Genomic DNA, 115,506 nt, shown 5'->3' on the forward strand with positions numbered 1-115,506 from the left:
TGAGAAGATCCCTTGAGCCAAGGAGTTAGAGGCTGTAGTGAGCTATGACCGTGCCACTGCACTGTAGCCTAGGTGACAGAGTGAGACCCAATCTCAAAAAGAAGAAGAAAAGATCCAGACATTTAAGGAAATTTCTGTCAGGTTACAGGCTGACCAGAGAGACAATAAAAAGACCAGGAACCTCAGGAATACAGACTTTGCAAAAATAACTTGGAAAATTCACTACACAAATGAAATGCAGCCCTCAACAAGTAACAGAAGCAATCCCTGAGGAGAGGGATAATCTAATTTCCAGAGCTACTGCAGTGTCATATTCAAACTGTACAGTCCTCAACAGAAGATTACAAAGCACACAAATAAAATGGAAAATATGGCTGACTTATGGGAAAAAAAAGGGTATGACAGAAACTCACTGAGGAAGCCCAGATATTAGAATTACTGGTCAAAGATGTTCATCAACTGTATCAATATGCTCACAGGGCTAGTGGAAACCATGGAAAACGGACTAATGGAACCAGGAGAGTGATGTATGAACAAACAGAAAATGTCAACAGAGATAGAAATGATAACAAGGAACCAAACAGAAACTCGGGAACTGAAAAACACAATAGCTGAAATTAAAGCATTCACTGGAAGGATTCAGCAGCAGACTTGAGCAGGCAGAATTAGCAAAGGTGAAGAGAAGGCAGCACAAGTAAGAAAAGAACAGAACCTACGGGACCCATGGGACACCATCAAAATACCAATGCACGCATATAGGAATCCCAACGAGAGAGAAAAAGGGAAAACAAAACAAAACAAAACACAAACAAAAAACCCTAAAGAAATAATGGCCGGAAAGTGAGGAAGCACATCAAAAGCCAAAATGGGCCAAATGCCAGGCCTCTTGCACCAAACAGTTGGCCAAGTTGTGAATGCAAAGGAAAAGTTATTGAAGGAAATTAAAAGAGCTTCTCCATTAAACACACAAAAGAAAGCGAAACGGCCTTATTGCGGCGGATAGGGAGAAGGTTCGAGTGATCTGGAGATGAGATCAAATGAGACACAACGTTCCTGTGAGCCAAAGCCTAATCCAGAGCAAGACCCTAACTCTCTTCAATTCCATGAAGGCTGAGAGAGGCGAGGGAGCTGCAAAAGAAAAGGTAGAAACCAGCAGAGATTGGTTCATGAGGTATAAGGGAAGACGCCATCTCCACAACATAAAAAGTGCAAGGTCGAACAGCAAGTGCTGATGGAGAAGCCATCTAGATGGCTATCTAGCAAAGATAATTAATGAAGATGGTTACATTAAACAGCAGATGATCAATGCAGACAAAACAGCCTTATACTGGAATATGATGCCATCTAGCACTTCCATAGCTGAAGAGGAGTCAATGTCTTGTTTCAAAGGATAGGCTGACTTGTTAGGGGCTAATGCAGCTGGAGGCTTTAAACTAAAGCCAGTGCTCATTCACATTTTGAAGAAAATCTGAGAGCTAAGTCTACTCCGCCTGTGCTTTAAAAATAGAAAAAGTTTGGGTGACAGCACGTCTATTTACAGCATGGTTTTACTATTTTAAGCCTACCCTTGAGACCTAGTGTTCAGAAAAAGATTCCTTTCAAAGTATTACTGCTCATTGACAATACTGACAATGCACCTGGTCATCCATGAGCTCCGTGGGAGATGTACAAGATGAATGCTGTTTGCATGCTGCTCACACAACATCCATCCTGCAGCTCATGGATCAAGGAGTCATTTTGAATTTCAAGTCTTATTTTTTAGGAAATACATTTTGTAAGGCTATAGCTGCCGTAGAGAGTGATTCCTCAGATGGATCTGGGCAAAGAACATAGAAAACTTTCTGGAAAGGATTCACCATTCTAAATGCCGTTAAGAACATTTGTGATTCATGAGAGGTGGTCAAAATGGGAGTTTGGAAGAAGTTGCTTGCAGCACGTGGTAATAGCAAGATAACTAAAATTAGAAGTGGAGCTGGGCATGGTGGTGTGTGCGTGTAATCCCAGCTACTTGGGAGGCTGAAGTGGGAGGGCTGCTTGAGCCTGGGAGTTCGAGACTAGCCTGGGCAACACATAAGACCCTGTGTCAAAAAATATATAAATAAAAAAAAAAAAATTTAAAATGGAGCCTAAAGATGTGACTGAATTGCTGCAATCTCACGATAAAACTTTAATAGATGAGGAGTTGCTCTCTATGGATGAGCACAGAAAATAGTTTCTTAAAATGGGTCTACTCCTGGTGAAGATACTGTGAACGTTGGTGAAACAACAACAAAGGATTTAGAAAATTCCATAAATTTAGTTGATAAAAGCAGCATCAAGGTTTGAAAGGATTAACTCCAATTTTGAAAGACATTCTACTGTAATATGCTGTCAAGCAGCATCACATGCTACAGAGAAATCTTTCATGAAAGAGTCAGTCAATGCAGCAAACTTCACTGTCTTATTTTAAGACGTTACTGGTCACCCCAGCCTTCAGCACCATCATCATCAGCCATCCACATGGAGGCAAGACCCTCCATCAGCAAAAAGATTACAACTTGTAAAAGGCTTAGAGGATCATAAGCATTTTTTTTTTAACAATAAAGTGTTTTTTTTTTTTTTTGAGATGGAGTCTCGCTCTGTTGCCCAGGGTGGAGTGCAGTGGTGGGTGTGCTCTCAGCTCACTGCAATCTCTGCCTCCTGGGTTCAAGCGATTCTCCTGCCTCAGCCTCCCAAGTAGCTGGGATTACAGGCGCCCGCCACCACGCCCGGCTAATTTTTGTATTTTTAGTAGAAACAGGGTTTTGCCATGTTGGCCAGGCTGGTCTCGAACTCCTGAAAGTATTTTTAAATTAAGGTATATACACTGTTTTTTGGATATAATGCTATTACATACTTAATAGACTACAGTATAAACATAACTTTTATATGTACTGGGAAACCAATTTGTGAAACTAGTTTTATTGTGGTATTTGCTTTATTTCGCCAGTTCGGAACCAAAACTGCAATGTCCCCAAGGCATGCCTGTAGGTAAACATGAGTCCATACTGATAAATGATTGAATAATCAGGAGAGAAGAAACAAATCTTCGAGAAGAATAACATGCACAGATACTGCTCTCTCCAGGAACTGGAGCTTAAACCTCCTCAACCCAGAGTATGGAAAGGGAAAAACAGGAACTTGACAGTGGAGAAATCTGGCAGACACCACTGTGACCAGGTGGCCAAGGTCAGCACGCCTGGGATAGGTCGTGTGGTGGTTACAACCACCCAGTAGGATGTGATGAGAAAGGTGCTTGAGAAACACATCAAACAAACTCCAATTGAGGGACGTTCTACAGACTACCTGGCCAGTACTCCTCAAAACTGTCAAGGTCATGAGAAACAAGGGAAGTCTGAGAAACTGTCACAGGCAAGAGAACGCAAAGGAGATGGGATGACTAAATGCAGTATGTGCCTGGATGGGACTCTGGGACAGAAAGCAGACATTACGGAAAAACTGGTGAAATCCAAATCAAGGCTGGATTTTAGTGAGTGGACACTAACAACGTTGGTTTCTTAGTCATGACAAATGTTCCATGGGAATGGAAGAGGTTAACAATGGGGGAAACTAGGTGAGGGGCACATAGAAGCTCTCTGTACTATCTCTGCCATTTTTCTGTAAATCTAAAATTAGTCCAAAATAAGTTTATTGGAAAAGAAAAAAAAAGACACAACAGATGGTTTACCTTCTTTATTCCACTATGTATAACTATTTTGTAGGTTCAGAGAATCAGAACACATCTGTTGCAAAGGTGTGTGATCCAGTCTCTTAAGGCGGGTCTCTGTTCCTAAATGTAGAGATGCAGTTTGGAGTCACGTTAGGAAGTGGGACATTCTTAAGCCATGGAGAGGATGTGAGGGAATACTAACCTACACTGGGACAGCGGGACCAGGACCACTGACTGGAGTCACGTGCTGTGGTCTGACATAGATGTCTCTAACATCATGTCACTTTCATTCATTTCAATTTCAAAGGTTTCTTCCAAGGAAGGTCTGGAATCTGGAGTTTTCCTTGAGGTTTCCAATGGCGTAAGCCCCGTTTCTTCTGCAGTCTGTTTTTCTACTTCAAATTCCCTGAAATCCCACGGAGGTGAAATAATGTTTTTTAGTGTCTTCATTGTATGCACATCAAAGTCATAACATTTTAATTTGTCTTTAATGTCTGCTCCTAAAAAGAAATACTATAATTAGAATAAAATAAGAAATTCCATCATTTACCATTTCTATTGTTATATAACACCATCTCTATCATTTAAGTGAGATTATACTATTTAGAATACAAAACTCCATCATTTATCATTTCCATCATTATACACCATCTCTATTATTTAAGTCAAATTATACTTTTAAGAGCACAAGTTGAGAGCAGAAGGAAAACAACATTCCAATCTTCTTCTTTTTCATTTGTTTTCCACCATTTGCAAAGGTGTCCGAAGACTTTCAGAAGCACATGCAGTTGCAGCTCCAGTGTTTCAACAGTTGCCCTATTTCCAAGGCCTCCTAAATACGGATGAGGCCTGTGGACAACTTTTTCCTCAGCTGTTACAGATAAGAACTGCATTGTGTGGCCAGGCGCGGTGGCTCACACCTGTAATCCCAGCACTTTGGGAGGCCGAGGCAGGCAGATCACAAGATCAGGAGATTGAGACCATCCTAGCTAACACAGTGAAACCCAGTCTCTACTAAAAAAAAAAAAAATTGGCCGGGCGTAGTGGCGGGCGCCTGTAGTCCCAGCTACTCAGGAGGCTGAGGCAGGAGAATGGCGTGAACCCAGGAGGTGGAGCTTGCAGTGAGCCGAGATTGTGCCACTGCACTCCAGCCTGGGCGACAGTGAGACTCCATCTCAAAAAAAAAAGAACTGTGCTGTGCCCACTGGGTATAGTCACCAATCTTATGCATAAAAAAGCCACGATGAAATAAAATCCATTTCCCATATATTAAAACCTTAAGGGTAATATAGATTTGAAGAGATCTGAACAGATGTATTAGGTACAATCATTCGACATAAACAAAATGACTTTTACACAGTTCAAACCAATAGCTTTCAGGAATAGGAAGTTTGGCAGATAATGACATGCAAACCTTCTAAAAATAAAAATGACATGAATGGTAAATCTCTTCTGTGAGGTCAAGGAGACGTCTCTCTGACTCACTGTCAACTCTCCAGCCTTTATTTAGCTTCCTATGAACTTCCCACCCTTGAACAAATGAGGAAACTAAGGCTCAGACTTGCCTTTCTTGCCACAGGGCTGCTGAGGGGCAGAGCTGAGGCTTCGACCCAGCATCTCTAGGAAACCAGAGCTTAAATTTGTTTTTTAAAACTGAGCTAAAACCAAGAGTCAAGTGTGAATCCCCTTAAGCACATGGCTGAATGAACCCTATGTACATGCATCCCAGATGACCACCGCCAGAAGGGCACAGAACACGTGCAGCTCCTTAAGACCACCCTGTGCCTACTCCTGGTCAATACTGTCAGCTTTCCCAAGCCTGAGATAAGCACTACTTGGACTTTTCTATCACTACCAATTAGTTTTGTTCATTACTAATCGACATGGTTTGGATCTGTGTCCCATCAAATCTCCGGGTGAATTGTAATCCTCAACGTTGGAGGTGGGGCCGGTAGGAGGTAACTGGATCATGGGGGCGGTTTCTCCTGAATGGTTTAGTACCATCCTCTTGGTGCTGTTCTCGTGATAGTGAGTTCTGGTTGTTTAAAGTGTGTAGCACAGCCGGGCGCGGTGGCTCAAGCCTGTAATCCCAGCACTTTGGGAGGCTGAGGCGGGCGGATCACGAGGTCAGGAGATCGAGACCATCCTGGCTAACACGGTGAAACCCTGTCTCTACTAAAAATACAAAAAATTAGCCGGGCGTGTTGGCGGGCGCCTGTAGTCCCAGCTCCTCGGGAGACTGAGGCAGGAGAATGGCCTGAACCCGGGAGGCGGAGCTTGCAGTGAGCCAAGATCGCGCCACTGCACTCCAGCCTGGGTGACACAGCAAGACTCCGTCTCAAAAAAAAAAAAAAAAAAAGTGTGTAGCACCTCCTCCCTTTCTCAATCCCTCCTGTTCCGGGTATGTGAAGTGCTGGCTCCCCACTTAGCCTCCTGCCATGATTTCAGGTTTCCTGAGGCCTCCCTGGAATCCAAGCAGATGCCAGCATCATGCTTCCTATATAGCCTGCAGAACTGTGAGTCAATTACATTTCGTTTCTTATAAATTACCCAGGCTCAGGTATTTCTTTATAGCAATGTGAGAATGAACTGATACACTAATCTTCCTATAATTGGAAGTAATTAGTACATATTCATATTTTTGTCAAAAATCTGTGAAATTTGCTGGGCGTGGTGGCTCACGCCTATAATCTCAGCACTTTGGAAGACTGAGGCGGGCGGATCACCCGAGGTCAGGAGTTCGAGACCAGCCTGGCCAACATGGTGAAACCCCATCTCTACTAAAAATACAAAAAATTAGCTATGCGTGGTGGAGCGTGCCTGTAATCCCAGCTACTCAGGAGGCTGAGGCAGGAGAATTGCTTGAACCCAGGAGGCAGAGGTTGCAGTAAGCTGAGATGGCACCACTGCACTCCAGTCTGGGCGACTGAGTGAAACTCTGTCTCAGAAAAAAAATAATAATAATAAATAAAAAAATCTGTGAAACTGATGCATGTTTCTAAATGATTCAGTAGTCTTTCAAATAATATAGTGTTCTATTGTATGAACATACCACAATTTATTTCTCCTCTCTCCTACTGGTGGACATCTGAGTCATTTCCAGTTAGGGGCTATTATGAATAAAGCTATGAATACTCTTGCCTGTGACCTTTAGTGGACAGAAGCACTTGCTTCCATTGGGCTCATACCTGGGAGTAGAACTGCTACATCACAAAATCAGTATGGTCAATCATCACCCTAATACCCACCCCAATGAATCACACCTCCCAGCACCCTCACCCTGGTATAGCCCCCTCCCACATTGACTCTGAGCTTATGAGACTTGTACTGATGGAACAGAACGTGACGGAAGTGATGTTGTGTGCAACTCTGAATTTTCAAGAGGTCCTGAACTTTGGTTCTTGTCCTTTAGAACCCTGCGAACATCGTGCTACAAAGAAACCTAAGATGAAAGCCCCACAGAGAGAGACTCGGCACCCAAGCTGAGCTCCCTACTGGAGAATGATACCATTTTAGACCATCTACCCAGTCAAGTATCTGCTGACCACAGCTGCATGAGTAAACCTAGACAAGGCCCACAAATGGGTCACTCAACTCACAGAATTGTAAAAATAATACGTTGTTGTTGGTTGAGGTTTTGGAGTGGTTAGGCAGCAATAGAGAGCTGATATAATAGGCTTAACTTTATTGTGATGTTAAGCAGTTTTCCAAAGAGGCTTTACCCTTCTATAACCCACTAGCAGTCAATCTATGAGTTCCAGTTGCTCCACATCACACCAACACCACAAACTGTACTTTCAGCCATTCTGTGGGTGTGTACTGGTTTCTCACTATGGTTTTATTATCTGAGACAGGGTTTTCACTCTGTTGCTTAGGCTGGAGTGCAGTATTGTGATCGCTGCAGCTTTGATCTCCTGGGCTCCAGTAATCCTCCTGCCTCAGCCCTGAGTAGCTGGCACTAGAGGCACACACCACCATCGCTATGGTTTTAATTTCATTTCGCTGGTAAGTAATGATGTTGAGGGCCTTTATTTGCTTCTTAACTGAGGCAGAATAGGATCTAAAGACAGGGAGCCTTCACTTCGGCCTCTGATTAGTCACAGTCTTCATTTGCATAGGGTGTAACTTCACTTCAGCCTCTGATCCGCCACAGACCAATCCTTCATTTGCATAGGGTGTATGTAACGAACACGAAAACCCTAAGGGTACTTAAACCCCAACTGGGGCTCATCAGCTGCTTGCTCAAGCCCCTCCTACTCTGTGGAGTGTACTTTCACTTGAAACCCCACTGGGGCTCATCAGCTGCTTGCTCAAGCCCCTCCCACTCTGTGGAGTGTACTTTCACTTCAATATACCTATGCTTTCGTGTTCCATTGCTTTGTGTGTTTTGTTCAATCTTTGTTCACCATGCCAAGAACCTGGACGACTTGTAGTGAAGACCTTCCACACCAGTAACATATTTTGGTGAGCCAGTCAGGAGGTAAGCCCCAATTTTGGAATTTATTTTTTATTTCTTTTTCCCTTTTTCCTCTCTAGAGAGCCTTCATTTGCAGGCATGAGCTGGAGCTATCTCCATGTGGGGATCCCTCCGCTCTATACAGGGGAACTCCCCCCCTTTCCCTTTTCCAACTCGGGACCCTCAGTGGACAGCATCTAAGCACAGAGGCAACTGCAGGTCTCTGGCTGGGGACACTCTGGTGACAGTGAAAGGTTTCCGTGTGGAAGCCTGACCACCACTGCCCAGTTTGGGTGAGGGACCTGAGTCTTTTTCTTGTTTTCAGCCTTTCAGTGGCCATTTCCTACCTAATTGCTCCTTGGTAACTGAGGGCAACTGGCTGGGGCCACACTCTGGTGTTACCTAAATTTCTTGAGGCTCTCCTTGGAGGAATGAGAGAGTAACTAAGGCAGTAAACTATGATAAAGTAAGGGACGTTACACAGGACAAGGAGAAAAATCCAGCCATGTTTCATGGCGGGCTGGAGGAGGACTTTAAAAATATACCATCTGGACCCTTCCTCTCCCAAAGGCAGTGTTGAGCCCTCTTTTATTCCTAGCATTACTACTTTTGGTATGAACTTTCTTTTTTAGTGATTACTCTATCTAGAAGTTTATATATTTTAGTGACTGCTTTAAAGAAACAACCTATATTGTATCATTTTCAAGCCCACAGAAATGTATTAAGGCATATAATTTTGACACTTTCAATTATTTTTAAGGTTATAAGCATGTAAAATACTGTTAATATATGTAAGAATATGCATAACTACCAATACATAGCATTTTTTTTTTTTTTTTTTTTTTTTTTTTGAGATGGGCTCTTGTCGCCCAGGCTGGAGTGCAGTGGCACAATCTTGGCTCACTGCAACCTCTGCCTCCCGGGTTCAAGTGATTCTCCTGCCTCAGTCTCCCGAGTAGCTGGGACTACAGGCATGTGCCACTATGTCTGGCTAGTTTTTTTGTTTTGTTTTTTAGTAGGGGCGGGGCTTCACCATGTTGACCAGGTTAGTCTTGAACTCCTGACCTCAGGTGATCTGCCTGCCTTGGCCTCCCAAAGTGCTGGGATTACAGGCGTGGGCGACCACGCCCGGCCTAGATAGCTTCTTTTGAAGAGATATTCTCTAAAGTTTCATCCAGAGTAGATTCACTGCAGTTTCTTAGGTGTGTTTCTCAATACATTGCCTGAATGTTTTAAAGCATATAGAAATTTGAATACTGTTTAACCTCATGTATTCCTTTGTTTATAGATTGTTTAATATTTCTAACGATTAAAGACATCACAGCCCCCTATAAGATTCAGTAATATTGGCCAGGCGTGGTGGCTCACGCCTGTAATCCCAGCACTTTGGGAGGCCGAGGAGGGCGGATCACAAGGTTAGGATATCGAGACCATCCTGGCGAACACTGTGAAACCCCATCTCTACTAAAAATACAAAAAAATTAGCCAGGCGTGATGATGGGCGCCTGTAGTCCCAGCTACTCAGGAGGCTGAGGCAGGAGAATGGCATGAACCCCAGGGTGGGGAGCTTGCAGTGAGCAGAGATCCCGCCACTGCACTCTAGCCTGGGCGACAGAGCGAGACTCCGTCTCAAAAAAAAAAAGATTCAGTAATATTAATAAAATTTGAGATATATAGGGACAGAACCCAACACATGCAGAGAAAAACTGTTTATACTGCTGTAGAGCAGGAAATGAAACCCAGGTTCTAAGGGGGCAGGGAAACTGTTTGCTAGGTGTGCCATGAGCTACCGCACAAGTGCATCAGTGACTGGGCATAGAGCAGGCACAATCACGGGATGGTTAAGAGAGTAAGCTGTGGAGCCTATGGGAACGTGCATTTTTAAACTGTGATGTGCCTCAGTTTATCCAACTTTACAATGGGCATTACTCATTTTTTGTTTTTCTTCTCAGTTGACTGGATTATTTCCCCAGTCTGTCTTCTCGCCACTCTGGATGTCCACATGAGAGGACCCAAGGTAATTTCTGAAGCCTCAGGCTCCTTGGGAAAACCAGAGGGTGCCACAAGACCCCGTTTTAGGAGAAACCTCTCTTTTCCTCAGGGAATCCCAAGACACATAAGCAAACAGGTCTCTCTCAAAATCTAAGGGTCTGCTCTGTTTTGTATCACATTATCTGATCTTTTTGACTTTTGGGGAAATTACATCAGAAATTACTTTAGTAGGGGCCGGGCGCAGTGGCTCATGCCTGTTATCCCAGCACTTTGAGAGGCCAAGGCAGGCAGACCACCTGAGGTCAGGAGTTCAAGACCAGTCTGGCCTGAACATGGAGAAGACCAGTCTCTACTAAAAATACAAAATTAGCCAGGTGTGGTAGCACATGCTTGTAATTCCAGCTACTCGGGAGACTGAGGAAGGAGAATCACTTGAACCCGGGACGCAGGGGTTGCAGTGGGCCGAGGTTGCGCCATTGCACTCCAGTCTGGGCAACAAGAGCGAAACTCCATCTCAAAAAAAATAAAATTACTTTAGTAGGAACAGGAGTTAGCAAGCTTGTAACTTTCCTATTCTAGATCTCAAGATTTAATCTCACCACATCCTCCTTATCACATAATGTTTATAACTAAACAAGTGCCCAAGTACAGCAATTCCATCCAAACTTATACTATTACTTATTCACTGTTATGGAAATGTACGGCATCTCAACATTCTATTGAAATGTAAAGATTTATATTGTTATACCCTGGGTTATAAAATGACAGAGCCTCTTCAATTGTTTATCAGAAAAATGTTGCTTTCTTTTTCCATTAAAGAAACAGATAGGTCCTTCTATAACAAAGTGCTTTACACATATTCTATAGTGGTATTTTGCACTTAGCAAGTATTCAGCTTTAAACTGAATGCATCCTTGGTGAGTCACTAACTCTCCCACAGCATTGTTCTAATAAAATAAATGGAGTTTCTTGTTTTTAATGCGGCACGAATGGTTAGAAAGATAAACTTGGAACCTCAGATGAGAATATGAGAAACATAAACAGAGACATATGACAACCTAAAAAATGGAGTACAATACCAATAACAATAATGATTATCTTACCGATATAAGCTTCAGAATCACCAATGTACATTTCGATGCAATGACCAAGCATTGTAACAGAAAATGTATCATCTCGCCTAAGACCAAGGGCCTGCCATAAAAGATTCAGCATGGTTATTAAAAGAAAATGTATTTCCTTCTCTTACCACATTGATTCATTTCAAAATATTCCAGGGCATCCAGGGTGGGGGAAGTGGCGCTGTTAGCAGGGACATAGCTACATGACTGACCATGAGCCAATGTTGAAGTTGGTTATGGGTCGTGGAGGTTCATCACACTATTCTATTTTCTTATGCTGGAAATCTACCCCAAAAAAACATTTTTAAAAAAGTTCTATCTTGATTGGGCGCAGTGGCTCATGCCTGTAATCCCAGCACTTTGGGAGGCCTAGACGGGTGGATCACCTGGGGTCAGGAGTTTGAGACCAGCCTGACCAAAACATGGTGGAACCCCGTCTCTAATAAAAAATACAAAAATTAGCCAGGCATGATGGCAGGTGCCTGTAATCCCAGCTACTTTGGAGGCTGAGGCAGGAAAACTGCTGGGAGGTGGAGGTTGCAGTGAGCCGAGATCGCACTACGGCACTCTAGCCTAGGCAACAAAGCAAAATTCTATCTCAAAAGAAAAAAAAAAGTTTTATCTCCATACAGAGTTCTCTGAGCCTTCTGTATTTTTTTTTTTTTTTTTTTTTGAGACAGAGTCTCGCTCTGTCGCCAGGCTGGAGTGCAGTGGCGCGATCTTGGCTCACTGCAACCTCCGCCTCCCGGGTTCAAGCAAGTCTCCTACCTCAGCCTGGGACTGGGCGCAGGGCTAGTAGCTGGGACTACAGGCATGTGCTACCACGCCCAGCTAATTTTTGTATTTTTAGTAGAGATGGGGTTTCACCATATTGGTCAGGATGGTCTCGATCTCTTGACCTCGTGATCCGCCCACCTCGGCCTCCCAAAGTGCTGGGATTACAGGCATGAGCCACCGCGCCCAGCCGTGCCTTCTGTATTGATCAGATCTCAGAAGAAAGGTAAATTATGCAATACTCAAATATACATATTTAAAAGACCATACAGAACTAGAAAATGTGCTTAGTCCAAACTTCTGACAAGCTCAGTGTTCTGGTGACCATCATGGTACCTTCACGACTTCATTCAACCTCAAAATCTCTAATGAACTCTTGAAAATCAGTTACGAACCGCTCATGAGTTTATCTTTGATAAATTTTCTCATATTTTATCTCTTTCTCCAAATACCGTTAGTTCACTGATTCTAAGACACACATTTTCTCAAATTCGAACACTGCTTCCCTTTTACCTGTGGTTTCCTATTACTGCCATCCACCAGACACCGCTGTGATATGGGTAACTTGCCTGAGCAGCGTGGACTTGGTGGTTATGTTGGCAGCACAGACTAGATCACAAACCATGTGAGGAACACTTAAACAGATAAGGGAATTGTGGTTTTCTAAAAACCTTCTGTTGACACTTGAGCAGACTGAGAGGGATGAGAGAGACAGAGTTGGAAAGCAGGTGTCTGTGGCTGGGAGGAAACCGAGTCAGGAACTGGGTGTCTGTGCTAGCACCAGGGCACTATTTTGGGAAAACACAGATACTGGCCCTCTGGACTGAATACTGTAACTTCATATGTACATTTCTATGTATGTACTACAGTAATACAAATCTGCCTAAATATGTTCAAGAATATTTTCTCTAAGTGCAAAAAAATTAAGTGACAGGAAAAAATTATGTTAAAGTTTAATTGGCGGCACTTTTTTCTTTGTGGTCATCCTGCTTACGCATGGTGTCTTAAATTTGACGGAATATGGTACATGGATTAATGAAAGGTTCTTTCTTTGTGATGACTGCACAGACTGTTTTGTTCATCTACTAATGTGATCTAAGGGGACAGTCATGAACAGAAAGACTGGGAGTTCCCAAAGGGGCTACTGTGGACAGACAACCCTGTGCTCAGCACTCATCACTGGTGAGTGCCACTGGTCACCTGTGCACCTCACTGCAAACACTAAGGACAGGACTCATGTTTGTTTCTAATTTGATGAATACTGTACAATACCCACATGCTTTTCTCTGCAAAGAAAAGAATAACACATAAGGTTGCCTAAAGAATATTAAAATAGTAAGTAAATATTACCTAGAAAAAATATTTTCAAAAAAGGAAGTGGTCAATGTTAACCAGATTTAAAATTAGGTACAAAGAAAAGACATACTGTGTGGAAGTAGTCCACAGCATTTTCAAAGTTGCCCATCAGACTGTGGATATATCCAATAGCGGAGTAGGTGGATGCGTTCTGAGGAATCAACACCAGTGCCTGACGGTGGTAATCCAAGGCCTCAGCATACTTTCTGTGGGGGAGAACACAATTACTGGCTACAGTAAAAGCACTAAATTCCTAAGTCTAAGATGAGCATCCATCCCTATCAACACCCAAGAAACACTGTCTCAATGAGAACAGCAGTCTAGACTGGTGAATGTCCTCCACACCTACTCTCATGCATCTCAGTATGCCCTCTAAATGCATCTTCCAGGCCCGCTCCCTCCACAGGCCAAGGGCACTCCTGCAGGGATGCCTGCTGTATTCCTTTTGATGTTCAGTGGGACACTGCAACCAGAACCTAATCCATGCCTCCTGGCTGTGTCCTTACCACACACCACCCTCTTAGGTGACAGTCAGTGTCCCATATCAGGGGTAGATAAAAGCGGCCAAGGAGTATCGCTTTAAGGTCCAAAAGATTTACTTAGAAAAGTGCTCCTCAAAGTTCTCTGGAATACTTGACTTGTAAAGTCTTTTGTGAAAAAAATGTTTTATGCTCAATTAAACTTTGGAAAATGCTATAAGCTTGTAATACATAGTAAAGACTCAAAGAAATCCTGCAATAGAAATACTTGTTAAATCTTGAGTAACCTAAAATTGCCCAGACATATTTAACCAAAAAACCCATTTTTCAACTGTCGCCTGTTTATCACACCACAAAACCTCTAGCAGAAAACAGTTAGACTATGGATAGGATTTTAATTATATCCTACTGTCCTAATTCTTCTGAATTAATTTTGAACACTAAATTTTCATACAAAAAAGTAAAATTCTCCATGTGTTTCTAAAATAAAATGACACCAACACAGATAAATAATAAAAACTGATTTGATGCTGATTATATCTGAGCAGCCAAGTGCAAGAAAGCTGGTTGATCTCATGAAATAAGAATATGACAAAGTATTCAAAATTAAGTAAACTTTGAGTCACGAAGTATATTTCTGAAAATGCTCTACTTCACTTACTTAAGTTTTCTGCAGACATGCCCCAAGTTGTTCAACAAAGGTTCCCATTTGTCAACTGTTACCTAAAACATAGCAACATCAAGCCCACGAGTTATATATGTCACCGTTCAGCCTGATTTGTTTGCACTGAATTATTTCATGCCTTGCAAGCTGGGCTCTCTCCCAGTGCGCGCCTCCAGCACACCACAAGGCCAGGGTAACTGCTGGTTTATCTATCTCCTTCTTTCCTACTAGGAGACTTCCTGAGGACTCTGTTATCATTAGGACAAGTTTATCCAAGAGCCTGTCCCTGCTGGAGTTCAAACGAGTATCTGCAGCTCAGAGCTTTCCCTCAAACACCATACCTCTCTATCCATCTGTCTGCTAAATACTTCTGCTTGGAAATGTTACAAGCACTTTAAGTTCGGTGCACCACACACCACACCCATCTCTCCCTGGCCATCCCAGCCCCTGACCTCACTGCTTCTGAGTGCCCCTCCACTCAGTGAATGGCACCCCCACCCCCTCTGACCCTTCCATGAAGCACACCAGGGCTGGTTCCTTCTAATTGCTAGGCATAACTCCAACCTATTTAGTCCTCACCTTCCTCATTAACAGAGTCAAATCTGGGCCCCAATCATAAAAGTCTGACCGGGTTGTTTCCTTCTTAAATCCCTTTTGTTTTCCCACTCTCCTCAGGATAAGGCACAAACTCTTTCATTCTGGGCCCTTCGTGACCCACACTTAACCTTCCTGACCCACTCCTTGACATTCTCTGTGAACTCAAAATCCAAGCCATAATGAATTAGCTCCAATTTTTGCAAACACTGAAATACCCTTGCCCTAATTTTTGCCTAGCTGATGTCTGATGACTTTCAGGACTGAGGTGTATACAAAAGGCTCATTTCTGGGTGAACTGCCTTTCTCTGTGGGCACCTTTAGTTCCTCAATTGCACTGTATTTTCACTGTCAATTTACATACTTACATTCCCCAGTTATCTGAGGTCAGGAAATAGTAAACTCATTCCCCGTTGCATCCCAAGGCCTAGCTCAGAGCCTATGGCATGGCTGACACTCATTAAATATATGTCAACTAAATGAATGAACAGACCTGAGCCACAGATTCTCTAACTCTATTGAGACCAGTTCTAGGAGGCACGGCCCATGTGAATGAAAAACAAATCATTTAATGACTCTTAGGCATGACTATTTCTCTTTACTTTGACATTTGCTGCAGTTTCTAATGAAGTCAATATTTTCCCCCTCTTCGTATAACTTTTTAATGGGCATTTTGACATTTCAATAGTATTGTGCTTTCATACTTAAAACCATTAAGTTTCTGTAAGACTCTAAATTTAGTGACTCTTAATCATCAAAGAATACAGGTTCAACTTAAGTATGGTTTAGGAAAGTGCTTCTCAAACTTTTCTGTGCATGATAATCCCCTGGACATCTTGCTAAAACTGCAGATTTCGATTCAGTTGGTCTGAGATTCTGCACTTCTAGCAGGCTTCTAGGTGATGCTGATGCTGCTGAGCCCGTCTGGAGTGTAAGGCAGTCACTTCTTAGAAAACTGACAAGGTGGCAAGTGGCAATCCCCTATTAACAAAACACCTGGATTATCCAGAACTACCCAAGACTATGCGACAGAGGAACCTGCTTTATATACACGCATGTACAAACACAGAAATAGTGCTTATAAGTTCAGATGACATGAGAGACCAAAGTAAACAAAGCTGTGTCTATGGGGACAGGCAGATCGCTTGGCAGGGAGGCAAAGCTGTGTCTGTAACAGCAGAGAGAGCTAACAGCCAAGGGAGAAGAAAACTGTGGGCAGGTGTGCACAAACAGGAACAGCAGGAAGCTGAGAAGTGAAAAATCAGAATAGAATGAAACAAAACAGGCACGAATGAAACAGAAGAGCATCATGCAAATCTCTTACTATGCAAGTTCATGGTATCTAAAACTGTTACTCCTTTTAAGTAATATCAGTATATACACGTCCTTGATAATTGTTAGGTTAACTCATAAGCACCAATTCATGGGATCGTTCATACAACAGAAGCAGTCAAATATTTTAAAATGGAAAGGCCCAAATACATACTCAGTATGCAGTAACAGCAACAAAAGGTGTGAATTTCAGTAATACCTATCCCATCCCTACCCTTTCAGAAGTGGGACCTGCTGCTATACTTTATTTACCCTTCAGTCAAAGCTCTCTGAAGTTCTAGAGGAGGAATATTACATCTGACGCTACAGTGCCCAATAGTTTCCGCGAACCAATGACTATTCCTAGCTTCAAATAATCATCTGATCTATTCTGATGCCTCTCACATTTCAAAGCTAGAGCCCATTTAAGAAGCAAACGCCCAACACTTGCCCCTCTTAGGAAAAAAACTCATTTCTTACCATGTGGTAAAACAGTTAACTGACAATGCAAACATTAACACCCGCTTGTTATGAAAATATCAGGTTATTATCTTCGAAGGCAAGAGATTTCTGTGTTGCTTTCCTCATTTAACAGTAAACACTCAGGGGTGTGTATGTGTATATTTACAGATACTACAAAGAATACCTCGTTCCCAATTGCTTTAATTTTTTCCAAAGCATCAAGAAACCATTTTTCAGCTGTTTTCCATCTAAAATGAAGGGAAAAAAGGTTGCAGATTATTCAAAATTGGCAAATATAAACTTTTAAAAAATTTTTGATTATCTTTCTAGTAGTACTAAAATGCAATGGGGTAAACTGTTGGAAATTATAAAAATTCAAAGTTAAGTCACAAATGATTAATTTTATAGCATTAATATCAAGAGTTCAAGATTTCAAGATTTTGGGAGATACAGTATTTATATTCCTTTTTTTTTTTTTTTTTTAAGAGTCTCATTCTGTCACCTAGGCTGGAGTGCAGTGGTGCGATCTCAGCTCACTGCAACCTCTGCCTCCTGGGTTCAAGCGATTCTTGTGCCTCAGCCTCCTGACACAGCTGGGATCACAGGTGTACAACACCATCCCCGGCTAATTTCTGTATTTTCAGTTGATACGGGGTTTCGCCATGTTGCACATGCTGGTCTCGAACTCCTGGCCTCAAGCAATATGCCCATCTTGGCCTCTCAAAGTGCTGGGATTACAGACGCGAGCCACCTCACCCAACCACAGTATTTATGTTCTATAAAGTCATTGTGTACACTGAGCTAGCAAGTATTGAACCGCGGCTCCCGGGGAAATATAGTTAGATTCTTGCAATTCTCTGGTTACGTTTTCTCTAATTGATCAGTGCGTAACCTTGTTTTATGTGTGTTTCTATTTAAAGACGTCTTATTTCACACATATTGTTGATTCATCAATATTGAAGTCAGGGCCAGCAGCATTATAACTGATGCCTGCCTGAAGGAAGCTTCTCTAATACATGTGTTTCCTCTGTAAGATACATCACAATTAACACTAGATAGCATTTCACTAAGCTTGGGGATTATTTCAAAACAGTGAAATCATCAACAAAAAGCACAAAAATGTGAAAACTGTGGCACTAAATAGACCACAAAAAGTACACTGGTTTATAGATGAACTGGGAAAAAAGGCAGAGCACTGCCTTCTTAGACTCCAGCTGGGAGCGTGTATGCCAGGAGACCCAGCTTTCTCCCAGCCCTGGGCATGTCTGCCAATGGCTCAGAAAGCACCTCAGGAACTGATTTGGGGGTTACAAATAAATTTTAGTGAGTAGGCAAATTCGCAAATACTGATGATTACTGTATTATATTAAAAGATTACTATTTATTTTAAAGCTTCAAACTTTTAAAAAATACCTAGATAACCTTTTTTAGAACACATACATGCCATAAATGACACTGTAGTAGTATTAATATTAATTTACAGCTGAGCGTGGAGGCTCATGCCTGTAATCCCAGCACTTTGGGAGGCTGAGGCAGGCGGATCACAAAGTCAGGAGTTCGAGACCAGCCTGACCAACATGGTGAAACCCCGTCTCTACTAAAAATACAAAAATTGGCTGGGCGTGGTGGCGGGCATCTGTAATTCCAGCTACTCAGGAGGCTGAGGCAGGAGAATCGCTTGAACCTGGGAAGCAGAGAATGCAGTGAGCTGAGATTGCGCCACTGCTCTCTAGCCTGGGTGACACAGCGAGACTCCATCTCAAAAAAACAAAAACTAAAACTAATTTACCATTTTAAAATTTGTGTATCACGAAATGCAAAGGATTACAGACATTTTCCTCTTTGAGTATAACACGAAATCACTTATTCTACAAATATCCTAGGGTACAGTAAAGCCTCCACTGACCAGGAATTAAATTTTCTGACTTACTAGTAACTAAATAGAAAACACTTTTGTTTCAAAAACCATGTCAAATCTTTCTCAAACACACAAATTCAACTCCTTACCAACATAGAGGTAACTAAGGATCCCACAGTGCCCCCAGCCACACTGTGAGGTATGTGTAATCTGAACTGTACAATCATGTAAGAAAACAAGTGGTAGCTCAGATCAAAAAAAGACCAAAACCTGGATTTATAATTTTTAAGGAAATCCAAGATAACAGTTTCTCTTTTTTTTCTATCTCCTTCTCCGAAAATAGAACTTTTTTTTTTATTATTATACTTTAAGTTTTAGGGTATATGTGCACAATGTGCAGGTTTGTTACATATGTATCCATGTGCCATGTTGGTGTGCTGCACCCATTAACTCATCATTTAGCATTAGGTATATCTCCTAATGCTGTCCCTCCCCGCTCCCCCCAACCCACAACAGTCCCCGGAGTGTGATGTTCCCCTTCCTGTGTCCATGTGTTCTCATTGTTCAATTCCCACCTATAAGTGAGAACATGCGGTGTTTGGTTTTTTGTCCTTGCGATAGTTTGCTGAGAATGATGTTTTCCAGTTTCATCCATGTCCCTACCAAGGACATGAACTCATCATTTTTTATGGCTGCACAGTATTCCATGGTGTATATGTGCCACATTTTCTTAATCCAGTCTATCGTTGTTGGACATTTGGGTTGGTTCCAAGTCTTTGCTATTGTGAATAGTGCCGCAATAAACATACGTGTGCATGTGTCTTTATAGCAGCATGATTTATAGTCCTTTGGGTATATACCCAGTAATGGGATGGCTGGGTCAAATGGTACTGCTAGTTCTAGATCCTTGAGGAATCGCCACACTGACTTCCACAATGGTTGAACTAGTTTACAGTCCCACCAACAGTGTAAAAGTGTTCTTCTTTCTCCATATCCTCTCCAGCACCTGTTGTTTCCTGACTTTTTAATGATGGCCATTCTACTGGTGTGAGATGGTATCTCATTGTGGTTTTGATTTGCATTTCTCTGATGGCCAGTGATGATGAGCATTTTTTCATGTGTTTTTTGGCTGCATAAATGTCTTCTTTTGAGAAGTGTCTGTTCATGTCCTTCACCCACTTTTTGATGGGGTTTTTTCTTGTAAATTTGTTTGAGTTCATTGTAGATTCTGGATATTAGCCCTTTGTCAGATGAGTAGGTTGCGAAAATTTTCTCCCATTTTGTAGGTTGCCTGTTCACTCTGATGGTAGTTTCGTTTGCTGTGCAGAAGCTCTTTAGTTTAATTAGATCCCACTTGTCAATTTTGGCTTTTGTTGCCATTGCTTTTGATGTTTTAGACATGAAGTCCTTGCCTATGCCTATGTCCTGAATGCCATTGCCTAGGTTTTCTTCTAGGGTTTTTATGGTTTTAGGTCTAACATGTAAGTCTTTAATCCATCTTGAATTAATTTTTGTATAAGGTGTAAGGAAGGGATCCAGTTTCAGCTTTCTACATATGGCTAGCCAGTTTTCCCAGCACCACTTATCAAAAAGGGAATCCTTTCCCCATTGCTTGTTTTTGTCAGGTTTGTCAAAGATCAGATAGTTGTAGATATGCAGCATTATTTCTGAGGGCTCTGTTCTGTTCCATTGATCTATATCTCTGTTTTGGTATCAGTACCATGCTGTTTTGGTTACTGTAGCCTTGTAGTATAGTTTGAAGTCAGGTAGCGTGATGCCTCCAGCTTTGTTCTTTTGGCTTAGGATTGACTTGGCGATGCGGGCTCTTTTTTGGCTCCACATGAACTCTAAAGTAGTTTTTTCCAATCCTGTGAAGAAAGTCATTGGTAGCTTGATGGGGATGGCATTGAATCTATAAATTACCTTGGGCAGTATGGCCATTTTCACGATATTGATTCTTCCAACCCATGAGCATGGAATGTTCTTCCATTTGTTTGTATCCTCTTTTATTTCATTGAGCAGTGGTTTGTAGTTCTCCTTGAAGAGGTCCTTCATGTCCCTTGTAAGTTGGATTCCTAGGTATTTTATTCTCTTTGAAGCAATTGTGAATGGGAGTTCACTCATGATTTGGCTCTCTGTTTGTCTGTGATTGGTGTACAAGAATGCTTGTGATTTTTGTACATTGACTTTGTATCCTGAGACTTTACCAAAGTTGCTTATCAGCTTGAGGAGATAAAAACTCTCAATAAATTAGGCATTGATGGGACGTATCTCAAAATAATAAGAGCTATCTATGACAAACCCACAGCCAATATTACACTGAATGGGCAAAAACTGGAAGCATTCCCTTTGAAAACTGGCACAAGACAGGGATGCCCTCTCTCAGCACTCCTATTCAACATAGTGTTGGAAGTTCTGGCCAGGGCAATCAGGCAGGAGAAGGAAATAAAGGGTATTCAATTAGGAAAAGAGGAAGTCAAATTGTCCCTGTTTGCAGATGACATGATTGTATATCTAGAAAACCCCATTGTCTCAGCCTAAAACAGAACATTTAAAAGTACAAATCTACTGAAGAGTCGCTTTGGTCAGTGAACTCTAGTGATCGCCTATTCTATTTACAATCACTAGTTAACAGAAGGGTTTCTGGTCTTCCAGTACTTACTCTCCATTCTGAAATGCAACCACGCCGACCTCATGCATAACAAAAGGGTCTTCCGGTGCGATGCTCAGAGCTTGGCTGAAGAACCTTTCAGCTAGTTTTGAGTTATTGGTCAAACCATATTCTAATCCAATATACAGCATAGGCAAATGACACCTAAAAAAGTTGGAAAATTTCACATATTCAACACCAAAAACTGTGATTTCGCAGAAATTAATCTGTCAACTTCAAATCCTATCTGCAAAATAATTTAAACGTAGCCAAAACACAGCATTTACTTTTTTCTAACTCTTAATTTACAAATATTTAATGAATGCCTAATGGGCTTTGGACTAATCAGCTGCCACTTCTAGAATCTATCTGCAACTTATTTACCTTTAATTTTCATTATTATTCCACAGTAAAAAAACAAAAATTCTCTAAAGCAAAAGGGCAGGTCTCTGGTGCTGTCTTCCTCCTTGACACTGGTAGTCCTCTTATTTATTCACCACGATTTATACTTCAAGATTGTGTTCAAGTTCTGCTTCCCTTTATGAAGCTACCTCTGACTTTTCTAACATAAATGCTCTCCCTTCTGTGAATTCCCATTATAATCAGTTCTATGCAGAAGAGTTATGAATATGCCCTGTGTATTGATTCAATTTTCCCACCTTCTGAGACAGTACTAGGCAGAGTCAAAACTACTTTTTAATTGAACTTTCATCTGTTCACACAATTGGATCAGTGATTGCATTAAAGCAAGCGTAATAACACAATCTTTCCTTGATGATGATCTCGGAACATCAATAAATACTGATTGCTTGGTGTGTGCTTTGGTTCTAATCTAGAGCCATAACTCAAATTAAGATTATATCCTCTACAGAAGGTCATGACAAATTCTTTAAAAGTATTTACACCTGGTAGAAGTACTTTCAAAATGGCAGCATAAGGACTCCAAAAATCTATTCATCCATAGAAGCAACAAGAACACTGGCAAAAATTATCAAAACCAATTTTTTCAGAACTTTGGAAGGTAACCAAGCTCTTAAAACAATCTGAGGAGTGTATATTCAAGAAAAGATGGCTAAATCTCAGTAAGAGCAACAAACTGTGCTGCTTTAACTTGTCTTATTCCCATCTCCCTTTCCCTAGCTTTGCATTAACCTTAAAAACAAGCAGTCTCATAACCACAGCCATTGTAAAGCCATTAGCCTAGCAGCCACTGGAGAAAGCAGAATTAATTCAGAGTTCCTCAAACACCCCACAGGGAACTGCTGCTATTTGACCTGTCTGGTAGCTCCTAAAAGAGCCCCCTGGGCTCATACCTGTAATCCCAGCACTCTGGGAGGCCAAGGTGAAGGGAATGCTTGAGCCCAGGAGTTTAAGACAAGCCTGGGCACATACTGAGACCCCATTTCTAAAAAGTAATAAAAAATTAGCCAAGCGTGGTGGTATGGGCTTGTACTCCCACACACTTGAGAGGCTGAGGTGGAGATCCCTCGAGCCCAGGAGTTTGAGAATGCAGTGAGCTGTGACGGTGCCACTGCACGCCAGCCTGGGCAAGAGAGTGAGACTCTATATACAGGTTGAGTATTCTTTATCAGAAATGCTTGAGACCAGAAGTGTCTGGGATTTCAGGTTTTTTTTTAATTTTGGAATTCATGCATCCCTATTCTGAAAATCCAAAATGCTCCACTGAGCAATTCCTTTTGAGTGTCATGACAGTGCTCAAAAGGTTTTGGCTTCTGGAACATTTTGAACTTTGGATTTTCAGCTTAGGGATACTCAATGTGGAATTATACTGCTGGGCCTATCATATACAGAAATGTAAGGTTTGCCAATAACAGCATAATAGGAAGTGGGTGACAGCAAAGCTGTATTACAGTAGGAAAGTAACATTGGATGGTAACTTGAACCCACAGGAACAAACAGAACTGAAAATGGTAAATAACAGGGTTAATACAACAAATGATATAAGTATACACACTTTCTTTCCTCACAGCTTCTTTGAAAAACAAAATTACATAAATAATAACAATGCATAATTGAGAAAATCTGTCATTAGTACATCTGCCCAGTAAGAAATACTAAAGGGAGTCCTTTATGCTAAAATAGAAGGATACTACATAGGAATTCAAATCCACATTGTTGAAGAAGAGTCAAACTCTAAGAACTCGAAGTGCAGGCTTCCAGGTTACAGGTAGATTTAAGATTTTTCTGATTGGTTGAAAGAGTTATTATCAATAGTAAGCAATGTCTAGGTTATGATAAGAGGTTGCAGAGACCAAATTTTATCATGCAGATGAAGCCTCCAGGTAGCAGGCTTCAGAGAAGATAGATGGTAAGTGTTTCTTCTTAAGGTCCATTTGATGTTAATGCTGGAGGGTGTAAAGAGGCGTGTTGGACCCCCACTTCCAAACATGGCCTGAACCAGTCTTTCAGGTTAAATTTAGAGGGCCCTGGCCTAGAGGAGGAAGCCCATTTAGATGGTTGGGGAGGGTCTTCAAATTTTATTTTTGGTTTACAACATGAAGAAATGAGAGTCTGATAAAAATAGCTATACTGGTAATTATGAGACAGTATAAAATGTGTTTGTTTTTAACTCTTCTATCTGATTTAAAAGACAACTGAATAAATAATAATAACAGATCTGTGCTGATGGACTTATAATGTGTAAGATGTATTCTACATGACAATAACAGCACAAGGAGGCAAGAGGAAACAGTTACATTGCAGTAAGGTTTTGGCATACTATTAAAACTAAATTGGTATTAATTCAAAGTAGGTTGTTTTAAATTAAGGTGCTAATTACAATCCTAAAGATAACCAACCTAAGAAAATAACTCAAAAAATATAGTATAATTTAAAAAAGGAGATTAAAATGGGACATTATAAAATATTTACTCAACACTAAAGAAGAAATACAGGAACAAAAGATATGATGTATAGACAATAAAGAACAAAATGCCAGACATAAACCCCATCTTGTTAGTAATTAAACATAAATGGAAAAAACAGTCCAAAGGCAGCAACTGGCAGAATAGATTTAAAAACTTGATCTAACTATATATTGTCAACAACAGACATGCTTTAGATTCAAAAAACGAGTTGAATTTAAAAGAATGAAAAAAACCACACCATATAAACAGTAACAAAAGAGAGCTGGTGTGCCTACAGTAACATCAGATGAAACAGACTTTATAAAAAAAAGTATTATTAGAGATAATTAGTGGTATTTTATAATGATAAAAGGCTCAATCCATCAAGAAAATACAACAATTATAAACATATACACACCTAACAACAGAGACTCAGAATATACAAAGTGAAATGTGACGGAATTGGAGGGAGAAATACACAATTCAACAATAAAATTTGGAGACTTTAATACCTCACTTGCAATAATGCAGAGAATAAATAAGTAGATCAGTGAGGAAACAGAGGACTTCAACAACACTATAAAATTAGATGTAACAGGTATCTAAGGAACACTCACCCAATAAGAGCAGAATTCTCAAATAATCTGGAACAATCTCTAGAATGGCTCATAAAAAAGCCTCAATAATTTTTTTCTTTTTTTTTTTTTGAGATGGAGTCTCGCTCTGTCGCCCAGGCTGGAGTGCGGTGGTGCAATCTCAGCTCATTGGAACCTCTGCCTCCGGGTTCAAGCGCTTCTCCTGCCTCAGCCTCCCGAGTAGTTGGGACTACAGGTGTGAGCCACCACACCCAGCTAATTTTTGTATTTTTAGTAGAGATGGGGTTTCACCATTATTGGCCAGGCTGGTCTTGAACTCCTGACCTCAAGTGATCCACATCCCCCCCCGGCCTCCCAAAGTGCTGGGATTAAGGTGTGAGCCACTGCGCCCAGCCAGCCTCAATAAATTTAAAAGGACTAAAATCACACGAAGTATGTTCTCCAACTACAATGGAATTAAGTTTAAAAACAACAAAAGAAGAAAATTTGGGAAATTCATAAATATGTGGAAGTTAAATGTCAACATATTCTTAAATAACCAATGACTCAAAAAAGAAATCATTAAGGAAACGTAACAATATTCATCCAATTTCAAACATTTATCCAAACACAGACAAGTTAAGAAAATGCAGAGCTGCTCTGACAGATAAGTAAACTTGAAAGAAAAATAATGCTTATCTTGATGAGCTATCATGAGGTTTTTGAGACGTGTCTCAACTGGTCACCCAGGCTGGACTGTGGTGGCACAGTGACCATCCTGCCTCAGTTTCCCGCATAGCTGGGATTACAGGCAGGCACCATCAAACCCAGCTAATTTTTAAATTTTTTTTTGTAAAGATAAGGTCTCACTATGTTGCCAGGGCTGGTATCAAACTCCTGGCCTCAAGCAATCCTCCCACCTCAGCCTCCCAAAGTGCTGGGATTACAGGTGTGAGCTACCACACCTAGCTTAATGTGAGAATTTAATGACAAAGTTTGTTAGATTTGGAAACACTGAAGGTATCGTGTCATTAATTATCATTGATTCTGATTCCCAACTAGGAACTAACTAATAACTATTCTGTTTCTGAGCACCCAAAATATCAAATAAAAATTACCAGACTGTAGCATGTGCTCATAAAAACCAACTCACAGGGAATTATTGAGATTTTTTTTTTTTGGTAACAAATTGTCATGTTGATACATAGCAGAAATATGCAGATACTGGAGCTGAGCTTCAGAAGAGAACTGGAAAAGGTCTCACCCATCTTGGTGAACAGGATGGAGAGACCTGGACTGAGTATGAGGACCATTTAGATGGATCCATATCTGGGTGTGCAACTGTACTCTGGAAGGTTATTTCTAGTAATATGTTAGTGCTATGGACTGTCTGTGTCCCCTCTGCCCCCCAAATTCATACATTAAATCCCTAACCCCTACTGTGCCTGTGCTTGAAGATAGAGCCTGTGAAAACATAGAAAAGGTTACATCAAGTCCTAACAGTATGGCTCTTATCCAACAGGGCTAGTGTAGGGCTCTTATCCAACAGGGCTAGTGTAGGGCTCTTATCCAACAGGGCTAGTGTAGGGCTCTTATCCAACAGGGCTAGTGTAGGGCTCTTATCCAACAGGGCTAGTGTAGGGCTCTTATCCAACAGAGCTAGTGTAGGGCTCTTATCCAACAGGGCTAGTGTAAGGCTTTTATCCAATAGGGTTTGTGTAAGGTTCTCATCCAATAGGGCTAGTGTTTTTACAAGAGGAAGAGACACCAGAGCTCTCTCTGCCATGTGAGGACACAGCAAGAAGGCAGTTATCTACAAACCAGGAAGAGACCCCTCAATAGGAACTGCACTGGCCAGTTCTTGGCCTGATCTTGGACTTCTCAACCTCCCCAACTATGAAAAAATACATTTCTGTCCTTTAAGTCACCCAGTCTGTGGTATTTTGTTATGGCAGCCCTACTGACTAATACAGCTAAGAAGCTATGTCCTTCACAATATTTACTTCTATGATTAGATATAAAACTCATACTTACCAAATTTAATACGACTATTGACTGAGGTTGATAATAATTTGAATGCAGAACTGAGTGCCAAAAAGAGTCTAACAGTTTGCAAAGAGATCAAACCTAACAGGATGAAATTCAATATAGATAAATATATGATTCCACCCCTGCATACTACAAGTAAATAAACAAAGGTAGCTAACTTTCATTGAGTGCTATGTGTAAGATACTCTTCAAAGTCTTTAACTGGTATTATCTCAATTACTTCTCACAATAAGCCAGTGAGCAAATTTTGCTATTATTCCTACTTCTCAGGAGGCTAAGAAATTTGCCCAACATCACATGGCTGGGAGTGGAAGAGCCAGGAAGAGTCCAGGAGGTGACTCCAGACCAGGCCTCGGGACCACTGCACTCCCACTACCTCTCAGTCCACACAAACCAACCCTGTAAGTTGTAACCGATGGTGAGACCAAACAGTCAATGTGAATAGCAATACTCTGCTCCTCAAAGTAACACACTCTTAGTTTCAATACATTTAATATTGATATAAATCTAGAATATTGGCAAATACAGTCCTGCACCTACCACTAAGCCACATCAAATACCTTTTGGTAATAGATAAGATGTAATAATTTTGCTCGTGAATATTTTTATTCTTGCATGAGCATGTGAAGAAGGGCTTCCAGAACTCATCTCCTGCACTGGCCTAATTTCCTGGTTCCTTCTTGCACTGGTTGAAATCAAGAAGAAGGGCTTCCAGAACTCCTCTCTCCACTGGCCTAATTTCCTGGTTCCTTCTTGCACTGGTTGGAATCAACTGCTAGGCAAATGCATTACACCAGTTTCTCTCCCCTCCACTTTCATAGTTATTTTACAATCACAAGCAACTAGATTAAAAGGCAAGTAAAATGTTCGTGTTTAGTTTAGCAACGAAATAGCAGTAATAGTAACAGAAATTTCATTTCTATTAGGAGAAACACCCCTTCATGGAGTCTGATGAGTGCTCTGCCGTACCCTTTCATCAGCTGTGCTGCTGTGAAGTAAGCAGCCATTGCTTGGTCATGCTCACTCTCCACTGCAAATGAATGTCCATAGGCTATCCATGCGGGTCCGTAGGTTTTCTCAAGTGTTGTGGCTTTGCTAAAACAAAAGAGTTAATTTAAGTAATATAATATTTATTCTTTTTTTTTTTTTTTTTTTGAAACAAAGTCTCACTTTGTCGCCCAGGCTGGAGTGCAGTGGTGCGATCTTGGCTCACTGCAGCCTCCGCCTCCCGATATCAAGCAATTCCCCTGCCTCAACCTCCCGAGTAGCTGGGATTACAGGCACTCGCCACCATTCCCGGCTAATTTTGTATTTACAGTAGAGATGGGGTTTCACCATGTTGGTAAGGCTGGTCTTGAACTCCTGACCTCAGGTGATCCACCCACCTTGGCCTCCCAAAGTGCTGGGATTACAGGCATGAGCCACTGCACCTGGCCTATTTATTCTTTTTTATTTTTAGAGACAGAGTCTTGCTGTGTCGCTGGCGGCTGGAATGTAGTGGTATGATCATAGCTCACTGCAGCCTCAAAATCCTGGGCTCAAGTGATCCTCCTGCCTCAGCCTCTTGAGTCACTGGGATTACAGGCATGAGCCACTGTGCCCGGCTAGTATTTATTCTTAAATTGTTAATTTTATATAAGGAGATGGCCTCAAAAACATTAACATCTATTTAGTAAATAAATGAACTGTCAACATATTAAACACTAATGTAACATTTGTGTTGATTCATTTGAACTAAAACTGTCTAATAGTATAGCAAAATTTTAGGAAATTTTAGGAGATCCACAGCTTTTTATGTACCGTAGCAAAACCCATTAGCACTCTAAATAGAACTTACAGATACTACTTAATCCAGGAGCTCCGTTTTGTAACCTAGTAGATATGTCCTCTCATCCTAATAACTTGCAAGATAAATTCATTTATATTTTAAAGACAGGTATACCGAGGCTTGAGGGATTAAGCGATATCCTACAGATGGTGGTCAACAGATGTACCCTGGTTACAGGGACTGGACTCATATATATCAGTGAATAATTGTATACAGTGAACACTGTATAATTAAACCACAAGGAATAAAGAGAACATATCACAAAACATGGAAAACTTACGGGGTGATACTCTACTTCCTTGTATCTTAAGTTTTCTTTTATCCAAATGTTACCTGTTTCATGTAGAGCAGAGGTCCCCAACCCCTGGGCCACGGACTGGTATCAGTCCCGGGCCTATTAGGAACCAGGCGGCACAGTAGGAGGTGAGTGGCAGGCAGGTGAGTAAAGCTTCATATGTCAAGAAAGAACTTGCCATTTGGAAAAAAAAAAAAAAAGCTTAATCTGTATTTACAGCCACTCCCCTTCACTTGCATTTCCGCCTCAGCTCTGCCTCCTGTCAGATCAGAGGCAGCATTAGGTTCTCGTAAGTGCGCAAACCCTATTGTTAATTGCACACGTGAGGGATCTAGGTGGCGCACTCCTTATGAGAATCTAATGCCTGATGACCTGTCGCTGTCTCCCACCTCTCCCAGATAGGACCACCTAGTTGCAGGAAAACAAGCTCAGGGCTCCTACTGATTCTTCATTATAGTGAGTTGTATAATTATTTCATTATATGTTACAATGTAATAATAATAGAAAAAAGTACACAATAAATGTAATGCGCTTGAATCATTATGAAACCAGTCCCCCCACCCCAGGAGGGGGGGCTTCCACAAAACAGTCCCTGGTGCCAAAAATGTTGGGGACCACTGATAAGAGTCCATCACTGAATTGCATACTAGATCAAAGCAGCATAGTTCAAAATAACTTTTACAATACTAATCATCTTTCTATGTAGAAGTTCTAAAATGCTGAACATACAACAAGCAGGGAACATTCTAGTTTCTTCCTAGTACAGGGTACTTTCGTGGCATCAGTCTTCCTAACAATCCTGGTATATGAGTATGACATCTCCCCCACCCCCACTCCCTTTTTTTTTTTTTTTGAGACAGAGTCTCACTCTGTCGGCCAGGCTGGAGTGCAGTGGTGCAATCTCAGCTCACTACAACTTCCGTCTCCTGGACTCAAACAATTCTCCTCCCTCAGCCTCCCGAGTAGCTGGGATTATGGGTGCATGCCACTATGCCCAGCTGATTTTTTTATTTTTAGTAGAGACAGACTTTCACCATGTTGGCCAGGCTGGTCTCGAACTCCTGACCTAAGGTAATCCGCCTGTCTCAGCCTCCCAAAGTGTTGGGATTACAGGCGTGAGCCACCACGCCTGGCTGACATTCCCATTCTTAAAGAAAGACAGAGCAGGAGAAATTAACTTTCCCAAGGAATTTCAGTTGGTAAGTCACAGAACTTGGATTAGAATTCAAATTTGACTCCAAAGTTTATGCTCTTTCCGTCAGAGATCAATTCTGTTTTGTTCGCACAGAAGAAACCACAGAAATTAGAATATTTACAGAGTTTAAGTAATTAATTCTTCACATACTTGACATTTTTCTAAACTTGAATAATACTGGTTAAATAGCTTCACTAGGCTGCATGGCTTTCCTTAAGTTAAAACCACAGCAAATCATTATATGAACCAGTTCACCCTGCTAAGAATTCTGTTTTACAGTCACATTTAGTGACCCCAATTTTACATAAAGTTTTGTGTAATTTCACAACTATTAATAAAAGAAATCCTAAAAGTAAAAGGTTAACAGGATCTCTGTAAGTGAAAGACAGAAACTTTCAAACTACATCATTCTCTATTGTTTCATATTTATTCTATTAGTTTTTAATTATTATTATTTTTTTGAGACAGAATTTTGCTCTTGTTGCCCAGACTGGAGTGCAATGGTGTGATATCAGCTCACTGCAACCTCCACTTTCCAGGTTCAAGCGATTCTCCTGTCTGAGCCTCCCAAGTAGCTGGGATGCAGATGCTCACTACCACGTCCGGCTAATTTTTTGTATCTTTAGCAGAGACAGAGTTTCACCATGTTAGTCAGGCTGGTCTTGAACTCCTGACCTCAGGTGATCCACCTGCATTGAGCTCCCAAAGTGCTGGCATTACAGGTGTGAGCCACCATGCCTGGCCATTTATTCTCATTTATAAATAAAATATACAGGTTCCTTGAGAATAAGGTCTACATCACTGATTTTTTTTTTTCTCTCTCTCCCCATGGCATCTTACAAAGAACAAACCACTTGAAGAAAACATATATTCAGCCAGGCATGGTGGCTCATGCCTGTAATCTCAACACTTTCGGAGGCCGAAGCAGGAGGACTGCTTGAGGCCAGGAGTTCAAGACCAGCCTAGGCAACACAGTGAGATTCGTCTCTACTAAAAAAAAAAAAAATGTTTAAATCAGCTAGGCATGGTGGTGCCTGTAGTCCCAGCTACTCGGGAGGCTGAGCAAGAGGATCATTTGAGTTTGAGGTGAGCTATTATTGCACCACTGCACTCTAGTCTGGGCAACAGAGTGAGAACTTCTCGAGAGAGAGGGGAGGGGAGGCGACATGGAAAAGAAAAGGAAAGAAAGAAAGAGAGAAAGGAAAGGAAGAAAAAAAGAAAAACATTTATTCTTTCACATTGCTTTTAAAGTACTCACTACTACTTGAAAGCTTATGAGCAAGACATCAATTTTATAGGTTAACTAGAGAGGAAGAAAATAAATTCATACCTGAGATATCTTCTGGCATGTTCATTTTTATGACCAACCATGAGATAGTAACATCCCACTGCAAACCAAGACACCTAAAAAGTTCAAAATTTACCATAAACAAAGATTGGAATTGGAATATCTAATTGGAATCTACAACAAATTAGGATAGACAGAGGGTATACTAGATGTTCCTTATCACATATTCTAGTTAAGTTAGACATTTCTCTAACACAGTCTACTAAGGTCCAAGAGGAGAAGAGGGCAGACACTCCATGGCTCTCTCAAGGAGGCGTCTACCCAAGATAAGGCCCCTGAGGAGTCCCTGTTTCAAAAACCAGCCTGGGAGTCCTGACTCCCCTGCACTGCTCATCTCCCCCAGGCTGACCCTGGCTCTTCCTTGCTCTCTGACCGAGTTCTGACTATTTAGCTGGTTTTCTCTTGCTCTGGTTTCACACTAGGATAGGGTGCAAATTCTTATCTTGTCTGAGTCTTACACCCTGATTCCCGATTTTGTCTTTAAAGATGCAGTCCCTGATTCCATTTTCCATTCCTAGTTCTCCATTCCAATCCATGACAGTTTGGAATCAGTACACAATTCAATAGGTTGTCTTACATGTGCAATGTGAGAAAGCTACCAATTATCCGCATTTCTTAGGAAAGGGAGGCGTGACTGTCATGTCAGTATATTGCTATATGCTAAGTATTTTAAAATAAGCATGTATAACTTCTATAATCAGAAAAAAGGGTTTAAAACCCTTTTTGCTTTGGTATAATTAAAAAATACCTTCATGGGTTGAAAAGTTCATGCTGCTTTGTAAGTACGTTAAACCCTAGGAGATTCTGTTGCAACACTTTAATAAAACATCATTTGCTTGAACTTAAGCTATTGTCTAAATACGAGTTAAGCATTTTCTTAAAGTACAGGTAAAAAAAAAAACCTAAGACTAAAAGTTGTATTACTTACAGGATTACTAGGATATAAATCCACCAGTTTATGAGAAAGATAGAAAAGTTCTGTTCAGGAAAAAGCAGAAAAAGAACAATTGTTCATATCACATGTAATTTAAGACATGATTTCATTATAACTCTTCACAATCATAGAATTCTGTTCTTACAGCAATGATTTCTTACTTGTCTTTCCTTCTAGATACAAAATTAACTAACTGGAGAGTTAGATGAAGGACACACGGTGGGCAAGGTGGGAACAGACACCCCCTAAGACAGCACTTAACGAATACTGCAGAGGATACAGCAAAGCACCTCACCTCTCTCAGAAGCGCATGCCTGTCACACCAAGGGCCCATTATGGACCATCATAACCACCCACAACCAACTTGGTTGAACAAACTTTCAAGTTTATCAGATCAATGATACTATTTAATCTTGATAAATGTGTAAATCCTGGCATTTCAAGATGACGTTTCCTGCATGCAGACTTGGGATTCAGTACATCAAGGCAGCTGGAGATGCTGCATTTCCAACCAGCTTCCACAAATGCGATGTTGCTGGTCCACGGACCACACTCTGAGCATCAGGGATTTGGTGAGGGTTTTCCTTCCTGACAGAGCTCACCATTCAGTTTAGAAAAATTTAAGGACAAATGCATCCCCAAACACAACTAAATGTCAAATGTTAAAAATACGGAAAACATGAGCAAACAATCTGCTCCTCTCCAATTTCTAAGTAGTTATCAACTCTTACCATATCAGATTTCCAGTGGAATTTACAAAAAAAAAAGGGAGGGGGGGAGGCAGAACTGTAACCCAACAATTTAAAGCTAACAAATCTTGAAACATAAATGATATTTGAGAAAAGGTAGTAGGAAGCAGCGATAAAGAACTAATTGTTCTGATGGGAAAACAAAATTGGCCATTTGCTACTTTCCTAAACATTTCCTCCCCAGTTGTTACTTTTATAGTAGGGTTCCATTATGTTGTTACCTGCAATCTCAACTATCCGGAATTTCAGAGACAAAATTTCACGTTACAGAAAAAATTTGTTTTATGTCTAAGAATTACTTTAATTAAAAAAAAAGTCTTACCATTGGCTTTATTCAGCTCTACAAGCGTCCCTATATGTACAGGTAAACAACTTGCATGGAAAGGATCTTTCTCCATTACTCTGAAAGTTAAAGTGACACATTACTACCCCCAAAACAGTAGGTGACAGCACTCATGACAATCGGCTATGTGTAGACAGTCATTACGGTATCACATATGATGCTGTGGGTTATAACACTTCACTTTCTTCACTCCATTATCTTCAGGTTGATTCGGTTAAGGCCATAATTAAGTTACAAATGAAAGAAAAAATTCTGGTTTATTTGAAAGAAATAAACATTATCACATACATTTAAGTCAACAGAATTGTAATACATAAAAAAAGTAGGCCAATTATTTAAAAGAATCAAAACCAATAGGAAATACTATTAGGTTGGTGCAAAAATAATTGCAGTTTTACCACTACGTTCAACAGCAAAAACTGCAATTACTTTTGCACCAACCTAATAAGTAGGTTACGTGTATTTGCCAATTAAAATTTTTGTAATTTCAAGGATTTTAAACCAAACCAAGATCTACAAAAAATAGTACATGTCATTTAGCTAAAGCTTAAGTTAGGTACACTGGAAAACTGACACGTGTGGGAGACGGCTTAGCTACTAAGTGCGGCATATTAAACACCTAGCATCTATAGTGTGAGTCTCTAATTGAGAATGAATTTTACAAAACAATGTGCCAAAATGGAATTTTCAAACTTGCAAATTATCAAGATCAGTAAGAGCACATGTATATCCCTCCCAAGTTAATGTAATAAATCTACAAATATGCACAAATTCAAGTCTGTAAATTGCTCTTTTAAGACAGCACCCTGCTCAGTGCTCTACAAATGGTAAAGATAACTTAAATTATCATCTAGTTCAAGATTATTCAGACAGCACGTCCGTGAATCACCTAGGTAAGATGGAGTGAACTCCACGGCCCCACGGAAAAATAGATGGATATACTTACACAGAAGTAAGCTTGTAGCACATCTTAAAATCACAGTTATAATAATGCCTCTCAGCTAAAGACACGACCACATCCAGATTCTCTTGCAAGCCATCTACAGACTCAGGGATGACCGTCTCACTAGGCTTATTATACTGAAACACAGAAATGTAAACATAAACTCAATGAGCAAAAACAAAATAAAATGCGGATTCCATTTGTGTTTGGCCCAAGTGGTTAAAACATTTACAAGAACAAATGTGAGCCTCTGAAAACTTGTAACTTTAGGTTTTATAAGTACTCCTCTCAGTAAGTTTAATTCCATTCTCAATTTTATCACAGAGTTCCATAGTGGGACATATTTCTCAAAGTAAACATTCAGGAAGCATAACAAAAAAATCTTCATTTCCATGCAACACCATTCCATTTACATTTACTTGGTAATTCAATCTTTTAGTGTAAGGAGTCTTTCAGAGGAAGACAGGTATTTTTGGATGCTTTTTTTTTTGGAATCTTATGTATCTTAAACACTCTATTCTTAAAAATGTGCTAAATTTAAAAAGTTTTAGTTTCGAAAACTTAATACAAGACTAGATGCCAAATTTAATGGAATAAGATATTTACATAAAGCAAATGCTAACTCTTTGGTTTTACTTACTTTTTTCAATTTGTTCTCAAATAGAAAACGCAGCAATTCCTGTTCTTCATTACACAGCTTGCTAAGAGGTAGTGATTCAAGAAGTTCTTTTTCTTAAAAATGGTGAGAAAAAAAGAATATCCTCATAATATTTATAGAGGGGAAAAAGCCAACAACTAAAAATATGATTCTACAGTTCTTGGTCTAAGTAAATCAAACTCAAAAGAGAATTTAAGAAGATCAAAATGTGCAACAGAAGCTGACACAGTGGCTCCAGGCCTGAAGATGGGAATCATCTGGTGGGTGGAGGCTACTCTTTCAGGGCTGAGGCAGGTCCCCAGGTGGCTCTTGTCACCTAAGAACCACCAGCCCCCACACTCCTGACTGTGTGGCTCTTCCTCTGCTGGGGACAGGGGAGTCTGTGCACTGCAGGTGCTAAGCAGGACCTCTGGCCGCTAGCCACTAGATATCAGCAGCAACCTCTCAACCTCCCTCCCTGCCCCTAAACTGTGACAAACGTCTCCAGATATTGCCAAATGTTCCCGGCGCGGGGGGTGGCAAAATCACTCTGGTTGGTTGAGAACCACTGCACTAGGCTAAAATATGTTAGAATCCCATCAATTCAACCACTCTATCTTCTGTTTCCCTTGTTTACGCACCTCACATCACTGCCAACATACCTGGACTGATGCTCAGTGCCTGTGGTACATTAGGATCGCCTGGGAGCTTTAAATCATCTGCTCTGGAGTTGGGAACTGGACATGGATGTTTCTCAGTCTTCCCAAGGATTTAAAGAGCAACATGGCTGAGAATCACTGAATGAGATACTGAAATCCTGGTTTATACTATCTCAGTCACTTCTCAAAAAGATGGCCTCTTCCTATCACAATCCCTATATTCGGACAGCACAAGGCACCATACAATACTGCATTCTGCAATGTGCTTTACATTTGAAGACATTAAGAAAGTGAGTAGGTCTATTTAAACCTGTATGTGGCCTGTTGTTGACTTAGAAGATTTCAGAGGCAAAAAATCCAAACAACATTAATTTTGCTAAACATAAAACACCTGAGTTTCCAAACCTTCTTGTGCTGTCAACATGTGGTGTGACGTTAAAAGATCAAATGCTTCAAAACAGTAGACATCAAGCTTCAAAGCTTCTTTGTAGCTGTAGGTAGCCAGGGTTCGGTTATCTAGAGCATCATAGATTTTCCCGCGTAGAAGACAAATAGAACTCTTTATCTGTTGGAAAAATGATGAGTCACATATTAAGTCAGTACTTTTAAACAACTTTTTTTTTTTTTTTTCCCTTAGAGGCAGAGTCTCACTCTGTCTCCCAGGCTGGAGTTCAGTGGTGCGATCGTAACTCACTGCAGCCTTGAACTCCTATGATCTCAAATGACCCTCCTGCCTCAGCCTCCTGAGTAGCTGGGATTACAGGTGCACACCACCACCAACAGTTACTTTTTAAAATTTTTTGTACAGACAATCTTGCTATGTTGCCTCGGCTGCTCTCAAACTCCTGGCCTCAAGTGATCCTCCCACTTTGGCCTCCCGAAGTGCTGAGATTACAGGCATGAGCCACCATGCCTGGCCCTTAAACTTAACTTTTGATAGAGAATTGTGTATTTGAATGCTGAGAAGTTTTTATTGCATTTAAAAGGATTTAGTTAATCACAAATGTCAAGGCATAAATAAAAACACACACAAAAAATGCACAGCAAAGCTTCTTCAATTCATCTTTCCTGGGCTCCAACTGCTCTGTTCCAACACATCTTTATAACAAAAGTACATGTCACGGTTACTAGGTTCACTACCTGTTTTGTCCAAAACAGTGCAGTGATTTAGAGACGGCAAACAGAGTGTGTGTGCATGTGTATAAAACTCCAAGACTGACAGTGTGATAGGTAGACACCCCTTAAAAGGCTCTTAATGAGCAGAAACTGGCAGCAATGCAGCAGAGTGGTCAGAGCAGTCAGCACAATGGCCTGCTGGGGTGGGACAGACCTGAGTTCAAATCCCAGCTCTGCCACTTACTTGTAACCTCGGACAAGTGATTGAACCTCTCTTGGCCTCCATTTCCTTTCCTCATCTGTAAAAAGATAAAAACACTATCTAACTTACACAAGTCTGTGAGGTCTAGAGATGCTACCATCTCTGTGGTGCTAGCACATAGTAAGGCGTTCAACAGCCATCTCAGGACTACCACAAACACTGAGATGTGGAAATCTGATGCACATTCTAGACTCTAGACCTCAAACCCGTAACTGAATTTAAAGATGATCCAGCAACAGGCAGCTAATATCATTAAGGATATGAAGAAGATTCGTAAAGTAAAATTTTAGAAAAAATAATGAATTACGAGAGTCTAAGCAATATCCTAGTTGTTTTTTAAAAATGTAATTTCACAAAATAAATAATAATGCATTACAAATAAATCACACATTTCGTAGCAGATAAGTTAATGGATAAGAGGTCCCAAAATAATGACTGTACCACGCACTCTCATAAATGCATTTCTTAACAGAAGAATCTGCTTGCCAACACATACATTAATGAGTGGCCAGAAAAAAAAAAAAAAAAAACCTAGAATGTGTAATATTCTTTTATGCTTAAAAATAACTATCTAAGGTGAAAAGTCAAGTAATAAAGTTCTACCAAAAATATAAAGAATAAATGGGCCAGGTGCAGTGGCTCATGACTGTAATCCCAACACTTTGGGAAACTAAGGCAGGAGGATCACTTGAGCCCAGGAGTTTGAGACCATCCTGGGCAACACAGTGAGACCCTGTCTCTACAAAACATTTTTAAAAAATTTAGCCAACTGTGCCGGGCACGGTGGCTCACGCCTGTAATCCCAGCACCTTGGGAGGCCAAGGCTGGGCGGATCACGAGGTAAGGATATCGAGACCATCCTGGCTAACACAGTGAAACCCTGTCTCTACTAAAATAGCAAAAAATTAGCTGGGCATGGTGGCGGGCGCCTGTAGTCCCAGCTACTCGGGAGGCTGAGGCAGGAGAATGGCGTGAACCTGGGAGGTGGAGCTTGCAGTGAGCCGAGATCGCGCCACTGCACTCCAGCCTGGGCGACAGAGCAAGACTCCGTCTCAAAAAAAAAAAAAAAAAAAAAATTTAGCCAACTGTGGTGGCATGTGCTTGTAGTCCCAGCTACTCGGAAGGCTGAGGTGGGAGAAACACTTGAGCTTGGGAGGTTGAGGCTGCAGCGAGCTGTGATTGTGCCACTGTACTCCAGCCTGGACAACAAAGCGAAGACCCTGTCTTAATTTAAAAAAAAAAAAAAAAAGATGTGGGAAGAAAGAGAAATTGGTGGGTCAGGTAAGACTTACAGGGATTCTTTCTGAATAATAAAAATATTCTAAAATTGACCATGGTGAGGTTTGCAAAGCTCTGTGAATATACTAAAAGGAATCAAACCATACAGTTTAAATGGGTGAACTGCATGGCATATAAATTATACCTCAATAAGTTTTTATTTTTTTAAAAAAAATCCAGATTAGTGATCTGTAAATGTCACTTAATAAGTTATTATATAATGTCTGCCAGCAAGAAATGTGCAATTTCATGGAGATATGAAGTACACAAACTGAAATATACACAATTACATAGCAATGTACTTTGAAGCAAACAGAACACAAAACCATTTCCTAGAAAGAAACAATGTATGCTAATCAAAGTTTCTTGGTGTAGGTCCAAAACACTGTTGAAACACAGAAAGGAGGAGAAAAATTATTCCACTTTTAGGGAGTAGCTTAAGGCATCAAATATGAAAAGGAAGTTTCAAGCCAGCCTATTTTGGATGCACGCATCTGCGGATACAATTACAGCTTCCAACTGAGGGCTCAGAAATGTCTCAGAATCTTTTTTGGTTTTGGTGGGCAAATTAAACAAATTGGCAACCACAATTGTTTTAATATAGTAATACTCAAGTAAAAGAAGATAATGTGTTTCTGCCATGTAATGAGGGCAATTCTCGCTGCCGTTACTGAGGTGTGCTAACAGTACTACTTACTGAAGACTGTGACATTTCCCAGTCGCTGGAGGGATCTTTGAAGCCACTTTCATCCTTCAAGTATTTTTCAAATAATCTCTTGTTGATTGGCTCTTCCATATCAAGAATATCAAGGGCCTGCTGGTGCTCTTTTGCAGCATACTATGTGGAAAACAGAAATGCCACTCATCACCCACGATTTCTAACACTACACATATGATCCAGATTTTTAAAGGATAATATATATTATGTCCATTATTTAAATGTGAAATGTCTAAAGTAGAATTTTCTTCATGTATGTCAGCTTTTAGTAAACAAAGAATCAGTATTTTACAGCAAACAATACTAAGGAAAGGAACACTTCCTCACGAAATACTTTACTAACCTGCTAAGCTCCATCACTAAAATTCTCACACATACGTAAGGGATGCGTAACACTCATTTAACCAAATAAAAATGAAATTGTGAGCATACTTACATGGCACCTAGCTGCAAGGTAACGACATGCTTCATACAACTAGGAAAGAAATTAATTTGTTTAAGTAGTGGTCAAAATGATATGTATCTTCACTTTCAAAGAAAGCCATAAGCATAAAATTGAACTCATTTCATAATTTCTGCTTTTACTCTTGCAGTTAAAAAAAAAAAATCCAGTCTTGTTAAACCACATTTATTATGAACCTACTGTTTACTAGGCACCAAGGATTCAAAAAGCAGTAAGGCCCTGCCCCAGGAGGTTACGGTAGGGGAGATGTGAACTAAGCACAACAGGTAAGCATGACGAAAGGGGGCCACAGAAAGCATCAGCCAAGTGGAGAAGGAAACATCTGCAGGAGAGGGAGTAAGTGAGGCAGCAAGTAAGTGGTCAGGCAGAGGAGTGGAGCACTGGGCAGCTCTTCAAGCACTAAGTGTGAATAACTGCTGGGCGTCCAAGGAGCTCACAGCAGCTCCACTTCAAGCACTAAGTGTGAATAACTGCTGGGCATCCAAGGAGTTCACAGCAGTTCCACTTCAAGCACTGACTGAATAACTGCTGGGCGTCCAAGGAGCTCACAGCAGCTCCACTTCAAGCACTGAGTGTGAATAACTGCTGGGCGTCCGAGGAGTTCGCAGCAGCTCCACTTCAAGCACTGAGTGTGAATAACTGCTGGACGTCCAAGGAGATCGCAGCAGCTCCATTTCAGGCACTGAGTATGAATAACTGCTGGGCATCCAAGGAGCTCGCAGCAGCTCCACTTCAAGCACTGAGTGTGAATAACTGCTGGGCGTCAAAGGAGATCGCAGCAGCTCCACTTCAAGCACTGAGTATGAATAACTGCTGGGCGTCCAAGGAGATCGCAGCAGCTCCATTTCAGGCACTGATTATGAATAACTGCTGGGCGTCCAAGGAGCTCGCAGCAGCTCCACTTCAAGCACTGAGTGTGAATAACTGCTAGGCGTCCAAGGAGCCTGCAGTAGCTCCATTTCAGGCACTGAGTGTGAATAACTGCTGGGCGTCCAAGGAGATGGCAGCAGCTCCACTTCAAGCACTGAGTGTGAATAACTGCTGGGTGTCCAAGGAGCTCACAGCAGCTCCACATGACTGGAGCACATGCTCCGGGTATTGATGGTGGTGGACTAGACGCAGACTGGAGAGAAAACATGGAGGGCCTCACAGACCTACTGATGCATCTGACTTTATCCTGCAGCTAATGTGAAGTCACTGAATGACTTTGTGGGAATATAACCACATCCGTGTTTTAAAGACTACTCACTCCTGTAATAGTTCACAAGACGAACTTGTTACAGGGAAGGTGAGAAGAGAGAAACTGTTACTGGGGAAAAGAGACAAGAAGAGAGGCTGTAACAGAACAGACAAAAAATCAAAGGCCTGACACGTACGAGTGGGGAGGAAGAGGAATATCCATGATTCCAGAGCTGTTTAGAAAACAGTCTTCAGAATTTAGAGACTAGATGGGAGACGGGGGAAAAAGAAGGTGACAGATTATGTATAAGACATTTTCCCTTCACTTTCACTAAAAAAAATTGGGCCTATTGTGATGACTGACATCTATAATCCCGGCACTTTGGGAGACCAAGGCGGGAGGATTGCTTGAGACCAGGAGTTGAAGACCAGCCTGGGCAACATAGTGAGGCCCTGTCTCTAGGAAAAAAAGTTAAAAATTAGCTGGGTGTGGTGGCATGCACTTGTAGTTCCAGCTATTAGGGAGGCTGAGGCAGAAGGATCACTTGAACCCAGGAGTCTGAGGCTACAGTGAGCCACGATCATCCCACTGCACTGCTGGGTGACACAGAGAGACCTCAAAAAAACAAAAACAAAGAAAAATTGCATCAATTTAAATAATTTCAACATAAATGGAATATACACCTAAAACCCTAATGACATTTTTTTTTTTGAGATGGAGTCTTGCTCTGTTGTCCAGGCTGGAGTGCAATGCGCAATCTCAGCTCACTGCAACCTCCACCTCCCAGGTTCAAGTAATTCTCTGCCTCAGCCTCCCGAGCAGCTGGGATTACAGGTGCCTGCCACCACGTCTGGCTAATTTTTGTATTTTTAGCGGAGATGGGGTTTCACCATCTTGGTCTTGAGCTCCTGACCTCATGATCCACCCGCCTTGGCTTTCCAAAGTGCGGGGATTACAGGTGTGAGCCACCGCGCCCGGCCACTAATGACATTTTTTTTAAAGCTCTGAAGAGCTTTAAAGTTCATACCATCACTTACTTTGTCCAGTTTTCGTGACCGAAGTGCATGGGCAGCTCTGTGATATTGTGCTGTCAGGTAAAGACATTGAGCCAACCAATAGATGTCCTGGGGTTCCTCTGGAGGGAAAAATTCACATAAGTGGTCAGAGGTACAAGGCGAATAGAAAAAAATTTGAGATTAATCAGAAAACCAATTAGCATTTTGTCACTTACCATGAGAGAGTGAAGCTACTTTATCTGCCCAAAATAGAGCACTTTGATACTGTTGCTGCATACCAAAAAAAAAAAAAAAAAAAGTGGTAACTGCCCTGTTATTTTAATAGTCTTAAACAGGTATCTAATATTATTATAATTCTATGTAATAAATCTACATCTCAAGACAACAATTTGCTACATCTCTATCTTACATCTCACGTAGGGTAAATTTTAGTTCAGTGTCACAATACAAATATTCCTGTAATATCTTTGTATATACAACTCATGAAGGTAATTTTTTAAAACTCATACACTGTAGAACTGTATCGTGAAACTACAAGTAAAATGCAAGTGAAACACCAAAAGCTAGTCATTAACAATTCTTGTGTGATTTATATAACACTTTCAACGAGCTGTTAATGAATCCCAAAGTGAAATTTAGAACATAGAACACTATACTCAAATACCTCATATAACACAGTTGCAGTTTTAATAACACTCAAGTTTAAAAACACACACGCATAAATTAACTAAGCTTCACTAAACATGGGGAAGAACTCACCTCCTCCAAGTCTAACAAAAATGAAGGAGCGGACAATGAGAGCCACCCACAGTGACCTACGGCTAGCTTTAGTCCCTGTTCTGCTCCTCGGTTCTCAGTCTTCTACAGTCTCTGCCTCAGTTCCCCTGAAGGCAAGCCACGACCACTGCTGCCAGCCCGAGGCAGGAGGAATGCCAACGGGATGGTTACAAATATGCTCAATACCGGTGTCTCTGGCTGGAAACCAGGCCTGTCATATTCCTCACTACGTCTCTGCACCGAAGAAAAAGTGATCAGAAAACACTGAATTCAACTGACTCATGGTAAATAAAAACACAGCCTTCCAAATGGACTGCAAACATTTGGCCACGTCATTTAGCACCCAATTCCGAAAACTCTGCATTACCATGGCTTTTCTTTCCCTTTCTTTCCAATTTCCTGAAAGAGCAAGCATTTCAACAAAAAATAAACGACATTATAGATAAAACTGATGCTGCTGATTCTCGAAGACACTTCTTTCCTTAAACGCTCTCTGCTATTCACTCAAAGGTAGTGCAGAAAACACATAGTTAACGAGAATTTTTAAAGTATTGATTTGAGACAACAGGCTTCTTCACATCTTTATTCACTTAAATTCAGCCCAATAAAAATTACAACTAAACCTCTCAAAAATGTCTTATTAGCTAGCCCTGCAACTTTCCTCCAAATATTGTCCTTCAACTTGCACTGAGTAGTCAGTGTTTCCTGGGCACCTCCTCCGCGCCAGGTGCAGAACGAGGCTCAGACCCCGCTGAGGCGCCCCCTGCGCTCGGGGGCCTCCACTCCCCGGGCTGTGCCCCTCCCAGCTGCAGGGACCGCTCCCTTCGGGGTGAGGCGGAGACAACGCTGCTGGCCCCAGATGAAGGCCCAGGGCTGGCCCAGCCCTTCCCCACCAAGAGCCCCGACGGCAGTCACCCCAGCCCCACGCCGCGCGGAAAAAGACCCGGCGAGGCCTGGGCCCCGCAACCCGCGCCCCGAGTCGGGGCCGCCCACCTGGTCGAGGTACTGCCGGACGCGCTTCCGCAGCCGCTCTAGGTTCATGGCCGCGCGGGCCCGGCCTCACGCCGCACTCCGCCGCCAGGCGCGCGCCTCCTGCCCGCTAAGCGCCCCGCCCCGTGCCCGTGCCCGTGCCCGCCGCCCCAGGACTCGAAGGCCGCAGACCCCCACCCACACCCGCACTCACACCCCCACCCGGACCCCGTGCACCGCCCAGGCTCTTCCGCTCCAGCCAGGCCCCGCCCCCGGAAGTCCCCAGCAAACGAGTCCCATCTGGCGCGGGAAAACGGACCTGAGTTGTTGGTTCCGATGCCTCTCCTGGCACGTGGGCTTCTGGTTGCCTTGGGGCGAGAGCGCGGTCTCTCTCTGGGCATTGGCGAGAGAGTCAGGAGGGCTCGGGGCCGGACCACCCACCCGGGCAAAAAAGCAGGTGGCTGCTGAGCCTTTCTTCCCCAGAATGTAGTCAACATTTTAAAAATAAGAGCAACGCACTCTCATTACCAAAAAAAAAAAAAAAAAAAAATTGTGTGCACAAACAGCAAATGAAGTCAAAAGACAACCTAGGGAAAAATTTGAAACCTATCACAAAATGGGAATTTCCTTATAATGTAGAGCCAGTATTCTCTTTACATATATATAATAAGTCAGTGGGAAGAGACCAATGGCTCAGGAGATAGACAGGCAAAAAACAATTCACAGGGAAAGAAATGCAAATAGATTTTAACATACGAAAGAAAGCCCAACTTAATTCACAATAAAAATTAAAATTACAGTACGGTACCGCTTTTCATATGTTAACGAAGATCACAAAGGTTGATGACACTGCTAGCAGGAATGTGGGGAAGCAGGCACCCTCAAGTTTTGTGAGTGGTATTGGTATACTCTCTAGGATGAATGAGTTGGAATATCTTCCAAATTTAAAGGTGTTCGTGCTGTTAAACCTAACGATTTTTATTTTGGGAAATATACCATGGATTTGCATTTTTGCATGTGTGCAAAATGACTTGTGGCTTCGTTTGTAATAGCAAAAGATTGCAGACAATTTAAAGACCCATCAAGTATGGAACTGAGTAAATAGGTCATGATACACTCACGTAATGGAATACTCGGTGGCTGTTCAAAAGAACAGGCAGCTTTGCGTGGACATTGAACAATCTTCAAGATATAGTATGTGGGAAAAAGCAAGTATAGGATCGTGTTTATCATATGCCTGCATTTGAGTAAAATGCGAGTTTAATGATAGGTAGAAAAATCCCTAAACTGTCCCTGGAAGGAAAAATGAGAAAACCGGCGTAGCGCAAGGCCTTCTGGAAGGAGTGCTGGAAGATGAGAGATGGTAGAAGTGGGAGACGTACTTCCTTAGACATCTTTTTGTGCTTTTGAATTTCAGTCCATGTGCATATATTAAACCTTTTGTGAAATTAAATCATTCAAACTTAAAATAATTTAAACTTAAAGCTGTTGGAACTTTAAGCTGAGCCTTGAGGGGAATGTGGCTATGCAGCCTAGGTCATGCCACACACAGCTGCAACTTCTGCCTTTTTCCCTGTAAACAATAAAGACCAAATGGCACCGGAGATAAGACCCCCTCAGATCACTACCCCTCCTCATGGAGTCATAACGCAATCTTCCTTCAAATACAGAGATCCCTAACCAATGGAACCACTGCGGCGTGTGCCCCTGGTCTCATATGAGAACTGTGGTGATCATGCTGGAGCTTCTGTCTCCACCTGGTAAGTGAAATATGAGCTTCTCCACTTGGAAACGCTGACCCCATTTGTCCAGGTGGCCATTCTCAGGCTCTGTGCTCAAACACACACTACATGTAGTCATATTTCTGAATCTCATTATTCAGGTTGACACTTTTAAAAAGTAAATATAACTTTTGTAAATATAAAAACCTAAAAAAGAAAAAACATTCAAAGAAGCAAAAAAATAAAACTTGCTGTAAAGAATCCTACCCACTCAAAAATTCTCTCACGCTACTGTGAGTAATCTGCCGTGTAATTTTCTATGTGTGTGTATACATATATGACTGGGTAATATTTTGAAGTTGGTTTAAAAATTTGTCCCCCTGTATGTTTCCTTTTCCTCCTCCTTTCCCACTCCTGCAGGCGGGCAGTAATCAACTCTGCTCATTAACTTGGAGCAGGCATGTGGTGAGGTGTGTTTAAGGCGTATTTTCAATGACTTCTATTCATTTAATGAGATTCCTCGTTAACCAAAAATGAGTGACTGAGGCAAATGTCTCCATCAGGAGAGGTCTGAGGATGGGCCCAGGAAAAACGCAAGCCACAGAAGCATCAACTGTGCCATCCAAATAGGGTTATGGGGACTGGGTGTTTAGGAGGAGATGGCAAGCAGGAGGAAAAAAAGGGAGGGGTCCGCAGTGACACTGTGATTAGTGCTCAGTAAACCAACAATTTACATAAGATGAGGCAAACATCTGACAGGAGGGAGGAGAGAGTTATGTAGGCCGTATCAGGGTAGGCAGAAGAGTGACTGAGCTCATCTTGTCCTTGTTTTGTACCTGGGAGGTAAATTTGTAATTAATATTGCCAGGGTGAGATTTAACAGAAATCACTTTTAGGAGTCCTCTGCCAGATACCCTAACTCATCACTCTCAAGTTCAAAGTTCCAGAGATCCCTCGAGCAGGGACACAATGCTGCCAGGTTCTTTGCTAATGCATAGCAAAAGTGACCTTTGCTTCAGTTCCCAGTAAGTTTCTCATCTCTATCTGAGACCTTGCCAGCCTGCCCATCTCTCCATATCACTATCAGCATTTGGGTCACAACAATTTAACAAGTCTCTAGGGAGTTCCAAATTTTCCTCCATCTTCTTGTCTTCTTCTGAGCCCCCCACATTCTTCCAACCTCTGCCCATTACTCAGTTCCAAAGTTATTTCCACATTTTCAGGTATCTTTATACAAATGCCCCACTTTTCAGTACCAATTTTCTGTATTAGCCTGTTCTCACATTCCTATAAAGAAACACCTGAGGCCAGGCCGGGTGGCTCATTCCTTTAATCCCAGCACTTTGGGAGTCCGAGGCAGGTGGATCATGTGAGGTCAGGAGATCAAGACCAGCCTGGGCAACATACTGAAACCTCATCTCTACTAAAAATACAAAAAATTAGCTGGGTGTGGTGGCAGACGCCTGTAGTCCCAGCTACTCGGGAGGCTGAGGCAGGACAGTCACTTGAACCCCGGAGGCGGAGGTTGCAGTGAGCCAAGATTGCACCACTGCACTCCAGCCTGGGCAACAAGAGTGAAACTCCGTCACACACACACAAAAAAAGATAAAAAGAAACACCTGAGACTGGGTAATTTATAAGAAAAAAGGTTTAATTGGTTTACTGTTCTGCAGGCTGTACAGGAAGCATAGCTGCTTCTGCTTCTGTGCAGGTCTCAGGAAACTTACAATCATGGCGCAAGACGAAGGGAAAGCAGACACAACTTACCTGGCCAGAACAAGAGAAAGAGAGAGGGGGCAGGTGCCACGCACTTTTCACAACCAGGCTTCACAAGAACTCACTCACTAGACAGTCCCAAGTGGGGGATGATGCTAAACCATTCATGAGAACTCCACCCACGTGATCCAGTCACCTCCCACCAGCCCCACCTCCAGCAGTGGGGATTATAATTCCACGTGAGCTTTGGTGGGGACAGATCCAAACCATATCACGTTCTAATAGAATGACCTGGAATCTCTATATTTGGTTAGATTTTCTTCCCTTCTATACCTGTAATAGCCTACAGCAAAATCATGTTTACTGATTTTAGAATGATGCCCCTTAGGTTTGTCAACCTTAGATAGAAAGATTCAGAAAATACGAGTTAGCATGGAGTTTATTTGAGCACAAGCCCTGAGGATGACCGCCTGGGAGCACAGATTGGAGTTCCCTGAGTATGCACCCGACCAGCAGCAGGTACCTGGGGCGGGGGGGCAGTTAAGGAGGAAAGAAAGGGAGGTTCCTGAGTTGTTTATCAAAAATTTACATTAAAACAACATAAGCTATTGATTGACTATTCATTTTTCTTTGTCTCACAGACTCCAGAAACATGAAAATAACAGGTGACACAGCAGTCAGGAACAAAATGCCTTAAACAATTGCCCCTGTGGCATGGGGAGCAGAGTGACTGAAGTTAGTCCCACACTCATGTCCTGATACATTTTGCATCCTTCAAATAGTTCAGACTGCTCTGAGCTATTTTTCTTTCCTCAGGTTAAACATTCCATCACTGTATTTCCTCTACCACACTTACTAATTGGTTAAACTGATAGTGCTCATAAATATTGTGTATTACCTCACATGACAAAATGGACTTTGCAAGGAGTGATTAAGTTAAGATGGGTTATGTGGGTGGGTGTGATGTAATCACAAGAGTTCTTACAAGTGAAAGAGCGAGGCAGGGGGGTCAGAGTCAGAGAGATTGGAAGACGCTACTCTGCTGGCTTTGAAGATGGTGGAAGGAAGGAAGGAAGGAAGGAAGGAAGGAAGGAAGGAAGGAAGGAAGGAAGGAAGGAAGGAAGGAAAGAAGGAAGGAAGGAAAGAAAGAAAGAAAGGAGAGAGGGAGGGTGAGCGAGCTGGGAGTGCAGGTGGCCTCCTGAAGCTGGGAAAGGCCAGGGACAGGATTCTCACCTAGATGCTCCGGGAGCACAGCGCTGCTGACACCTTGATATCCTGCAGAGACCCATTTCAGGTCGTGATCGGAGGTTAGCAAACAAAATTAGAACTCTGCCAAATGTGCACATGCCTGAGGCTGGCTTGTCTAACAGAAGACATTCTGTTTATTTTCCTCCCCTTACATTGTCTCCCAGTATTTGCCCTTGTTAAAGAAGATAAAATTTCAGGACCCTCTAAAGTTACTACAAGGGGGAAGTTAAGCGCTTGAGACTGAGTCACAGAGCATGTTTGCAATTCTGCAATACTGAGTTTTGTGAAATTGAGTGTGTAAAAATCTTTGTTTTGTGATTTTAAAAGATAATTCCTTCCTTAAACTAGTTCCTGAAATACGGTCAGGAAAACAAGACTTGGATTTTCAGTATGACCAGAATATTAAACATGCCAAGTGGTTTCTCAAGAATTCAAATTACTCTGAAAGGAAGAGAGAACCATCACCCTTCTCACTGATTAGAGTGAGGTGGTATTGTCGCCACAGGAGAGCGGTTTACAAAGTTAGAGAATTCTGTTGGCTGAAACTGCAAAATGTTGAGGCTTTGAAAGAGCGAGGGCAGTGATTAAGAAGTCAATGATTGGCAGATACGTCTTTATTGTCATTTTACAAAGACAGTTCTCAAGTTTGGAATTAACATCTATCCAAACATCAAATCTCAACCTGTCTTGCGTTTCTCCACACCCTGCGGCTGCAAGTCTGCTCCAGCGCTGCCTTCGAGACCCGTCCGGGTCCACCTGGACCCCACAGACAGGGGCCATAAGCGTCGCCTGCAGAATGGGGCAGAGGAAGCTCAGAGCTTCCCCGCCGGGACATGAGCACCACAATAACACTCTTAAAAAGAAAAACCTTCTGGGTTAATACCCTTCCTTTGAATTAACCTCCATCCAGGTAAAAAATGATTGATAAGTAAATGTCAATTAAAATTGAGGCTTTCTGTGGGCTTATAAATGTTAAGCTTTGTGGTACTTACTGGTGTGGAAAGTAAGATCCAGCAAGGCTAACTTACCTAAGCAAGGTCCCAAAGCCTCAACTAAAACCAAGTCCCTGAGCTGACAACGGCCTCTTGGGTGTTGTACCCATTCGTGAGTACACCTGGGGATTTAAGGCAAAAGCAGGCTGTGGGGACACCAAGAACATCGGCCTGGAGTTTGCAGCTTCCCCACTCTCACTGCCTCTTCAGAGACAATGCCCTCTGGGTGGCAGTGATGGAGTTCTGCCAGTGCGGGGAAGCTTTGCGGGGTGAAGGGAAGGCTGGAGAGGGATCTGCCAGTCCCGCCGTCCCCAGCATCACCTCCTGAAACTGCAGTAAAAGGACTGGAAGGCTACGGGAAGCAAGCTGAACCAGCTGGACAGAGCATCCCGAAGTGCCGGACGCCTTTTCTTCCTAGCATCCTGTCCCACCACCCCAGGACACAGCAACACTAGTCATCCTGCACAGGCTCCCGCTGCAGCTTCTCAAAGACTGCTGTCCACAGACACGGGCCCAGCCCCGTCGACGTGAGGGTAACAGCCAATTCAGAAATGTTGTAATCTCTAGCTGGTTATCTGATTATCTTTTTAATGTATCAAATTAACTGAATAATGCCCTCATTTTGTGTTAGGTGGATATGAACTTTGTCATGAGCCATGAAAGTGTTCACTGCTCTCAATTTTGATGTCAAATTTGGGAAAGCACTTTCTAGTACAAGTTGTTCTTCTGATTGACTCATTCACATGTGCTTTGGTCTTCTGTGCCAGTGTTCTGCCAGCAGCGGGTGACGGAGTGCAGATTGTGGAGGGCCCTGCGAACACAGGCTTGACGCCTGTGGAGGCCACAGTGGCGGTCCTCAAAGGGACGCCAAAATGGAACTGGAGGATGGGTTGGCCCAGTGGATAGGGGAGGGAGTGGGGGTGGGAGAAGGCCCAGGGCATTCAGGGAATGCAAAGAAACCTAGTCTGGCTGGAACGCAGTGAGTGAGGGCCCGTAAGATGAATGAGGAAAAGCTTCCTACAGTGATGTGTGAAAAAAACAACTGCCTCTGGATAATTTACAATGCTTACAGGTGTTGCTCAGTGTCAAGAATATTTTATTAACACACAGCTTGCTTATGCCAAGACATATTATCATTATTGTCTGAAACATAGTGCTGAGGATAATTTTTTAAAATGACAGCAGTATATCACTGAAAAAAAGCAGGAAGTCATCTAATCCAGAGATAGACACACACACACACACCCCACACTGGTACACACACCCTACACTGGTGCACACCCCCCACAGACACACTACACACCACACACTAGTCCACACACACCACACACAACGTACCACACACAACATACTAGTGCAAACCCAACAGACATACTCCACACAACATACCACACACACCCCACAGACACACTACACACCACACACTAGTCCACACACACCACATACTAGTGCAAACCCAACAGACATACTCCACACAACATACCACACACATACCCCACAGACACCACACACGACACACTGGTGCACACAACACAGACCACACACACACACTACAGCCCCCCTGCCCAACACCACACACATGTAACTATGCTTATGAATTGCTGATTTCAGTGAATGTGGCACTTGGTGATTGGCTACATTCTTCTCGATCAGTCCTCCTTATTCTGAGTTACTTTGTATGTATTGAGAATTATACATTATTTTGCCACAATTTATGATTGGATGAAAATATTGGGAAAAACATGAGAAGGAGTGATGGGGTGTTGGAATTGTGGGCTCCTTAAAATTTCCCCTCAGCCTTGTAGGAAATGAGAAAATCTCCAAGTGTCTGGTTAATTTGCCCGGGTACTTCAGTCAGCGGCATCTTTTTTGTTTGTTTTTGAGACAAGATCTCCCTCAGTCACCCAGGCTGGAGTGCGTTGGTGTGATCTCTGCTCACTGCAGCCTAAACCTCCCAGGCTCAAGCAATCCTCCCACCTCAGCCTCCTGAGTAGCTGGGACCATAGGCACCACCACACCCGGCTAGTTTTTGTATGTTTTGTAGTGATAGGGTCTCACTGTGTTGCTCAGGCTGGTCTTGAATTTCCAGACTCGAGCAATCCGCCCCCGCCCCCCGCCGCTGTATCAGCCTCCTGAGGTGCTGGCGGGTGTGAGCCACTGCCGGCCAGCGGCATCTACTTCACAGGACGTCCATTCTGGAGATCGCCACTAGTGGGCACCATTTCTCCATGCATCCACGGGCTTTCCTCCAAGGTCCTTGTTAGCGGATGGCTGCTGGCCTGGGGCATTTCATTTTTTGAAAGTCTCTGACCAGACATGCACTTATGCAGCGAGGCACTCTGAAGGTTGTCTCGAGGCCCAGATCACAGAATCCGAGAGGTAATGGGGCTTTACAGATGGATTCCCTAAAGGTTCCGTTTAAGCCACTGTTCTGAGGGTCAGTACAATTTGTGGTTCCCCTTCCCCAACCTGTGGGTTACATGAAAACTAAATCTGGTCTTTAAAGAACTATTTATTGTCTACGGAGTTTTAGGACATTATAGTTACTGTTGAGAAGACAAACAAATACCCATACAAGAAAAGTCCTAGTTGGTAAATACTGAGAGCTTTGCAGCTGCATGAGCAGAACAACATTTCCCGAGTGGCTCCAGCCCAATGTGGCACAGCTCTGGCACATCTCCGGAGCTGAAAACAAGCTCAGTGTAACATGGGACAGACGTCACAGTCCGCCGCCTGTGTCAGTCTTGCTGGTTTTAATAACGTTGCAATGTGTGTTTCCTTACAAGACCCATGTGCTGGACCCAGCTGTAGCTCACCGGAGTTTGCCTTCTCTGCTAAGCAAGTCTGACCTCCAGGCTTGGCAACCATTTCTGGAACAGAGACGTTTCACAGCGTTAGCACCCGAAGGGCCTGGACTCCATCAGCTGCCCAGGTCGCATTTCCAGAACATTCCCTCACATCTAGAACTCTATCCACATAGCAACCAGAGGGACCTACATGCACCCTAAGGCCAAAGACATCGCCCTTTTATAGTGGCCTCGTTCTTCTCTGAGACAGATGAGGTCTGGGAGTCGTGAGAGTGGCCTTGTGTGACCCTTCTGGTGGCAGCAGGGAAGAGTGTGGCAATCAAACCCGGCAGAGCCACGGCCAAAGGGCTGAGATGTCCAGCATGCCCATGTCCCACTGACCTGGAGAAAACACACAGCAGCCACTGCTTTACTGACTTTGGCTTCACCATTGCAGGGTGGGGTCGGGAGTGAGGCAGGGGAGGCACTCAGGGCTCGGAATGAAGGAGGCTCCTCAGGTGAGCCCTGCACACCCTAGGGCAACAGCCTCCTGTTCTGCAGGGGGCACTCCCTTCCCCCACCCCAGTACCAGCCTGGGCCACGCCTGCAATTCTTCTTCCTTCTTCTCCTTGTCCATCCTCCCCCGTCCCCTCCCACTCCCCTTTTTTCCTCCATCCTTCTCTTCTCCCTCCCCTCTCCTTCCACTCCCCCTGGCTTCGCTTCTCCTTCCCTCCCCCCTCCCTCCCCTCCCCTTCCTCCCCTCCCCTTCCCCCTCCCCCTCACTTCTCCTCCCCTCCCTACCCCTTCCCCCTCCCCCTCCCTCCTCTGTCCTCCTCCTCCTCCTCCTTCTGCCTCTTTTCCTCCTCTTCCACTATGGGACTACTTTTCTTCCTTCTTTCCCCTTCTCCCTTCTTCTCTCCCTCCTTTATTTTCTTCCTTTCTATATTTAACACATATTTCCTTTGTGCCCACCTTACACAGGATAGACAGGCTTCTGTCCTCACTGCTCCATCCATTATATTTGTGATGGTTTTAAAGCATTTCAAAGTTCTATAGGTTTCAATTAATTTGATACCCAGTGTAACATGGGACAGACACATCTCTGGATCTGAAAATGCAGGTGGTACTTGACTTTTCAGGTCATCAGAGCTTGTGGGTGGCTGGTTTTTACACTAAGGCTGCTGGCAGGATGCTCATTTGTCCACTAACTGAGCAAAGTCAGGAAGGGAAAAGAGCTGACATTATGGCTCTTCTGTGTAGTGGGAAGATTTTGTCTACTTCTTGACTATGTGTAGCAATTTGTCAGTCTTTATAAACTGTTTGCTCTCTGGAAAGAGACAGATTGAAAAGAGAACAATGTTCTCAGGACCGAACAGCAGCCTTTCTAGTTTCGTGATAGATCCTTTAAAGTTCATTGCATTAGGGCCTATCAGGGAGGGCTGGCAGAGGCCAGGACTCCTACAGCACAACCCTTGTGGGGTGGAACAAGGTGGGGACACACAGGCAGGCACATTCAGAAAACGCTGCCAGAGTCAACCCTAAACTGCCACCTCGAAAAGGAGGTGCAGATTCGAGGCTTGCAAACCAAGGACACAATCACTATGGAGAGGCCATTTTTTTCCATCAAGTTTAGCACAGACGTGGACTGTTAACGGAGGTCCTCTACCCAGTTGGGCTTCACGACAGAGAGGGGCGGGGCCGCCTGGAGAGGTCATGGCTGCAGTGGGCAGAGGCCGAGCCCCTCCTGGCCCGATGCAGGCATCTCAGGCTCCAGCACCACCTGCTGCACAGGAGCGGCTTCAGGACGTCCAGAATCCACATCCAGGCCTGTCTGACCCCACGGTCTGTGATTTTAAACACTGTCCACGGAAGGTCCACCCTGAGGAGCGGTGAGGAATCTGGGATTGCCGAATTCCGTGTGGAGGAGCCGGACGCAAGGTCTGCTATTCATGTCAAGTGTATTTTAAAGGGGCTTGTGCATAAAGGAATGAAATTGGCTGCTGCTGCTTTTTTTTTTTTTTTTTTTTTTGGTAGAGATGGGGTCTCATCATGTGGCCAAGGCTGGTGTTGAATTCCTGGGCTCATGCGACCCTCCCACCTTGGCCTCCCAAACTGCTGGGAATGTAGGTGTGCGATACCATGCGCAGCCTGAAATTATCTTCTTATTCTCATTCAAACAAAACAAAACAAAAATATAAATCTATAATATGGGTTAAAAATAGCAAAGAGTACTTGCGGAGGCCGAGGCAGGCAGATCACCTGAGGTCAGGCATTCGAGACCAGCCTGGTCAACATGGTGAAACCCCGTCTCTACCAAAAATACAAAAATTAGCTGGGAGTGGTGGTGCATGTGCCTGTAATCCCATCCATCTAAAAAAAACTAAATAAAATAAAAATAATAAATAAATAAATAGCAAAGAGCAGTTAGGGACCGTGACATTTCTGAGGGGTCAGCTATCAGCTCCATGAGGCCGAGACTACATATGCAGAGCTTTGTTGAATGAACGAAGGTGTGTGTGAGTCTTTTAACTCATTTTTAAAAGGCATTGCCCATGGGCTGATGTTCATTGTTGTGGAACAGTTTAGACAGGATCTTACCTGGGGCTGACAGAGAACTAAGCAGATCCCAAGAGCTCTCAGACGTACCCTTAATGTGTCCAACCGAGACTCTCTGGGTCCTTTTTTCTTTTCTTTTCTTTCTTTTTTTTTTTTTTTTTTTGAGATGGAGTCTTGCTCTGTCACCCCGGTTGGAGTGCAGTGGCGTGTTCTCGCCTCACTGCAACCTCCATCTCTCGGGTTCAAGCGATTCTCCTGCCTCAGCCTCCTGAGTAGCTGGGATTACAGGTGCTCGCCACCATGCCCGGCTAACTTTTTTGCATTTTTAGTAGAGATGGGGTTTCACCATGTTGGTCAGGCTGGTCTCGAACTCCTGACCTTGTGATCTGCCCACCTCGGCCTCTCAAAGTACTGGGATTACAGGCGTGAGCCATCGTGCCTGGCCTTCTGGGTCTTTTTTATATCTTAGGTTATGTATTCTGGAGTCAAGCTGTAGTTTCATCATGTTGAAAAGTTTTAATCTGATTTATTTAGATATTTGTTAAAGGAACAATCACAGAGTTTTTAAGGTAGGTACACAAATCCACCCAGGAATTACAGACAAATCCACCACAGCTCAAAATATGGTAACAGAATAAGTCTTCATAGCTGAGAAAAAAATCTAATACAAAACCTTTAGCTCCTAATATTACTCTGCATAATTTGTTTTCAGTTATCAGTCCAAGAAGCACAGAAAATAGTTTTGCTGCATCATCTGCTGAGGCACATTGTTGAAACACCATTTTAGGAGCTGCCTCGCGGGCACTTCACAGCTGCTCTGGCTGTGATAACAGTGAAGAGAGGAAGAGAGCGGGGCTGCCCTGGCCCCGGCCTTGGGCGAGGCTGATACCCCACACTGCCCTGAGACCAGTGGCTGTGTTAGCCTGGGGGAGCTCACGGGTGGCCTAGTGGGTCTTCCTTGTCACCCCCCCATCACACTTGTCTTCTTTCTGGATTTGTGTTCTGAATCCTCACCCTTCCTCACTTCTCTTTTAGGGTCCAGGCTTGGCTGTGCGCTTGCTAAATTCCGGTTTCAGTTCCTGCTGGATCAAAAATACATATTTGAAACTAACACTTTCTTAAGCAAGAACAAGAAACTATCAACTTACTTGGGAAATGGAGTATTTCAACTCATTGACAAGTCTTTACTTAGAATTAAACATACAATTTTTAAAATAACAGCTTTATTTAGGTACAATTCTATACCCCTTTATAGTGTATATTTTAGTGTGTTTTGGTATATTCGCAGTTGTGCAACTATTGTCACAATATAATTTCCGAACATCTTCATCACCTCCCCCTCCAAAAATCAAACTCCTTTGTGATCACTCCCCAATTTCCCTTCCCCCAGCCCCTGGCAACCACTGATTACTTTTTGTCTCTTTGAATGTGCCTATTCTGGACGTTTCATATAAAAGGGATCAGACAACATGCAGCATTTAGTATCCAGCTTTTTCACGGAACATAATAATGTCTTTAAGGTTTACCCGTTCTGTAACTAGTCTCATTCCTTTTTATGGTAGAATAATATTCCATTGTAGGCTATACCACGTTTTATCTGTTCATCAGTTGATAGACATTTGGGTTATTTACACCTCTTGGCCATTGTGAATTGTGCTGCTATGAACATCAGTGTATGGGTTTTTGCATGAATGTATGTTTTCAAGTCTCTCGAATATAGACCTAGGAGTGGAGTTGCTGGGTGATTTGGTAACTGTTTAACTTTTTGATGGACTACCAAACTGTTTTCCAAAGTGGCTGCACCACTCTTTTTTTTTTTTTCATTGTAAGGTTGTATACCTTTTATTTCATTTCCTTTTTTTATTATTATACTTTAAGTTCTAGGGTACATGTGCACAATGTACAGGTTTGTTACATATGTATACATACCACTCTTTACCCCTACCAGCAGCCTATGAGGGTTCCAGTTTCAACACATCCTTATTATAATCTGCCTTTTGACTGCAGACAAGTTAGTGGCTGCGAAGTGACGTCTCACTGTGGTCTTCATTTGCATTTACTAGTAACATTGACCATCTTCTCATGTGCTTATTGCTCATTTGTATATCCTGTTCGGAGAAATCTCTATTCAAATAATCAGATAACCTTTTGTCAATTTTGTTGTTAAACATCTTTCTGAAATGCAGCAAAGTACTTTTCCCGGAATCAGTAAACTGAGCCATGTTGGCTTGTTGCTGGATAGTAAAGGGCCTTCAGGAGGAAAAAGGAATGAAACTCAAATTTATCTTTTGCCAAGTAAATGTGAGTCACTTTTTTTGTTTTTTGTTTTTTTGAGACGTAGTCTCGCTCTGTCGCCTAAGCTGGAGTGCAGTGGCGCGATCTCGGCTCACTGCAATCTCCGCCTCCCTGGTTCAAGCGATCCTCCTGCCTCAGCCTCCTGAGTAGCTGGGACTACAGGCGCACGCCACTACACCCAGCTAATTTTTGTATTTTTAGTAGAGACAGGGTTTCACCATGTTGGCCAGGATGGTCTCAATCTCTTGAAATTGTGATCCACCTGCCTTGGCTTCCCAAAGTGCTGGGATTACAGGCATGAGCCACCGTGCCCAGCCAAGTGTGAGTCACTTTCACAGTCATTTTTGCAAATGTTATTCACTTAACCCTGGCGTGAGGTCCAGGAGGTGGTTCCTGTCCCATCTTTACAAGCAAGAATGGGGCTCCCTGAGGCTGAGCTTTTGTCCAAGATGATGGTTGGAGGCCAAGGAGCTCAAAGCCAACTCACATGCACTGTGTATCCTGTGCCGACCTGCACTGAGTCAGCCAATTATTTAAACAGCTGGTTTGGCTCCTTGAGGTCATCTGTGTTTGTTTAATTTTTGCTTCTTTCTCATGTGCAGGAGTTATTGGGGTTGGGGCACTAAATTAGAGCAATACATACTTCCAGTTAACTGGGGGCTCCAGGAAGTGCCAGGATGGCCAGTGGGTTTTGTTGGATAATCTTACAGAAATCCTTCAGTAGAAACAGGTACAAAATTAGTATCTTCTCATTTTGGAGTTAGGGATAAATGAGGGATGACTTGAAGGGGTAAGGAGGATGGAAAATTGAAATCCTTCCTTTAAAATGTTTGAGAAATTTTGCAAGTTAATATTTAAACCAGACTGAGATATCCAGGAGACTGGCAGGGCAGCCTCCGTCAGGCGAAGCTTTGGGGCAGGGGAGAGGGGCCTCCGTCAGGCGAGGCTTTGGGGCGGAGGAGAGGGGCCAGGGCTCTGGAGAGCAGGGAAGGGCTTCTCTGCCAGTGTCATGAATTTCTAGGACTATATAGGTAAAGTGGTGTGTCCCATCCATGCGAGGCCAGCGAAGATCCCAGAGCAAAGATCCCGGACCCCAAAGGTCTGGCAGCTGGCCGGACCACAGGGAGGTGGTCCAACAGCAGGTCAGGGTGGCCACTGGGCCCAGGAGGGTATTCTGAAGGCTGTGTTTCAGGTTTCTGGTCTTATAAAACTTAGCATTTTTCTTTCCTAAACCTACAGTTTTCAAATAAATTAACTTTGTTTTTCTTTCTAAAACGAGAAGACCTGTGTGCCGTGCTGCCTCCTCGCTAGCTTGGTACATGGCTGATCTGTTTCCAAGGTGGGGAAGCACCACCGAGAGACACATTCACATTCCAGTAGTTCAAAACTGCAGACCCCATGGCAGGGAAGGGGACTGAAGACTGAGGTACCCTATGGCCCTGGGCCCATCGCCTCCTTCCTCCCTCACACACAGGAGCCAAAGGCCCTAGGAGCTTAAAGATGCTACTGAGAAAGCCATCTTCTTGGGACACACAGACCATAATTCCAGCTTGAGGTTCAGAGACAATGAGTCGTTTCCCACGTTTCCCGTTTTTGTCCAGGTACAGGGCGGTGGGGGAGGTATGCCTTGGAGCCAGTGTCCTGCAAGAGCCCGCCCCTCCCCAGCTCTGTCTTGGAGCCTACACTTGAACCATGTTGCCAAACCTGGGGACTTCAAATAAAGTGCAGTGACTGGTCTGTGGCTGCAGGAAACTCTTTCTAGTGCTTCTGTTTTCCCTTTTTTTGTTTGACTTTATCTTAACATTGCTTTTGTGGTGGGCTTTATCTGTTTCCTGTTACATAAAGCAGGAAGAATAAGAGAGCCAAAGAAAGTAAATGAAGTATAAATTTGAAACATTGGTTGCAAGCACTGTCTTGACATTTGCTGAGGAAAAACTCAATAGTATTAATATAAGAGGAGGAAAAGTAAAGAAATGAAAACAAAAGAGCCAGAAATGAGAACAAATACAATATACTTATGTCAATACATATAAATGGATAAAACTGAGCAGGGAAAGCCTCTGGGACTAGGTTAAAATGCAAAATTATGCTATTCTGTTTATGAGACAATATAAAATAAAATGACCCAAAGATGTTAAAAATAAAATGGTGTAAATTTGTTTGAGTTCTTTGTAGATTCTGGATATTAGCCCTTTGTCAGATGAGTAGATTGCAAAAATCTTCTCCCATTCTGTAGGTTGCCTGTTCACCTGATGGTAGTTTCTTTTGCTGTGCAGAAGTTCTTTAGTTTAATTAGATCCCATTTGTCAATTTTGGCTTTTGTTGCCATTGCTTTTGGTGTTTTAGACATGAAGTCCTTGCCCATGCCTATGTCCTGAATGGTATTGCCTAGGTTTTCTTCTAGGGTTTTTATGGTTTTAGGTCTAACATTAAGTCTTTAATCCATCTTGAATTAATTTTTGTATAAGGTGTAAGGAAGGGATCCAGTTTCAGCTTTCTACATGTGGCTAGCCAGTTTTCCCAGCACCACTTATTAAATAGGGAATCCTTTCCCCATTTCTTGTTTTTGTCAGGTTTGTCAAAGATCAAATGGTTGTAGATGTGTATTATTGTTTCTGAGGGCTCTGTTCTGTTCCATTGGTCTATATCTCTGTTTTGGTACCAGTACCACGCTGTTTTGGTTACTGTAGCCTTATAGTATAGTTTGAAGTCAGGTAGCGTGATGCCTCCAGCTTTGTTCTTTTGGCTTAGGATTGTCTTGGCAATGCGGGCTCTTTTTTGGTTCCATATGAACTTTAAAGTAGTTTTTTCCAATTCTGTGAAGAAAGTCATTGGTAGCTTGATGGGGATGGCACTGAATCTATAAATCACCTTGGGCAGTATGGCCATTTTCACGATATTGATTCTTCCTATTCATGAGCATGAAATGTTCTTCCATTTGTTTGTGTCCTCTTTTTATTTCGTTGAGCAGTGGCTTATAGTTCTCTTTGAAGAGGTCCTTCACATCCCTTGTAAGTTGGATTCCTAGGTATTTTATTCTCTTTGAAGCAATTGTGAATGGGAATTCACTCATGATTTGGCTCTCTGTTTGTCTGTTACTGGTGTCTAACAATGCTTGTGATTTTTGCACATTGATTTTGTATCCTGAGACTTTGCTGAAGTTGCTTATCAGCTTAAGGAGATTTTGGGCTGAGATGATGGGGTTTTCTAAATATACAATCATGTCATCTGCAAAAAGGGACAATTTGACTTCCTCTTTTCCTAATTGAATACCCTTTATTTCTTTCTCCTGCCTGATTGCCCTGGCCAGAACTTCCAACACTATGTTGAATAGGAGTGGTGAGAGAGGGCATCCCTGTCTTGTGCCAGTTTTCAAAGGGAATGCTTCCAGTTTTTGCCCATTCAGTATGATATTGGCTGTGAGTTTGCCATAAATAGCTCTTATTATTTTGAGATATGTCCCATCAATACCGAATTTATTGAGAGTTTTTAGCATGAAGGGCTGTTGAATTTTGTCAAAGGCCTTCTCTGCATCTATTGAGATAATAATGTGGTTTTTGTCTTTGGTTCTGTTTATATGCTGTATTACGTTTATTGATTTGCATATGTTGAACCGGCCTTGCATCCCAGGGATGAAGCCCACTTGATCATGGTGGATAAGCTTTTTGATGTGCTGCTGGATTTGGTTTGCCAGTATTTTATTGAAGATTTTTGCATTGATGTTCATCAGGGATATTGGTCTAAAATTCTCTTTCTTTGTTGTGTCTCTGCCAGGCTTTGGTATCAGGATGTTGCTGGCCTCATAAAATGAGTTAGAGGGGATTCCCTCTTTTTCTATTGATTGGAATAGTTTCAGAAGGAATGGTATCCTTGTACCTCTGGTAGAATTCGGCTGTGAATCCATCTGGTCCTGGACTCTTTTTGGTTGGTAGGCTATTATTGCCTCAATTTCAGAGCCTGTTATTGGTGTATTCAGGGATTCAACTTCTTCCTGGTTTAGTCTTGGGACGGTGTATGTGTCCAGGAATTTATCCATTTCTTCTAGATTTTCTAGTTTATTTGCATAGAGGTGTTTATAGTATTCTCTGATGGTAGTTTGTATTTCTGTGGGATTGGTGGTGATATCCCCTTTATCATTTTTTATTGCATCTATTTGATTCTTCTCTCTTTTATTCTTTATTCAACCCCATCTAAAAGTGGGCAAAGGATATGAACAGACACTTCTCAAAAGAAGATATTTATGCAGCCAACAAACACATGAAAAAATGCTCATCACTGGCCATCAGAGAAATGCAAATCAAAACCACAATGAGATACCATCTCACACCAGTTAGAATGGTGATCATTAAAAAGTCAGGAAACAACAGGTGCTAGAGAGGATGTGGAGAAATAGGAACACTTTCATACTGTTGCTGGGACTGTAAATTAGTTCAATCATTGTGGAAGACAGTGTGGTGATTCCTCAAGGATCTAGAACTAGAAATACCATTTGACCCAGCCATCCCGTTACTGGGTATATACCCAAAGGATTATAAATCATGCTGCTATAAAGACACATGCACATGTATGTTTATTGCGGCACTATTCCCAGTAGCAAAGACTTGGAACCAACCCAAATGTCCATCAATGATAGACTGGATTAAGAAAATGTGGCACATATACACCATGGAATACTATGCAGCCATAAAAAAGGATGAGTTCATGTCCTTTGTAGGGACATGGATGAAGCTGGAAACCATCATTCTGAGCAAACTATTGCAAGGTCAGAAAACCAAACACTGCATGTTCTCACTCATAGGTGGGAATTGAACAATGAGAACACTTGGACACAGGAAGGTGAGCGTCACACATGGGGGTCTGTCGTGGGGTGGGGGGAGTGGGGAGGGATAGCATTAGGAGATATACCTAACGTAAATCACAAGTTAATGGGTGCAGCACACCAACCTGGCACATGTATACATATGTAACAAACCTGCACGTTGTGCACAGGAACCCTAGAACTTAAAGTATAATAGAAAATAAATAAATAAAAAATAAATTGATGTCTGAAAACAAGCCGAGAGGAGGGCAGTGCAGGTGACAATGTGGATAAAAACACTGAGATCGCTGGAGAAGGAGTGTCGCAGACACAGACAGGCTGGGAGAAGCATATCTGTGGGGCCGTGATTTCACAAGGGCAAAGCCAGCAGAAGGGGTGGGAGGTTCTGAGAGGCTCTTGTGCACGAATTCAGTCCACTAGTGAGATTTTGGCTTGTGTACTTAGACCCAACATATAGGAGGTGCTGACTCTCATACCTAGAAACAAGACATATGCGGGATTGTTAAATCTCATCCCCAAAACTTCCTGCAGGTTTGACTTTGACATAAGCCTCTGCCAAGCACCTGAGCAATTTGACTCTCCTGCCTGAGCCCAGCCCACAGATGGAATTGTGACATATCACCACAATGATCTGTCATTGTGAGAAAGAACGGTAGGGAGAAAGCGTCTCACCTGTAGTCAAAGGGGCAGCATCAAACCAGACACTGCTTTTGGCAGTGAAATGAGCAAAGAGTGCCCCCACGGGTAACCCTTCATGGTGGTGAGGACGTGGGAAAGCACCGCTACAAACCTCTGGAGAACAATTTCTATGAAGTGTGAAGAACAGAGTTTTTGACATTGTAAACTGATTTTTAATAACTTGTAATAAACTGGAAAAATAAACATTGATCTCTAACTTGCACAATACACAAAAATTCCATAGTTATTAAGTTCCATATTTACTAAAAACTGAAAGGTAATCAAGAAAACTTATAGTATTATAAGAGAATACAGGAGAATACTTGCATAATCTTAGCTTGAGAGAACCCTTTCTGTGTATGGCACACAGACCAGATGCCATAAGGGAAATTATTGACGGATTTGACTACCTTAAAATAAACTTAGGTGAATTGGTAAGTAATAATGTGGAAGAGATACTTATGACATTGATAATAGAAAAAAGGTAAATATTGATAACATATACTTACTATAGATTAATAACTAAAAGGAACATACGATAAGAATTTGGTCAAAGGCTATGAACAGACAATTCATACAAGAAGAAATCAGATGGTCCAAAACTTAAAAATATATTTACTATCCAGGGTTGGCAAAATTATGAGGAGACAGACACTTTGGGACCACTTTAAGCAGAGGTGAAAATTGCTAGACTGTTTGTGGGGGGCAATTAGTTGGTATCCATTGAAAATCTAAATGTGCTTGCCTTTGATTTAACAATTTTACTTCTAGGAATATAAGTTACAGCATAATTTTGTGTAAAGATACATATGGGTTAAGATGATGATCATAGTTTCACTTGGAATATTGAAAAACTGAAAACAACCTAAATTTCAATAATTAGGGGACTGATTAAATAAATTAAGGCAAATCTGCACTTGATGTTAGCCAAAAGGCCGAGAAGCGATAAATTAAGGCACATCTGTACAAAATATTTTGTAATTACTAAAAAAGGAATGAAGAAGCCTTTCATGTATGGAATGAAACTATTTGTATGATACATTATTGAGTGAAATGAGCAATTTACAGAAAACTACATAGAGTAGGACTCCATTTTTGTTTAAACAAACAAATATGGCCAGGTGCAGTGGCTCATGCCTATAACCCCAGCTACTGAGGAGGCTGAGGCAGGAGAATCACTTGAACTCGGGTGGCAGAAGTTGCAGTGAGCCAAGATCGCGCCACTGCACTCCAGCCTGGGTGACAGAGCGAGACTCCATCTCAACAAACAAACAAACAAACGAAACCTCAAATATATGTACTTGACAAATAAAAATCAAAGTTCACATGCAAGTTACTAACAGTGATTACTTCCGGGGGCTGCCATCCAAGAGAAGACTCCCATGTTCCTTACACCCTCTATACTGTTTGACATTTTATGGTTTACAAAAAGCAAATATCAGCTTTGTAGTTAAAAGATTTTCTTTTTTTTTGAGACGGAATCTCGCTCTGTCGCCCAGGCTGGAGTGCAGTGGCGCAATCTCGGCTCACTGCAAGCTCCGCCTCCCGGGTTCACGCCATTCTCCTGCCTCAGCCTCTCCGAGTAGTTGGGACTACAGGCGCCCGCCACCGCGCCCGGCTAATTTTTTTTTTGTATTTTTAGTAGAGACGGGGTTTCACCGTGGTCTCGATCTCCTGACCTCGTGATCCGCCCGCCTCGGCCTCCCAAAGTGCTGGGATTACAAGCGTGAGCCACTGCGCCAGGCCTGTAGTTAAAAGATTTGAGAACATTGATTGGACTTGAAATGTTTAAATTTTCAATGTAAATTGCAAAGCAAACTAGATTTTCTGAATGCCTTCAGAGTTAGTAGCTGCTTAACGGTCATGTGTCTTTGCACAGGTACTTGTTCTCTTCACTCTTCGGGATTCTATAAGAGATGTACAGCAAGCAGCAGAGCTGGGCTTACAATGTTCTACCAGGCATGGAAGGAAGCACTGCAAAGCTGACATCAGCACAAATACCTGTGGAAACTGCAGGGGCCAAGGCAATGAAGTGCTACTTCAAGTAGGTGTGCAGGGGTAGAGCCTGTGGTCCTAGAACTTGTCCAGGGGGTGGGGTCTGTGGTTCTGAAGCTTGTTCAGGGTTAGGGTTAGGGTTAGGAGCTTGTACAGGGGCGGGGTCTGTGGTCTTGGAGCTTCCACAGGGGTGGAGTCTGTGGTCCTGGAGTTTGTGCAGGGATGGAGTCTGTGGTCTTGGAGCTTCCACGGGGTGGAGTCTGTGGTCATGGAGCTTGTGCAGGGGTGGGGTCCATGGTCCTGGAGCATTTATTTAATCTTTAGTGTCTACATATTTTTCCTTATGATGGGCTGGATTTTAAGGAAAGCAATCTTCCACATTATAATGGTCCACAATATATTGGCTATATATACAGGTAAAGCGAGTGATGGAAGATCTTTAAAACTCTTTAATTAATTTGATTTATTGGGGGTATTTATAAGCAGTATAATTAATGACAAAATTTAAATCTCATGGTTCTTCCTTTACAGTTACAATTTTGTCAATTTGGATAAAATGAAGAGAGTTTAGAGTTTAAATTGTGGGACAAACTCAGATTTTTAATTCTTTCCATTCTGGATTCTGTGGGACAGCTAATTCAGGATCATCACATGATTTCTTTTTTTCTTTTTTCCTTTTCTTTTTAATTTTTATTTTATTTATTTATTTTGAGACGGAGTCTCGATCTGTTGCCCAGGCTGGAGTGCAGTGGCAAGATCTCGGCTCACTGCAACCTCTGTCTCCTGGGTTCAAGTGATTCTCCTGCCTCAGCCTCCCGAGTAGCTGGGATTACAGTTTTGTGCCACCACACTTGGCTAATTTTTTGTATTTTTTAGTAGAGACGGGGTTTCACTGTGTTAGCCAGGATGGTCTCCATCTCCTGACCCCGTTATCCACCTGCCTTGGCCTCCCAAAGTGCTGGAATTATAGGCGTGAGCCACCATGCCCTGCTTCTTTTTTTTTTCAATAGAGACAGTGGCTCACTATGTCTCCCAGGCCGGTCTCTAGCTCCTCAGCTCAAGCGATTCTCCTACCTCGGCCTCCCAAAGTGCTGGGAGTTATAGACGTGAGCCACTGTGCCTGGCCAACCTGATGTTAGTGATGTTTTATGCACACTATCTGGCTAAGTTATTTTCACCAAATCTTTCTCTCACAATCTACAATCAATCAGCTGAGCTTATTTTAATTTCCTCAACTTTGTGAACAAATGCGTGGTGGGTGAGGTCATCAGCTGTGTGACTGTTCTGCATCTCCTGTTACTAGGATGTGACCATTTGACATATCCTTGCTGACAATTGAACAAAATGCTCTAATACGGAAAGAATCAGTGAATACATAATTCTGATGAATCTGATGAAGTAAAATGGGAAATTTCAAATAGCTGTGGATTTTAGATGAAAAAGAACGTGTGGGTACCTTTTTGCTTGGCGTATCTGCTGTCTCCAGGGAGACTCTGCACCAGCACCTGGGACTTCTCAGCCCTGCCCCAGTCTTCACACCACCTTTGAGCTCCATACCATGGTTCTGAGTGTGTGATTCCTTCCAGAGTGGCCGTGTTTTCTTCCGCACTCTGCGAAGTTTCTGTTCTCTCTTCCCCCTGTGCAGACTCCAGGAAAAAGCACACACGTTTTGAAATTTGGATTTTTTTAAGGCCACCATTCCCTCGACAGGGCCAACAGGCTCCAGAGCAGGAAGGCGTCCCGGGGTGGAGGGTTGCTCCTGCTTCCCACTGAACCAACATTTAAGAAACCGGTTCTCCAGGTGCTGGAGTGGGAGCTGCTGGCTCAGAGAGGAGCGAACGGCACACTCAGCCCCTGTGCGCTCGCTTTGCACTGCGGGAGGGGCGTTTTCAGGGTGAGCACAACGGGGCACAGTGGGGAAGTCTTCCTGTGCTTCCTGAGCGTGGTCAGCAGAGCAGATGCTGGAGGAGATGAGTGGGAGAGAGTGGGGTCCCCAGGCAGGGAGGGCGAGCACCTAGGCGCCCATGGGAGAGAGGTGAGGGAGGTTGGCAGGGGTTGGATTTTGGAGGGTCTAGCAGTGCACAGAGTCTGTGGAAGACAGTGTGGAGCCACTGAATGGCTTCAAACCAGGCTCCACAGGCACTTGAGAAAGACTCCTGTGGACAGGCTGGGGCTGGACTGGGGAGCATGAAGTGGGAGGGGGGGCATCGATGCCAGCCCACTGCAGCGGTGAGATGGGAGCGGTGAAGACCTGTTCAGGAGGCTGCATTGGATGGAGAGAGAGCCATGGGGGGCTGTGGAAGAACCCACCAGGGTTAGGGCTGAGAGTTTGGTGAGCTATGGAGATTTGTGGAAGCAGGGAATAATGGTGGATGGTTGGTGGCCTCCTCCTGGAAGGTCACCGTCACCCTCTGGAGACTTGTTGGGCGCTTCCTCTGTGCCAGGCACTGTCCTGTGCATATTTCGTTTCATTGGTGACAGATTGCATCTATTGTTTTGGAAAACCATAGCACACCATGTGCTGCAAGATGCATCTCCATCTCAGAGCCGTTAAAGTGTGTGGGTGTGTGTGTGTGTGTGTATCAATGAAATGTGCTTCTCTCATTTAATCCTGGGAGTGACCCGAGAGGGAGGCACTGTTGGCAGCCTGGTGGAGGCTGAAGCCGTCCAAGGTGGGGCTGGAGCCGGGCTTGGGCTGGGGTGGAACATTTGGGTGGAACCATCTGGCAGGCTGGTGCTCAGGAGTGACAACAGGGCTGAAGACCTGGATCTGCAATCAAATCTGCAGCATCAAAGTGGTGCTGGGCAACGTTGCCCAGGGACAGACAGGCAGGGAGGCAGCCAAAGGCTGAGCCATGGGAGCAGAAGAAAATAGGGCAGAAGAAAACAGTTGAGGGAGGTAGGAAGTGCAGAAAGTCAGGAGTGAATTACAACAAGGAGGGGCGCGGATGCTTATGTTAAAAGCTGCAGAAAGGTCAAGGGTTAGATCGGATCAAACTAAACTGACATTTTATGAGGGCCAAATACAGTGGGTCAAAATCAGCAAAGTCACTCAACATAAAAAGAGTAGGACGGAAGAGTCCACATGAAATTAATGCATAAAAGTGTTACTTTCAGCATCACTGATAATAGTGAAAATCCTGAATTAATTTTTAATAATATGGAACTGATTAAGAAAGTGATGAACCCATTGAAGTGATGTTCAATAGTTTCAATGAGATGTAAAAAGTCTTAAGCCAGGATATAAGATTACATATAAGGTACAATTTTAATTATACTTAATACATATATGTGCACGAAAATATAACTCTAAGGAAATGCAGAAAATATACAAAAAGTATTCTCTCTGGGTGATGAAATGATAGTTAAATTTCTTCTTGGTATCTGTAAATATGTATTATGTTATAATCAGGAACAATAAAAACATTATTTTTTAAACTTTAAAAGGAAATAATTCAATAAATTGAGCAACTGGGAAGTCACTGGTGACCTCATTTGATTGTTCAGTCATTCAACAAATATGTACTGAGTACCTACTATGTGCCGAGCATCGGCCTGGGCATTGAGTCTACAATGATAAACAAAAGAGACAAAGTCCCTGGAGTCATAAGGCTTGAGATTCAGTGGGAAGACAGACAGTAAACAGGTCCACACACAAGTAAGTGACTGTGCTTTCTTTTACTGTGCTTAAATGATGACTTTGGCCACTTGAATGACAACTGTGGTGCCCGTGGTAAAGGAAGACAATGGTGGAACCAGAACGAGCACAGAATGAGCGCCACACTGGTGGGCATCAGGAGCTTCCTCTAGATGTGACATTTAGGCGAAGGCTGAAAGCTGAATAAGAGCTAGGCCTACAGGAACATTCTAGATTTCTTTTCACATACCAGGAAGGGCCCCTGAGACACTGGGGAGAAAGGTGTTGTACTTGAGACATCGTTTTAACTGACACCTTTGCTATTATTCCAGGCAGACCTGTTCACTTTATTGTCTGGTCTTCTATGAGACCACCTACTCGGATTATTGTGCAAATTGATGTCATCCAATTAAGTCTTCTCTTCCTTTTACTGCGCTTAAATGATGACTTTGGCTACTTGAAGTTTCACTGGAGCAAATTAGCATGTGTCGGATGCGGACAAAGGGATGGTGCCCAGATGGCACTGGCAAGTGAGCTCCTGTTTCACTGCGGTCCTCACGGCAGCAGAAAGTGAATGTTTCTCTATTATCCATTATTTGTGGATTATCCTTGCTTGCTTTCTTCTCTTTTGTTTTTGTGAGTAATTGGTAGCTGGCTTCATTTGTCTTCCTTCCTCCCTAAATTTTCATTTAGCCAAATTCTCCTCCAGGCTTTAAAAATCACCTTCTATATCCAAAAACCAAAGGGGTCCTATTTAATTCCCTGAGGGATGAGGCTGTCTTTGGTTGTGGACCTGCTTATTCATATTGGAGGCGGCAGAGAGAACTCGCATCTTGTGGTTTCTGGCAGCCCAAAGGAAGGGGTTCTTGTCCAGGCTTCTGTATAGAAAACTGGACACATAGCAAGGCTCCCAAAGTCATCCCAGCCAGAGCCAAATCCTAGAGACATGGGCTGGGAGATTCGGCACATAGTCCAGAAAACCATGGATAGAATTCAGGTATCCATGAATCTGGATAGGAAAATAATTGTGTCATATTTTCACCAGTTTTTAGCTGTAATTCAGCATTTTCTTCCATTATAATTGGAGGCAACAAACACTGTAACCTATGACTTTATCACCAAGAGAAACTTTAGATATTACAGTTGGTGCTTATTTTTTGGAACATTATTCATACGTATCACTTAGGTGAATTTTGGTGGCTATAGGGCCTGCTGCAAGGTCCTGTTATTTAATATGGTAATAAATAAGCACATGAATTATTTTGTCATGGTTAAAAAATTATTTTGATAATGTGCTTCAATATAATTGGCTTCCTGTCAAATTGTGTGGATTTTATTCTACTCATTTAAGCACACTGCTTTCAGGAGTCTATGACTTAACCATTCTTCCAAAGCAGGTCGTGGCATGAAAAAGTTAAAGAACCCTTGATAGAAAACATCCGTATTTGAAATATGAAGAAGCTAATAGCAACAACAATATTGGCTGACTTTTATTGAGTGCTGAGCACTAAGCATTTGCATGTATTAACTCATTTCATTCTCATGACAAGCCTACAAGAAAGGCACAGGAGTTCCTATTTTATACATGGGGAAACCAAGGAGCAGAGAACCTGACAATTTGTCCAAGGTCACACAGCTAGAAGTCGTGAAGCCCAGGTCTAAAGCTGGGAGAGACGGCAGTGTGAGCTGAGGTCCCACCAAGAGCCTGGCTCACAGATCCTACCGCTCCATGGAATGTTGAAACTGTCCAGTGACCCAAGGAGATGCACTGATTACAGATTTTTAATTTTCTGGATACAGCTTCTCCTTGCTTTCTGGCCAATGTCTTCTCTTAGAGGAAGAGTATGGGACATATTTTGGACCTGAGTTGTAGAGCCAAAATGGGATTAAAAGCCACCACATAGCCTCTCTAGGGAAAAAAATGGTGGTGGTGACAAAGTCTAGTTGGCTACATGAGAACATTTACAAGCAAAGAACAATGATCTAATCAGTTTTCCCTACAAGGCAGAGGTCCCCAACCCCCGGGCAATGGACCCATACCAGTCTGTGGCCTGTTAGGAACCAGGCCAAACAGCAGGAGGCGAGCAGCAGGCAAGGGAGCGAAGCTTCATCTGTGTTTACAGCCACTCCCCATTGCCGGCATTACTGCCTGAGCTCCACCTCCTGTCAGATCAGCAGCACCATTAGATTGTCATAGGAGTGTGAACCCTATTGTGAACTGCACATTCGAGAGATCTAGGCTGCGTGTTCCTTATGAAAATCTAATGCCTGATGATCTGTCACTGTCCACATCATCCCTAGATGGGACCATCTAGTCGCCAGAAAACAAACTCAGGGCTCCCACTGATTCTACCTGATGTTGAGTTGTATAATTACTTCATTCTATATTACAATGTAATATCAAGCCTCACAAGAATGGGACCACTCCCCTCGCTGTCCATGCCATATCCCAGTAGCATCCTCAATGGTGGCAAATAAACCCCTAGATTGTTTGAGACCTGTCTGGATACTTTCTGGTTTGCGAGCCCTGAGGACTTTCTGTGTGCCCTGCACAGTGCTGCCCTTGCAGCAGCAGGGGAGCAGATGAGGCTCAGGCTGAGCTTGTACCTTGCCCACACCAGGTGGACCTGGGGACACTGCTGCCATGCCATGGCGATGCTTGGCAGCCTGTGCCAGGGCCACAGCTTATTTCTTTTATCCCCTCAGGGATTGCACTGGGTCTGGGAGGGGTCCCTTTTTGTTGGCATTTCAATGCCTGTCCCTTTAAGGCAAGAACTCCTCCCTGATCCCATACAGGAGCATCCATACACATCCAGCTGACCAGAGAAGGCCAGAATCCAGTGACCCTGGTCCCTTGCCATTTGCAGTAGGTTTGGTGAATGGGCTGTGGGTCTTAGAAGCCCCCAAAAGCAGTGAGATTCTTCCTTGAGATACAGTTCACATACCATACAAGTCACTCATTTATCGTGTGCAGTTCAATGGGGAGACGCCCACAGTCATCAACAGTCAATTGAGAAGATTTTCATCACTTCTTTAGGGAGCCCTGGACCCTTTATCATCTTGCTACCCCTCCATACCCTTGCCTTAAGCAACCACTGATCTACTTTCTGTTTCTATAGATTTGTTTCATATACGTGGAATCGTCTAATATGTGGTCTTTTGTGACTGCCTTCTTTCACTTAGCATGTTTTCAAAGTTCATCCATGTTGTAGCCCGTGTCAATACTTTATTCCATTTCATAGCTGGGCAATATTCCATTATATGGTTAGTGTTAGGGTTCAAAGTCCCTGCTGTATGGTCCTAAGAAGAAACATTTATTCAAAAAAAGCTACTGGCCAGGAGTGGTGGCTCACGCCTGTAATCCCAGCACTTTGGGAGGCCGAGGTGGGCAGATCATCTGAGGTCAGGAGTTCAAGACCAGCCTGGCCAACATGGCGAAACCCTGTCTCTACTAAAAATACAAAAATTAGCCAGGCGTAGTGGCATGCGCCTGTAATCCCAGCTACTCGGGAGGCTGAGGCAGGAGAATCGCTTGAACTGGGAGGCGGAGGTTGTAGTGAGCCGAGATTGTGCCACTGCACTCCAGACTGGGCAACAAAGTGAGATTTTGTCTCAAAAAAAAAAAAAAAGGAAAAGAAAAAAAAGCTACTGTAATTTGGCAAATGTCTCTGGCATTTGAGCTGAAACCTGCTCTTTCCCTGCTGTTCCCAGCTCGGCAATGCAGACCGCACTCCAGAGGCTGCAGCCAAGCACACAGGCTCTACTCCCCATAGCTTCTAGTCGAAGGGCCTTCTTCCTGGAAGAGGCAGGGCCTCAGCTTTTCTCATCTTGTCCTCAGCTGCCTGTTGCTGAGACTAAGTCCCAGGTGAGTGTGGCCCTGAGCTGGAGGTGCCCTTGTTCTGCCCAGACTCTGTTTATGGAATGGAGGATCAGCCTAGAGCCTTGGGAATTGTGCTCCTAAGAATACAGGAGCCCAGATCCCCTTGGTCTGGTTCACAGGCATTGGTTCCATGATGGGAGAGGCAAGCCGAGAAGACCTGTGTGTCCCCACAACATACACACAACGAAGCAAAGAGCCTGGGGTGTCACTCAGAGAGAAGATTGCCATTGTCCCTACTCCCAGCTCTTCCCAAAGGGACTGTTTCACTTGCAACAGAATTTAGAGAAGTTCAACCCTCACTGAACATGAAAATAAAAGACATCCAAACTGGGAAAGAAGAAGCAAACTATTTCTATTCACAGATGATATGATCTTGCATATAGAAAATCTTAAGGAATGCACTAAAAAGCTGTAGAACTAATCCACAAGTTCAGCAAGGTTGCAGAATACAAGATCAATACACAAAAATCAATTATATATGTTTTCGTGTAGACATGTTTTCATTTCTCTTGGTTATATACTTGGGAGTGAAATTGGTTATATGGTAAATATATTTAATCCCCATATATTTATTAAAATATGTTTAATCACTTGAGGAACTGCTGGACTGTTTTCCCAAGTGGCTGCACCATTCCTCCCAGCCCTGGAGGGCTCCAGTTTCCCCACACTGTCACCAACACTCCTTATTATCTGTCATTTTGATTCCAGTCAATCTGGTAGGTGTGAAGTGCTATCATGTTGTGGTTTTGATTTGCATTTCCTTGATGATTAATGATGCTAAGTATCTTTTCATGTGCTTATTAATCATCTGTATGTCTTCCTTGGAGAAATGTCTATTCAGATCTTTTGCCCATCTTTTAATGGGGTCATTGTCTTTATCATTGAGCTATGAGAGCTCTTCATGTATTCTAGATGCAAGTCCCTAATCGTATCTGATTTGCAAATATTTTCTCCCATTCTGTGGGTTTTTTTTTTTTTACTTTCTTGACAGTGTCCTTTGATGCACAAAAGTTGTTAATTTTCATTAAGTCCAGTTTATGTATCTTCTTGTTTGTCATTCCTGCTTTTGGTGCCATATCTAAGACTCCATTGCCAAATCTGAAATCACGATGATTTCCCACTGTTTTCTTCTAAGAGTTTTATGGTTTTAGTTCTTACATGTAGGCCTTTGATCCATTTTTCATTAATTCTTGTATATGGTGTGAGGTGAGAGTCCAACTTCATTCTTTTGCATGTGGCGATAGAGTTGTCTCAGCATTTGTGGAAAGACTATTCTTTCCTCACTGAATGGTCTTGGCCCCTTTGTTGAAAATAAATTGATTATAGACACATGGACTTATTTCTGGACTCCCATCGATTTATATGTCTATCTTTATGCCAGTGTAATACTATCTTGATTACTACAGCTTTATTAGTAAGTTTGAAATAGTTGTGGAGTCCTAATTAGGAAAGAGGAGTCAGGCTGGTGGGACCAAGGTAAAGCAAAGAGGTAAAGCAGGTAAGCGACAAGTCTGCCTTTCTTCATGGTCCAGAACACGCAGTCCTCCCGAGCAAACAGCTCACAATTTTCCTGTGCCGAGCTATTACCAGACACCTGCAAGTTAGCTCATTATAGCTTTGGCATTATTGGTACTGCACAAAGCCCTCTTCAGCATAAATGCCACCCTATAAAATCCCCAGCAAGCCTTGGTCTCCTCATAGTCAGCCTCTCTCCTGTGGGCTGCCCGCTGCCTCCTCGAAACATATTTTCCTACTTTCTTTCATAAATCTGCCTTTCTTTACCTACAACTGTCTTGGTAAATTCATTACCCCCATGCCACTGGCTGAGATAGCCATTGCTCCCCAGCGACAATAAGGACACGTGAGTCCTACTACTTTGATCTTCTTTTTCAGGATTGTTTTGACTAAAACAATCCATCAAATTTTAGAACCAGTGTGTCAATTTCTACAGAGAAGTTGGCTGGAGTTCTAACTGGGATCGTATTGAATTTGTAGATTGGGTTTGAGACAGCCAAATGCCCAGAATCTCTGCCCCATCTGACAAATGTTTACACCAGATGCTTTTGTGCAGATGAGGGAAACTGCCCAGGGCCTTGTCTGCACATGCCCACATGGGCACTGGGGAAATGGGTGAAGCCACGGGCAGGGGAGGAGCCTGGCCTCTTCAGTTCCTGTGTGGTGGCCTGGGATTCCACTTGTGAGGTGGGAGCCTGTCAGCAGGACTCCATCTCACTTTGCTGAGTTTTTTTTTTCTTTTCTTTTTTTCCCTTGTTGCCCAAGAAAATCCGGCTCTACTCACCCTTCAATGTGTTTGTATGCCTAGATTTTCCTGGTCGTGTGACAAGAACCCAGTTTCAGCTGAACTAAGGAGCAAAATTCTGCAATAGTTTGTATATTGCCATCTTAATATAGCAAGACTTCTGAATCCATAAACATGGGATATTTTTCCATTTATTTAGATCTTCAATTTTTGTGGATGACGGTTTGTAGTGTTTGGAGTATAAATTTTGTACTTCCTTTGTTTATTGCTAAGTACCAATTCTTTTGATACTTTTGAGTATGGAATTGTTTTCTTAGTTTTCTCTTCAGATTGCTCATTGCAAGTATATAAAAACACAACTGATTTTTGTGTATTGATCTTGTATTCTGCAACCTTGTTGAACTTGTGGGTTAGTTCTACAGCTTTTTAGTGCATTCCTTAAGATTTTCTATATGCAAGATCATATCATCTGTGAATAGAAATAGTTTGCTTCTTCCTTCCCAATTTGGATGTCTTTTATTTTCATGTCCAGTGAGGCTTGCATTTTTCTAAATTCTGTTGCAAATGAAACCATCCCTTTGGGAAGAGAATGGGAGCTGTTACGAGGGTCTGCTTCTTCCTCTGGGCAAAATCTCAGAGCCCTGGAGCTCGGAGTGGGGACAATGGCAATCTTCTCTCTGAGTGACACCCCAGGCTCTGTGCTCCACTGTGTGTGTGTGTTGGAGGGACACACAGGTCTTCTCGGCTTGACTCTCCCAGCATGGAACCAATGCCTATGAACCAGACCAAAGGGATCTAGGCTCCTGGAGTCTTACGAGCACCATTCCCAAGGCTGCAGGCTGAGCATCCATTCCACAAACAGGAGCTGGCCAGAACAAGAGCATCTCCAGCGCAGGACCACACTCACCTGGGATTTAGTCTCAGCAACAGGCAACTGCAGACAAGATGAGAAAAGTAAGGCACTGCCCCTTCCAGGAAGAAGGCCCTTCAACTAGGAGCTGTGGGGAGCAGAGCCCATGCGCTTAGCTGCAGCTTCTGGTGTGCATCTGCATTGCTGAGCTGGGAGCAGTGGGGAGAGAGCAGGTTTTAGCTCAAATACTAGGGACATTTGCTGTTCTTGTCAAATTACAGTAGCTTTTCTTGAATAAATGTTTCTTCTTAGGACAATACAGCAGAGACTCTAAATGGCTGTGTTTTAACCATTTTCAAAAGTTTTGCTGGGGAGTGGGTTGAGGGAGCTCCTCATGCAGTCATTCTGGGGGTCTCTCATGTGGATCCCACTTGAAATCCACTTATCATGGAGTTTTCAGTCTTGGGCAGAGGTATTCATCTCTGATTTTCTTTTTACATAAACTGTGATTGCAGCCTTATTTGTAATAGCCCAAAACTGGAAACCACTCAAATGCTCATCAACAGGTGAATGGATAAACACACTGTGACAGATCCATACGATGGAGCACTACTCAACATTATGCTAAGTGAAAGGCAGACAAAACGCAGATACTTGATGAACCCATACACATAAAATCCAGAAAGTGCAAAGGCACCCATAGGGAACCTTTGATGGGCAGAGGGTGGTGGGTAGGGGGACCGACAGGCTCAGGGAAACCTAGGGAGTGATGAATGTGCTTACTGTCTTGACTGGGGTGCCAGTGTCATGGGTGTATCATATGACAAACCTATCACATACACTTTGAATATGTGTTTACTGTATGCCAATCACATCTCAATAAAGACATGAAAAATGAAATCAGGAGTGAAAGTCCAATTGCTCGCTCTATAGTTTCTCTCATGTTGATTTGTGCTACTAGCTGACCGGCTAGCTAGATATGTTTATTCCATCAACCAACTAGTCTGCAGTGCTCCAGAAGCAGCTGAGACTCCCCTGAAAACAAACTGTTTCTCTCCAGCATTGTGCATTAACTTGGCAAGTGTCCTTTGTTAAAGAATGGAGTCAACTGAGACATGAAATAGCCAGTTATCAAGCCCCAAACTGATGCATTCTTGAGAAAAATGGTTAACTTTCCCATGGCTTCCACTGAAGCCCTGGAAGCCCACAGTAAATCATCTCTGAGGCAGGTTTGCTCTGGTTGGGCCTTTGAACAAACCCAGCACACAGGACCATGCAGGGCCTGCCTGAGCTTGGAGCAGCACCTTCCCAGTGGTGCACCCTGCTGGGCCTGCAATCTTCCTGTATCACACACCTCAAGGTACCTGAGGATCAATTATATTTTAATTTATTATGAAATCTGAAACTACTATAAGCTTCTTGGGGATAGGTACAGGCCAAAAGTCTAAGGTTCAAGCACTTCTGGAACAAAAACTCCTTCATTAGAATTAACTATCACACTCACCATCAAAATCTTGCACTTACAGGGAAAGGGCCATGGTGTAACTATGAGGTTATTCTAGGATGTGTAGGATGCAGGGGGACAGAGGTTATTGACCTTAGACAAGAGAGGCTTTTAGGATTCACAGTCAAGCATTTATAAGGTGGTTTTAAGGAGTATGAAAGCCTGCTGATGTTCATTTTCACAGAGGGCAGAGCTCCACTTCTGGGTGAAAAGTGAGGTTATGAAAGAGCGGCACCAGCATCCCGGGCTGGGACCCACACAGGATGCAGGGGTACATGATTTTCGATGTTTTTTCCAGAAAGATGCCGGACCTAGTGGTCTGCTGACAGAAAAACAAAACCTTTTGCTGCTTTTGGAAACTGACACCTTTGAGAACTGCACGAGCAGGGCTGGGGTACAGCCTGTGTTCCTCCGCCGCCGAACTGCAACCTTGGCCAAGTTCTGTCACCTCCCAGTGCCTCCGTTTCCTACTATCCCGTGAGGCGCACAAGAGCCGGTACCACACGGCGTCCTGTGAGGGTTCGGAGTCAAGCGCTTCAGCAGGTTCGGAGGAGTGTCTGGCACACGGCCAGCTCACGGCCGCTAACTATGATTTAGTTGTAGGTTGCGGAAACAGCCTAGGAGTCTCAAGTAAAACTTGGAATCACAATCCGCCAAGGAAAAGGGCACTCCTCAGAGCTGTGGCTGTTTTGGGGAGAGGACAGAAACGCCTCAACTCCGACCCACGGGCTGCTCTTCTGCTCATCCCCAACCCCTTCCCGTTTGGTGCTGAGCCCGGTGGGATGGCAGGAGCCCCTCCCTTACCTCCTGTGTGTGGAGTCGTTTTTGCTGTCAGTCTGTCCCCTGGTCCTCATGACAGAGGCCACCTTCTCCAGGAGCAGGCGGTTGTCCCTCTCGATGACGGAGAGCCGTTCCTCCTCCAGCTGGGGACAGAGAAGGAGGCTGGAGGAGCGCCGGCAGATTGCGAGGCTCTTCCTCACGCCACGTTTCTGTGACTCGAGTGCCCTGGGAGTTTTACGCTGCCTCGTCTCATATTGGCGAGTGCGCTGTCACGCCTCAGCGGGGCCGTACGCACGGGGACGCCCTGTTACGCCTCAGCGGGGACCGTACGCACGGGGACCTAATGTCACTCCTCAGTGGGGACCGTACGCATGGGGACGCGCCGTCCCGCCTCAGTGGGGACCGTACACATGGGGACGCGCCGTCCCGCCTCAGAGGGGACCGTACACATGGGGACGCGCCGTCACGCCTCAGAGGGGACTGTACACATGGGGACGCGCCGTCCCGCCTCAGTGGGGACCGTACACATGGGGACGCGCCGTCACGCCTCAGAGGGGACTGTACACATGGGGACGCGCCGTCCCGCCTCAGTGGGGACCGTACACATGGGGACGCGCGGTCCCGCCTCAGAGGGGACCGTACACATGGGGACGCGCCGTCACGCCCCAGAGGGGACCGTACACATGGGGACGCGCCGTCCCGCCTCAGTGGGGACCGTACACATGGGGACGCGCCGTCACGCCTCAGAGGGGACCGTACACATGGGGACGCGCCGTCACGCCTCAGAGGGGACCGTACACATGGGGACGCGCCGTCACGCCTCAGAGGGGACCGTACACATGGGGACGCGCCGTCCCGCCTCAGTGGGGACCGTACACATGGGGACGCGCCGTCCCGCCTCAGAGGGGACCGTACACATGGGGACGCGCGGTCCCGCCTCAGAGGGGACCGTACACATGGGGACGCGCCGTCACGCCTCAGAGGGGACTGTACACATGGGGACGCGCCGTCCCGCCTCAGTGGGGACCACCAGCTGCTTTGCCCATGGACTGGAACGCATTGGGTGGAGTAAGCGACAGAGTAACACTGAGGCGAGGCACTACCTTGTAAAATTAGGTCACCCTCCAAAAGTAACATGTGGCGGTGGTGCTAATGAGGAAATCTTTTTTATATTTTAAGAAAGATAGAGATATTTTATTCAATTATAAGAAGAGAATATTTGAGCCCAGAGGAAAAGAATCTGCCTGTTGTTTTAGGCTTCTAAGCAGTCGGTCTGCAGATATGCGGAAGACTGGTTATTCGGCTTCAGTTCAGCCCATTTTAACACCATTGCTTAACAGGCACATAGAAAGCCCACAGCATTTTGTCCTGGAGGCATTACTTCGAGATAACCATGCAATTCTCACTCACCAAATGAGGTGAACTTCACGAGGTCAGGAGATCAGACCATCCTGGCCAACATGGTGAAACCCTGTCTCTACTAAAATACAAAAAATTAGCCGGGCTGGTGGTGCGGGCCTGTAGTCCCAGGTACTGGAGAGGCTGAGGCAGGGGAATCGCTTGAACCCGGGAGGCGGAGGTTGCAGTGAGCCGAGATCGTGCCACTGCACTCCAGCCAGGCAACAGAGCAAGACTCCGTCTAAAAAAAAAAAAAAAGAAAGAAAGAAAGAAAAAAGAAATAGACAACGCCTGTAATCCCAGCCTTTCAGGAGGTGGAGGCGGGCAGATCACCTGAGGTCAGGAGTTTGAGACCAGCCTGGCCAACATGGTGAAACCCCGTCACTACTAAAAACACAAAAATTAGCTGGGCTTGATGGTGGGCGCGCCTGTAATCCCAGCTACTCGGGAGGCTGAGGCAGGAGAATCACTTGAACCTGGGAGGCGGAGGCTGCAGTGAGCTGAAGTTGTGTCACTGGACTCCAGCCTGGGCGACACAGTGAGACTCTATCTCAAAAACAAACAAACCCAAAACCCAACATTCTGAGGTGGTTAAGAAATGGTTTACTGTAAGGGAATGATGCTAGTTATTCTGGAACTGCGCTGAATAAATTGTCACTGTGAGTCCACTTCCCTTCCCCCCAAGACATGATGGGTCATGTAAACCACAAATAAAATTCTAAGCCCCCTCCACAACTCCCAGCCAACTGAACAGACCCCTCCTCTTGGCCAAGGGCATTCCTAAGTTAACCTGACAAACTAGTTCAGGCCATGATGGGAAGTGGGGTTGGACATGCCTCATTATGCCCTGCTCCCGATGGAATTTAGGCACAGTTGACCAGCATTAAGGTTAAAACAGAGACCTTAAAACTGACAAAAAAACTCTTTGTAGCAATAAGATACCAACATGATAGATAGCAGGCATTAAAAAAATATAACTATTTCACCCCAAAATATATTTATTGGACATATTTCAAAATGGCCCTGCAAAGCTGTCTCTTGTGGGGAAAATCTACATTATGTAGAGAATCTCCTTCCCTTTCCAGGTCTTCTTCCTGATCCAGGAGAGAATTTACTAAGAGTCTGGCACCTTTTTAACTTTGATGAGCAGCATTTACAATCTATTTCCCCTGAAGCCTGCTACCTGGAGGCTTCATCTGCATGATAAGAACTTTGGTCTCCACAACCCCTTGTCTTAACCTAGACACTCCCTTCTATTGATTCCAGGTCTTTAGATAAATTCTTTCAACCAATTGGCAGTCAGGAAATCTTTGAATCCACCTGTGACCTGGAAGTACCCCTGCTCCAAGTTGTCCTGCCTTTCTGGACCAAACCAATGTACACCTTACACGTATTGATTGACGTCTCAAGTCTCCCTAAAATGTATAAAACCAAGCTGCATCTTGACCACCTTGGGAACATGTTCTCAAGGACTTCCTGGGGCTGTGTCACGGGCAGATCCTTAAACTTGGCAAAATAAACTTCTAAATTGATTGAGACCTGTCTCAGATACTTTTTGGTTTATAGTCAGCACGACGACGGGGGAAAGATTTCTGCTCCAATTATCAACCAGCTCCCTCAGGGACAGACAGGGCTAATTAATCACCTAGACTGCATTTTGTGTTTGGTGAGTTTATTCCTTACTAACCCTGCCTTTTCTATTTTCCTGGGCTTTTAAGCTGACATTTTCTAGTTAGCTATTACATTAAGTAAGGTAGAAATGAAAGTGTACCTTCAGCCTCTTGAGTTTCAGGTGGAGATGGCGGAACGTCAGCGGGGCGCAGGTGTCTACCAGCGGCCGGGCGCTCTGGACCTGTGGCATGAGGAGGCAGCGTTACCTGGGCGCGGTATTGGAAACAGAGTGAGCTCAGACTGTGTTGCTCTGGGGTCTTTCGTGGCACCAGGGATTCTACGTCAGCCCACGGCATGAAGTTCTGAAAGAGGCTCGTGCTTAGATTCGGAATCTGAGTATCCCCTGGAGGAAGCCAGGCACCCTCAGAAATGAGCCTCTATTGTCCTTTTAAAAGAGAGAATTAAGTGGGTGCAGGGTGAGAATTTGTTAAATGCCAACACCTGATGACATTTCTAGTCTGCACTCTATTGCCAAGAGGCCTTTTCTTTTTTGAGTCTCACTCTGTTGCCCAGGCTGGAGCACAGTGGCTCGATCTTGGCTCACTGCAAGCTCCGTCTCCCAGGTTCATGCCATTCTCCTGCCTCAGCCTTCCGAGTAGCTGGGACTACAGGCGCTCGCCACCACGCCCGGCTAGTTTTTTTTGTAATTTTTAGTAGAGACAGGGTTTCAACGTGTTAGCCAGGATGGTCTCGATCTTCTGATCTTGTGATCTGCCCGCCTCAGCCTCCCAAAGTGCTGGGATTACAGGAGTGAGCCACTGCACCCAGCCACCAAGAGGCCTTTTATACAGTGAGTTATGTCCCTGCATCACCTCACTTTAATTTCCAAGCTCTCCACCAGTATTTCAGGATGAGTACCTTAGGCATTAGCTGTACAACAATCTCTAAAGTTTCCAATTAGAAAAGGTACAAATAAGGGAAACATTTATATTTAAAATACGACAGGTTAAATGCATGAGACCTGTATGTATCACTGCTTGCAATAAAAAGGAATCCCCGCATATTCTAGACACTCCTTTATAGATTGTTAACTACGGGACCTGCTCACGGATAACCTGAAGGCAACAGCATTGGGAAACTCGCCAGTGGAGGAAGAAACCCCCAGCACACAGAGAAGGATAGCCAGGCTGGGGACTGAACCCACGTGCAATGTGGTGACAGCACAGAGGGTGGAGAAGATGCAGCGAGATGTCAGGAGGTGGAGAAAGGGGCAGATGGAGAGGTGTTCACAGAGCACACTTAGGAGCTGCAACTTGGTCTCCAAAGGAAAGGAAACCATTGAAAATAGAGGCAGAGGAGTGACGTGGTCACATGGTCACTTTTTACAGGCTCCTCTGTCGCTACGTGTGAACGAAGAGAAGCCTGAAGGAAGGCAGGGAGGCTAGTGCTAAGGCTCCTGTGGTCATCCAGGGAGGATACCTGGGCCTGCAGCATGCCCAGGGCTGTGGGGCCACTGGGCGGGGAGCTGGCAGGAGCCAGGCCCAGGTGTGGTGTGCATGTGTGGGGCGGGGGTGAAGGGAAAGGAAGTCATGAATAATGCCCTCTGCTTCCAGTTTTCATACCAGGTGACACTAAGACAGAGAAGGTGGTGAGTGGGTTTAGGGCATGGACAGGAAATTCTGAGTTAAATATGTTTAATCTGAGATGCCTACACAGAGCTTTCTAGAAGCAAGTTTCTTCAAGCTCCAGATAAAGATTTGAGAACAATAACTGTTATTAAAAATGTCACACTAGCTTGCCTGATGGCAGAACTTGTTGACCAAGGCCTTTTGGACCCCTTAATATTATCCGATGTTGCTTCTTGTTTAATTTAAACATTAAGTACGGGGGCGGGAAGGGAGTGTTTCCTTACAGCAAAATGCCAGTTGGTAAACGTAGAATCAGTGGTGCGGTCGAAAAATCACCATTTTGTAACCATCATTGTAAAGATTGGTTTTGGCAAAATCATCAATGAATGTTTGCTCTTGGGGGGAAATGAGTGCCCCCAACAGAGTGCTTACTAGCATAAAAAATGGAGACCCGATCTCCCTTCCACCCTCCTCCCTTCCATGTTTGACTCAGGACTCATGTAAAAAGGCCTATATTGCCACTGGTTGGTAAATCTCTTACGTCTAATGTACAATTTCCCTTTTTCTCTCCCTGCAATTTGCTATGAGAAATCCAGAGAATTTGTCCTGTAGAGTTTCTGAGTCTGGATTTTGCTGATCACATGCCTGACATTTTCTGTATATTGGCAGTTAGAAATTCAGGTTCATTTTTCTTTTTCCTTTATAAACCACAGGTGGTATCTTGACATTTTATTGGAAGGTACAAATTTTTGCTTGTCTCTACCATGTGATGTTAGCAGCAGTGAATGATCCTAGATCCATTACTTAATTATGGTTTGAAAAGTGGAGATTTTCTAATTCCATCATTCAATCTGTATTTGTTTCCTGGAATACTTCTGAAAGAAAAGCTTTGCATTGGCAAGAAAATTACTAGGTTTTCTCTATTTGCCAATTTCAAAATAGTAAGTTGGTTCTTAGTACCTTCCAAAGGTGACTAGTGAGGTGTTTTTTGTTTGTTTGTTTGTTTGTTTGTTTTTTAAGACATTAGGAAGTAAAATGTTAACACGTATTTGACATGTTTCAATCTATTGTATTAACTTTGGCAAGGTGCGGTGGTTCACACCTTTAATCCCAGCACTTTGGGAGGCCGAGGCAGGTGGATCATCTGAGGTCAGAAGTTCAAGGCCAGCCTGGCCAACATGGTGAAACTTCATCTCTACAAACACATTTGTCAACTCCTTGACCTTGGACTTCCCAGCCTCCAGCACTGTGAGAAATAAGTTTTTATCGTTTGTGCATCACCAGCTTATAGTGTTTTGTTATAGTGGCCCAAACAGTCTGAGATACTGCTATATATAAATATATTCTCCAAAATTTATGTGTTGGAAACTTAATAGCCACTGCAACAGTGTTAGAAGGTGAGGCCTGCCTTCTTGAATGGATTAATGTCACTATGAAAAGGACTTTTGGGAGTGGGGTCTCTCATGCTCTTCTGCTACATGGGGACACAGAGTCCATCACTTTTTGCCCTTCCACCATCTGCCATATGAGGACACAGCAAGAAGATCCTCACCAGACAACAGCTGCCAGTGCCTTGATCTTGGACTTCCCAGTCTCTGGAACTGTGAGAAATAAAATTCTGTTCTTTATAAATTACCCAATCTGGGCATTCTGTTATAGCATCACAAATGGACTAACACAGACACTGCTTTTATTGTTTTCTAAATTTTCATATGCAATTAAATCTATCTGAATATTCTATTCTGCTCTAATTATCTTTACTAATTTATTTTTTGTTTTTAGTAGTTTTTCCATTGATTGTTTTGTTTTTTTTCCAGATACTTAGGAATTTCATTTACAAATAAAATATCTATTGTAAAATATTTTTATGCCTCTAATGGATTTATCTTGTCTAATTGCATTGACTAACACCTCAAATACAATTTAGAAATTTCAAGAGATAGTAGGCATCCTTGTTTTATCTATTACCATAGAAGGAACACTTTTAGTGTTTTCCTATTAATTAAGATACTGGCTTTGGGGTGAGATATTAATTAGCATTTTATCATGTTAGGGACATATCATTGTAATTTCTATTTTATTGCTTGTTTTTTGGCATAAATGGGTGTTGAATTGTGTCAAAATGTTTTCTGCCTCTATGGAACCAATTGTATAATTTTTTCCTCAGCCTATTATTGTGATAAATTATAGCAGTGGCTTTCCTCATATGGAACCACCCCTGCATCTATGGAATTTCCTTGGTTAATAGTATTTAAAGTGTGCTTCAGATTTTGTTTGATATTATTTTATGAATGTTTTTGCCTTTATGTTGATATTCATAAGTGAGATTGATTTGTGCTTTTTTTACTTTTGTGGTGAAGTGTTTGTCATGTTTTGGGATTGATGTCTCCTATTTGCTTCATAAATTAGAAAATTTTCTTTCTCCCTGCACTGGAACAATTTAGGCAGGATTGGATTTTCTGATCATCAAATGTTTGGTATAATTTTCTTATGAAACTATAGATAACTGTCTGATAACTGGTCTGTTTGGACTTTCTCTTCAGAAGCCAATTTTGGTAACACAGTCCTTTTATGTTGTGTTTTTGTTTGCAATTTAAAAAAAAATTTAAATGATTTTTTAAAGAGAACTTTTAGGTTCACAACAAAATTGAGAGAAAGGTACAGATATTTCCCATGTACCCTCTGCATCCACACATGCATAACCTCCCCCATTATCAACATGCTCCTCCAGAGTGGTATGTTTGTTACAATCGATGAACCTACATTGACACGTCATAATTACCTAAAACCCATAGTTTACGTTAGGGTTCACTCTTGGTGTCATATATTCTATGAGTTTGGACACATGTACAATAACAGATATCCGTCACTGCATTATCATACAGCGCATTTTCATGGCCCTAAAAATCCTCTGTGCTCCAGCTCTTCCTTCCTCCCCCCACCCACCCACCCACCCGTATCTTTTTACTGTCTCCATAGTAAACTTTGCCTTTTCCAGAATGTCATAGTGTTAGAATAATATAGTATGCAGTCTTTTAGCATTAGCTCCTTTCAATTAATAATTTGCAGTTAAGGAGTTCTTCCATGTTTTTTCATATTTGATAGCTCATTTCCTTTTAGCATTCAATGATATTCCATTATCTGGGTGTACCATGGTTTATTTATCCATTTGCCTACTGAATGACATCTTCTTTACTTCCAAGTTTAGGCAATTATGAATAAAGCTACTATAAACATCCATGTGCAGGTTTTTGTGTGGGCAAAAGTTTCCAACTCCAAGGAGAAAAATTGCTGGATTGTATGGTAATAGTATGTTTAGTTTTGTAAGCAACTGCCATTCTGTCTTCCAAAGCAGCTGTATGATTTTGAATTCCCATCAGAAATGAATGAGTTCCTGTTACTCCACATCCTTGACAGTATTTGGTGTTGTCAGTGTTCTGGATTTTAGCCATTATTGTTTTAATTTGCATTTCCCTCATGCATAAGATGTGGAGCATTTTTCATATGCTTATTTGCCACCTGTATATTTTCTTTGGTGAGGTGTCTGCTAAGGTCTTTGGCCTAATTTTTAAATTGGATTGTTTAGTTTCTTATTGTTGAGTTTTAAGAGTTCTTTATGTATTTTGGAAACAGTCTTTTATCAGACATATCTTTTGCGAATATTTTCTCCCAGTCTATAGATGTCTCCTGATTCTCCAGACATTGTCTTTCACAGAGCAGAAGCTTTTAATTTTAATGAAGTTCAGCTTGTCAATAATTTCTTTCATAGATCATGCCATTTGCATTGTGTCTAAAAAGCTATTTCTTGCCAGCTCTGCTTGCTGATTAAAAAAAAAGTCATTCCCATACTCATGGTCATCTAGGTGTTCTCTTATATTATTTTCTAGGAGTTTTATAGTTTTTATTTGCATTTTACATTTATGTCTATGATCCATTTTGAGTTAAATTTTGTGAAGGCTGTAAGGTCTGTGTCTGGATTCCTCTTCTTCCGTGTGGATGTTCAGTTGTCCCAGCAGCATTTGTTGAAAAGGCTGTCTTTGCTCTACTGTATTGCCTTTGTTGCTGTGTCAAAGATGAGTTGATGATTTGCCTATTCTTTCACTAATACCACACTGTCTTGATGATCATAGCTTTTTAATAAGTCTCAAAGTCCATGAGTTTCAGTCCTTCAACTTTGTTCTTTTCCTTCAATATTAAGTTGGCTATTCTGGGCCTTTTGCCTCTCCATATAAACATCAGAATGAGTTTGCTGATATCAACAAAACAACTTGCTGAGATTTTTATTGGGATTGCATTGAATCTATAGATCAAATTGGAAAGAACTAACATTTTGACAATATTGTATCTTCCCATCCATTAACATAAAATATCTCTCCATTTATTTACATTTATCGGAGTTTTGTAGTTTTCTTTATACAGATCTTGCACATATTTTGTTCAATTTATACCTAAGTATTTCACTTTTTGGGTGCTAATATAATCATTATCATGTTTTTAATTTCAATTGTCACTTGCTGGTGTATAGGAAAGTGATTGACTTTTATAGATTAACCTTGTATCCTGCATCCTTGCTATAATTGGTTATTCCTTACACATGTCTTTTTATTGATTATTTGGTATTTTCTACATAGATGATCATGTCATCTGCCATCAAAGACAGCTTTATTTCCTCCTTCCTAATCAGTATATCTTTTATTTCCTTTTCTTGCCTTATTGCATTATCTAAAATTTTCAGTACAATGTTACAATGTTTAAAAGGAGTGGTGAGAGTGGTGAGTGCCTTGTTCCTGACCTTAGTGAGAAAGCTTCAAGTTTCTCAGTATTAAGTATGATGTCAGGTAGAGATTATTTTTCAGATATTCATTTTTTTTTTTTTTTAAGATGGGGCCTCCCTCTGTCTTCCAGGTTAGAGTGCAGTGATGCAATCATAGCTCACTGTAATCTCAAACCCTTGAGCTCAAGTGATCCTCCCAACTCCACTTCCCAAGTAGCTAGGATGGCAAACATGAGCCACCGCCCAGCTAATTTTAAAAATTCTTTTGTAAAGATGGGGTCTTGCTATGTTGCTCAAACTGTTCTCAAACTCCTGGGCTCAAGTGATCCTCCCTCTTCAGCCACCCAAAGTGTTCTGATTACAGGGCGAGCCACCATGCCCAGCCTGGAGATATTCTTTATCAAGTTGAGAAAGTTTTCCTCAACTTCTAGTGTCCTTTATTCTTGGTTTATTGGGATTTAAAAAATCATGAATGAATGTTGGATTTTGTTAAATGCTTTCTCTGCATCTACTGATATGATCATGTGATTTTTCTTTTTTTAGCCCATTGATGTAATTAATTACATTAATTGATTTTTGAATGATGAGCCAGCCTTGCATACCTGGAATAAACCCCACTTGGTCATGTCATGTAATTCTTTTTATATACTTTTAATCTAATTTGCTAAGTTTTGCTGTGGATTTTTGTATCTATGTTCATGAGAGATATTGATTTACTGTTTTCTTGTAATGTCTTTGGTTTTGGTTATAAGGTAGTGCTGGCTTCACAGAATACATACAGGAGGTATTCCCATGGCTTCAGTCCTCTGAAAGCGATTGTAGAGAATAGGTAAAACTTCTTCCTTAAATGTTTAATAGAATTTGCCAGTGAACCCATCTGGGCCCAATGTTCTGTTTTGGAAGTTTAATTATTGATTCAATTTCTTGAATAGATATGGGTCTATTCAGATTGCCTATTTCACTTTGTGTGAATTTTGGCAGATTGTACCTTTGAAGAAATTGTCCCTTTTCGTTTAGGTTATCAAATTTGTGGGCATAAATTGTTCATAGTATCCCTTTATTATCCTTTTAAAAACCTAGGGATTGTAGTGATGCTCCTTTTTTCATTTCTTGATGATCATAGCTTTTTAATATTAGTAATATTATTACTAATATAGTTATATTATAACTTATATATAGTTATTATAGTTATATTATTACATATATACTAGTAATATAAGTAATAGTATTACTAACAATAGCAAAATATTAGTAATTTTCCTCCTCCTTCTTTTTTCTTAGTTAGCCTGGCTACAGGCTCATTGATTTTATTGATTTTTTTTCCAAAGAATTATCTTTTAAAGAACCAAGTTTTATTGATTTTTCTCTATTTTAGAGTTCCTATTTTCAATTTCATTGATTTCTGCTGTAATTTTTATTATTTCTTTACTTCTAACTTTGGGTTTAATTTGTTTTTTTTTTTTTTGAGTTTCTTTTTTTTTTTTTTTTTTTTGAGATTGAGTCTCACTCTGTTGCCCAGGCCGGAGTGCAGTGGCGCAATCTCGGCTCACTGCAAGCTCTGCCTCCCGGGTTCATGCCATTCTCCTGCCTCGGCCTCCCAAGCAGCTGGGACTACAGGCACCCACCACCACACCCGTCTAATTTTTTGTATGTTTAGTGGAGACGGGGTTTCACTGTGTTAGCCAGGATGGTCTCAATCTCCTGATCTCGTGATCCGCCCGCCTTGGCCTCGCAAAGGGCTGGGATTACAGGCATGAGCCACTGCACCTGGCCTCTTTTTTTGAGTTTCTTAAAGCAAAAACTTAGATTATTGATTTTAGATCTTTCTTCTTTTCTAATATATGCATTCAATGCTCTAAATTTCCCTCAAAGCACAGCTTTCACTGCATCCCACAAATTATGTTGTTGTGTTTCCATTTTCATTTAGTTCAGAATATTTTTAAATGTCTCTTGAAATTTCTTCTTTGACCCACGTGATTTTTTTTTTTTTTTTTTGAGACAGGGTCTCACTCTGTCACCCAGGCTGGAGTGCAGTGGCATGATCATAGCTGAAACTTCTCAGCTCACGTGATCCTACTGCCTCAGCCTCCCTAGTAGCTGGGACTACAGGCATGCACTACCATGCCTGGTTAATTAAACTTTTTTTTTTTTGTAGAGATGGTATCTTGCTATGTTGCCCAGGCTGGTCTCAAGCTCCTGGGCTTAAGTGATCCTCCTGCCTTGGCCTCCCAAATTGTTGGGATTACAGGCGTGAGCCACTGCACCCAGCCCCCATTGTTGTTGTTTAATATTCACATGTTTTGGGATCTTCCAGTTATCTTTGTTATTGACTTCTAGTTTAATTCCATTGTGGTCTAAGAGTAGATATTGTATTATTTCTATGCTTCTAAATTTGCTAATATGTGTTTTATGGCCCAGAAGATGATCCATGATCTATCTTGGTGAATATTCCATGTGAGCTTGAGAAGAATGAGTATTATGCTGTTGCTGGATGAATTGGATGATAGAGATCAATTATATCTAGTGTATTGATGATGACATTGAGATCAACTATGTCCTTACTGATTTTCTGCTTGTTAGATCTGCACATTTCTGACAGGGGGTGTTGAAGTCTCCAATTGTGATAAGGGGATTCATCTATTTTTTTTTTGTAGTATCTCAAGTAGTTTGATATTCCATTGTTAGGTGCTTGCACATTAAGGATTATTATGCCTTTTTGGAGAATCGACCCCATTTTATCATTCCCTTTAACTTTCCTTGCTTTGAAGTTTGCTCTGTCTAAAATTAATATAGTTACTCCAGCTTTCTTTTGACTTGTGTTGACATGGTATATTTTTTTCAACCATTTACTTTTAAGCTATATGTCTTTATACTTAAAGTGGTTTCTTGCGGACAACATATAGTTGGGCCTTTTTTTTTAATCTACTCTGACAAAGTGATTAATATAGTTGGATAAATATCTATCATATTTGTTACTATTTTCTGTTTGTTACTCTTGATATTTGTTCTTATTTTTGTCTTTTCTGCCTTTTGTGGTTTTAATTGAGCATTTTATATGACTCCATTTTCTCTCCCTTCTTAGCTTATCAGTCATACTTCTTCCGTTACTTTTTTGATGGCTTCCCTGGGATTTGCAATATGTATTTAGAAATAACTCAAGTCCACTTTCAAATAACACTATATTGCTTAACAGGTAGTGTGAGTACCTTATATTACAAAATAATCTGAATACCTCTTTCCTGTTCCTTATCATTGGTGTTGTTATGGGAATCTTGAGGGTGTTGCCTTTCTGGCTGGAAACCTCTGTGGCTGGTGGCATCTTTGCTGAATTTTGCTCGGGCCCACTGGGCCCACTTGGCCTGGCAGGCTGTGCTCAGCTCGTGCTACTGGCCTGGATCCCATCCCTCTGAAGAGACTGGAGTGGAGTGGCGAGGGATGTGTGAGTGAGTGAGTGTGGGGTCCAGTCACTGCACAGTCACTCATGCCAGCTGCTGCAGTGAGATGGGCAGCTCCAGGTGCCAGCACGGGTGCTGGCTCACTGTGAGGCTGTGCCTGGACCAGGTGTACTGCAAGCAGCTTCCATAGTTGGCACTGGGGAATGCAGTGGTGCTCAGAAGCTTGGAGGCTCCAGGAACTGCAGGGCCCCAAAGTGGGAGTCACAGCCCTGGCTCCGGGAGCTCCCAGGTCTGGGCCTCCCCAGGGGCCTCAGTTCTTTTCTCCTCCTCTCTTTTCTCCTCTTCACCCACAGCATGGTGAACAAGGGGCATATTTCAGCCCTGTTTGTGTTGCAGCTCTTTTAGCCCCACTATTTGGTGGGTCCCAAGTTCTTGTCCTGCATCCAGGAAGAATGAGGTACACAGACAAGTGGAGGGTGAGCAAGACGAAGAGGAGCTTTACTGAACAATAGAACAGCTCAGAGGAGACCCATAGTGGGCAGCTCCTCTCCACAGCTGGGGTGTCCTGACAGGTGTTCAGCTCTCAGTAGAGAGGGTAGCTCCTCCCTGAAGCTGGTTGTCCTGACATCTCAGCTCTCAGCAGAGAGGAGAACTTGGGGTGTGCAGCTCCCCTCTGCAGCTGGTCATCCTGTCCTTTCTTCAGCTCTCAGCAGAGAGGGTAGCTCCTCCTTGCAGCTGGTCAGCCCATCCTCTCTCCATCGTATCCCCATCCTCTGCGAGAGTCTGGCTGAGTCCAGGGCTTTTATGGGCCTCAGTGTGGAGGAAGTGCATGCTGATTGGTCCATGGGTGACCATGGGCAGACCCAGGGAAAAGCACCACAAGTTCCCTCTCTGGCTTGCAGGAATGGCAGCTGGACCCCCAGGCTTCAGGCCCTCCCCAGCTTGAAGGTGGGGCTTCACCAGGAACCTGACCCCTTCTGCCCAGGAGTCCGTCTACCTCTTGTTGCTGTTCATGGCACCCAGGCTGTTCATGCCAAGAGGCACTGTAGGCCAGCACTGTGCTGTCCTCTGCATCCCCCTCAGCCTCCCTCCTGCGCTTGTCAGTGCCCAAATCTGGAGGGGGCCAAGGTGGCAAGGGGCTGGCATGTCACTTCTGCCCTAAGTGTGGGCACACCCAGCCGGGCTGTGACAGTGCCTGGGCTTGGCCCCAACTTTTTTCCAAGATCAGAGCTGGTGCCAACAGCGGGGAGAAGCCAGGCAGTGGGAGCAGGCACTTCTGAGCCTGCAGGGAGACAGGGGGCCTTCCTGTGCTCCTGAGAGTGCAGAGCCATATACATGCCCGGGTCCGCAGCCATGGCCGGGTGGCCGCAGCTGCACCCAGGGAGCTCCTGACACGCCAGCTCAGAAGGGGTGGGGCTCCTGCTCATTCCTGGCTCCCACAGGCTCCGTGGAGTGTGCAGCCCTGGCCACAACTCCTCACAGCCGGGGTGGGGGTTCCAGGTCCTCACTGGGCCCCTCTCTGCCTGCTCCTGTGTGCCCAGCTGCACTGCTCTCCAGTCAGCGAGTGGCTCGGCCTGGCTCCATCACAGCAGCTCTTAGGGTGACAGGTTCCAGGGGGCTCCCAGGGATGGGCTCTGGGTACTGTTCACCTCATTCCTGTGCCCTCCCTGCAGCAGTAGGCAAGAGCGGTGACACGGGGCCAGAGTCTGCAGTGGTGGAGGCCCTGGGCCTGGGAGCAGGTCCCGCCTGGGCACACAAGGGTTGGGGCAGCACAGTTGGCTGCCTTGGGGATGTGGGGCACAGAGGTCCCACCGCTGTTACTGCCACTCCTGCAGCTGCTTCCATCACCACCACCCACGCACCGCCCCCCACCCACTGCAACTGACATGATGGCAGTGGCTGCTTATTCGTTTCACTTATATTAATATAAAACCGTGTGTACATATATCACAGATAGAGATATACACATAAGTATACACAGTCTAATACCACGCAGTTATTATGGTTTTGAACAAACTTTTATCTGTTAGATCAACTAAGAATAATAAAAATAAGCGTTTTTATTTTACTGTTGCTTATTCCTGCTCTGATGGTTCCCTTTCTTTATGTGGATCTGTTACTGACCTACACCATTTTTGTTCTCGCTAAAGAATTTCTTCTGCTATTTCTTCCAAGGCAGGTCAACTGCCAGATTTCCTCAATTTTTGTTCGTGAAAGTGTTTATTTCTTCCTCACTTCTGAAGGATAATTTCTCAGGGTACAGAATTCTAGGGTCTTGCTTCCCTTCGTCTGGACACTTCATGTGTCTCCCTCCACTTTTTCCTGGTTACCGGCTGGAGGAGGCGCGTGCATCATTCTCATCTTTGTTGTTCCTCTGGCTTCTTTCAGGATGTTTTCTCTATCTCTGATTTTCCATAGTTTGAACATGGTATGCCTAGGTGTAGTTTTCTGGGCATTTATCCTTTCTGACATTCTCTGAACCTCTTGGATCTGTGGCTTGGTGTCTGACATTAACATGGTGGAAATTCTCATTCATTATTGTTTCAAATATTTCTTCTGTTCCTTTCTCCCTCTCTTCTCATTACAAATAAGTTACACCTTTGTTATTGTCCCACAGTCCTTGGATAGTCTTTTCTGCTTTTATTCAGACTTCATTCTCTTTGCTTTTTAGTTTGTTCCTTGTTTGGCTGTTTGGCTGGTTTTTCTGAGACAGGGTCTCATTTTGTTTCCCAGACTCGAATGCAGTGGAGTGATCGTGGCTCCCTGCAGCCTCGAACTCCTGGGCTGAAGTGATCCTCCTGTCTCAGCCTCCCAAGTGGCTGGGACTATGTGTATATACCACCATGCCCAGCTAACTTCTAAATTTTATTGTAGAGACAAGGTCTCGCTATGTTGTCAGGGCTAGTCTCAAACTCCCGGGTTCAAGCAATCCTCCTGCCTTGGCCTCCCAAAGTGCTGGGATTACAGGCGTGAGCCACTGTGTCCAGCTTGCTTTTCAGTTTTGGAGGTTGCTATGCCTCGAATGTTTGTGTCCCTCCATTGTTTGTGTGGAAACTTAATCCCCACTGTGGTGGTAATAAGAGGTGGTGCCTTTAGGGAAGTGACTAAGTCATGAGGGCTCTGCTCTTGTGAATAGGACTAATGCCCTCATATTAATACTACACTTGATCTTAGCCAAAAGGCCGAGAAGCGATGCCCTCATATTAATAAAAGAGGCTTTAGAGAGCTGCCTGGGCCTTCCATCTCTTCTGCCATGTGAAGACACAGCCGTTCATCTCTTTTCCCCTTTCACCATGTGAGGATGCAGCAACAAGGTGCAATCTTGGAAGCAAAGAGTGACCTCATCAGACACCAAATCTGCTGGTGCCTTAACCTTGGATTTTCCAGCCTGTTGAACTGTAAGAAGTGAATTCTGTTGTTTATAAATGACAATCTTTGGCTGGGCGTGGTGGCTCACACCTGTAATCCTAGCACTTTGGGAGGTCGAGGCAGGCTAATCACCTGAGGTCAGAAGTTCGAGACCAGCCTGGCCAACATCGTGAAACCCTATCTCCACTAAAAATACAAAAAATTAGCCAGGCATGGCGGCGCGCGCCTGTAATCACAGATACCTGGGAGGCTGAGGCAGGAGAATCACTTGAACCCGGGAGGCAGAGGTTGCAGTGAACCAAGATCACACCACTGCACTCCAGCCTGGGTGACAGAGCGAGACTCTGTCTCAAAATAAATAAATAAATAATGACAATCTGTGATATCGTGTTATAGTGGCAGAAATGGACTGAGACAGAGGTTTTAATTGATAGATCCTAAAGCTCAGGGATTCTTTCCTCAGGAGTGCCAGTCTACTAACAAGCCCATCCAAGAGAAGTCCAGGTGGCACAGGGAAGGGGAAAAAGGAGTTTCTGGAGATGGCAGTGTGTGGAGGTGGCAGTGAGTGCAAGGCTGGAGGTGACACCGTGGGCATTGTAAGGAAAAGAAGGAGAGATCAGACTGTCCCTGTGTCTACGTAGAAAGGGAAGACGTAAGAGACTCCATTTTGAAAAAGACCTGTACTTTGAATAATTGCTTTGCTGAGATGTTGTTAATTTGTAGCTTTGCCCCAGACACTTTGACCCAACCACTTTGATCCAATCTGGAGCTCACAAAAACATGTGTTGTATGAAATCAAGGTTTAAGGGATCTAGGGCTGTGCAGGACGTGCCTTGTTAACAAAATGTTTACAGGCAGTATACTTGGTAAAAGTCATCGCCATTCTCTAATCTCAATAAACCAGGGACACAGTGCACTGTGGAAAGCTGCAGGGACCTCTGCCCTGGAAGGCAGGGTATTGTCCAAGGTTTCTCCCCATGTGATAGTCTGAAATATGGCCTCATGGGATGAGAAAGACCTGACCATCCCCCAGCCCGACACCCGTAAAGGGTCTGTGCTGAGGTGGATCGTAAAAGAGGAAAGCCTCTTGCAGTTGAGATAGAGGAAGGCCACTGTCTCCTGCCTGCCCCTGGGAACTGAATGTCTCGGTATAAAACCCGATCGCATATTTGTTCAATTCTGAGATAGGAGAAAAACCGCCCTATTGTGGGAGGCGAGACATGTTTGCAGCAATGCTGCCTTGTTATTCTTTACTCCACTGAGATGTTTGGGTGGAAAGAAACATAAATCTGGCCTACATGCACATCCAGGCATGGTACCTTCCCTTGAACTTAATTATGACATAGATTCTTTTGCTCACATGTTTTTTGCTGACCTTCTCCTTATTATCACCCTGCTCTCCTACTACATTCCTTTTTGCTGAAATAATGAAAATAATAATCAATAAAAACTGAAGGAACTCAGAGACCAGTGCTGGTGCAGGCCCTTGATATGCTGAGTGCCGGTCCCCTGGGCCCACTTTTCTTTCTCTATACTTTGTCTCTGTGTCCTATTTCTTTTCTCAGTCTCTCATCCCACCCGACTAGAAATACCCACAGGTGCGGAGGGGCAGGCCACTCCTTCAGGCATGGCCGTCCTGGCTGTGGGGTCACGTGCGTTGGGGAGCGCTGGGGCCAGGGGCCACTCAGGCTCTGTGGGGGAAGGCTGGGCTGAGGATGAAGCCCCTATTCTAGGAGGGCAGTCATCAGGGGACTGGGGTGCACTGTTCTCCCACAGGTCTTTTTTCTCCTCTTATTTTATCTCCTCTTATTCTACCAAGGTCCTTTATAGTTTCAGAGATTCTCAGCCAAGCAATAAAAAACTAAGCTATTCAAAGAGCTGATTCTCTCCACTCTTAATTGGGAGAAGCATTGTTTTCACCCAAGTTTTAGTGCCAGTTGGAGAACTGTGGAGTGTTAGAGGGGTCCTGCTCATGTAGCTGCTTCCAGCCCCTGCTGCTCCTCACCCTTCCGCTGTAGCTTGCCCTTCTCCTCATTCAGTGGGGCCTGTAGCATCAGTGCCCATCTTGCTCTTCCCCCATTTCTTTGTCCTAAATGAGCCCTACCCTCGTGGGACAGCCCTGCCAGCTGCCTGAACCTCCTTTCCTAGGTCTCACGTCCTACCCTCACGCCCCTCAGCATACCGCTGCCAGGACACCCAGGTGTCATCACCACCTGTGTCTGCCCCTGCTGGGAAGCTGTGCTTTCAGTTGCTCTGTTCTTCACCACAACCCCCTTCTTTTCATCACTTGGTCAGCTGGGCCCAACACCAGTTCCTTGACCATATGTGACTTCCAGTTTCTCTCCTTCTGGACTGGTTCTCTGTCTTCACTTCATCCCCTCCAGGTCAGACACCCAGTCCCTCTCTTCAACACTTTCATGCCAGAATCATGGGTTCCCAGCCCATGCCCCTTGCTGCTACTCAGGGTCCACACTGGGGTGTTCCAATGACTCCATCCTTGGACCCAGTACCTGTAGGTTTCCGACGTCACAGAGCTGCTAAGCCTGCTTATGCCCCCTGAGGCCTCATGGCTCCAGTCAACTTACCAAACTTCACTATTCAATCATCTCTGCACCTCCCACGATGACAATTTCAACCTTCTTTACCTTACAGTTTCTCAGGTACAGAGCCTGGTTACTCACTTAGGCTGCAGGATTACTGACCAGCTACCTCATGCAGGAGGTATTCTAGTCCCCAGGATACAAAAGCAAACAAGAAAACACCCATGGGGTTTCTATCCTGTGGTATTACTGTAATGTTAACTGATTCATATGTGCTATTGCCTTACCCACTCCTTTCCATCTTTCCCTACTGACAACGGTTGACCAAGTGCTCACTCCACACTCTACGTGCAGAGAACACTGTGGCGGGCAGGACGTGGTCAGCACCCTCACTGAGTGGGGAAAACAACACAAATAATGAACATGCTCATCAATCACGTGGCGACAGGAGGTAGCAGGCCCAGGAACCAGAGAGCGGCAGAGGGGACAGAGAAGACTCCAGGTAGGTGATATTGGAACCGGAGTGCCAGGAAGTGAGGTTGAGCTGGGGAAGGAGCCGGGAAGAGTTCCCAGTGGGGACCTCAAAGGAGACAGCAGGTGCAGAGGCCTGACATGGGGTGGGGGCTGGGTGCTATAGTGCCCTGCAATGCGTGTGACCTGCAGCCCAGGCCACACAATCTCACTTGCAACCCCAGGAAGAAGAGAAATGCTTAACCTGCAGTTCACTCCTTGGGGTAGTCACTTAAGATCATTACAGGGCAGTGTTTCCATTCCCAGAAACAGAAACCCAAACTTCTCCTTCTTAAGGCTGTTTCCAGCCTGATCAACACACACGTGGAGACATGATATATGGAACGTCATTCTCTGACGCCTCCACTGAGGTGTGGGCAGAAGACTGCGGGAGGCCACCTTGGATCTGCATGGTGATGCCCTCAAACAATTGTCCACATTTACATCCAGTAAATGGAAATAATAACATATCTTCTAATGGGGACAAGGGTTGGCTTTTAGTCCCCCTTGGAGTCCACTGTTTTGATAGAGAAAAGGATGCTGGGCCAGGCACGGTGGCTCATGCCTGTAATCCCAGCACTTTGGGAGGCTGAGGCGGGTGGATCACCTGAAATCAGGAGTTTGAGACTAGCCTGACCAACATGGCAACACCCCTATGGCAACATCCCTCTCAAAAACAAACAAACAAACAAAAACAAAAACAAAAAACAAAAAGAAAGAAAGAAAAAGAAAAGGGTGCCTCTGGTGTTTTTGTCTTAAGATGCTTTTAAGTCACTTAGGAAAAATTAAGTACTTCTTAAATATATGCTATGATTAGAAATAGGATGGCCCTAAAACATGGCACATGAAAGCTGTCATCTTAAAAAAAAAAAGAAAGCTGCCAACTATTTAATGAGATTTTTATTGTATGGCAACATAGATGATGAATCTTGTTAAGAAATGTCATTTCAACCATGCTGTCTCCAAAAAGAAAATCACCTCCAGGACTCCAGGGAAAGCACAGGCATTTCATGGGCACTGCTTGGTGCCCGCCTGCTGAGCTGTCAGGGCTGGATTGGGGACTTTCCTACCTTTCTCCTGTGGTCCTGATAGGCTTTCTCCCTTGCATGCCACAGGTACTCACTGGCACAGGGAAAGGTCAGCCGGGGGGCTCTGTGCATCTCAGCAACAAAATCGTCTTGCTCTTTCCAGAGAGAGGAGCAGCTAGGGCCTGGTGCAGCCCTGGAGACGCTGTGTTTGCAGGGTCATGTGACAGTTGTCATGGCGTCCAAGGAGGGGGAAGAACGGGAGCCAGAAGACAGTCTGGGATTCTCAAACAACACGCGAAGAATAATGGTGAAGAGTGGGATCTTCTGTTCCACTGGGGTGTTTTTTTTCAGGAGATCTTGGATAGTTTAGTGTTGCCATTTTGATGCCACTCCTCAGCTACAGAGGAAGGAGATAATCACACATAAGATCCGAGAAATTCTCCAACTAACCTTCCTCCTGCCCACCCTTCCTTTGCTCCTTGCTGTCTTCCTCTCCCCTACCCCGTTCTTCTCCTTCCCTTCCTCCCAACCTCTCCCACTCTCCAGTTCTTTCCTTTCTTAATTACTACCTTTCTTTCTGCTTTCCTATCTCCTTTCTCTTCTATCCTGAATAATTTATATAATTCAGACAATTCCAAAATATTTGTTTGAAGGTTAGGCAGCAGATCTTCACTAATTTTTCTGATTGACTTGAAGATTAGTTATGCAAAGGCTTAGCTGTTTTAAACCATCCTGTCTCCATTGCTCTAATCAGGTTGGGATGGGTTTTTCCTGAGACTAATGAAGTGAACACGACGCTAGGACAGCTGTCGGTCATTTCATCTTTGTTGAAGCCACATGTGCATTGTTGGCGATGACACATCAGAGGATTTGGTTAATGAGAAAATAGCATTATCATTTTCATGTCAGAGCTGTGGTCTTCATTACACTACAGCTCTCATCACATGAGACTCCAGTGCAGAATCCATGGATGGGAACTCATTGTTCAGCTATGCATATGTGAGGAGCAGATACAGGGCATTTCATGAGAAATTTGCTCTGAATATTAGCATGATTTAGTGGCTGCCAGCCTGAAAGAAAGAATCACATCTGCAAGTAATAAGATGTGAGTGAAACCAAAATATGACTTTATTTCCTCCCCTGCCACTCTTGAGGTGGCTGAGGTGCTCTGTACTCAGCTAGCTCTAATGATCTTCAACATTTGGCAGAAGCCTTTATAGGCTGTGAAAACTGTTGATTTAATGAAAATTTTAAAGTTGCCTGGGTTTTTGAAAAGAAAAATTTATTTTAATCCATAATTGTTCACAAGTATTAATTTTTAGATAACTTGCATATACTGTAGAATATAGATGTAAGAATTCCTACCTAGAAATACAGCCAGCACTTTAAGACATAAGGCTTAGCTAAGATTTCTTAGCCTATACAATCTAAATGTTACATTCAGAGGAATTCTATTAGAATAATCAATTTCCTTTACTCTGATACTGTCATTGGTCAAAAATGACTAGAAAAAGCCTAATATTCAGTAGGTGCTCAACAAATACCTGACAGTCATCTGATGGGAAGTTGTGCTGTTCATGCCATTGGCTGGTTCCTCAGCTGGGGCTCGGAGTCAGACCGTGGGGCTGACCCTGCGTAGCCCTGTCTTCCCTTGTTCTTTCATCCTGTGTGCTAAGAAGCCTGACTGTGCTGGCTGCTGCCATTGGTTGGTGGGTGGAGGGAGTGAGGGCTGTGCTGTATGTCTGCTCACACTCACATGGATAAAGCGTGCATTGAGGGCAAAGTGGACAAAATATGTGATGTTTGAAGTTTTTGTTTTTACAGTGTGGGGATTCACAGTGGTTTGGATGCACACACTGTTTTTGATGCTCCTGGTCAAATGAAGTGAGCTCAGGTCAGGGAAGGAGTCCCAGCTGCCACCCACAGCTGCCACCCACGGCTGTCCGCCCATGGCTGTCACTCACAGCTGTCACCCACAGGGAAGGAGTCCTAGCTGTCCACCCACGGCTGCCACCCACGCCGTCCACCCACGGCTGCCACCCACACCGTCCACCCAAGGCTGCCACCCACACTGTCCACCCAAGGCTGCCACCCTCAAGGAAGGAGTCCCAGCTGCCACCCATGGCTGTCACCCAAGCTGTCCACCCACAGCTACCACCCACAGGGAAGGAGTCCTAGCTGTCCACCCATGGCTGCCACCCACACTGTCCACCCACGGCTGTCACCCACAGCTGTCCACCCACAGCTGCCACCCACAGGGAAGGAGTCCTAGCTGTCCACCCATGGCTGCCACCCATGCTGTCCACCCACGGCTGTCACCCACAGGGAAGGAGTCCCAGCTGCCACCCACAGCTGTCCACCTATGGCTGTCATCCACAGGGATGGAGTCCCAGCTGTCCACCCATGGCTGCCACCCTCGGCTGGCCTATGGTTACCTGCAACCTACTGACCACTCGACTCACGTCTGCTTTTGGACTTGACTGACGGCAGGGCCCATGGTACAGGATCTGCAAACATCAGACATGTTGCTAAAGACCCAGGAAAATCAATCACCCCCAACAACATGCTCTGGATTTCAGGGCACCACAGGGCTCCAATCAAGTTTTGCTTCTTAAGATCAGACCAGACAAGCCAGTTAAGCAGCAGCTCCTTGGCATCTGTCCTGAGGACTAATGAAACACTGACAAGGGCTTGCACACATGGAGGAACACTGCATGGAAGTGAGCTGCAGTCTGGGGTCTAGCGTTGAGAAGCAGTGCTGACTTCCACCATGCACCTCCGTTCCAGGATCCAAGCCATGGCACCACACTGCATTTTGTGATTTCTATATTAAGTGGAGAATTATTTTTTATATTGGGCTAGGTTTGGATGTTTGGTATTATATAGTTTCTACTTATATTCTACAGAAAATAAATACCAAAGCCTATTTTTGACTTTGAGTATCCAGATTATACTTGGGTGTTCAGCTCCTGCCTTAATCAATATTTTGGCCCAATATTAAGTTTAACGTTGTGTTTCTTAGAAATGCCTTGAAATGTCACCAAGTGACGTCCTGAAATGTGGAGGCTGTTACATAGAACCGCTTATTATGTTGCAGGCAATGTGTAAAGTATTTGTTATATGACACATACTAACTCAGTTTTTAATATTCATAATTCTTTTCCTGTGTCCTTAACTCTAAATCCAAGCTTTGATTTTTCTGTTCTTCTGCCTTCCCACAAAAGGCCGTATCTTCAAAACCAAACAGCAACTTCATTCTCATTCTGCAGAAGAGTGGTTTACAAACAAATCTCCAACCACTTCAAATTCACTCAACCTTCAACCTTTGGAGGACAAATGTGCTTGCAAACATCGATTTCCAGAAAAGATAACTGTGTCTCCAGTACCTTCTGTGTAGTGCAAATCACTCGAGAACTGAGCTAAAGAAGCTGGGAGTCACCACCACCAGGAACCGCCGCGTGACCTGCTTAAGTCGACCCTTCCACCGAACAAAGCCAGAGTCCTGGAGGCCATCTTGCATATACTGAAGACCCCACCCAGGAGTCGGGAATTTTGAGGCTGTGGTCAAAGAAATCTGTCAGACCCCTGAGCCAGCACTCAGAGGGCTTCTCCTGAAGGCACTCAGGATCCCGGCAGTGGGGTCTTTGTGGGGGACGGGGCAGGTGGGCAGTCTTCGTAGGAGCCGAAGTCTTAACCCTCGGGAGAAGGTGGATCAGAAATAACCCATCCTTCAAGAACTGCCAGGTTACAGCAGAGCAGAGGACAAGACAAGGAAGAGCCCTGTGTCCCAGGTTCACACAGTTGCATGCCTAAAAAACGTCACAGTGCCTAAAAAACCCTCAAGTCGCGAAATTATCTTAACGTGGCCCTGGACTGATGATGTCTCAAGATGCTGCCAACTTTCCAGTGTCTCAGTGCACCAAACATCTTGCAAAGTGAATCAATCCTGCAGAGAAGACACGGCCAGCACCACAGGAACCTCAGAGCAGATGGCTCAGACACAGATAATAAGACTCTGCTTCAAGGCACAAAAGACAAAATCGGAAATAGCTGCAGAGTACAGGAAACCATAAAAGTTTTCAATACAGAAGGAATGTTTACAACATTTGCAAAATTTGACCGTACGCTGGGCCATGAAAAAGTGTCCACATGTTTCAAAGGGCTGAAATCATTCAGATAATGTTCACAGTGGCAGAGAGCCAGGAATTCATAACAAAAGATAACCGGGAAATCCCACGTTTGGAAACTAAGCAATGCAATTCCAAGGTCAGGAACAAGACAGGGATGTCCCTGTGGCCTTCCCTGATACAAGAGGAGCTCTTTGGATTAAGTGGATTAATGTGTTAGGGGGTCTTGAACTGTCCACCTAAAAGGAAATTCAGAGGAACAGGCTCTCCAGAACAAAGAAATTTAAGTGGGAACGGCAGGGGATTGCATGCTATGACAGATCACAGGCACACTGGAGGGGCCAGGGCAAAGGGGAGATTTTTAAAGACAGAGAAAACTCCACAGAAGCTGCTTCATAACAAAAATCACTGGTTAGCAGAGCTTGTCCCAGAGCTGGCGTTAGCTCCTTGTGCAGGCCGCTCACCTGTAATACCGACCTGTCTTGAGGAATTTTCGTGCAATGTATCCTGATATGGGCGAACCTGAGGCCCATGCAGGGGTGTCTTGAGATGAGGCTTGTCACAGGTGTTTGTGTATGAGGGCACCCTGTCGTGGCCTCCCCACCCCATTTTGTTAGGGTTTGATATAAGTGAACCTATTTTGGTACTAGCAACTTTCACAGGAGTTCAATTTGCCGGTCATTAGTCGTGGTGGTGTTAACTGCAGCCTTACTCATGCAATCACTTCTCAAGAACCCTATTCCTGGGACGATTCACTTAGGTCTCAATCCCACTCTGGAAATAGTCTTAAAAAATTGATGCAGAAGCATGGGAAAGCTGAGTGTATAAACGCATGAATTCCAGTGTCACTGGTTCACTGCTGCACAGAGCTGGAGCTGGGCCCACTCCACACAGAATGTGATGGGGTGTGGTGCAGCCACTCTTGTGATGACTGGAAAGACAAACCCAGCAAGATATGCACAAAACTGCTCCTTTTGCCAGTAAGTGGGAAGCTGAGCCCAGAAGGTACCTTGGAAAAACTTCCTCTTACTATAGCACATGAGAAGCTGAGACTGGAAGGCACCTTGGTAAAGTTAATTTGTTATAGGTGTGTTAAAGCAACTAAATATGGCCCAAGAAGGGCTCTGTACTTCTAGATTTATGAGTCCTTGTGGATAAACTGCAGCCTAACTTAATAGGTAGACAAGATTGAAAACCTAATTTAGGAGTCTGCACCTGTAACAACAGCTGAGTCTTGGCCAATCCCAGCAGCTGTACTTCAACCACTCACCCTGCTGAGTATCCAAACTGTGTTCAAATAAGGCAAACCCTGAGCTGGAACCAATCCAGCCATCTGTACCTCACTTCCAGTTTCTGTACGTCATTTCCCTTTCTTTGTCTATAAATCTTCTTCCACCACATGGCTGTGTGAGTCTTTTTGGATCTGCTGTGATTCTGGGGGCTGTCCAATTTGCGAATCCTTCATTGCTCAATTAAACTCCTTTAGATTTAATTCGGCTCAAGTTTTTCTTTTAATAGATGGTGTCAGAAGTGGGATCTGATCTTGTAGGGGTTATAAAATTTGGCTTTTGGAAATTCACAGGGATTTTTGTGTTCTACCCTTTGTTTCATTTTCCCTGTGCGCTTAGGTAGAAAACATTGGTGTATTAGTCTGTTTTTATGCTGCTGATAAAGACATACCTGAAACTGGGAACAAAAAGAGGTTTAATTGGACTCATAGTTCCACATGGCTGGGGAGGCCTCAGAATCATGGCGGGAGGTAAAAGGCACTTCTTACATGGCGGCAGCAGGAGAAAAATGAGGAGGAAGCAAAAGCAGAAACTGCTGACAAGCCCATCAGATCCTGCAAGGCTTATTCACTATCATGAAAATAGCATGGGAAAGACCAGCCCCCATGATTCAGTTACCTCCCGATGGTTCCCTCCCACAACACATGGGAATTCTGGAGATATAATTCAAGTTGATATCTGGGTGGGGACACAGCAAACCATATCAACTGGCTAAGTTAATCAAGGGAACCTGAAAGTAAAGCCAATATTTTAGGCAAAAATAGGATCCTTTTTTTTTTAATTATACTTTAAGTTGTAGGGTACATGTGCAGAACATGCAGGTTTGTTACACAGGTATACACGTGCCATGGTAGTTTGCTGCACCCATCAACCTGTCATCTACATTATGTATTTCTCCTAATACTAATGCTATCAAAAATGGGATACTTAATTTCTAGAAAACTGAGTTCCTTCTGGCTTATACATTAGGCCTGGGAGGCCATGAAGTCTTAAAGAAATGGCAAAATCTTACTAAAGGTAACTTACAGTGGAATGTTCCAAATGATCAATGCACAAAAGTGCATTTAAAAATGAGGGTTCACAAATTAGTCTCATCTAGGGATGCATATGAATATGCAGAAGCTTTTAGAAAGATTTAGAGATGATGGGGCCAATCTGGGGGCAAGTTAGAACCTTGCCAGTTTGATATTGGGGGCAAAGCAGAGTGGCTAATGTCTATGTTTCGCCACATGTATTTTGCTCTGGCCAGAGTAGAAAAAGATAATTTTCCTTTGTGCTGTGGCTTGGCTGCAGTGGCTTGGTGCAGCAAGCCAGGTCACTAGGGCCCCTCGGGGAAAGGGAACCCAGAAGCCTAGCATGCCGACAAAAGGCTAAGGATTTCTCATGAGTCAGATTTCTGGCCTCTTTTTCTCTGTGCAAACTGGTTAAATGAGTAGTAAAAAAATCACTGTTTAGCTCCTCTGTAAAGTTTTAGTTAATATGAAAAAGAATTCTGAGGCTGGTCTTAAACTGTAGTGAATCTGGTGTGCTTTGTGTGTCTTTCTGTATTGTTCTGTCATTAAAAGCGGTACCTTAGGATAAAATGCATGCCTAAAACCCCATAAGCCCACTGTTCAAGATGCAAACTGGTCAGTTATAAACTTTGCTTCAGGTCCCTGAAAGAAGAAAAAGAAAAAAAAAGTAGATGAGGTCTCCATCTTGTCTTAAACGTCCCTGGGGGCTTGAGATCGTAACCACGTGGCAATGTTTTCCTCAGTCTCTCCATCACAATGGCTGCCAGGTTCATGGTCTAATTCCCGGCTTAGGGAATGAGTACTTTCTGATTGATATTTGGGTGACATTTGCCATTTTTAAATCCTCTCCCCCTCCATGAACAGTCTTGAATTTTCCTTTCTGTGAGCACAAAAATATTGGCTATTTGGCCTGGCTAAAGTCGGGTAATAAGAAATTTAAAAGAACTTTTATTTAACAGTGCTATAGATAATAGTCAGCTTAATTAAAAGTGGATATTCAAGCTCCAAGAGCCTAGGACTCCTTGAGAAAAACAGAGGCACCAGAGACCCTTTCCTGGCCCCGTTCTTCAAGGACTCGACCCTAAACCAGTAATCCCATTAAGAAACTAACAAACTGGTAAATGAAAACTTACAACTGCTGTAATAATCTTCTGTCTGTCTGTCCGTGTAGTTACATATGTGTTGTGTGTGTAATGTTTATATGAAAGAGCTCTAATTAATTGGCTTAAAGAAAAATAAGCACTTCGATCAAATATTTTTAAAGAAAAATAAAAACTAATGCCCTTTAGCTCACATGATTTTAATAATCTTTGGGAAATAAAAAGTTTTAAAGATTATTGGCAAAAATAAAGACATTTGGTCTAAATTATGCAGGTCAAATACTAGGTTTGCTAAATGCTTTAAGGTGATAAACTGCCTTGACTTTTAAGGCCTGGGGACATGTGGAATTCCATTTCATAATATCAAGTGTTTTAAACCTTTAACATATTTGACAGGCTTCTCAAAATCGAATGTCAGCTTCAGAATGGTCTTTTCTGACCTCCAACTTTGGGATGTTACAGAGGGCCCTTGAAACATCCAAAAGAGAGGTCAACAGGATTATCTGACATAAGTTGCAGGGGAAGCATTGTTAAAATAAAAATAGTGCTTAATCTTCAGGTTATATTTTAGTGAATTATATTAATATATGTTCCAAAATTGTATGGAATTTCTAAAATTCTAATATATCTGAGTATATGCTGTCAATCATAATTAGGGTTATTGTGTTAAGTTACTGTAAACCACAGAAATAACCAAATTTCCTAGCTTAAGTGTTAAGGTTTCCTAGTTATAGTGTTTTCAACTATAACTATTTATTTTATTTTATTTCATTTTTTTCTGAGGTGGAGTCTGTCTCAGAGTGCAGTGGGGTGCTCTCGGCTCACTGCAACCTCCGCCTCCCACGTTCAAGTGATTCTCCTGTCTCAGCCTCCCAAGTAGCTAGGATTACAGGTGCCTGCCACCACACCTGGCTAATTTTTGTATTTTTTAGTAAAGATGGGGTTTTGCCATGTTGGCCAGGCTGTTCCCAAGCTCCTGACCTCAGGTGATGTACCTGACCTGGACTCCCAAAGTGCTGGGATTATGTTTTTAACTATAACTATTTAAAGTCACTTCCACAGTTAATTGCTTAATGCTGATGCAGTTTCTGAAAACTTCAAAAGCATAGTGTCTTTCAGGACGTTCGTGAAAGGATGGCGAGGACACTGACAGGCACTCTTGAATACAGGTTTCCAACAACTTTAGAATCATATCGTTTGAACTGCATAACAATTCTGGAACTTTAACGAAAAGACCGACTGGGTTATCAAACTGCTAACTCAAGTAGGACAAAAATTAATTGAATACCAATGAAATACTTTGCCAGATTTTCATGCTAAATCAGCCAATATTGAAATTGTTTAGATATACAATTTGAATGAAATCTATGGTCTAAGTCAAGTTACCTATGATAACCCACTAGTTAACAGTGCTATGCACCTCATTTGGAGAAACAATTGTTATTCAAGAGGACCTAAGTCCAGTGTTAAGCACGGACTCATGGAGAACCAGGGTGGCTTCCTTGTCCTTCCCGAGTCCTTAAAGCTTTTATTATTAAGAGTTCTGCATTCCATGACTCATCATGGAAAAGATAAAATGATCCAAATTAAATATATTGATGTGGTGATTTATAAATTGCAAAAATAGTTTATAACCGATGTTTGGTTCCATATTCCTGGGAAGATAATCAAAGCTTCAGATAAATTTGGTTACCTGATGGGCCATTTAAACATTTATTAAGGAATTTCATTCAATTGTCATTTTCAATGCATGTTTTCTGGTTGTATAAAAGCCTTCCCATGCAAGAGGGCTGATGTTATAACACTAAGTTATTGTGCCACAGTGTATTTTCATCAGGTAAAGGAAGCTTCTTTATGGTTCACTGAGAACAGTCAACCCCTTCACAATCTAGAACCCAAAGATAGGATCTTCTGAGAACATCAGAGAAGGACTGCCATTGCTATCCTCACTGCAACCTTGAGTTCATCATAGCACAACTGAGAAGGATCCCTCCACACTCTTGGAACTGGACACCCATTGGAACCCTCAAGGTAAAGCTAACCAGGGAAGTTTCTCTCCAGAAGTAGTTGGCATCCTTGATGTGACCAACTTTTCCCAAGATTACGGATCAAGAATTGTATCACGAGACTCTTAGTTTTGAATATTTTGTCCTTGCTTATGCCTCTATGAACAACAGAAACGGAAAGGGGGTCTGTTGTGTGCAATTATGGGGTATACTTTTATTTGTGAAGGATTTTGCAGCCAGTCTTATACATGGACAATCTTATACTTTGACAGATAAAAGATGAAGGCCCGACGTAGGTGAGAAACTTTAATGGTACATACATTGCCTCATAATCAGTCGGAAACAGTACACTGATTAACTCTTCCTAACCCACATCATGAGTTAGGGAGAACATTGCCAGGAAGCCTTCACTATTCTGGAAGGGCATCGTTTGTTAGGTCCTTGCTTCCATTGTTCGGAGTAAAAGAGGCGACGATTAGAAATGTGTCCCTCACGATAGGCTCTATAGCAGACTCTACTGAAAAGCTATGATTACACAACAAACTTTAAATTCTCTTATAAAAGTTATGCTGAAAAGTGGCTAAACAGAGAAGTATCTGTGCAGTTGCTGGCACTTATGGTCTATGAAGAAAACATCGGATATTATAGAGATTCAGTTGAAAGGGATTAATGAAAAAACCACTTAATCAAGTGACTAGACTCCTTATCTAGCTCATTCTTTGATCTATTTGATTTTAGGAGGTTTGGTTTATGGGCACCCTGGGTAAGGAGTATATTGTGACTCTTGGTATTACCCTCCCAGTGGTCATAATAATAGTCTCCCTGGTGCACTGTATTCTCTCAAAGGTTTTAAATGTTTGCATGCAGCAATCTTTAGGATGTCAAATGGTCTGTCTTCAACTGGAACGACTACAGCTGAAAGAAATGTGTGACCATGAGGACACCATAACCTATGAGGGATGTGCTGAGACCGGAAACCCAAAATCATGGTAACTGAGAGCGGCGCTAATGCCCTAAATTTTGGTCACGCTCTCACCTAAGTGAGAACGTGACCAAAAAGCGGGAATTTATTTTAAACGAAATGATGAGAAGCCATTGTTTTGGACTGAGCTCATACAATAGGCCCCAACAGACCAAATCACACAAATATAGAGTTGCTTGTGCTAAATGTGACATAATCAAACAAAGACTTTAAGGAAACACACAGATCCTAGGACAGAACAGACCAGGGTTTGTTTTCCTCCTGTAAACAGGACGTTCAGTATGAGGAGGTCCCTTCTGTTCAGTCCTTGTTCTTACCTTTGCAAAACTCACTGTTCTACTATTTTCCAGTGGATTTCAAGACCAAATAAGTACATTTACTATGGTGATAGTGACATCGCTGACCAAAGTTTTGGTTAATCTCTCAAAAATGGAGAAAATGACCAAAAGAGGGGAATTGTTAAAGCAAACTAAATATGTCCTGAGAAGGTCTCTGTACTTCTCTATTTGAGTCCTTGTGGATGAGCTGCAACCTGACTTAATAGGTATACAAGATCGAAAACTCAGGAGTCTGAGCCTGTAGCAATCACTGAGACTTGGCCGTACTTCAGCCACTCACCCTGCTGAGTGTTCAGACTGTGTTCAAATAAGGCAAACGCCGAGTGGTAATCAACCCAGCTGTTCTGTACCTCACTTCCGATTTCTGTACATCATTTCTCTTTTTTTTGTCTATAAATCTTCTACCACATGACTGCACTGGAATCTCTTTGAATCTACTGTGATTCTGGGGGTTGCCCAATTCGTGAATCCTTCATTGCTCAATTAAACTCCTTTAGGTTTAATGCAGCTGAAGTTTTTCTTTTAACAGATGGGAAGAAAGCCATTTTAAAGTTTTTATCGTTTTGTGTGGTTAATTAAAGAAAACCTATTTGATGTGCAAATTAGGCCTTGATCACATCTTTACAGCCGGCCCCTTCCCCACTGACACCATCTCATACCCACTGAGCTTAGAAATTCAAAAAAACACAAAACCGCTGCCTGCAGGCCCACCCTGCTCACAAGACGGATTCTCTCATAAAGCAAACAAGAGCCTCTCAGCCGTCGGTGTCTGAACAGCCCCTCCCTGGGGCCTCACGGTGTCTGACCGCCTGGCTGGCGAAGGCGTCCTTGCTTCCTCAGCCCCACACTGTTTCAGGCCCTGGATGTCCCAGGGAATCACAGAGAGGAGACCACAGAAAAGAAGGCACCGGACACTCAACTTCCAGGGCCCTGGAGGCTTCCCAGGAAGGCTGCCTGGGAAGGAGGCCAGGCACCATTCCTGCTCTCTGCTCCAAGCCAGCTGAGTGGGGAGGTGATCTGAACGTTCAGTTGGCTTTTGCCGGGAAACCCGGGCAACCCCGATGCTGGGGCAGCCATGCCAAGAGCTCGCAGCCCATGGTGAGGAGAGGGGGCAGGGGCTGCAGACCCATGCGGGCAGAGCTCACACCAGAGCTGGAGGCTGCCTGGTTCCCTTACTGTCTGCAAAAGCACCACGTCCTGCCTGGGGTCTCCGCCTCGGTTCCTTTTTTTATCTGGCCATAGAATGCAGTAAGACTTTCAGAACTGAACAACAACAGCTTTTGTGCTATTTTGAGCAGCTATTTTTTTGTCCTTAGTTACTGGTCCTCAAGTCTGGCCTTAGGCAAAGCTCATGTCATCTGCAGGGGACGGTCCCTCCAGGGCTGGGGCACAGGCTGGAAAGCAGCCAGGCCCTGGAGAAGAACCCATGGGCGCTGCCTGCCAGGAAGGCAGAGGGCAGCTGAGGCTGCAGGCGGGGGGGTGGGGGGCGGCGGTGCAAGGCACAGAAGCCTTTGATGCCCAGACCCCCGTGTGCTGAGCCATCTCAGCAGCCCTTGGAGCCTGGGCTCTGCAGAGTCCCACAAACTAGACAGGATGTGTGTGTGTGCTTCTGAGCCCTGGGGCCTGTGTCCAGGAGACCTGCAATATGCCCAGTAAGCTCTCCAGCCCACAGAGAGGGGACAGGACCCTAACCTCTCAGCCCACCGCCCCTTGTTGCCATCTTAATGCAGATACAATTGTAAAATAAATAAACAATTTTCTCTAACACAAAAACAAGGAAGCAGTTCATGAGTATTTTTGGCAACATATCCTTCCCTTCAACAAAAGGAGAAAATTCAATGAAATACAAACTGCATCCTCTCCTCCAACTGAGAAGGAAAATGAAATTGAGAGGAAAGTAAGTATTCGTCTGATTAGTAAAGAAGTGCCTTGGCCTTTAGAGGGTCAGATGTCCTAGGTGGGAACTGTCACTGTGACCAGGAGGAGGTGTGGATCCAAGGCTTCATTTCTGGTCCAGCTTGGTGGCTTGGGTCCAAACCAGCGACTGTGGCTCCTCAGCCCTTCCCATCTTAAATGCCTCCTGCTGCACCAAGACCTCCTCCTGCTTCTCCTCCTCCTCCTTCCCCCAGAATTGCTTATCATGATGGCCACTAACTTGGAAAGAGTGACTCCCAGCAGGTATTCCAGATGGAATCCCTGATTAAAGCTGTGGATACTGCCAAGCTTCCCCCTCGTTTTCACATTGTAACGCAGTCCTAGGTGGGAGCGGCCTATCGCCTAAGAGGCAGCGTTCAGAAGGCCACTGATGAAAAGTGATATTTTGGGCCAAACAATTCTGTGCTGTGGGGAGCTGTCCTGTGTGCTGTGGGATCTGGTGGCTCCCCTGGCTTCTAGGATTCTGTGGATGTAGGGGTGCCTCACATCCGGTGTGGCAGCCCGAAGAGTCTGCAGGTGTTGCTGTCCCCTGGGGAGAGATGGCAACAAAAATCAACCCCAGTCGAGAACCACTCCATCAGTCTAACAGGTTAGAGTTCACACTGGGCACCTAGGTTGGTTCTGAGGGAGATTGTTTTGGGAAGGTCGGCCTATGACATCTGAGCAGATAGTCGCCTTTTATGCGGGTGACATGGAGACCACTTTCTTCACCTTCCAAGGCAGGCTAGGAAGGGTCGACTGGCCGGGCAGGCTGTCGTCCTGAGAAAGTTCGAGTGAAGCCACTCTGCCCTTTGCCAGCGTCTGTGCATGGTGAAGGGGCCGTGTGGGTGGGCTGGGGTGAGGAAGGCAGGCGTGAGGGTGAGCTGGGAAGCTGGGGGTCAGGTGGCCTGGTGTGCAGTGTGATCGCTCCCACACCACTCGTCCCCAGGATGGTCACTGAGCTCTCAGCACCGAACTGCATGTCTGTTTCCTTGTGGAAACTTAGCGTGCGCCCACCAGTAAATTATTTTCAAATTACTTTCTTACTGGGGCTCATCATCTCTTCCATGAATGGGAAGTACGAACTAAGCACGTGCTCCAGCGTGCACCCCAGACGGCGACGAGGACGCTTGTGCTGGCGGCAGGGCAGGCGGCAGGAACCCCGGCCAGGCGCCCAGAGACACGGGGGACTCCAGCTCCGCGTGTCCCCGGGAGGCTGCTTGTCTTTGGACCTCAGCGTCCACATCAGTAAAATGCAGGGAGTCACATCATAGCTGTGTCACGAGACGCGAATAAGACCAGAGGTAGAAGCACCGGGAAAGGACGGCGCTCCTGGGCCTCGGGCTGAACGGCAGAGGAGCTGGGTGCCCCTGGCTTCCATCCTCCTTGAATCAAGTTCTTGCCATAAACAGCACAGGGACATGCACTGTGACTTCCAGAAGCAGCACCTTTGAATCGGGGGGCAACTCAACTCTAACTTAGAGAAAGTGGTTGAGATGAGCTGAGATTTACCTTTTTCCATAATAACCTTTACCTTTTGATTCTAATTCTGCCCATTGAAGTCACACTGAAGAAACGTCCTTCTGCACATGAGGCCCCTCAGCATTGAAGACGGCAGAGCACACATCCTTCCCCCATTTGCTGCTCCTTAGGCCAAGCTTCCTCAACCCCTGTAACTCTTCCTGCGCGGCCAGGGAAGCATTGCTTGGAGCTGTAATTCACAGTGGCGGTCAGAGGCAGGGAGGAGAGGGTCCCTCCCTGGGTGCAGACCCCTCCCTGGGTGCAGAGTCCGGCGGGGGTGCTCAAACAGTGCATGCCCCACCCCACCTAAGGGGCTGATGAGCCCCCTTGGTCCCGGCAGCCCGCTCAGTGCCACATGGCCCCCTAGGTCCCCCTGCCGGGTATGGAAGTAGCGCTTCTACCAATGGAATGTGAATGGTGTAGAAACAAACAAAAAAACAAAGCAAGAACCGTCCAGTCCTAGTCTAGGCTCGTGTTTCCAGTAAAGAAACTGTGTCTCCCAGGAGTTGACAGCATCTGCTTGAGGGTGTACAGCTCCCTCGTCACTGGTGAAGGCTGGTGAGGGTGCAGCCTTCCTCACTCCTTATGCTTTTCCGAAGCTCTGGGAAAAGCTCATCTCCACTATCTTTCAGTTACATTCCCATTAGGAACGGGTGTTGTGGACTCCCTGCAGGGTGTCTGCCCAGCCCCCACGACCCACAACCCACCCAGTCTGCCCTGTTCTTAGCACATGACCACCCCTACCCCTGCCCTTGGCCTGGGCCCAGCTGAATGGATCACAGAAATGATCTCTTTAGAGACTGGAAGTGTTGTTGGGACGCAGCTGGTTCTCTCAGCATGTGGTTGGCACAGAGACACTAGGAGACTGTGGGAGATGAGATGAGGGAGAGGCAGGGGAAATAGCCTTCAGGGGAGAGGACTTTGAGAAGAGGGACCAAGAAGCAGGTCCAGGAGGCCTGATGGGCTCTGGGTGGCTTTTCCAGCCCTGGCTTTAGATCTGCAAGAAGTCCAGCTGCCCTGGGTCTGTGGCAGACTCTGCAGTCTTCCAGGAAACTCCTCTCTGTCTTGAGCTGTGAACGGAGGAGACTGTGCTGGAGGCGTTGGCCCAGTTTTATACATTGGTAATATTTGTCCTTCTGGAAAAATAGAGAGAGGAACCCCGCCTTCTTTATTTTTTATTTTTATTTATTTATTTATTTTGAGACGGAGTCTCACTCTGTCACCCAGGCTGGAGTGCAGTGGCGTGATCTCCACTCACTGCAACCTCTGCCTCCCGGGGTCAAGCAATTCTCCTGCCTCAGCCTCCCGAGTAGCTGGGATTACAGGCGCCTGCCACCACGCCCAGCTAATTTTTGTATTTTTAGTAGAGAAAGGGTTTCACCATGTTGGCCAGGATGGTCTCAAACTCCTGACCTCAGGTGATCCGCCCACCTTGGCCTTCCAAAGTGCTGGGATTACAGGCATGAGCCACGGTGCCCGGCCAACCCCTGCCTTCTTTAATAGAAAAATTCAGATTTCTAATTGACTGGACTTCTTTATTTTCTTTCGCCTTCAGAAAAACTGGGAACAATATGGAAGATATTTATGCTCATGTTCCCAGTGGAGGAAATTTTTAATGCCTCGAACTTCCTAGAAGAAGAGGTCTCTGTTGTGCCTTGATGGCTGCATGGCCGTTGCTTGCTAAGACCCAGCATCTGCAGTAGCCTCAGACAGAAATCCAGTCGCTCTGGCGAGGAGCCACACATCGCTCGTCACACTCCCCTGAGACTCTGGCGCGTAGTCACATATCGTGCATCACACTGGTTTTGAAAACGGACCCGAGCGTCTCTCCTGAGATCCCTGCACTCTTCCCTGGCAGCCATCGCTTCATCCACCGTGAGCTAAGTTCGTGACGCTTGTTTCTCTCAGGACAAAGCAGAGATTTAGGTGTCGGAAAAGCACTGCAGGCACCTTATCCCTGGACCAGAGACTCCCTTGGTCTGCTTTATTTTTAAAGTAGAAGCGGTCATTGTCAAAATGGCCCTCAGGCACAATATTTACACAGCAGACCCAGTCGCAGCCGCCTCACACGGAGGTCAAGGGGCAGACGCAGAGCAGGAACCATGAGCTCTGGCTCCTGAACCAGCGTCTCCTCCCTCCACCGAAGCCCTCGTGTCTGCACTGTCTTGACGAAACGCCGAGGTATTCAAGTGGGAATAATATAGTTCCTTCTGTAGATAGCACAGTTGATGCCGTGGTCAACGACAAAAATGTTAAAAGGTTTGGCCTTTAGTCGAGGGCGGGCAGTTGTTGCTTTCCTGGAAGCAGCTGGACGCAGGCGAAGGGTTTTCCTCCTGTGAGGAGCACAGCAGCCGGGGAGGGTGAGCCAGGCTGGGCAGGGCGGCTGTGGGTTCTCGACTTCCTCCTCCTATTCTGGGTGCCAGAGCTGTTTGCTGCCCTGTGAGAGCTTCCTGACAGCAGCTTCACTGGCCGCCTTCCAATCGAGTTCCCGCCCTCTCATCTTTGTGGAGACCACGCTGACTACGATTTCCGAAAATTTACTTGTTCTCTGCCAAATCCAAGGATTCCCACTTTCTCCCACCCATACCCTCTCTTTGCTTCTTCCCAGCTGTGCACACTCCCCAGCTTGCTTCTGCACCAGGGGCCCCTCTGGGGAAAAGCAGATTTCCCTTGAGCTAAAGAAGTTGCAGCTCACCCAGGCTGCATGTGCTCCTGCCAGGCTGTCCTGGAGGTTGTGGGCACGTGAGTGTGGGAGGGGTCTGTGTGTTCCTCCAGCCTCACCCAGAGCAGCCCCTCTCGGCTTCGTGTAATATGCTGGTGTCATACTTAAGTCTGTTTGAAGAAAATGTCCCAGGACTCATATAAATGATAAAAGCCGTCGTTCCAAGCAGCCCATGGCTGGCATCTTGAGTGCCAATAACGTGCTCGCTGAAGCTTTCCCTGGTGGGCACGAAGCAGCATTTTGCTCGTGATGGCTGATTTAAAACTGGACGATGGTGAGCACGACCCCCCTGGCCGCTGTGGCCGCTGCGGGAAAGCCTGCGCGTGAGTGGGACACACTTTGCCCTTCATATTCTGAGGATAGAGGCTTGGCGTATTAGTGAGGCCGTCAGAGTTTCACTCACACCATGAGGCGTTCTCTAATTAGAGACGAGAGGGCACGACCGGAAGAGGAAGCCGCGTGACTGGTGGGGGCGGCGCTGCGCCCGCCTTGGGAAGCTCCCTGGGTGTGAGCAGAGGGATGGAAGAACGCGTGCATTTAACGTGGCTTCTGCTGGCTCCGCATGAAACGCGTTTCAGAACAAACTGTATTGGGTCCCTGCTACGTGTGCGTTGATCTCATTGGGGGCCAACCTTTGCTCAGGAAACTGATTCACCCAGTGGGTGACAATCAGGAGGGGCACGGAGGGCCGACAACGTTCTCACAAGCTGGGGACTAATGACGAGGCAGTGGAACAATTGTGGGATGGGGGGGGTCACAGTGAGTCCTGCTTTGAAAATGAGTCAGGAGTAGATACAACGTTTGTAAAGATGACCTGCTACCAAAAGGCCTTTGGTAAAATTCAACAACCTTTCATGTTAAAATCTCTCAGTAAACTAGGTATTGATGGAACATACCTTAAAAGAATAATAGCCATTT

General features: G+C 43.8%; 2 protein-coding genes across 12 annotated transcripts; both read right to left on the reverse strand.

Annotated features, from left to right (window-relative positions):
• Positions 1-3,696: 3,696 nt before the first annotated feature.
• Positions 3,697-43,874, reverse strand: CDC16 (cell division cycle 16). Of its 7 annotated transcripts, XM_055245011.2 has the most exons (19): positions 43,631-43,874; positions 42,076-42,130; positions 41,882-41,979; positions 39,638-39,676; positions 39,181-39,321; positions 36,233-36,392; positions 35,172-35,263; positions 34,535-34,668; positions 33,568-33,647; positions 32,491-32,540; positions 31,545-31,618; positions 27,866-27,991; positions 21,418-21,570; positions 17,082-17,145; positions 14,528-14,589; positions 13,458-13,593; positions 11,240-11,330; positions 3,891-4,188; positions 3,697-3,808 (listed from the first exon to the last, which is right to left on the reverse strand). In XM_055245011.2, the coding sequence occupies exons 1-18, from the start codon at positions 43,676-43,678 to the stop codon at positions 3,929-3,931; spliced, it is 1,863 nt and encodes a 620-aa protein (XP_055100986.1). In that variant the 5' UTR covers positions 43,679-43,874; the 3' UTR covers positions 3,697-3,808; positions 3,891-3,928. The 7 variants fall into 7 exon arrangements, with proteins under 7 accessions (XP_055100986.1, XP_055100985.1, XP_063474597.1 ...); XM_055245010.2 differs by having other exon boundaries at positions 3,697-4,188; XM_063618527.1 differs by lacking the exon at positions 27,866-27,991 and having other exon boundaries at positions 43,631-43,834.
• An 11,257-nt stretch (positions 43,875-55,131) lies between these two features.
• CFAP97D2 (CFAP97 domain containing 2) lies at positions 55,132-97,782 on the reverse strand. 5 transcript variants are annotated; one of them, XM_063618516.1, is made up of 5 exons: positions 97,619-97,782; positions 80,493-80,573; positions 77,348-77,466; positions 65,869-66,058; positions 55,132-55,707 (listed from the first exon to the last, which is right to left on the reverse strand). In XM_063618516.1, exons 1-5 carry the CDS (start codon positions 97,706-97,708, stop codon positions 55,657-55,659), a joined length of 531 nt encoding a protein of 176 aa, XP_063474586.1. In that variant the 5' UTR covers positions 97,709-97,782; the 3' UTR covers positions 55,132-55,656. The 5 variants fall into 5 exon arrangements, with proteins under 5 accessions (XP_063474586.1, XP_055100999.2, XP_063474587.1 ...); XM_055245024.2 differs by having other exon boundaries at positions 65,869-66,049; positions 97,619-97,773; XM_063618517.1 differs by having other exon boundaries at positions 55,132-55,704; positions 97,619-97,773.
• Positions 97,783-115,506: the final 17,724 nt, after the last annotated feature.

The sequence above is a fragment of the Symphalangus syndactylus genome, chromosome 15, assembly GCF_028878055.3.
Source record: "Symphalangus syndactylus isolate Jambi chromosome 15, NHGRI_mSymSyn1-v2.1_pri, whole genome shotgun sequence".
In the NCBI taxonomy this organism is placed as follows: domain Eukaryota; kingdom Metazoa; phylum Chordata; class Mammalia; order Primates; family Hylobatidae; genus Symphalangus; species Symphalangus syndactylus.

Coding starts and splice junctions, on each gene's coding strand:
- CDC16 (XM_055245011.2), bottom strand. CDS start 43,678: ATGAACCTAGAGCGGCTGCGGAAGCGCGTCCGGCAGTACCTCGACCAG. Junction 41,980..42,075: donor AGTAGCTTCACTCTCTCATG/GTAAGTGACAAA, acceptor TTTTCCCTCCAG/AGGAACCCCAGGACATCTAT. Junction 13,594..14,527: donor CATGTCTGCAGAAAACTTAA/GTAAGTGAAGTA, acceptor TCTCCCCCACAG/AAAGTATGCTGAGGCCTTGG.
- CFAP97D2 (XM_063618516.1), bottom strand. CDS start 97,708: ATGCACAGAGCCCCCCGGCTGACCTTTCCCTGTGCCAGTGAGTACCTG. Junction 80,574..97,618: donor ATCAGGACCACAGGAGAAAG/GTAGGAAAGTCC, acceptor CTCATGCCACAG/GTCCAGAGCGCCCGGCCGCT. Junction 77,467..80,492: donor TGAAACTCAAGAGGCTGAAG/GTACACTTTCAT, acceptor CTCTGTCCCCAG/CTGGAGGAGGAACGGCTCTC.